The sequence below is a fragment of the Xenopus tropicalis genome, chromosome 6 (assembly GCF_000004195.4).
Source record: "Xenopus tropicalis strain Nigerian chromosome 6, UCB_Xtro_10.0, whole genome shotgun sequence".
NCBI lineage: Eukaryota > Metazoa > Chordata > Amphibia > Anura > Pipidae > Xenopus > Xenopus tropicalis.
The window spans coordinates 42,131,561-42,275,739 of NC_030682.2; the positions used below are offsets into that span (position 1 = coordinate 42,131,561).

Here is a 144,179-nt window from a genome sequence, read left to right on the forward strand (position 1 = left end):
GTGGAAATACTTTTTGGGGAGATTAGTTGCCCACGATAGCAGAGATTTATAGCAAGCATCTAATCTCCCCCATGAGACATGAGCCAAAAAAGTATGTTCAGCACAAGTACTATTCATTGATCTTGTGTTGACCAAGTGGCAGGGGCATTCTTGGCATTAGGCAGAAGGCCTGTCTGGCCCCTCTTGCTCCTGTAGAATAACAAAAAAGGTAAGCGCTGGGGGTGAAGAAATAAAATAAAACCTGTTATACAAGCCTAGTCAATTTATATTTTAGTAGTGCTAAATTAAGAATGCTTTTATGACATTTTTATTTCCTGGTGTTACTGGTCCTTTAACAACACTAATTGGTTCATGCAGACATTTAGATGCAGTGAGATAGTCCTACCCAGTAGCGCTGAGGGGATTTGCATTTGTATCAAATGAAAATTCTGACTAGATACCCTAAAAGCAAAAATATATCAAAGGATATGCTATTTTATTCACAGATTTGTTTCCTGATATAAAGGATATTTGATCATGTCTGTAAAGGTACCAGAGTAAACATTCTTTGTCTGATAAAAATTAAATTCAGTGAACTGTAAGATGATATTTAACCACTTGAATATTTAAGGTACCATGAGGTAAAGTTTGAGAAAATATTTTAAGTCTATGGAAAATGTTCACGGATGTGTCAAATTTGGGGTATGGTGCAATTTTCATTTTGGCAGAATGGTACACTAATTAATCATTAACAAAATTTGGCAGCCAAGTAAATGTACAAAATGGTATTCTTACTTGTTCAGGAACGAGATCTCTTTCTCCTATTTAGAAGTAAAAGCAGTATTGTTTGTGGCCACATCATTATTTATTGTTATATTTTCAACAGCAATAAAAGTGCATGGAAAGAAACAGGGTAATAATCAGGGTTCTGAAAACACTTTTCCCCAACATGATCATTTGTCCTCCACACAAACCTGCAACCCACACAACCCACCAAGATGGAGACTTGTGCAACCTCCTGCAGAATGATTAATCAATAGACTTCACATAAATACATTCTAATTGTCCATCAGGTAAAAATACACTGAAGAAAGCCCTCACCACCATCTCTGTCTCCTCTTTTTTTTACAGGAGGAGCTACCCTGCTCCAAATGCATTGCAGAAAAAGTACACATTACAGTGCATCTGATACAAACAGATGATTTATTATAGAAATTCAAGGACTGAATCTGGCATGATAGCTCCAAGCCACCACAGGAGTGCTATAAGAGCCTTTCCACCATAGAGCTTAGGGCTAAAGGCTGGTCTTCCTATTCATATCAGCCCAGAACTACATTAGATGTTAGTTCCTGTACAATATTGCTACAGGGAGTATTCTTACATATCACCTTGCCTCATGGGGGATTTTATATACAAATAACATATAATTATTTAAATGGTGTCTGTGACCTACAGCAGATATTTTGAGATATGTAATGTTTAGACTTGGGGCAATTGACCCTTTCAGGAAAAAATACTAATAAGGTGGTTGTGTTCCACAGTAAAAACGTTCTGATGGACTGTTCATTTATCTGAGAATTGGGATTGAAGATACTGAAAGATTAACAGGCTGATGAGGGAGCAGCCTTCAGAGTGGTCTTTAACTGGTAGTCACTGATGAAGAACATATGGAGAATGGAAGTGCCAGCAAAACTTGGTATTTACCAAGATCTATAGAGGTCAATATCTTTCACCAAGTAGGTAAAGACTAAAAGGTTCGTGAACCGGGTTGTTCTGGGGTGAAAGCTGGGTCTCTCTTGTGATGTTTCCAGCCAAGTGTCTGTCAGTATTGCGGCAAAGAATAATTAAGAAACAGCTAGAGGGGTTCTACCCTGTATATGGCCACCAGATTTACAGCCCGCTAGCCAAGGAGCTACAAGAGACGCAGGAAAGGAACCTTGATCAGTTTTTATTGAATCTGCAGACTATGCTATGGGATTCATTATAGTTTTTCCATTATGAGCCCATAATGGAAATGACACCATAATCCTGCACTTAAATCAGTGCTTTTCCCATTCACTTACCATTAGCAGACAATGTACCTTGGCAATCTGTAGTTCCAATGTTAAATATGTTGGGATATCTACAAGGTAATACACAGTACAGCTATTTAAGCAACGGTTTCAGGCAGTTTTAGGGCAGAATTACATGACAACTGGGATTCGATACATCTCCCTCTGATTCACACAAATTTAAATGTCAGCTCTATGGGCCAGGGATATACTGCCTTAGGCAAGACGGTGTGTTATGTGTTGGGAAATTATAAAACTTGCTCTGTCTTTGCACAAAGTTCCCACTGTCAATTTATGTTGTATGGAAATAATTGTATTTACGTTTCAACTTTAACTTGAGTCGCTCTTTGGTTTTAATGTATGCGGCTGGCTCTGTGTATATGGATATACATTTTTATATACAGGTAGCAATAGCTTCAGTTCTAGAAATCACAGGCTATAAGTTGCGCATTTATAGAATGATAATAAGCAGAGAGCAGAGAGAGCTGGCTAATCTGGACTACTCACTGTGTAATTGCTGCCTTTCCTGATCAGGCAGATAAACCATTAAGATTCCTACTAATGTGCCCGACTACTGAATTCATTTCTGCCTGAACTTTCCATGAACCTGCGATTAAACAGGGCAGGCAGCTAAACATTTTGTTGCTAGATGCCTTTTCAACAATCCTTTTAAAGTGTGTCAATATTGATCAGTTCAATCTGAATACCCCCAGAGGAAAACACTCAGTTATCTGTATTGTTTCAAAAAGTAAACTTTTGAGTAGATTCAAGACAAAATTTCGAAGGATTTGTTTCTTGCATTTAATCGTTCGTTTACTACTAATCTAAAAGTTTACCTAGGCACCAATGTATTTTATGGTTTGGGCTCTGTAAAAATTACAACCCGTTGTTATATCTTTTAGCTTGTTTCGTTCTCTTGCAGTTATATTTGTACTCGTATCTCTAAAAATATATATACATGTATATATATGTATTGAAGGATATGCTCTGGAAACTTCTTAATCGTGCAAATGTTTTATAATTAACAATGAAATTAATATACAGAAGTTTTTGTGTATATTTAATTCGTTTAATTTTATAAAATATTTTGATATAATTTGCGTTTGTAATAAAGCAGATGATATCAATATAAATAGAACCACAATCAAGAAAATGACCTGAAATGTATTGTTACCTTTATAATAATACCATGTTTGTACGCTGACTTATATGTAAGGTACATTTTTGTGATACAGTATGGAACTGATTAGATATTTCCATGTAAAATAAAGGTTCATTTGAAGCAGGTTTTTCTATCCAGGGCTTTCTCTTTATCTCCATAGGAAATCCGCTATGTACTACAATGTGCGTCCTTTCACTGACCTTTGCGTTGCTTTTCTTGCTAGTTTGTTTTCTTGTCCGCTTTCAGGAATTACAAGTTAAGCCGTGCCACCATTTACATATAGTGAATAGGTGCTTTAATGTTAAAATTTCATGTACTTTGATGTTGTCCTGGTGATCTCGACTCCGCCGTGTTTCTTTAGATATTATTTGAGATAGCAGCGAGATCCTGCTGATATGCAGATTGCATTTAACACATAAAAGTACAGTATGCGGAGCCATCTGGTTGTGCCTTGCCTCTAACTCCAACAAACAAAAAAAAACAGCAGAAGTGGAAGAATGAAAGAAAGTTCTGCATTTACTTTGAAGTTTAGCTGCATCCACTTTAAATAGCGCCATTAGTATCAGCGTCATTCTGCCCGCAAATTCTGCAATTTACTAATTCGTTCCAGCGTCACATCGCAATGCACTAACAAGTACAGTAATAATTTAATAAGTACTTTACGACAGGGGATTAGATAGATTTCAGAATAATGTTCTTATTATTGAGGGGGTGGGATGAGAAACTGAAAATATATCCCTCGAGCCTCCCAAAGATGTGAAGCTTTGTGTTTATAGGGGAGGAGGTGAGGAAAGACTGGTTGAAGAAGCGTCTGGCATTTTTGTCAGGCACCAGTGTTTACACATGTCAGTAGTGAGTTTGGGGTGAAAAGTTCAGCTGAGCTTGACCCAAGGTGTTTCTACAGTTGTTAGACAGGAGATAGTGGAGAACCCATAAAAATGGCGCAAAACGAATAAAAACGAAACGTTGGCGCAAAGAGTTAAATTCGCTCTGCCGGGAGACGCAATTTTTGCGTTTGTTGTGATTATGAATTACAACTTTTTTGCCCTGGGACCCTCATCTACAAGACCTCCTGGTTTTGATGGAAATTCTTTAACCTTTTACATGCTGCCCAATAAAATGCACACTAGTTTAGTCAGAGGTAGCATACAAATGTTTTATTGACAAATTCCAACTGATAAAACTCAGTTTACATTCGGTGTCATGCAAGGGTTCGCGATGGAATCACAAATTATACACACATTTGGTCTTACAAGACATTCACTTAAAGGCGATTTAGAAGCGTTTCTCTTGGATCAGAGAACGAGTGGTTTTGTTTGGATAAATACCCTGGATACTGGACGATCTAGCACGATTTCCTGACAAACAAAACACACAATATTCACCTAAAATCATGACTGTAAACACCTAGTAAATGTGAGAGATTACTGAGGTATGCGGTCAGCAAACACTGCTGTCTTTTCCTGTGCTAGAAAACTTTGAGATTCTTCCAACCACTCCACCATCTGATAATTATTAGAATTTCTACAAAAACACTTGAAAGATAAATCTCTGGAACAATATATGTACACTCTTTTCACATACAGACACCATAGAACTTTAAATTAAATAGAAGTCTTTTAACTTGTGTAAACTTTTTCTCTATTAGTAGTGCATCAGTCCTTGAGGATCTGCAACCAGTGATTTCCCAGTAAAAAGTCCCAGCAGGAATGTCCCTCATATGGATTGTCCATAGCAGCTCATAGCAAGAGACAGTTAGTGTGACACATGCCAAAACAGGTTTTAGTTAACTTGGGTATTTTAGCTCAAAACGAAAATGACTTTTCAAACTTGTGCAAAAATATAATCTTAATGGTACCAGCTGAAATTCTGGCATAAACAATAGACAACTAAAATCACTGCTAAGGCTTTGGTTGATCAATCGAGCACAGGCAATGCCTTCAGCCTTCTAACCGGAAGTACTGAGATGATCTGAAGTAGAGGAGGCAGGAGATGGAGCACAGGGTGAAGAATTGGACTTTTCTGACAGCTCCTCTGACTTTTCATCGCTTCCTGTACTGGCTGATGGGGAGATGGGGAGAAGTCCTTCTTTTTCCCTTTTTTTCTGTTTCATCCTCCTGTTCTGGAACCAGATTTTTACTTGGGTCTCATTGAGCTGTAGAGCAGCAGCAATTTCTACCCTGCGGGCCCTGGTCAAGTACTTGTTGAAATGAAATTCTTTCTCTAGTTCTGTCAGCTGTTTGGTGGTGAAGTTGGTCCTGGCTGTGTTGGGCTGGCCGGCAAAGCCATATTCCCCAGCTTTACCTGAAATAAAAAAAGTCAGGGTTATAATCCATATGGAATGTGAGAAATGTAGCAGCCAACAACCCCAGTGTTATGGGGGTGCCTTTTCTACCGTTACTGACTGTATTATACAGTCACAAACTGTTACATTCCATTTGTACCCCCACCCACTAACTTATAGGGCAACATCAACATAAAGAATAATAGATCATGATCATGATGATAGATAGATAGATAGATAGATAGATAGATAGATAGATAGATAGATAGATGATAGATAAAGATTTACTTGATAAAACAAGGGCGCCTTAATAGAGTAAGTGGGTGTAGAAAGGGTAGACATTACCTGTTTTGGGTGGGTTTCTCTTTACTTTCATCCAGTCAAAGGTCTGTGCAGGGCCCGGGGATGTTTCGCTGGAAGGAGACCGGCAAACTTCTCTCTGGCTGATATGTAGGCTGGATACATTGTTATTGTAATTGGCCACAGAAATGTTCTGGTCAGGTCCGTAGGAATGGTGGATATAGTGAGCGGATCCTTCGATGTAAGACTGGTGTTGGTGATGCTGGACCACAGACGAAGCGATGTTGCCGGAGTAGACAGATTGGGGGAACCCTGCGCTCACATCTGCCTCTTGATTGATGGGGAAATGAGAGTAGCCGGGGCTGAAGTTCTGCATGCCATAGTTGGAGCCACAGCTGGTATGAGTATAAGACATCCCCAGGTTGTTGTGGTGCTGAAAGGCACCGGCTTGGTGGTGGTGGTGATGGGGGTGAGAACTTATCTGCACCCCTCGTCCGACCACAAAACGATCATCGCTGTTGCAGTTATTAGCACTGACTGCGCACGACTGGAAAGTTGTAATTCCATGGTCGGGGTGGAAGGATCTGGAGGAGCAGGTCCCGAGGTCGCCGCTCATTAAGCCCGGGTACTCTAGGAAGGAGCTCATCCTCGCATAGTCCATCTATCACTAGGTGACTGTGACACAGAGCCTGGCGTGGCCGTGCCAACTTTCTCACTTCCTCCATAGGTCCAGCACAAAATCATATGAATGTACAGTGAGGGCAGGTCACGTGGAGAGGCCAGCCAATGGCAGCAGCGACAGATAAAGTTTGCCTACACTAACTGGTGATGGATCGGCCCTACACTTGCATTTAAATTCCAGGCGCTGCTCTATCCAGGTGACGCACACGGCTGGGAGTACAGTGCACTGAGAGAGCAGCGGCCAAGTCGCACAGTCCTCTCTACCCGGGAACCGCCACAGTGCAGATGTCAGAGCCGGGGGCACCCGAAGAACCCCCTAACCCGGTAAGGAGCAAATAGTGATTGGTCAGGGGGATTTGGGGATACAACTGTGTGTCAGTGGGTGTCTAAAAATACACAGGTATGGGTATTAGTGAGAGACACTGTAGTGTGTAGTGGGTGTGAGTCTAAGCATTTCTGTTTTAGATAGATGATAGATGATAGATAGATAGATAGATAGATAGATAGATAGATGATATATAGATAGATAGATAGATAGATAGATAGATAGATAGATAGATAGATAGATAGATGATAGATAGATAGATATAGATAGATAGATAGATAGATAGATAGATAGATAGATAGATAGACAGTGTATGTAAGACAATATAGGACAATTGCAGTGTACACGGAATAGGAACAAATATGCAGATACCTGTAGTTCAGCTTTGTGTGTGTCCATGCATTCCTGTTTTGGATAAGTGTATCTTGTAGATAGAGAGGCAGACAGGCAGACACTAGATAGAGATAGATAATTACAGATAGGTAGATAGATGATGATAGATAGATAGATAGTACACAATATCGGACAATTGCACTGTACACAAAAATGAACAAACATGCACATAGGTAGGGTTCAGCTTTGTGTGTGTCTATGCATAAGTGTAGTTCTACATTTATTGCTGGTCTTTGAAGACTGATTGATCCTCTCATTGATTTGCTCTACACTTGTCCGACTGATCACACCGTGCATTTTTACACTATATCTGGGAATCTTCCTTAACCCATTCAATGCCAGAGCAAAGCATAGGCAGGCTCTATATGTACAGCTGGTCACTAGCAGCCACGCCTCACTTCTTTAGTACAGAGGATAGAACAGTCAATATTACCATGGTAATAACGAGTTTGTCATGGAAAGCTCTGGCTTCTTCTCCTTTGGTTGTACAATAATCCCTTGGGCACTACAGCAAAATCATCTGGACAAAGATTATTGTATGTGCATAGTCCTGTCAAAAATGTGTGGTCACAATGTTGATTGTACTTCATATTTTAGTGCACAGGGCTGTAGTAACATTGTAGATTGTCAGGTAGCAAAGGGTTAATCCCGGTCACATTTACACAGACCTGCACACACTCCCACGTGTAAACATTCTATTCTGTGTCTTTGCTAGATTATTCATTATACTTGCAGTGGCTGTTGCATTCTTAATGGCAGTTAAAGGCGTGGCTCCGTGTTATCTCTAGAGATATGCCTGTAAATGTTATCTAAATAGGCTGTTTTCAGCCAATGCTTCGTAGCTCTTGCTTGAAAACTATAACTTTAAGAAGTCGACAACAACTGGGAGTTGTAGTTCAGCAAAACTAATGCGATCTACAGGTTATAGATACTGGTCGCATTACACGTTGCTACCACAAACACACACTCTGCTGAGAATAAGGTGGGGCAGACCTTGTGTTATCAAATATATTTCCATTTTATTTCTATGACTGGGATATTTGTCTGTGCAAATATGGGTTGTAGAGGCAGCTTTGCAAAGTCATACCTCAGCTGCATATTTTTATGACCACAAGGGGTGCAGTTGCAATTGTGTCTAGAGTGAGAATTGATTGTCCCTTTTTTAAAAAAAAAAAATGCACACACACTTTTAGGGCTGCTACAAGGGATCAAGAGAGGGGTTCTGAAGGCTGAGATTTGGGGTAGAATGATAATTTGGATGACAGTAACAACCATATTTTCATATACTTAATATGTTGTTAAAAGCTGATACCATGAGGTCTCTGACTATAGTACCACAGAGACAATGGCTTAATAACCCTAAAAAACTTTTAAAAAGGAAAAAGTAAAGGACTTGCAAACTTAGCAGTGTAATTCTAAGCAACTTGTCAATATATATTCATTACATATTTTCCATGATTTTAATAACAGTAATAGAAAACAGTATCTATCTGTCCTTAGATATTCTATGCACTGCTGGAGCTGACTGTTGAAACAATGTATCAGAAGATAGCTCTGAAGAAGCTTGCAAGTCACTGGGGAGACTAGATTCTCTGCTGAAGGAGAGCTATTATTTCAGTAGTCATAATTGTCAGTTGGTGCATAGGATTGGAGGGACAGACAAAACATTTGCCATTGACTTATATGAGTTGCTTTGACATATATTTTCTTTTATATTTAATTACATCCCCTTTAAGGGATAAGGGTATACACTCAGCAAGCGAAGGGTTATTTAACTGAACACCCCAGAAGATGGGATAAGTTGAAATTTTCCTTTGTGGCATTTGAAAATAGAGGTGAGGGATCTATTTTTTTCATCATTTGGATTACCATACCTTAAAGGAACAGTAACACCAAAATTAAAGTGTATCAAATTAATTAGTATATTATTGCCCTGCTCTGGTAAAAGGTGTGTGTTTGATTTAGAAACCCTTTTATATATTATATAAACAGAGGTGCTCTGTTGCCATGGGGGCAGCCATTCAGATGGAGAAAAGGAGGAAAGGCACAGGTTACAAAGTAGATAGCAGAGCAGATTCCTTTTGTATTCTACATGACTTATCTGCTATCTGTTATGTAACCTGTGCCCTTCCTCCATTTTTCCAGCTTAAAGGCTGTCCCCTTGGCTACACAGCACCATGTTTATATTAACTATAGTAGTGTTTCTGAAGCAAACACACAACCTTTACCATTGCATGGTAACAGTACATTATATTTTAATTACTTTAAAACATTTTCATTGTCCTGTATTGTAGATTTATACATTGAAAACTGATTTCTAGCAGGAGGAAGGATTTCTATTGCTCAATACGTTTTTTGGAAGGGAGGGACCATAAAACCATGCCAGCAGCCAGCAAAGCCATTTGGGTGGGCCCCTTGTTTCTTGTTGTTGTGAGAACTACCTGGTAGGTCAGTGGTTTTCTGACTAATGTGGCCCTAGCCTCATTTAGAGGTCCAGTAACTGGTTGGGGCCCCCTTAACTGCTACCAAAGTTGCAGGTATATGAAACATTGCTGTCATCCAGCCACAGTGTCAAGAATATCTCTCAAATCAGTGATTATCCTAATTCTCCCCTAACATACTTGACTTCCAGTAGTATCTAGGAAAGCATTAAGGCATTATCTTGCAATAGGCTATGCAAGGGCATAGAAAGGGAGACATACAGATAAAATAACATTTTTACAGGATTATAAGGCAATTAATGTTTTATATTAAGGATATGAGGTGGCAAAATGTAATAGATGAAAGTTAGGAAAGACAATCACAAACCATTTAGCTGTTGAGATCTACAAGTACCATGGCCACCTCTGCTTGGCTTCTTTGGTATATAAAAATGTTTCTCCTGGTATAGTATACAGGATTAATTTCCAGCAAAGTTTCCTCTAAGCCATGCGCCTGTGGGTCACAATTTTGATAAAGGGGTCACATTGCCCCGAAACGTTGCACCTCCGCAATAAACTTTAAAAGGGTTTTACCCTTGTGTGTAGTCCTGAGTGCCATCTGCTTTTTTGTTGTCACAATTTTGAGGCCAGTGCACATAAAAAATTGTGGTGCACATTATTATTAATTATAGGAGCACAAAACACAAAATAGTTTTTGTTGTACAGCATATAGCCTTGAGATAGTTAAGCATGGGGTAGAAATAACCAGAATAGTTCAGAAGAGAGATGTAAAGAGATAAATACTGTATGCACATAATCTTTATGGTGCCACCTGAAAGGCTTGTGCAAAAACAAAATGACTCCCATCTTGGCAAAAGGTGGGACCCACTTACTATTCAGGATGTCAGTTTGAAGCAAAGCAATAGAGTTTCAGGCATACACATCTCTGTGAATGGATCAGTTACATAATTTACACAAGTGACAATTTGATGGCTCAAGGTTTAATAATTGACTCAATATGTGAATTAAGATGCAGCTCTAATCATAAAAAGAGATGGAAACCTAAAAATACAGTTGTGCCCAATGAAATATAATGTAATTCTATGCATCTTTTCCATACTAATTATTATTGTTGTTGTTATATTTTCAGTGCTTAATATGTTTAAATATGATTTCTATGTTGTTGCTTCTTACACTGCTGGTTCTGACTCTTGAAACAATGTAGCTGAATTCAGCTCTCCTTTAGCGTTTCCTTTTCTCACGATCTTTTCCATACTTTTCCACGGGTTTGTTATCAGGTGGCTTCTGCTACATTTTTTCAATAGTCAGAACCAGCAGGGTAATAAATAGAAAGGGACAGACAAATAGTGCTTTATATGCAAACAATCATCGTAATGTAAGAATGTAATTGAAGATTATAGTTTCTGTTTAGATTCCTTTTACTATCCCTAAACCCAAACTTCTGCATTTGCTGTATCTCATGCTGCCTGCTCTCTGTTCCCAGTCTGCTACAAAACACTGCAGCTTCTTTCTCCTGCAGGCAGCTGGTGTGAAATCACGGGCAAAGGCGGGGCTTCTTAGTGAGAACTACTAGTACCATAATGCACCGCACTTTTCCCAAATAAAAGGCTTCCCGCTAGATAGCCAATGCGAGCAAACTGTTGAATAACATGACTGACAATAAGAGAAGAGCCCCTCAAAATAAAACTTGACTGATATTTATAACCGACGTTATTGGGACTTGGTGTAATGCATGTTTGTTCACTGTAGGCCGTGAAAACATTGCGGTTGGATCGTTTAAGCTTAAAAATGTAGTTTGCCATTATCAGAGCTCTCGGTATAGCTGCTAATTATACGCGGGAAAAGTGGTGAGGGGGGGGTCGTAGTTTAGTTCTGTGTTCTACGTCTTTGTGGCGTCAAAACGATTTTAGAGTTAAATGCGCCTCAGGGTGCTGTTATTTGCGTTGTGCCATGGTAGCCCAGACTTCAGCGTTGTAAGGGTTACTTTTATGGAAGTTAGTGGCACCAGGTTCTGATTCTATGGGTGTTACTGTCACGGAAATACACTGTATTTCATAATGCTGAGAGAAAAAATAATGCGTTTAAATGAACCGTACACACTTCTGAAACTGAATGATATAAGTACCAGGGTGCGGAGTGATCTAATCTGGTGCTTTCTGTACTATGTTCAGCTGCTGGGATCTACTGGTCACCAACATAGCATTTCCTGCTAGATTACGATCTTCCTTTAGGGCAGCCCTGCTTTACGGGAAAGGTTGAAAAGAGCCTCGCAACAACAGTTACAGATGAAAAGAGTCACGATGCAATTGATAAAACCCGGACTGGCTGAGGATGCAGTGGCTGGGGTCATGGGACTTGATTCCTCCATAGTTTCATTATCTTCTCTTAATGACATTTTCCAATAGAGATCCCAAAGGCAGATCCACAATTCCCCCATAGTTTAGTGCACGTCTCTAGACAGGATTTCTGGGCGCATTTTTTTTATAAAAAAAAAAGCAGGAATAAAAAGCAGCATTTTAATGTCAACAGAGCCAACCATGTCCATAATACACGCCTAGGATATGCCTAAAAATCCTGCTGTTGTAAATATTACCAGCTCCCAATACTCATACACATTTGCAGTTGGCGGAGGATGCTGGGATATGTAGTTTCCCTGTAGCTGAGGCGCTATTAGCTGACTATTGCCTCACTCTCTACCTGTTCTGTGTGATCCATGCTGTTTACACCAAACGCGTGCTACCTTGTGTCTGAGTGGAGTCTGCAGGAAAACTTTACATTGTATTACAATATTATACATTTTTTACACAAGAAAGGTCTTGGCGTAGTGTTTACTTTAAACTTTCATTTCTGAATCAGATGATACATTAAATTTTGTTCCATTACTTTGAGCATGAGCTAGATAATGCTATTAATTCAAATTATGGGAAAACATAAGTAACTTTTCGTCGTGTTCCTTAGATTTGATCGCCACGCCAAAACCCCCAATCTTTTCATGAGAAAAAACATATAATTATATGATTATATGATTTATAATCATATAAATTCTCTATATATATATAATATATATATATATATATATATATATATATATATATATATATATATATATATATATATATATATATATATATATATATATATATATATATATATATATATATATATATATATATATATATATAGTTGTTTATGTTTTTTTTAATATATAAATATATTTCTCTGGGGCACCGACCCCTCTTCAACCCTCATATAGTTATATATATGCGCTAGATACCTTTGCAAATCATTATTTTAGTTAGTCCTGTTTACTGGGGAAGATTTCCTCGGCTGGGAGTTTTAGCTTGAATAGTGCAATGCTGTGCTGTTACCCAGAAGGACAACCCCATTGTTTTACTGTCACCAACAAAGTCTTGCAGCCCAACACGACTTATAATGGATATTGCCCATAACTATGAAAGGAATGTGCCTTTTTATACCACGGAATTCCTTTGTAAAATCACTTTGTGTTCTTTACACATTTTTCTACTCCTAAACAAAACTGTGTTTTAAAAAGTAAATCGTATCATACATTTCTTATTAAAACGTAGTTGTAAATTTAGGCTTAAAGTCCTATACATTTAACGTGCTTGTGTATATAGTGAGAAGGTTTAACAGGGCCTCTTGCATTTGGTTTAGTTTTCTGGTAGATGCATAGTAAAGTTTTATAACGCAATATACATCTCTTGTCTGTGTAATTAAAATGGTTTTTAAAATGATTTAAAGTGCCTGTTGTGTGGGTGCCCGCCCTAAGTGCTTATAGTTAGTGAGTAGAACGCTGCCATACAGACACTAATGGCTAGAGAGCTGCAAGCTCACATACTCTTTCTCCAGCCGCTGGAAAGCCAAGCTGTTGTTTTAATAGAGCAATAAAAATGAATTATAGTTTAAACGCCTTCGAGCTTAGAGCTTCTGGATGGAATCCCCAGTCCAGACTAATACGTAAGAGGTTTTTTTTTTTATTTGTGTGTGAGCTCCTGCAATTGATCTTCCCCCTCGATGACATCCTCGTTCATAGAACGTATTTGATTTATGAGATTAGGAAGAATTGCATCCAGCACATCTAGATATTATTATTGCCTAAGCAACCTTCCAACGTGTTTTGCTCTGCAATACAGAAACTATCGCAGCTTCTGGAAAAGTATATGAGCATATTCAGTTTGCGATTTGGATTTATCTTACAGATCTAAGTGTAAACTTTATATACACTGTATAAGCAATCGGTGTAATACGGGTGGCATCGTTTTTTGGGATTAACATTTGCTATCCTACATGTCAAAGCGTTCTATGCATATTATTAAGGCTATGTAATTTATACTGTATTCTAACCAACTGAAATCTTTTTTTTTCTTCTAGATTATGTTGCCTTTGTTCCTCTCTAAGGAATGAAATCGGTTTACTGAATGTTAAGCAGAAATTTCATGTTCATTTTCTTTGTATTTGTAAATAAAATGTTAATTTGATAATTTCCCTCCAAATTAATTTTTGAAATAAAATACATATATTTCTACGGAGAGATACTTGCACGCGTGCTTTTAACATTTAACTGAAATTGTTTGAGAATTATTTTATAAAGATGTTATTGAATGAGTCTTTTTTAGTGAAACCGTGAAACTTTAAATATATGTTTTACCAATATTATGAGTAACTTTCCTTTGTTTTATGGACAGGGGTTTTGGTATAGAAAGTAGTTTACATTTAAATGAAATAAAAACGGCAAAATGGTAGGAAGGGATTAAATGAAAATAAATTCTGGCAAATACTCATTTATTCTACCAAAAATACTTATATGACAGCGCATATTAATGCAATAGAAAAATAAAAGAAAGTGCAGATACGTTCAGACAAAAGTCACTTTCTTAGAGGCCTCGGTTATTGCTTTCAATGGTGTTGGATTAACATTTCGAAACTGAATCGGGTGTTAAAACTGAAATTGAACCTAATGGGCATTTTTACGTAAAAAACAGTACTGGATTTAACATAAAAATAAATTCACTATTTAATGGGGTGGACGTTTCAGTAGTTCAAATGTTGCAAGTCTATAGTAGTAAATGTATCTGTGAAAAAATCGAAACTGTCGGCAGAAATGTCTACAGGACTGTCCAAAGAGCCAGGCAGGCTGGGGGAGACTGTGTCTGAGAGCTGAAGACAGGAATCCGAGGAGAAGACATTAAAGTCCGTGAGAGAAGCCACATCTAAGGCCTCAGGACTATCATTGTTGAGTCCAGCTGCACAGTCCTGGGCAATTGTTGATAAGCAGTTCTGGGCTGTGGGCGACTGCTGCTGGAAATGTCTGAGATTTTTCTCACTGTTAGATAAAGGCGATACAGGGAAACTCTGGGAATCTCCATTGTGTGAGTTGTGAGACTGCTGCTGGGCTAAGGCATTCTGCTGAAAACTATAGCTGTCCCTCTCCAGTAAAGCCCCAGAGACACTATTCAAGGCTTGTTCAAATAGGGATTTCTCCTTCTCCTCCTCTCCCTTCTCAGAATCGTCCAGATGCTTGAATTTGCCATCTCCATTCTGGTTCTCTTTGCACTGGGTTTGCCTCTTGTGCTTCATTCTCCTGTTCTGGAACCAGACTTTGACCTGCCTTTCGGTCAGATCCAGCAGGGCTGCAATCTCCACCCTCCTCGGTCTGCACAGATACTTGTTGAAATGAAATTCTTTTTCCAGTTCTAAGAGCTGGGTGTTGGTGTAAGCTGTTCTTAATCGCCTCGATCCCCCACTGCTGTTATCCTGGATCTCAATAATTTCTGTAAAAACCACAAAAAACAACACACACTGTCATCCCGGGAGAAGGCAGAACTAAGTAATTTTCAAGTACACATATATTGATAACACTGCAACAAAATGGCCGCCCAGTATGCAGTAAACTCCATTGTGCCGTACTTTTGTCAGTAGGAGACATTGGAAAAATAAAAAAATATATGATAAAAAATCTCCAATTAAAAAGTAATGTGGGATATTAAAAAAATAAACTAATCAGAGAAACCCTTACATCAGTTATTGGAAGCCCCCCCATGTGGGTTACTGGCAAGTCAGGCATGCAGAGAGGTCACTGGGATAAGCCAACTTGGGTAGAGAAGTTCTTTACAATATCCCCCCAAAATTGCGATTTAAATCTCCCCGATGTCCGCAGATGAGCCCCAGGGGCTGGACACTGACCTTTGTGGCTGAGGCAGGCTGTGGTGGCCGGGGCAGCGCTGGCTGCTGCTGCTGCTGTTGCTGCTGCTATAGGGGCTTTCTTGGAAGCCTTTTTCTCTTTCATCCAGGGGTACTCCGGAGGCAGGGATCCTGCTGGCACCGGGCTGTCTCCGTGCCCATTTGGGCTGTGTTTGGGCCGGCTGTGGCGAGGGTGGCTGCCTGGATTCAAGCTGGGGATGGTCTGCTCAAAAGGAGGAGGAATGAGTGTCGAGTGTGAAAGCGCCGAGCTCTTGATTGATGAACTTTGAAATGTATCACCGACAGGGGGAAAGGATGTCAGGCACTCAGCAAGCGACGGCTGACTATTGATAAAACCAATCTCTCGCTCAAATTCGTAATTCATGGCCCTCTCCTCCAAGCCCTTTAAACAACTCAGCCCTTACTTTTACGTTTAAAGGCCCCGTAACGACGAGGGGGTAAAAAAATCATAAAAATCCTTTTGCCAGTGTGTTTTTTTTCTAATTCACTGATTACAGCCGTATGGGGACTGTGCTACTATTAAACTATTGAATTCATGGAGACAAGGTTGAAATTGGACCGAATTGGTTGTCACATGATTGCTCCTGCCCAATGACAATTTGGGGTTTAATCAAAAGAAGCCACTGTCTGTGTGATTGATCCAAAAAAAGTCAAGAAGGAACGCCTCATTGTGTGCCAGCTAGGCTTTTATTGACACTTTTTTCCATTTATAAGAATACAGATCCTCTATGAATTTTATTTTATTTTTTTTTTTTGTTGCTCTTTAAGCTAAGCTGGCTGTGCCTGGTAGCGCCACTGCTCTGCACTCTCTCTGCATTGTTTCTGTCTGTCAGGAAGGCGTTTTACACCTCACAAATCATTTAAGGACCAAAATCTGACGCCTTAAGTCATTAACAAAGTAATCCATTAATCTTCAAAGTTTTGACACCAAAAGACCCAATCATTTCACATACATAAGAAGTTTCACCCAGGCACATTCTACTCTCATTTGCTCCCCATTACCTTGGGAAAGTAGGTTTAACTGTTTGTAGGGGGCTGATGCGAGATAGGGATTTTTTTTATATATATTTTTTCATCTACTGTACAGAGAACAATTGGATGGGAGCAGAGCCCATTGTTACCAGCCCTGGCACATATGGGAAGCGTGAGAAGGATCCTGTCTGTGTGTGTTACATGGGAGAAACTCACTGCAGCGCAAAATGGCTGAACTATTAATGGAAAGCTTCTTGCTGCATTAAAGTAATACAAAGGTAGTGGGCTTTGCTCAGTGAATAGACAGGATAAGGTGAGTGCTTTTAATACTGTACTATTGCTTGCACTATGACTAATACAGCACTAATAAACACCTTTTATGGCATCATATAAGTTAACATTTTGTGATTAAATGTTATTTACTGTACTCTAATAATAATAATCTTTTGTCTTGCAAATGTGTCTTTTAGTAAGAGTGTGGAGTGTGTATATATATATATATATAGCATTTACATTTTGCATTTTATGTTACTTGTAATGTATATGTTTTTTGATTTTTGGAAGTTAGGTGCACAAACATACGCACAGGTAACTATATTTCTTTTGTGTATACACATTTGAGCCCACATATACATATAAGTACTATGAGCGCCAACCACATATTTATGCATAGAGGTATGTACATAAAAGGCAAACTTCCATACATAAATACATAAATGCGTGTTTGTAATATTAATGCCCACTTTTGCATATATACTGATGAATATATTTATACATACACACACATATACGCATACACATGCATCATGGTTTCCATTATTTAGTACTGCCTAGACAACCTCATGCTATTACCTTGTGAATGCTGGTTTGTTAGTTCCTCTGCTGCCATAGACCTTCATGTTTGCAGAAATATTCAAAGCACACAAAGACAATAGGTATTTTACACACTACATTCGGTAACGATAGAATATTCGGTACATTTTGCAACAAAAGCAAAAGAAGAAAAATCCAATTTTTTTAAAAAAAATATTGGTTTCAGTCTCTGGGAACACAAACGCAGTTGTTAGATGGACGGTTTTTAATTTTCTTGCTTTTATTCCAAACAAAGCTGGGAGGAAGTCTGCGTGTGATCAATCTTGCTTGCCAAATGGCTTGACAGCTACTGGCCCTAAAGATCACATTTAAAGCTTCTTGTTTCTTCCAAGATCAAATGTTACTTGGGAAAGGAGTTGGGAGACTGAAATACTAAGTAAAATAATGGATTTTGTCTTCTCATGCTTTATTGAGCTTGGATATTTGGCACAGGTATGGCACCTTCCTTTCTGTTTTATTCTCATAAACAAGAGGTGAGAACGGGGAATTAAAATATGGTCCAGGGGAGTGGGTTTAGGAGATGGAAAAGACTTGCCAGATGCAATGTTGCTTTGTTACCAAATGTGCGTGGGTGTGGGTATTGAACACATTCCCTTTCCTTATTCTCTAACCTAATAGTGTGGGGAACAAAGCGCTTCCCTGTGCGCAGATATCAATCCCCTTGCATTACCCTACATATGGAAATAATGGGTAGATGTGCATCTGAAAACATTTTTCTTATCCTGTGTAGCAGCAGAATATAATAAACCCTTCTAATCGTTCAGTATTCCAGTCTAGGGTAAAAAGCATATGGATGCAAGCCAATAAAGTGTTACAAAGTGCCCTTCAATTCAAAAACATGCCCTTGAAGATCATTTTAATATCTAGTATTGGAAAAATGTATATTCTATGTTTCCTGCCCAGCCTCGCATAAGTGGCTCAGTAGTTAAAGGGTGCCACTGGCTTTTAATATATCTAATGTATTTCTTTATATCCCTGTGTTAACAGGGATAACAAATAAATGTGGATAGAACAAATCATATATTTCTATATCATATATTTCTGTATGAAATGCAAGCTACACCCTGAAACAGAGTTTAGAAACAAAATACAGCACTGGAGTGGTATATCTGGTTAATTTCCAGCTCAGGCGGGAGAGGATGAAAGAGACCCGGAGAATATTTCTAAGCACTATAATGTTACACACTGTATTGCATATTTCTGAATCGACCTAGTTTCAAAGTCAATATATTCTGATAAATGTTAGAACTGGAACATGTATTTGTATATTTTTCCTATGGAAGCGTTCAATATAGGTAGGTCATTTAAATACAGGGAAGGCTATTTCATATATTTTTTCAAGTTAAAACAGATTAAAATAATTTCCAGATTCACAGATTATTTCATTAATATCCTTCTAACGAATCTGCATCACATGAACCCGTTTAGTAAAAGTACACATTCATAGCAGATATTCTCGATATTCGTTATGGTTTAAGGTTCAGATACATGGGAATCTGTCTGAAAACCTTACATTTAAATAAATTAAAAACATAGAGGAGAAAAAAATAATAGTAGCCATTTCAAAATGAACATGGGTGTTTATATGTGTAAATATTTAATAAATCATTTATACAGTCTGTGCTTTCACCACGTCTGGGTGCGTTTACTTTTGTATCTAAGCTTGCCAAACCCAAACAGTGGGGCACATATGCAGATACATTCGGTATGTATTTAATTCAGATTAAAGACACTGGTGTGTGTGTGTGTGTGTGTGTGTGTGTGGCAAGTTAACCCAGCATGTAAAATACAATTCTTTTTTAACTATGAGAGCACAGCTGCATTTCTATTGTGCCACTGTGTAGGTAAATGTCCTTATATATCTATGTGTGATGGGGTAAATATATGTATTTATACATGTGGTTGAATGCATATATAGTATAGCACTCATTTACACACACATGCACATATATCAGTACATACACACTCTTTGTGTTCCCTAGATGTGCTGCTGAACAATGGATCTAGGGTTTCCAGAGACCATGTGTGTATATATATGTGCATGAATATGTGTTTATGTGCCTGTACATGTTCCCTGTTACACACAATCATAGACAGAGGCTAAAACCCTTATGACTGTGCTTTCTTTTAACACATCCAATGGCAGATTCGGTTTTATCATTGTTTGTTTTTTTTCCCCTTCCACAATAAAACCACCCACGGAATTGTCTATTTTCCCACTGGAAGGAAAAGTGTAGGAGGAAAATGCACAATTTCTTTCAAAGGAGCTTTCCTGAAGAGGCAGAAAGAAGCCATTCCATGAGGCGCCTGTGAGAGGGGGGTTGCAGATTGGAACACTGGCAAAACCTCAACATGGCGTAAGCAGCCATCAGCCTGAGCTATTACCTACCGGACCTTCATTATCGGCCATCTTATCAATCACTAGCAACTGCATTCACAGGGATCTTGTCAGACTCCCTCAGCTCTGCTATATAATACCCAGTGTCTTGCTCTCTTTCCCCCTCTGGCTAGTAAAGTTCTCTGTGTTTTCAATAAAAATATAAGGCTTCTTTCATATTTGCATTTTTGACCTACCTGATCTTCATCTTATAACCTTTAACTGCTATTAAAACTCATGTAAATCCATATGTGAATAAACTGCATTGAATTCAAACCGTGTAACTGTGCGTGTGTTCCCTTAACAGATTCAGAGAAAATATACAGACTGGTTCATCTTAATATTCTCTCAGATTTTATTGCATCTTTAATGAGAATTTTTTTTCAAAAGCACTGCCTGTGCCATTAACTGAAGGCCCAGAGCCTGACCTGAATAGCAAGGGTATATATTGTTTATAAATATGAAGGATGGGATAAATAAGATGTAAACAGTTCGATAGTTTTGTTGATTCTTTTTTTTCCATGAAAATATAATAAATTAACCGGAGTATATGCAGCAGAATACACACATTAAATGATTTACACGTATAATTATGGATCGGGATGTCCCTGTTCAAGCGTTTTTTTTTAATATTTGGCTAGCAATTGAATAGAAGTGCAATAATAATTTAAATGGGTTCCCTGTGGGTTAAGAAAATGTGCAAACAAATTCACATGTAAGAAGAATTTGTTCCCCATATAAAAATTGTTGCTATACCCTGTTTGATAAAAGAGACGAATAAAATACAAAGACTTGTTCCAAATCGGGTTCCTAAGGGCCACAATGTTATATCTGAAAGAGCCAGTATTTCTTGCACTGAATATTACTGGCACACACACTCACGCAAAATCTTGAATATAAAATAAAGGGGGTTACTGGAAAGTAAAATAGAAATAAGTAGGAAAAAAGGGGAATATTTGTCTCCACGATCATTACAAATGTGTTAATTTGGGGGCTTCCTGAATTCTTCCCTGAGGATTGTGGTGAGCAGATAAGTCCGTGTATGTAGGGTGAGAGTCACAGGGTCCATGGTGGTGACCACTGTTCATGGGTCCGGCTCCACTGTAGTCCATGTTCGATGAGGAATGAGAGAGATGAGACAAACCAAACATGGATGGTCCAGAATTAGTCATGGTCTCCACATAGTTCCCCCCTACATAAACGGGGCTTCCCTGTACATGCGGATTCCCATAAGCTCCGCTGCTTTGTTGGAGAGGATGTGGCTCATATTCAGGGGTGACCGCAGCAGTCCCGCTGTATCTCTTTTGGTGGGGAGGGCAGCTGTTGTGGGGGCTTGGGTAGGGTGCAGGCACGCCATACGCGCTAGGGTGGTGTTTGTTAAAGGCTGGGGGAGACTGAGGCTCATAGGGGACACTGTTTACCAAAGAATGCATAGAGTTTAGGTAACCTCCAACAGATGGAGTCGGCACTGGGCTCCTACATGGTGACTGCCCTCCTGAAGAGGTCATCATGGATTTCCCTTTTTGATCCTTTTTGTATTTCATTCGCCTGTTCTGAAACCAGATCTTAATTTGCCTCTCGGTGAGGTTGAGCAGATTGGCCATCTCCACCCTCCTGGGTCTGCACAGGTATCTGTTAAAGTGGAACTCTTTTTCCAGTTCTACCAGCTGAGCGCTTGTGTAAGCAGTGCGGGCCCTCTTGGAAGAGGATTGCCCCGGGGGGCTTTTGTCTCCAGCACAACTCTCACCTGCAGAAACCATACAAAATATTAAAGATCACAAACCTTTAAAATTATTCGAAAACATTACCAGGAGCTTCCTGCTCAGAACCTGACTTTGGTACTAAACAGCATTTGTTGGTCCCTTGGCAAGCATTTTACATTAATACTCTCCTGCAGATGATCTACATAATTACATTGATTACTAATTACTCTTCAGCATCCCTGTATATTGGATCAGATAAATACCGAAACCCTTTCAAGAGAGGACCCAATAGTTGCATTGCATATAAGTATATTTTCCTTTTTGGAACCTGGGCTTCTTGGCACCGCTTATTACTACCATAAGGAAAAACCTAAATGCCTTACATGCTGGATACTGATAGTGATTGTGGTTCTATAAAATCAGCATCTCCTACACATGTAGGCGCCATCGATTTGGGCCCCTGGTGCTCTATATAAGAGAAGAATGAGGTCTCCCCTGTGTGGTGATTAATATTGCAGCATAGGTCCCACAGACTGCATGCTCTACCCTCCTGGGATAGCTGTCCTGAGTAGACATCCACCAGAATCAAAATGTAGTATTCCAGGTTCTACTTCTAAGCCTGTGGGTCCCTAACAAGCCGAGAGGCCAGACTAGAGGGTTACAATTATAACACATACCCACAGGTTACAAATACCTGTCAAGAATCACTGGAAAACAAATGCCTGCAATAAAAAAATCTTCTAGCACATGTGATATATAAAACGTTATTACTTTGACCCTTAGCTCAAAAATGTAGCCTGGAAGTTAAATATATGATAGGAAGTTATTAACATTTCCCCTTAAACATTAGTATGATGGTACAGCATATTGTGTGCAGAAATCACATTTATTTAAAAGTGCCAAAGGTAACCTTTGCATAGAATCTGGGATTCTAGTGCAATGCATTTTGTTTTGTATAAATAACCCTAATGAAAGAAGAATATTAGCAATTATGAGGGTAGCTGCCATTTTAATTTAGGAGTAATTCTGAACTGGCAACAATATATATGTAGTACCTATTTATAGCCAATAGGAGTGCTGTTGCTATAGCAGTATGTGAAGAATAAAAAAGCAATTGCAAGCTATTTGGTAGCTCTCACTGTTGGGTATAAAAAAGGCATGCCACAAAAAAGAATGACATCAGTTGGCTAGATGTATCTCTGTCTGATGTAGTGTGTTCTGAAAAAAAAAACAACATAGATGTTGCTAAGACAGTCAGGGATAAAGCCATTATGCAAGGACTATGACATCACTGTTGAAATCATGAGTTGCCTTAGGGTAAATAAGGCAGAGCTAATACTTTCTGTGCAGTTTATGTAGGACAAGACTGACAAGGCACACAGGCTTTAAGAGAACAACCATGAAATGTTTATGCTCAGCCTACCTATAGATTTTATACAATAGTTTGTATGACATCATCATCATTTCAATATAATCCTCCTGCTGCTACTGAACACATAGTAGGCAGATAATAAGCCTGCTGCATGAAAAATGTGTAAAATCACTGGTCTAGCAAACTGGGCAGCAATTCCTAGAGGCATATACAGCTCAGTTGTTTTATAAAGTGTATTCTGACCCAACCCCTAACAATGTAATTGGCAGATCAAACTGTGGTGCAAATGCAACAGCCTTGGTCATGCAAACAGACAAGCAAACCAAATGGTGAATCCCAATAACTCATAACCTGCACCTCTGTGGCCAGTTTCAACTAAAACAAGATAGGTCAATACCAAGCAAAAGCTGGAACGTCTGTTTCCAGAAGGATATAATAAAGGTATACCCTAAATTCTAGGATGAATTTATTACCAATTACATAAAGCTTCTACTACCATGAATACCACGTACTGATAAAATGAATAAACAAGAGCTGAATGAGGGGTACTGGGTCATTAATTAATTTTTCATACTTCTAGAATTCCTAAAGTAATAAGACAAACACTTGTCACATAGATATAATGAGGAATCATCTTAATTTGCTATTAACTGGTACAGCACATTATTGACAAGAAGAGAGAGGTACAAAAAAATCTATCCCGGCCTACTGTATATTTGAAATATATCCTTCTTCTCAAACACATGAATAAAAATAGTAAAAACTAATAGTAATTCTATTGCTGCTAATAGTATGATAACAAGTATATAGCCCTTATATTCATACCACCAATGTTTTCAGGTTCCTGGACTAAAGCATTTGGTTTGTTTTACATGTTTCTGTTCTACCTGCTGAACTTTGTGTGTGATTTTGTCAAGCTTCCACTATGTCAGTTTTATTGATGTCTATGGAATCCACAGGGTTGTTATACCCAAAGAAATAAATGTTGCCTAATAAATAAAAATGTGATTCTAAGCAACTTTCCTATATTGCAGTTTGTCAGTGGTTTAACATGTAAATGCTATTGAAAGCAGTGTCTGTCTGCCCCCTGCTATTATTGGCACTGGTAGTTCTAACTTTTGAAACAATGTAGCAGAAGCAAGCTGATTATACATTTGTCTAGGCTGGGGGTGGGCTGAGGTCTGCTACATTGTTTCAAGAATCAGAGAGAGGAGTGCAGAAAAGGACAGTTTAACACTGCTATCAGTTGCAGTTACATATATAAATATCTTTAAATCACTGAAACTTTTGAACACATGTATAATATAAAGTTATTAGCATTACATATTGTTTGAGTCCCCTTTGCGCCACACTGCCAATTTCTGCAGAGTGCTTGCAGGTACAATTACACTCTTCTACATAACAAGGTTACAAACATGTAAGAACATTGCTGTCATTCAACCACAGATCCAAGAATATCAGATCAAATAAACATTCAATATCACCATATCAAAAAGGATTTGTTTTCTCCCTAACTGCTCTTTAGGTTTTGCCATCCTAACCAATGCCTTAGCCTTAGGCCCATGTCCCATAGGCTTGTGTCTTGCCTGTGCTCTAAAGCGCAATACATAAAAATTCAGACTTATTTTTTACAGCTCTTTAAATTCCAAAATTATATGCACATCATGTGGATAATAACATCATGTGTATTAAGCAAAGCTTTATATAATATTTACAGTTGTGTTTTGCTATCCTTGTGAGTGGGAATATGTCATATATGATTTTACAATGTTTAATCTTTAAATGAACTCAACTGTCAAACCATCAGAATAGATGAGGCTTCAGTACACTCCTACACTGATGCACTTCTCCATTAGCTGGAATCTAATTGCCTCAAATAATTGTATAAAAAATTAATTGTCATTGCCAAACACTGAAGATGCCTGGCAGTGTGTTGTCTCTATTTCAGTAGCACATATGCACAGTGATACAAATGCTGTTATTAGTTCCATCAAGGTGCTCTATTTTATGTGTTTACACTAAACAATAACATTCATTTTGCTGCTTTCCACAATGACCACAATATAAATTATGTATTTAACCAGCATTTTCCTCAATTTCACATCATGAGACCCAGGTTAACCTGTTATTAGCTGGAGAGGATGTAAGGGTACTACAATAGTATAAAATTGTGTGTTACCACAGTCATACACAAACTGCTCTTTAAATTTTCAGTATGAAAGAAACTTGATACATATTTCACTGGAGTTTCTCTCTGTTTAGTGCTGTTTATAGCATACAAACATAAAAATATACTTTATATTAAAAAGATCAACTCTGTGAGTACAATAGAAACCCACAGTCCAGGAAACTGCAAGTGTGATCCATGTTTGCTATACTTCTGCATTATATACCTTTTACTTACATTGGCATAAAATCTAACTCATTAGTTGTTCCCCTCTTATGGCAGGCATGTTTAACTGTGTACATTATAAATAACATGCCACTGCTAAAGATCATCTGTAAAGCTCATTCCTTGGTTCAAAAGCCTGCTTCTAAAATCTTACATACAAAATTAAAAAATGTATCTTTTCTTGATGGAAAGCTATAAATTGCTGTAGGCCTTAAAGTAAAAGTAAGTAACAATCCCCTTCTCTATTGCACTGAAATAGATCACTTTACATCTGTTGTAGCTCATTGTTTTATAGCAGCAATAATCAGAAGTGAAAGATATATACTTTTTTTTAGACATAATAACAGTGGCCTTTGATTAAATAATGCATATAACTAGTCTGATATAACAAACTTAATAAGAACCACGATCATCAACATTAAGATAATAATAGCAATGGGTATTTCTGTAATTAGTAGTGCCTATAAGTATATACATGTATATAGCACAGACCTGCAGGTAAGTAGTAATGGCACAGTGATACCAAGTTGCCTGCTACAGGTGAATTATTTAACACAAGAACTTTGAGCAGCCAGGGAGCATAATGCTGAAACATACAACCAGCTCCTTCCCTCTCTCACCAGAACAAGGGTTAAAACCTTGCAGTTTTAACCCCTTTCAGCCCAAGACATACACGCTGCTGCTCCGGTGGCACTCCCTGAGTTAACCCTATCCCTCTCAGAGTAACCTGTAAAGCCCTTAGCAGAGTTGCCAGAGCCCCAGTGCGGGGCAGGGAATTACCTGAACTCGAACTGCCCGCTTTCTGCTGCTTCGTGTTCTGTCGGGATTCTTTCATCCAAGGGAAAATCTGCTTTGACATGGTAGGTGAGGTGATGCTTGTGGCCTTGTTGGAGGAGGCTGTGGCTGCATTGCTGGTGGTTTGTGGTGGGGACACAGAGGGTGGCGGCCCTTGCGGTGTGGGCTGCTGCTCGGGAATGACCGGGGCTTGGTTTGATTGACTGTTAATGGTTCTCATACAACTTTCGTTGATGTCATTGGCCTTGTGATGGGGCACTGCGCTGCCAGGTGACTGCAGGGAGCAGGCAGGTCGATGATATTCAGTTTCCAGCAGAGATGAGGAAGGAGGATATTGCTGCTGACTTGCATTATAAGTGAAACCATTTGCTCCTTGGTAGGGATATCCACCATAGATCGCAGAGCTGTCGTAGTAGGTCGCTTTTTGCATTTCGTTGTTTCCCAATATTTATTTCACAAACTGACAGGGTCTTGACACCCGTAAAGAATAACATTGGCACCCCTCTGTCACGTGGCGTTCCTCCTCCAATGGCCTCGCTGGTCAGACCTGTGGTGGATGAGAAGCACAGTACAGTGAAGAAGTAGGACAAATCCATCTTACTTACAATGGCTAAGTGACATGAAAGCCAGAAAGGAAAAAGTCTTCAGCAATATTGAGGGCTGTGTATTAAGATGATAGGGCTCCCTACTAACCTCCAGCTAATTCACATTTGCCCAGAAATTGGAGTTAACACATTCTAAATAAGTGCAACGTACCTTCCTCTCTCTCTCTCTCTCTCTCTCTCTCTCTCTCTATCACACACACCCATACACACAGCTATATCGCCTTGTAGGTTAAATACCATGTAGGTTGAAAGGTATAAGCCATTAGTGTTCACATATCCAGAATACCAAATGAAACATTCACGAAGTAAATAAGTACATTCTCTTTGTGTTTTTGTAGATAGACACAAAGATTAGGGGCGACGGATCATAGAAAGAGAGAGGTGCATACATACATATATATTTAGGTGCAGGTAAAACAACGTTTATTTTTGTCTAGTGTAGTTTTGCTTATCTATAATATTATGTTGTGTACACGTATACACACACATGTGTATGTACAGAGCCTGTGTACTAACAGAATAGGTAAGAACAAACACATGCCATGTGATACATTGAAACTGAAATGTAAACACTACTAAACGATGGAAATTATCAAGGCTAAGTATTCGATAATGTGGTTGTTAAAATGATAACCTTTACTTAGACTTCTCTTTGTAAATGCCATATTCTGGCAAGGCCACGGCAGCCTGCTGAGTGGGTAAACACTGGGTTACTCTCCTGCACACACACAGCTTCCCCTGCGCATTTATATGCTCATATTTTCACATTTGTCTCCTCCAAAGAATACACATATTTAGTGTGGAAGCACCCACACAATAAAATAGATGGAAGTGTTTGCCTTATACGCTCTCATAGGTCTGTATACAATATAATTATTATTTTACAACAGTTAGCAGTGTAAGCTAGGAAAGCAATGCAAAGAACAAGTAAATATGTGGTTGAGCCAAACCACTGCAGGCATTGAATGGTGCCACTTCCTTCATATAACGCTTACACTTACAGATATTTAGAACTCATTTGTAATATATTTAAATGATATATTTGCCTGTTTGAGCAGTAGACGTTTGCGCATCTTATTGCGTATCGCAGTGTGCCTTGCTTCTGGCGCGCAAAAGGTTAAGTTTGCGCACACCAGATCTGCACAATTCTACCTGTTAAAACATGATGGATCTGAAATAACACCAGGAACCAGAAAACCCGCGTTCATCTCCATGACCACGGCATGAACTTTCTGTGCAGTCCCAACGATAATAGGTTCTGTCTTTGCAACTGCTCTGTCGTTTGATGTATGGGGGTCATTTGGCTAGCGAGAGAGTAGATGATGGAAACACAAACCATAAAATACTCCTAGGATCCTGTCTATCTTTTGTTAAATCTTAATGTTTACCTATCTCCGAATAACTCTTCAGACTTTTAAGGCGCAGCACAAAAGAGAAGAATTTAACATGCTCCTAAAGCAAATAGCCAGATTATATAGGAATAAAAAAAGCTACATTTTTGGGCGATTTCTTTTAACACACTGTTGTAAAGTAATATAAATCCTAGAAATGTTCACGCCTTGAAAATTGCTGCTGAAAATATATTCCTCTAAATTTAAGAATATTTGAATGAACCTATCGGAACCTATCCGGCAGGACTACAGCAAAACAAATCCTTGTTTATTATATGTTTTCTGGACAAAGGCACTTAAACCGGTTGGATGTGTCTTAACTCAATACCCATGTTTGTGCTACTCCCAGAAGGCCCGGTGCGAATCCGGGAGATTTCTGCAAATATCTGTAAAATTGCATTGTGATTATGAAATATATTTCATTTAAAAGAAATAGACTAAAATGTTGAGTGTTTCTGTAAATAAAGTTACTGAATCTGGATTCATAAAATATTAATACAATACATTTTGTATAAAAATAATATACAAAGAAATCACGTGACAATATCTTAACCCCTACATATACTCAAAAGAATTCAAATCCAATACCAAGAGTCACTCTAACTAAACAGCAAGTAATCAGTAATAAATATATTATTGATGATAAATGCTATTGTTAGCCTGCACCCGGTGTTAATCTTCTGGACATCTATGGATATAAATCTTTCAAATCCCATAGAACCAAACACTCCACAGCAAAAACTAAATCTCTTTGTAGTATCCCGATGTGTTTTAAAACATTTTAAATGTCGAAGAATAAATATAATCTTAATGTATCGGCAGCATACAGCCACTTTGCGAATCCGGAATAGTATACATAGGAAACATAAATTCGCTGCTGCTAGCAAGAGACGTGATTGGGGGGGGGTTAAAATGTGATAAATATGCAATTCCTGACGATATATTGGTAGATGTAGATAGAGGCTGGAGAGGAGAAAACAGTCAGAATTAGCAAACTATCCGTATCAGTCACTTCTTGAAAGGAAGCTTGAGCTTGTGAACTCTGCTTGAACCGAGATTTAAGACTATGGCCATAAATCATTGGGACATAAACTCCACCATTGAGAAGTGATAGAAGATTTCTGGCCTGCTTACCTTAGTTTCTGACGACTGACGCGGAACACAACACACTACACCCCAGTTGGGCTCCAGAACCAACAAATCTGGCTTGCTCTCCAACTAATTCCTGGGCACTGTGCTGTGGCTAAACCAGCACTTCTCCTGCGCTATCACCTCCAAGCACCAGGCACAACACGACCCCAGGATGGGAGCAGTTCTCAGGAAATCTGAAGAAGAAATGTCTGCCAAACCCTGGACAACCCCTAAGGTTACATATGGGCGACCCCGGTCACAAAGATAAGAGCTATCAACTCACAGGGCTTTCCAAGTGTAGTCCAACACACAACATGGGTATGTTTCTTACAAATATTGCCTGCTGAATGATTCTATTTTCCAAGTAGCATATCCATCTGGGAACAGGGAAGTGTGGGGGAGAAAGAGAGAGGGAAAAAAGGGAGAAAGAAATATAAAGTCTAGGGAGATGGGGTAGACATGGAAAGAAAAATAAAATAACATGAAAAAATTGTGGGAGGAGGGTGTAGGATCCTGTGAAAGTAGGCGTCACGAACATTCAGGAAAATTATGCTAATGAAGGCAGCCCGTGAGTAAAGGTCTGTTTTAAATCTGCTTTAGGAGCTTGGATACAGCTCTCCCCTCCGTTTGTGCATTCTACAGACTATGATTCGTTCTGTGAGAGTATACATGTGCTTAAAAACAGACACATAGTTAAATCAGTTGGAACTATACACTGAATTATTCATGCTTTACTATCTGACCTGAATTACATAGCTGCAGCTAACACCGGTCAGCCATCTATACTGTGGGGTCGGCTACATAGATTCAAAATAAAAAAAAAAAGAGCATTATTTTATTCTACCTAAATTCTAGATCTTTTTGGGGTCGGGGGTCTGACGTGAATACATTAGAGGGATATACAGGACATTATTTTTTTTTTTTTTTTTACAAAAAAAAAATGAAACCGCTTTAGATTCGTTAAAAATGGAACAATTACTATGATCTGTTAGTAAAAAAAAAAAAAAAAGATGCATTATATAATCTGTTTCCATAAAAGTGTTGCAATATGTAAAATGTTTGAAGGAAACACTAAAATATAATTAAATATCTATTTAATGTGTGTATCTATATATATCTCGACACACACGTTATGTATATATATATATATTTTTTTTATATATAAAGCGAAACACGTTTAATATAGCACCTTGTAGTGACCATAACAGATATTTTGGATAGAATCAGGCCGGGTGGCCTGTTATGCATACCAATGGGTTTTGTCATTTATGGCTAGGAAAGATTTATAGCCCTATGTACGAATGCTGTAAACGTTGCATTAAAACAGGACACATTTGCTACTTACTGCTTATTGCCAAGACACCACTTGAAAGGGCCAGGCAGGCAGCGTAGGAGTAAAAAAGCGATAGAAAAATCCACCCGTATGCATTTTCATTTATCCCAGTACTCAGGGTTCCATTAGGGGGAAAAAAGGCTCAATTTGGTCAATCATTTACCAAACAACATGTTAAATTGCTGATCAGCGCTTCTTTTATTCCAGTAGTACTAAGGATATACCAGGGGCAGACCAAGCATGAACTGGAAACACCAGAACAGATTTTTCTCTAAATCAACTAGCCTTGGTTTCAATTGGGAAACTGGAAATTGCGAAGCTTCCATATTATAGAAATTATACGGGATCGATGCATTTTTATTTGGATTCACGGCATTTTTACCATGTTTAGAGGTAGCTGTCATATTTTCATTGTATTTCCTAGATTGTTTCTTTATTAATGCGCTCTATAAGGCATCCTGCTTCTGCTTTATATTTGTCTGAGATGAAAAGACCTGAATATGTAACTGCAGAATATATGTATATATGTATTAGATAAATATGTTTCTTTTATTTCCTTATGTATTATACATAGATCGCACCAGGCTCTTGAGTTTGAGTGCGCCCTTCAGGGTTAATAATGACTAAGGTACGCAGATGGCTGAAAAATATTGTACCCTTAATAGGGTCTCTATTGAAGGATCGGTATGGCCCTCTTTTCACTGAATAAACCTGCAGAATACATAGAATAACCGTGTTTATGTGTTACATGTGACTGGAGCTATAATTCCAGTTATACGACCTAATCCCATCTGAATTACCTTTAAAACAACTCCAATATTAATAATTCATAAAATATATTTGTTTAAATGTTTATTCATTTATATATGGCAAGGGAAAGATTGCCAAGTTGCCAACCAGGGTAGATAAAATACACATATCTCAAGCAATCTTTTGCCTTACAGATACAGATTCACTGCTAAAGTTCGCTATCCCCAGAAAGTTAGCCTATTTTTGTTGTGCTGCTTTTAATTAACTATCCTGTATATTGTTATTTTATCCTACATGTATTTTCTGAAATACTTTAAACGATGCATCTGTTTATGATTTTGTATAATAAAGTTTTGTGTTGTGAACAGACTATATATTTGCTTTCTCTCTATATTAGATATATACATCTACATGATACATGTATGAATATATATATATATATATACTCTATATATGTATGTATGTATGTATGTATATATATATTCTCACACACACATATTTATAGAGAGATACACCCTTACGAAAGAAATCAGCTACCTACATTTGCAAGACTCAGTTTTGCGTTAGCTGCCACCTTCTGTGAATCATAATAGTAAACCATTTTGGTACATCATCTTATCAAGCTCCTCTGCCCCAATACACTGGCAACATAAATCAAATCTCAACATTGTGACCTTTCCTCAAGCGCCGCTCATTACCGTGTGTGTATAATATGCCCGCTCCCAATGCTAGGAACATATGTATTAATGTACAGCTCTGAAAATGCCAATAGAATATTTATTGGACAAATAATGGCAATTGTAATCTCATCCCGGAAATACTAGAAGGCTTTTTCTGCTCAGCAGGATTTCACACTATTAACACATAAAGGCACATACATATAAACAAAATACACCATCACCATGTGTTTTCTGATCTGATATAAACTGGCGATAAAAAGTCACATATATGTAATTCTGGGTCTTACCCCAGGGTGTGATTACAATAAAACTGAGCTTGTGTGCAAAGGCGGTGGAGGAAAGAACATCAACCTAGCCTAACCCACCACAACCAAGCAGGGTTTCTGTATCAGGAATAAAGGTCCAGGCAAATCTGGGAGAGGTAGAGAGCTACCCTAGAGTGTGTGACAGAAATGTCCCCGCACCCTGAAGCCTTTCCACTGACCTCTGACGTGCACAGCAATAACTCACCCCTTTTAGGAACAATCAACGGATATACCTTAAAATATAATCCATCCTTTCTAAGGCAGCATTCAGTCCTAGCAGCTTTCCAGTAAAGGTTTCCTTGGTGGTAGGAAAAGAATAAGACAGGGTTGGTAGAGAGAAGGCAAGTCACTTGCAAGGTAGAAAGAAAAGCACTTGCTCTTCTCAGGTTCAGGGAAGGCGTAATCATTGGAGAGAAGCTTGGCTGGCTGCTTCCCTGCTCCAAATACAACAATAATGCGTTGTGTTATGGGCTCACGTGGTCCTACGTCAACTTAAATCCTTTTATTTCATATAAATAGGGAATGGTGGAGGAACTAGAACTCTCAACTGCTTACACCACACTATACTCTATACACACGGACACTATATATATGTGTGTGTGTGTGTATTTGTATTATATATATGTGCCACAATTACCATAGACACATATCCAGCTATCTGGCTCTCTGTTGTGTAAACGTGTATATATACAATCCTCCTATTACATTTACAATTTTTGGAGGGGGCTCGTAATAATTTTATGTATCTCAGAAAGCCTATTTCACTCAGTGTAACTTTACTACAGAGGCTGGAATGTGTGTGTATGAGAAATATGATAATATATACTTACTACAAGGATACTAGCAAGCTGCTGGAGAGATGATTTCTATGGGGAGGCTGTATCCTATGCATGAGAAGACCCCATCATTAGTAGATCGGCCCATGAAATGGTGAGGTGGAGAGGGGAGACTCGGTGACTGATTAACTAAGCTCAGCACATTGGATCCATTAGAGCCCCATTGTGGGGGCAATGCTAACTCCCACACACAACACATGTCCCACTGTAGATACTAAAAGGCCTTTAATTATCTGACAAACGCAAAACGATTTCATCTAAAGAGATATTGTTCACAATATCAAGTTGGTGTTTGAGCCCAGGGTGACAGACCTGACTATTTCTGTATTTCTGACTATTTCTGTACTTGCGACCTTCCTATATAACTGGGTGAGTAGTGCTCACAATTCTAGACTTCAGGCAACACAAAACCTTGGATCTTCCCAGACACATTACACAAGTTCTAATGCAAAGACCCGGAGAGAACGTAATGCGACTTATACCCACCCACGTGTTACATACACAATTATTACTATGGGATAAAACGAGCAACTGATGAGTCTAGACCCAACCTTTTCCCCAACTGTCTTTTGTTCTCTAGCAAAGTCGGCAACATCAATTAATAAAACACCTCTTTGCCATCCCTTTAGCGCATAATATGTGCTGAATGCTGAAACCTTGCAACATTAGACCTATGGCAGAATGAATCCCTTATCTACAATGCTCACAAGGGCCGTTTTAAGGCGCAATTATTACAAAGGAATCCGACTACTACTGGTTTTCTGGCTCAACACATAATTTTGCTGCTAGTTAATGAATATCCCGGATAGAATGAGCCACACAAAACAAAAAGGCAAATCCCCCACAGCAGAACAGTGACAGAAATGAATGGCTAGTTGAGCAAAGGTTGAGGCGCTCACTGAATGCACAGAGTAGAACTTTTCTTCTGACTTCATTCTGTGAAAGACACTTTGGAACTTTTAGTCTACAACCAGCACTAATCAGGGCTCTCTGTATCTGTGCAGGCTGGCAAGGGGCTACTCTCACTGGCAGTAACACTTTTCTTTCCTGCGCAAACCCAGCGCTGCTCTACATGTGGCGCAGCATTCGGACTTGGAAGGATGCCTTTCTGGGCACGCTGGGAACTCTCTGGACTTATTCTTCACCAGATTTACACTGTGTCTTTAGGATACAGCAATGGACTCGGTATCGCCCAGTGCCCAGGCTAGTTATGCGTTTTAATCAGACATTTAAATTCTGTACCTGAACACAAGACCGGAACGCAAAGGCATCAGCAATTAACTACATGGGTAATATTTTTTGTGACCCTCTGCTCTTTTTCAGATGTTCCAACTCCAACCAGTTTTGCTGACCCACGAGGTAGACAGTGCCATGTTAGACAAAGGGCGCCTTTCAGTCCCACATTTGGTGTGTAGGATTGTGGGCGACACACGAATGCGTCAGACTAAAAGCAGCTATTTCCTTTATAAATATGCTTCATGTATGTCCCTGTAAATGTATTAAAGAGCCAGTCTGTGGATTATGCTTTAATGTAGAGCTACAAATGCCAGAGAGTGCAATGAATGGAGCACCATGGTGCATAATACCACCTTACTCCACCAGGTTTGTACTGAAACACTATTAAAACATGAGTGGTGTGTATGAAATTGTTTTAATCTGCAACACTACCCAAAAAGTGCAGCGGCTCAACTATTTGGGGCCGAAATTGAAAGCTTATTATGTCATAGAGGCTTATATACTTTCCATGTTTCCTTGAATTTATTGCTCACAATTACTTTTGATTAGAGGGCAGGTGTGAACAAAGTAAATCAATAAAAATGTCAACGGGTGCATTTAAAGAATGTAATCCTGCTGGGTGCTAGCGTGTTTATTGTGCTGCTTTAAATATTGTCATTTTGCAAAAGGGACACTGCATTTGCTTAGGAAATGACTTAGCAAAATTAGAAAATGCAAAACTGCAGCCAACCCAAAAGGGTTCTGACATCAAGGCTGCTGAATCAATGTTTAAAACAATCAATTTGGCTGTAAGTGGGTTTGCTTGAGTGTGTAAATGCACACTCCTGGCAAACAAATTAGCGCCATTAAGGCAATTCAATAAGGAAAAGGGTCAGAACTCAACTGGACCATCCAAGGCAAGTTTCTCTACATACAAGGCCGCCATTTCATCCTCCCTTGAAAAAAAACTGATATTGCTCACATCCAATTGTGCCTTTTAGTCTGCTGCTAAAGTTATAACCATTATTCCATGGCTGTGGCTGCTAGAATGACCTTGTCTGTTTCTTAGACAGAGCTACACTGTTTATTTAGATATAACTGCTTGACTACAACTCTCAGAGCATCGCCCAGCAACCGAAGGCTATCAGATCTAAGTTTCTACGCCTCCACCAGGCTCACAGAGAGAACAATGAAGAAGTTGACGATTTTAAGCACAAAATTAAGTGTTCATTTAGAATTTTCAAATGTGATCTAGGCAAAATGCCACACACCACTGATACGCTTTGTATCTTTTTATGTATAAAAAGATTTTGCTAAAAACAATGATGAATTAATTTCTATGGGACGTTTTGTAATGATACATATGGAGCCATGACTTTGCCCCAGAACTGCTCTAATTTCCTCTTGAGAAATACTGCCTTATTTGTATTAAATATTTTGGGCTGATACATCTCAACTATACATCTTAGGTAAGATCAATATCTGATGCTGGGTGGAGGTGTGATACTGCACAAATTATAAAAGCACAATATACTTAGGGCAAAAACTGCATGAGTCTAGTAACACTCACATCTTGTGTAGCATCCTGGAACTGTGCTTACCTCCTCATTAGGGGGTTTTAATATGACAATATGTCCTGTTGTTTAGTATTAGTAACAGGCCTTAAGCAATTACATTTACAATTGTAATATATCTTGTACAGAAAACTAGCAAGACCTAACTTCTTTGTTGTGATGGGATACTGAAATGGAACAGAAGATAAAAAATATACACTTTTTTTTAGAGAATTAAAGAATACTGTAGAAGTAAAGGAAAGAGAAAAGACTTCTGATGACCTGATCACTAGCCTCATAGAAACAATGACAATAAGGACTTATGTCACCCTTACAAGGTAACATAAGCCTTAGTATTCAGACCAAATAGAAAGAAGGAGCAAGGTCCAGGCACCATAGGAGCAGAGTAAAATGATAGATGTTAGGAGTGGAAGGGAAAGGCAGAAATATGCTAGACTAAAAAGGAGGGAAAGCGAGAATTCAATGGAGGAAAAAGGAGGGAAAAAGAGAATTAGACTAAGGAAAAAAGTAAATGGCAGAGAAAGAGCGAGATTTCAAATAAAAAGGAAAGGAGAGGTGTAGTGGTTATATAGTGGAGAGGTAATGAATATAGTCGAGAAGTACAGAAAAGAAAGAAAAAGAAAGAAAGGGTGACAGAGTGAGAGAAAGAAAACAAAAGAGATTTAAAAAGAGAGACAGAAGGGCTGGTAAAAAATGAAGGGAAATAATAGTGAAAAAGAGAAAGGTAAGTATTTAGAAATGATAGCCACTGCCTCCCAAAATTCCACCATCAACTACTAGGCCACATAGAAATACATTATCCAACAAGTGGGCACTGCCAGGCCCAGCTGGGGTATAAACCCTGAGTACAGGGCTGGGATTGGATCACAGGCTTGCATGTGTGAAACACACTCATAGAATGTGCAACAAGTTATAGGAAAGCTTTGAACGGGTGAGTTTTCAATTGCCTGAAAAAGTAGGCGGACTGGAACTGCTACAATTATTATGCTAAAGAGTCTAACGCCAAATTAGTCTATTTGCATAATATGAAAGCAATACAGATCGCTGCTAAAACACACACAACCATTGCAACAGCGCAGTGTTGCAGTGTGAAATGACTAACTTTTCTTCACTGGCTCCAAGTTGCAAACATTTAGGGAATCATTTCAAACTTACAAACTTTATAGTCCTTCATATCAGCTCTCCAACTCCCTTGTGGGGGAGCAAAAGCTTTGCTGTATATACTAATGATGACTTACAATATTATTAGTAAATATATTCATTACAATAATGGTAGTTTTTATAGTAATAATTATAAGAACTAGCAGCTTTATTTGTCGTTTACAACGTCATACACAACATTTGCCGTGCTGCTTTATAGAAATTCACTGAAGCACATTGGTTTCACACATAAATCGTTCAGACTAATGAGTCATGGAGACAGCTATGTGCCCATACTCTGCATTCAGCCCCCTCTGCAGCTTCTGAGACTGTGTCTGGTGGTTGATTTATGAACCCCACGAAATGGGGACAATGATTTGGTTCAGGTATGTGAAGTGATAACGAATGTGGAATATATATGTGTTTGTGTGTCTGTGTGTATTAGTGTGCGTATTTAGCCTGCCTTCAATCACAGATAAAAATGCTAAACGTTAGAGGCATTGTACCTAGGCCATGCTGTCGGTAAGGAGTTACATATATGTCTATTTTTGTATCTATATTAATTTTGAATACACAGACTCCCAACAACTTCCTTATATGTGCTTTGGTCTTCATAATATTTTAAAGACATATACATCTTAGTATTTCTCTGTTTCAATAAACTTTAAAATCCTCTGGCTTGGCTGGCCAAGCACAGGCAGATAAAAGCTGCATAGTCACTACTGTGACAGATACCAGTCTGTAGGAGGACCTAAAAGTATACATTTCTGACAATCTGAATTAATTATTGAAGCTGTCACGTGACACTGCCGTATTCAGATATATGACACATACAAACAAGACGGGCTACACCTATACTTTTTATACTTCTAGTATGGTACCTGCCCTTCATCTTCTTTCCAAATCACACCACCCCTTAAGTTTTCTGCAAATTCGCAAAAACATGGCAACCTGTAGCCAGGTGGCAGTTTTGAATTCTTAAAAAAAACACCCACTTTACAGGATGATTACACAGGGAGTTTGTACTACTCTATTTGTTATCATAAAATTCTTATACCATTAAGAGGGAATAATAACATAACCCACGTGTTTATATTTCAAAAAATAAAAACAATCGTTGTTTAGCGATTATTTCTATCAATCCACAACTTGCCTCTGTCTTTCCCTATGGGCAAATGAGGGAAACTGTTCTGTGTGAGATTGAAATCTTAGAAGAATGCTGATTATGTGCTACAATCTCACTATGTGCAGGACACATGGCGGAAAACATATTGGCAGCTCTTATTCCGTGACCCAGATATGGGAGAGCTTAGGAAACTGAAATTGGAGGCAGGGACCCTCCTCTTTTCAAGCAAACTGCTTACATGCGATACCCATTTAAGCTGTTATGTTATATTTCTTGTAACTACAAAGGAAATGCTTTAATCCATCGCACTGGCTGCAGAAAACGTGATATCGGAGGGCTTGGTTGGAAGCAGAGAAAGAGAGAGAGAGAAAGAAAGAAAGAGAGAGAGACTAATGGGGGGGCAGGCTGTGAGAAAATAAATAGGGGCAGAGACTGGTGTAGATATAGACTAAGGGGAGACAAAGCAGACAGAGGGATACTGAAATGGAAAAATACAAAATGAAAATATATAATAAAAGTAAGCCACAGCTTGAACTTGTCCAGATAAATATCACATCAAGCAGATGCACGACCTGAAGCAGTTCTATAAATCTATGAAACTTTTTCAAAATATTCATAATATCCATAAATAACCTATGGTCGCTTTGCCTCCTGCAAACTAAAAATATAAACATCTGGCCCAGTTTCGGTATTAAAAAAAGGCAGATTTCTTCGAAACCCATTTATTCCATTCACTATATATTCTTGTTTTAATATGTAACCAGTTTCTGATGTATCCTTCAGTTGAAACAAACAGCCACAACGTTACTAATAAATCAAAGCAAAACCACAATACTATTCTGTTAAAATGTTTCCAGTTCTACTGTTTTCAGATTTAAACCCTTAGGTAAAAAGCAACATGCAAGAAAGAAAAAAAAACATTAAAAAGATAAGGAAAATCCAACTATGACTGATTTCGTTAGAAGAACATTTTAAAGGCAACACGAACAAATCTTTATCACTCGAGTTTAGCCTGCTGCTGACCTTAGGAATCTAACAGTTCAAGAGACACACTGCAGTAGCTTAAAGGAAAGTGTGCAAATTCCTGCTTAAAGCTGATAAACAAGGCGTTGGAATTTGGCTTGCTGCTAGGATCATCCATAACTAATGATATATATATATATTTTTTTTTCAAGGTACGATTATTACAATAAATGTTACGGTAAATGCAAGCTTTATAGATCTGCAGAAACTGGGATTTCTCATCTGACTTGGAATTCTATCCTAAAGGTCAAGGGTTTGAGGGTCAGCTTGCATCTTTCCAGAAAAAACAATCAATGGGACAGAAAACGTGTCCTCTCTGTGAACCCTGGTTGCCTTAGCAAAGGGCACACAATAGGAGAGGGCAGCAAATTGTAAGGAACAAAATACAAGGCATACGAACATTATATATATATATATATATATATATATATATATATATATATATATATATATATATATATATATATATATATATATATATATATATATATATATATATATATACCGTTACACATTCTTCTACAAATAAATGGAGAAACAAAACCATCGTTTTACCTCTTGTGAGTTCTTGGAGTCACATCTCTTGGCCATTCAGCCTTAGTTCTTAACTCAAAATGAGGACCCAATGGAAATTGCTGCATTTTTTCCCTGAAACTGCGTCCCTCCTTCACAGACAGTGTGTTTCCCAAGGCAAATGTTCCAGAATATCTAATTTAGTGGGAGGAAAAAAGTAAATATTTTCAGACTGGTTGAGTTTTATGGGTGAAATATACGCTTACACAAAAAAATGCAAAAGCAGAAAAAATGCAAAAACACAGACAACATATTGTGTCACAGGCCAGGGAAACAACAGGCTGCAAATGTCATGCAAATAGCAGGCAAAATGGTGCGGGGATACCTATTTTAATAGACATGCACACAAAACGAAGCCATTAGGCATGGAAGGTCTAATTAAAGACATGGACTAGGAATACAGAAGAAAAAAGATGCAAACCAGGAAGGGAGACACAAGGGAAATATAGATTTTCATTTATTTAGCTTGGAGTATGGTAAATTCAGGAACCCCCAAGAGCAGTGTATATATAGATATATATTCTTGTCATTCTTCATTCTATGTGGCTTGTATTTATTTTACCTTGTGCTCCTGCAAATAATGCAAGTACACCTAGACATGGATAAAGAAGATTTGTAGGTACATTCTTATGACCATACATAGAAAGGTGAAATGGTCAGATTACTGTATGAGAACCTATGCTTTTGAAAGAGCACACTCCTATAATTTATAGAAATAAACATCCTGTGACCTCTTTATCTTTTCATATTTATAATACATTTATTACAGTTTAGGAAGGGCATGTGGAGGAATGGGAAAACTTTAATTTTCACAGAATGTTTTTTGATATTGTCATCAGATTTCAGATAGCACCACAATATACAGCACAAGTCCACAACATGTACTACCGTATTGTATAACTACGCCATGCCTTTGTCTCCAAGACATTTGAAGGCCTTCTATCATTATTATTATGCTACAGCATCCAAAAAGGTATCATCACACACATTGGCCTCAAACAACAAAATAAGCAGGAGAACACTATTCCACGAATCTAACCAAAAATGTTATTCTAGCGGTTATTTACAAAGTTCCTTTTGACTGCTGGACGGGACCACATATCTAGGCCATTAAATAAATCATCTTGGGTAGGGGAGGATACACTGGTTTCTTAAATACCCACAGATATTTCTAACGTTATATCACAATGCATGGTCCATAATAACCTTTATCACATATCTCCTAAACGTCTTTGTGGTTTAGGTATCTTGTATACAAAATAGTTCGTTTCCTATGTAGACACTCAGCTATATGTAAATATTCCTATACACATGTCCCTTACTTATTTTATATGGATACAGTCTAAGACATAAATAGAACAAAAAAAACGGTCTCGTTTAAAAATCCTTGAATGTGTTTGCACTTGTCCATGTTTGGTTTTTGAGTTTTTCATCCAACACTGAGCAATAAGTTTTGCTTTTTCCCCTCCCCAAAATAAGTCATTTGGTCCCAAGGATAACCAGCAATTTAAATAATACATTTAAAAATTATAATAATGGAGCTGCTGGCCCATCTGTGTGCTGATGGCCCTGTATTTTGGATTGTTGGTTTGAAGCTGGTGTGTTGGCAGATCGCATCTTTGTATTGGGGAGTTTGTGGTCTTTCTTCCACTTCATCCTCCTGTTCTGAAACCAGATCTTGACCTGACGTTCAGACAGACACAAAGTGTGAGCTATTTCAATTCGTCGGCGCCTGGTTAGGTAACGGTTAAAATGGAACTCCTTCTCAAGCTCTAAGACTTGTTGCCTGGTGTATGCTGTTCGAGACCTTTTGGGTTCCCCTCCACTGTAATTTGGATTAACTGAACATAAAAAGAGGAATGCAACATAATTATTAGGTAATGGACTGGCAACTGTGTTCAGATAAGGTGGAAATAAAAGAGTTAAAAGGAAAGTGCTCCACCAGATAGCTGACAATAGGGCACAAGTGAATGCCATAAAATATGGTGATGGGGATGCGGATAAAAAGGCTTCAGAGGAGCATGGCCCAGGTTCAATAGCTGGGTAATTTCATTTATGGGACATGTAATTACTTTCTAAACAGAGGGACTCCAATAAATCCTCTGGCTCAGAGACATGAAGTTACAAGGTTTCTGCCCTGTTGGCCAACAGACAACTCAGCTGATGGTATGGATGGCATGGCTGGAATGGAAGTGGCATGGCTCTGCTGCCACTTACCTGTGTTGACATGGATCTTCTTCATCCATGGATACACCACGGGTTCCTTGCACTTGAGGGCTGCTGCAGGGTTCTTTTCGGGGTGGATACTGTCACTGGGCACTGGCAGGGAGTCGCAGTGCTGGGGAGGCTGCCTGAGGACGTGGCTTTGCAGAAGTTGCTGCTGAGATTGACTGTGCCCCTTTGGAGGGATTCCATCCTGGGCTGTTGCTGCAGCTTCGTGGCTCGGCGGAGCAATGTGGCTGTATCCATAGCCGGCTTCTGGGTAACTACCCGCTCCTGAGTACAGAGTGTCGGGAGGAGCCTCGAACCCGGGCTCCCTCGGCCGCTCGTAGTATTCTGGGGACTGGCTGTGCAAGTAGTTATTTTGGGAATACTCCTCGCAGGGTGGGAATTTGGGCTCGATGTAGTTGGAGTTTATCAAAAACGAACTCATGGCCATTAATTTGTGCAAGTGCAACAAAAAATACTAATTTTTCTCGCGTTGTCGTTTTTCTGTTCTGCACAGAACCCTCCTACTCCCCTGTCAAGTGTGCAAAGTTAGCAGGCCACGTGATTCGGCGGGCCAATGGCAGCGCTTCCCCGGACCCCGGATAAGGAAACACAAGGAAGATAAATGCTCTGGCAGTCAGACCTCATACACTTACCCCAGAGCCCGGGGTCATCGGTGGGGAATCTCTGCCAGAGGCACATTGGGCACTGGGTGCTACTATTCCCAACACATAAGAACAAACTGTACCGACACGGGGGCTGAGAGTCTGACAGCAGAGGTGCAAGCCGTTACTGAGTGTCTGTGTAGGACACAGAGGGAATCCATTGTGCCTGTAATATATAATAGTCAGGTTATACACTCACTCCTACTGATTCACTTGCACCACTGATCATATAAAGGGTCGGCTGGAGAGTAGATTGGCTGTAATGTTAGATTCCTGTTGCCTGCAATCTAGTGATCTAGCCGCTGTACCGAAGGCAGCCTGACAGCCCCCAAAGGCAGCTTTCATTTCTATGCACATCTGCTGCAGGCTGCTGCCAATAAGCGACTAAGCGCAATCCGCCATCTCTGAGCGATAAAAATCAGACATCAGTTAGTGGAACACAGAACACACATATAGGCGACACAGATATCCAGGTACAACGCTGGGTACGGGCTGCGCAGCATAATCAGCTCCATTTAGCCGGGTGTCGCCTGTGGCATGTTTATCTATTAGGCACTAACAGCAATGTCATAGGTCTCACCGCACAGAGGTGGGCAGGGAACTGCAGCCTGTGTATCCCATCTACTCACAGTCATGTTTCATATATTCCTATGTTATGTATGTACAAAGTCATATGTCCTGTTTCATATTTATATGTTTCTTTCAGGAAAGGTCTGAAAAAAATCTTTAGACATCTGGTGATCACATTTCTGGAGGTCTATTTGTTAAAAGCCTTTAGAACACACCAACTCAGTAACTAAAATAATTAAAAAAAAAAACAAAATAATGTGTTCATCTTCACAAAGAAAATATTTGTATTAGCACTGCCCTGAGCTTGGTAAATAATTATTGGTGCAGCATAGAGGCAGTTTGTTCTGCATAAAAAGGCCTGTGTAGGTACCTCGGAGTCTGAGCAGAAGTGCACATTGGCTTCTCTCACATGGAGTGGGATGTGAGGTTTTTATTCGGTGAGGTTAAATGTTCAAAAGACGTAGACTTTGTCTGAGACAATCCATATGGTGCACAGAGAGGAAAAAAAGACTAAGTGCACCAATACATTTTGTAAGGTATGCTGTATTGAAATGGGGACGTATCTGAGCCATAACAGCTTGCACATATTTATTTCTTTGTTCTGGGTAAGATAATATACTTCGTAACGAGACAGAGATAGATAGAAAGATACACAGATCGATGGGTTGATAGCTAAGTAGATAAAAAGAGACACAGATAGAGATAAATAGATAGATAGATAGATAGATAGATAGATATAGCAATATATTCAGTTTTAACTGCCTTTTTAAAATGTATTTAAGGTCTATAAATTATGTCCTAAAAACTGATCTGTTATGTTTGCAGCATACTCTTCCTCGTTAAAACAACTTCCCCAACATTTAAACCTATAGTCAAATAAGTTACTACTTCGGTTTTATATCTATAGCATTCCAGTTTCCCATACGTGTCTAAACTATGTATGTAGTTGGTGAGGGTGATATGCAAACGCTAAGTCTGATTCATTCATACGATGTGATTTTTATCCCACAGACACATTCTGTGATTAGAAAAAGAGTGGTAAAGCATGACATTAATGCTCACTAAATATCAATACTAGTCAAAACATTTTTTTACATGTTTCTAAAAAAAAAATGCTAAACACTATGCATTTCCCTGCTATATGAAACACAAAACAGAGTAGATTGTGTACGTGTAATTTGCATTTTGCAATAGATTAATGCTAAATAAAAGAAATTCCAAGTTTTTCTACAATTGTGTACATTGCAAAATCACATTTTTAAAAAATGTTAAAACGAAATTAGTGTGGCTCTATAAAATGGCAGAATATAAGCTAACACCAATATTAAGATTGTGATTCAATGTTTACAGCGTTGGTCCAATAATATTGACGTATAGCCTGCCTTAAATCAACCTCATTAAACTTTTTTTTATTTTTTTTTATTTTTTTTAATTTTTTTTTTTAAACTATGAAACATGGCCTGGTGGAAGTTTAGATAATAACACAAATATACAGTGATTTAATACAGTTTTACTGGAATTCTAATTAGCAATTTGCATTAAACCCTAATGGTACTACCACGAAAAATTTGCTTAGAATATTGATCTCAACCGCCCTACCCCCACTTTTTAATGTTTTTTTTTTCATTTGTTTAGATGCTTTTGTGTGTACCTTTTAGCTGAAAGAAAAGAACTGATCAATATTGTTTATCACAGCTTATATATAAATATATACACATATCCTAGTCATTTTACATTTACTAACGTTTATATATGTGTGTGTGTTTGTGTGTGTGTTTGTGTGTGTGTGTGTGCACAGACATAAATACCTTATAGACACACACACACATAAATTAGTCATTTTCTATTTAATAAGATTTCTATACGTAATACTTACTATATACACCCCAGCACAAACAGATTTTAGCTTTTCAGACTGCCCAATTTGCCGTTGCTTTGGTAGATAATTACCAAATACATAGCGACAATCAGCCCTGAAATGAGTTTGCTTTCATGTGGGTTTTGTTGCTTTGCTGCATTTCTATAGGCCTGTTACATGTCTTGGTGGTTTTGTAATCATAAAAAGAATTCAGCCAAGACCACCACGCCTTATCTTGCAGACCGACATTTAAACATTTTCTTGCAAGATTTATGGCAATAATCCAGCTTGCAATAAACAACAAAAAAATTAACATTTCTGGGCCTATTCGCTCACTTAATTAGAAAATATTGGAAATGTTTGCCAAACGTGTTGTTTCAGGTGGCATTGTATTGTTTATATATTTAAAAAATTGACATCTGACGTTTAGAATCAAGTTCATTTCTGAATTCGGCAGTATTCAGTATCTAGCAATGAGTGGCCTGATTGGAAGTACATGTAACATTTTCCCTTTTTATTAGCTTTTATCTTGCAACTGTAGCAATTATATGTTTAACCAATAAAGGAAGAAACTGTTTCCTCCACCGTGTTATATTTTATTATTTGGGCCAATAAACTGCATGTTAGGGGAATTAGATGTTCAGATTCCTCTTTCAGTGTATTCTAAACTGCTTCTTTGCAACGTGCAGGCTTGGTGCTTGTTTTAAGTGACCGAGGATTGACACTGCGCACATTTTGTTTCATATTAATCTTCCCCATTGACAGTCTTTGTTAAATAAGTAGCCTCGCAGTTCACCAGGCGACATTTTCATATTTGTTAGACTCGGTGACCTGAAGTTCACCTCGCCCTTGGACTTAAGCTTTTCTAAAAGGTCCACCAAGTGTCCTTAAGACAGCAGGGATTTTCTGCCAGGTCACTTCTTCTGACAGAAAATGAAGAATAAATAACGGAAAAAAGTACACATTACAGGGGTTATGAAATGTATCTCTCTTGTTGATTGTAAATCCCAGTGACCTCATAGAGGAAGCCAGTTAATAGCAAAGTACAACTGAGTGTGTTAATATTTGATTTGCTACAAAGTTCCAATATTGAGCCTTGTGTTTAAGGTATTATTACCAGCAAAAAACAACATTTTAAAATGTATCTAGTCGGTTTTATCCGTTTGTTTTTACAATTGATCTGGAAGCATTTAATTAACGATTAACTGTTATTCACAGTTAAAACAACTATAAAGCAATTATTTAAGAAAACTACCTCTTTTCCCGTTTATATATTTTTGTTTTTACAACAGATCTGGAAGCATTTAATTTGTGATTAATGGATTTCCAGCAAGTTGATAGGAGACAACGAAAAAAGTAATTTATCTTCAGAAGGGAACAAACAAGCGCCCTCGGTACAACATAGTAATACATATATAAGTGCCAAAAATATGCATATTAGTGTAAGCAAAACAACAAAATGTGTGCGCTTATATGCACTAATTCCCCGCAGAGAGGAGTACATATAAATATGTATACATAATAGCAACGAAACAAATGTAATGTTACATTTCAATATACATTGTAGCAACAGGGTCAACAAATGCTTAAACAAATGGAAACAAATTCTAGAGCAGATTGAAACTTTACTTAATTTACACACACAGTGCAGGATGCAAAGAAACGAAATATTTGGCTTTCTTTTAAAATGCCACTTTTATTTTAGCCACATAGCGCATTATCAGAATCATTTTTTTCTGCGTTTGGTTTAGTCTACCTGCTGCATATGGAAGACATCCATTGAACAGAATACGGATGGCTGTTAATGAAATTCAGCTCGGAGTGTTCTAAAGAATTATTTTGTCGCCCTGCATTTGTAATTAAGGTCACTTTACCGCTAAAGTTCACCAGGAGTCCAGTCTATGGTGCTTGCCTAACTCAAACACGTTTTATCTTTTGTGCTGATAGGCAAAATTTCTACTATAACATTGACATCAAACTTTGCCTGGATAGATGACTTGGAGAAGTAAACTTTTGACCTCTAACTTTTTGACCTGCAGATGTACAGCGCCGGATCCTTACACACCCAGCAGGCTTGTGTCTTACACTACCTGCTTAATGCAGTCACACACTGCGACTCCTGCGTTTAAACGCAAAATAATAGTTTACCAAACAAATCGAGCTTATTCTGTACAAGGATAATTACGAATTACTTCCTAAGAAAATGCTGCAAAATGTAGATGGCAATCTAACCGAAATCAGTTGAATCAAAATAAAGAATTAAAGAAATGATCAGATAGGAAGGCAAAGTGTGACTGTTTACCCTTAAATTTGCTTTAATTTGTTGGCAAAAAAAAGTTAGTAACTTTTAACTTTTTGTTTTCTAGAGGGAAAAGAAAATCCCAGCTTGCACAGGCAACTGAGTTGTCGGTGAACTTGGTATAAAGCGAGCTCTGCTGGTGATTCCTGGGGTTTGCAGATTTATCTTCACTGCATTTACTTAACCTGGCAGTGAACTGCGCCAGCAGTGATTTGTTAGTCAATGACAGTCTTCACCTTAAGCGAGGGCTGCCTCACAGAATTCCAATTGTTTGAATAGAAACCTTGTGTAAATATTATTTTCAAAGGGAATATTTAAAAGAATACAGAACAATATATATATATATATATATATATATATATATATATATATATATATATATATATATATATTCGCAAAGTGGATAGTTTTGAAAATGTTATATGAGTATACTGGCCCTTTCAGCACTTCAATATATATTATAAGTTGCCACTATTCAGGGCTTTGTGTTAGTGTATGGTATGGAACTGTCACACACAGTAAATAAGCTTTGGTCAGTTTGAATGTGGAACACATGCGTGTGTCTGTTTGTGGATGCATGTGTGTATGTGTGTCGATAAACGGTTATATGAAATCTGCTTAGGTTGGTGGTGAACTGAAGATCTCAAGTTAACTGTTTGTACAATCATAGGTGAAATGAAAATGACATTATGAAAATGAAATTATGTGTTTTTGTAGGTATAAACTTATAAGTACAGGCAACAATAAAAGACAATGTAACAGGCACTAAACACTGAAAACTGCTAGATACAAGGCAAGTCTGTGGCATTTTCAGATACATTATATTACAAAACCATAAAACATATTTATGAGCTGCAACAAATATCAAAGTAACGGGTCGTAAAATGTAACACAAATGTTACGTCAACATAACACAGCAAAGGCAATAAATGCACTCTGTAACCCAAACCTCACACACCAAATAGCTTTACTTCTTTTTAACTGGTAAATCTATATGTAAAAGACCAAGGAATGGTTAGGTTTAGATGGCTAAATAGACAATAGTTCAACAGATGATAGAGACGGATAGATAGATGATAGATAGATAGATAGATAGATAATATAATAGAATGGACACATGGATAGATTGTAGATGACAAAAATAGATAGACTCCATCTGTAGATAGCAAGAACATGTGAACACATCAAAGTATCTTGTAAAAGTTAAATTGTAGTTATCTAGTTACTACACAATACGCGTTTAGACTGAAATGTGTTTCGACATTTTAAAAGATCTCTACAAATAAATACACATATGTGTGTTTGTGTGTGTGTTTGTGTGTGTGTGTGTGTGTGTGTGTGTGTGTGTGTGAAATTAGAAAACCTAGTAAGATAAGTTAAGTGCAGACTTATCATAAAGATAGATGAATGATAGATAGATAGATAGATAATTATTGATAGAAAATAGATAAGAGAAAACGGATATGTGTATATATATATATATAGATGTTACATAGAAAGAAACAGAATTCTTATGATTCACTGCGATTTTTGAATGTTATACTTTAGGAAAGAACTTTATATAAATTACAACTATACATATACATACGTTTGTGTCAGGGATTTTAAAAGTGCAGAGCACAAACAAGAATGATAAATGGATCTTCTCTCACGTCTTATCTCACAGACCACAAAAGCATAAAATGTGGCAATACAAAAACAACCAAAACAACAACTGCAGGGTCTATTGATAAGTTTTATTGGGGCCATATTTTATGCTAATGTGAATGTTTAGTGCGAAAGGTTTTCAGGAAGGCGGAAATCCCTCAGTTACCAAATGTTCCCATTGCCTACCAGCCATAAAGCTAAGACATGGTTGAATTCATGCTTACAATAAGGCTAACAATCCCTCTTATTTCATGCCACTCAGACTCAAAACACCCAAATACATACATAAATATATACCTTTGGTAAAGTTCAAGATGTGAGATGATACAGCCGTGTGGAAAAATCAGGCTTGTGAATAAAAAGGTTGCCAAACACTTTCTCTTCAAATCTGCCCAAATGAAGATGCTTTTCTTATCACCCCCAAATATAGCAACTTAACTCAAAAGGCTACAGTTAATTCTGGCCATAAAGTTCATTGCTGACTAATCACACTGCAGTGTGAACTCACTATTGACTTAAAAGAATGTTGCAGTAAACAGACAGCTGGGGCCTATCCAAATTCCTTCCCAGCCCAGAAATGTACAAACCCTAGCATATATCTTAAGGGGACTCTGGAGTTTTTTCCCAAACAACTAAGCTGCGTGGAAATAGTCTACTTTCACTTTGAAACCTTGTGACTGTTCGTGTGTTTGCAATGAACCAAGGAAGGTAAGTAGTGATACTCTGAGATACATTTGAACCCGGCCAAGGTATTTTCTTTCCAGCATCTGCTTACTAAGCATTTCTTATCTACCATGTAACTAATATCTACCATATAAACCATAGCTAACTAGATATCAAAAGTCATAAAATAAATACAATTAGAGCCCCGCCAAAGTAACAAGGTAATTAACATTTGGCTACAACTGTAGCTGGGAATTTCTGTAACTCTATACCCAACAGACAGCAATGCAGTTACCCTATTTAAGAGGTATGAAAAAAAGAAAAAAAAATATTTAGCTCGTAGGATCCATGGGCCAATCTTTTAACGTTACTATTTAGCTAGTATTCCCTCTCAGCAATATAAAAATAATTATGGATACTACACTTACCTTAACTTTGTAAGCAGCAAGAATCTTGATTCTGGGCAAGGCGGCTGCTAATTAAATAGGTAACTGCCTGCAAGCCTTACGTGTCCTGCTAAAAGCCAAATGATGTCCAGCATCAGTGAGATTATATGATATGTACTATATAATGTTGGTCGTCTACTCCCTAAAACCATAAAACTTACTTTAATAGCCCCACGTGACTTTTTATAGCCAGTGAGCCTATCTGTCTGTGCTATGGAGGATTTTACGATGTAATTCATAGACAAAACCCTATTCATTTGGCAAGCAAATGTCACATAGCCGGAACTAGAGCTTATAAAGTTTACTGTTATATAACTTAAGAAGGCAAGAGGGTAAGCAGTTAGAAGGGGGATCCCTTTCATTGCCATTACAGCCTGAGAAGAGTTAGCTCTCCAAGCTAATGAGAGGTAAGTCCATTTTGAAAGGCTTGAGGTGCTTAGGGATCTGTTATGTAATCAGGGCAGTACTGGGAGCGTAAAAATATCATTTTCTATTTAAGAAAAGAACTTTATTTTCCAGGAGCCATTTTACATGAAGTGTTGGAGTGAGAGTAAATAAAGTGCTTAACACTGTGTACAGTTTAAAGGACCTGTTAATGTGCCTAGGGCCTATGCTATGCTAATATTTTTACTCATTGATCATTGTACATAGATTATAGATTGTCCTGATGAAGTGTTATTCTCAACAACCAGTGATTCACATAGCAGAGCGTTTTTCCATCAATCAAAACACTCACATCCCTAAAAACCATGCACTTCTCAATACAAGCACAACAAAGATCTTCAGTAGAAAGTTTATTTTTTTTGTTGTTGTTTCCAGTCATAATTTTTCTTGAAAAAAAAATTTTTTTTTTACAAAAAAATTGGAACAATTGCGTAATCTGCCAAGCTCCACTATATTATTGAATTTATAAAACAAAACACATTAACCAGACGCTGCGATTCCAGCCATTTTCAGTAAAGTTTCGTGCAAACGTTTTTTTTTTCCTTTTTTTCTTGTTGTGTTTTTTTTTTCTCATTACAAAAGGCACAGCTAGGACAGACACAATTTGTGTCACAGCTACTTAGACAATATCACAAGATAAATTGGACCGCAAAGTCACTTCTACAACATAGTTATTTTTCACAGGAACTCTAGGTAGTTTCATGAAATTGTGGGAGACAGTTGGAAGGCATTCAGACATGGTCACACTACACGAACATATACAGGGGTCTGCAGACACAAAACATCTGTAATAAACGTTTGCTGTCGTAATCTCATTTTTGTACAGTTATTTCAAGTAACACATAAGCGCTTTACATACTCAAATAAGTTAAAACATTAAATTGTCAATACATAGGCATCCAAGGACAAAACATTTACAGGAAGCAGTTGAAGCTATTTCACCCAGTTTAAAGGCTCATTGCTAGGATAAAGGGTAGACAAGATATTAGGGAGGAGGGTATCTTCACAGAAGTCACAGAGAAGAGTTATACAAAGTGGTGGTGACAATATACAGGTTTAGCTAATACTGAATCAGTACATTCTTTAGGGAGGGGAAATTTAAGGACGAAATGCACCCCCAGCCGCTGCCATGCTCATACTCTTTAGTTTATTGTCTTTTTTCCACTTCATTCTCCTGTTTTGGAACCAGATTTTAATTTGCCTCTCAGAGAGACAGAGTGCATGGGCTATTTCAATCCTCCTCCTGCGGGTCAGGTATCTGTTGAAATGAAATTCCTTTTCCAGCTCCAGAGTTTGGTAGCGGGTGTAGGCTGTCCGGGCTCGCTTTCCTTCTGGCCCTCCTATGTTGTCTGCAAGAGGGACACAACATGAGTTAGAGCAAAGGAACATCTTTCTAACGGTGCTCAGACCTACACTGGGCTCTCACTGGGCTCTCAGTGCCTGAGTATGGTACCCACTCACAAGGGGAGAAAATCCAACACTTTATGATAACCTCTACTTTCTGCATCTCTCCCAACAATCCTCATCTGACCGACCCAATTTTTACAAAATATTAAGCTTTTACTTCCCACTTTCATATAGATTTAGAGAGAAAAACATATTTATTCTCCCTCTGTATTTTTGGGCGGCCCTTACAGGTGTTCATTGCCCAAGGCATTGAAACCAAATATCCTGTTGTTTTTTTTAATTATATTTAAAAGTTGAAATACATCATGAAGTTGTGATGGTGCTAAAATGAAAGTGTTCTTTTCAGATCAGATGTGACACCAATAAAATGCAGCTGCCAATTTCCTAATATGCCTGAAATGTTTTGTAGCAGTAATTCTAGTCTAGACAGGCTAAGGCATCAAAAGTTGGACCCTATTCCTTCTGCTGTTTAATTTTTTTTTTCATTTAAAAAATATATATATAGATAAGAGATAGGAGGCGTATTTACCATGGCTTATGTGCAGTTTTCGCATCCAGGGGTAGATTTGGGGTTGCACTGACGGAGCTGGGCTTTGGCTGTTCTGAGAACTTGCCTGGTCGCTGCTTGCTGGGGCATCATCCTCAGCACCAGAAGATGCACCCAGCCCATCTCTGTTAATGTGAGTGCTGGTGCCAGTGCTGCTGTTGCTTGAATTGGACGTGGTGTTGTTGGAGTTAGTTATGGAGTTTTTGCCCCCTTGGTGACTGTCGCTGACAGGCGATGTGGCTACAGCGGTGCAGGGCAGAGGGTCAGGTGGAGGAGAGTGAGCAGACGCTGCAGGTTGGTTATACCTTGGCTCTGTAGAGGAGCTCGGATTGGATGGATAATTCCTTGCTCTGTCATTGGCACTAAAGTGGTTGGAAGCTGAGCGCCCAACGCTGAGATCCATGCCATTGTAGCCGTATCCGTACCTGCTGGAATGCATGCTCGTTGTATCCCTGTATTGCTCGTTCACCGAGCTGTGATCTCCATAATTATGTAACTGGTAGTCCGGGCCATTTGGATAGCGACCGCAAAATGAGTTTACAAAATAAGAGCTCATTTGTTTTTTGATATGTGTGCTTGATTTGTGGCTCTTGGTCGTTTTGCGCGTCTATAGCACCCTTGCACAATTTATGATGAATTATGGAAATGACTGGGACATGTACTTGGTTCCCTCCTACGTAGGCACCCAAATATGGGGTACGACTTGGAATCACGTGCTTTTGTTGTCCAGTCGTAAATCCTGCCTGATGACCTCTAGAGGTAAACTGGTGTACTAGTGGGGGAGCAGGGAGGCTGCTAAGGGAGCGAGCGTTTGTGCGCGGCCCCGTGTAGAGCTGGAAGCTTTTGAGCAGCCTCTTGCGCCACCTTCTGGCTGCCGAACTGTCATTACAGTCTCCCCGGCCAGCAAAGAAGGGACTGCAGGGCCGGGGTCGAATTAAGGTTACATCCCATTACAGGAAAATTATTACATTCCCCTCACAGCTCCATTAGTGAATACCAAATGTACCGGCTCACAGGCACAATCCGGCGCATTAATAGCGGGGGAAATGCACAAAGAGGTTTTGTTTCAAACCCATTCAAAATTCACTTTTTTGGTCATTTTTATTTGTGATATTACTACATTATTTTGTGCCTCTTTGTCAGTCATTGCGTCTGTGAATAGCGCCCAGGTCAATATTATCTGCCACTGATCAGAGCCATTTATGACGGGGAACAAGCAGTGGCAGTTCGGCTCTATTGTCTTTTGAAACATTGTTTTAATTCACGGAAAAACAATGTTTTAAACGATCGCTGTAATATACATTTATGTATGTATATATATGTAATAATCATACTTAGTAGTAATTCTTTTTTCTCTGCCTTGTCCCTGAAAAGCGCCAGCACCTTTCACCGTCCCGTTACCCCCCCCCCCCCCCCAATTAATCCCATACAGTTGTACAATAAAATGAATGGAGTAAATATTGCTAGGAGCCAGGTTGTTGCAGTCTCACCCAAAACTGCCTTTCTGCGCTTCCCCAGGAGAACTGTACATCGCCGCAATATTCCATATAAAGGAGAGAAACGAATTTGCAGGGAGGGATAAGATTTCTAGTTTCTTGTACAGTGAAAATGAAGATCCTGGTATTTAAGAAATCACCAAGCGCAGCACTGGAAACCTTTGTCTGCGACTGTTCGGTTGCATTTTACAAAGAAAGAGCTGATATTCACATTGTTTCGGGCAATGGAAAGGAAATTAGGATTTCCGTTGTTTTTTTTTTTCTTTTGTCTTCCCCATGTTAAGTGCCACTATACGACTATGGGCATTGCAGCAGCAAGTCAAATATAATAGATATGGCGCAGACCCCTGCATAGGGGAGTGTAGCTGGCAAAATTAGAGTCAGGCTGCTCACCGAAAATGAAAAATACAGCCTTTGCTCTAACACAAAACTATTTAGCTGTAGCGTGAGTGTGTGTATGTATATATATAAATATATATATATATATATACACGCACATATTTTTATTAACTAGTGAGCGTCAGTATATGGAATTTCCCAGCTTCTGTGTATAAATAGCGCAATGATGAATTCTTATTTATATCTGTCATATATATAAAAGGGCATCCGAGATCCAGACTGAATAGAAGGAGGCCCGACACGTGTCTTTAGGTGGTGCTTTTCTCCTCCTGTTTGCCTTCTGAGGGGTCGTCGCTGGGGTGGGATGGGAGCAGGAGTTTGCTTTCTTTCTTCCATTTCATCCTTCTGTTTTGAAACCATATTTTGATCTGTCTTTCCGTGAGGCAAAGGGCATTAGCAATTTCAATCCTTCTCCTCCTAGTCAGGTATCTGTTAAAATGAAATTCTTTCTCTAGTTCTAAAGTCTGGAACCTGGTGTAGGTCTGCCTCCCTCTCCTGCCATGGGCACCATACACTGGACCTGGAATAAAGGAATATAGGCATGTCAGCTACCGACACAGAAAATATCCTGCCTCCTTCACTTTAAATCACACATACACAGCAATTAGCAATACATTTCTCTATGTAACTATAGATATTAACACATCCCTTTTTAAGAAATCCACCTACATCCCACCTTATAAATAGAAATGAACTACTTGCCTCTGGGTATGTGTCAAATTCGCAAAATCAATATATATTATACCGATATAGAAATATATATATTTATACTTGCCAGCGTATTTTTCGTGTATGTACCATGAATTAATTTCCTATACAATGCTAATATACAGCAAGCATATTTTGCATGTATTACATGTACCATTGCAACCAGTAACTAATAAATGACACATCTTTGCCAGTTTTTTTTTTTTTTTTGGTGGCAAAAAATACCCACGTGGTTTTGTGCCACTCTTGCAGCGCCACTGTATTGGGATTCTTATTAAATGTAATATAACTATTTCCCTTTTCTTTAAAAGCGGATACACTATAGAATCAATGCAAGTGCAGAGCATTTTAGTGCTGAACTTCCATTGGCTGTCAGTGTGTTTGAAGCAGATTGATAAAGGATCAGGTGTTGGGGTCCCTGTTCCACTTTGTCTCGGTATTTCCCTATATTATTGTTACCAATGTGTATGGAGTGTAGCACAGGCAGGGACTCACCAGTACAAGAGTTGACCCTCTGCATCCAGGGATAGACAGGGCTGCTGTACTTCCGGTCGGTGGGTTCCTCATGTAGCATCTTGCCTTGGGCACTGGCAGATTTATATTGCTGCTGATCGGCGGAGAAATGTAGATATTCCCCACTGTCCCCTCTGTGTTTAGTCCCATATGAGGACGGGCTGCCGCTGCTCTCCTTGCCCGAGTAGAAGCAGGATGCCCCATACTCATAAGAGTTTCCATTGCAGGCAATAAGGGTGTTGGACTGCTGGTAGAAACAGGGTGAGGGGTAGGGCTTGTCCTGCACAGGAGGTGACCCATAAGCGCCCGGAAAATGCCTTAAAGCTTCATAGCCAGATGAGTAGAGGGGGATCTGCCCCACAAACGCCTCTTGTCCATTGGGCAGAGTCCCAGGGAAAGTGCTATTCACAAAGTACGAACTCATTTGCTCTCACTCTCCAGTTCCGTGATTTGTTGTGTATTAGTACATCTGCCTATAACTATTAGCACTCATCCAACTGGTTTGTTTCTGGATGGCCGAGAGCCAAAAGCGACAGAGGCAAATCTGAGCAGCTGATCCCTCACTAGCCAATAGGAAGATGCGATTGTGGCGCTCCCCTGGGACTGGGGTCTGAGCCAGCAAACTTCCAAATTGCACGCAGCTTCCCAGCACATCCATGTACCAATCATGTACTGTTCCCATTGCAGGGAGGGCACTTGGGAAGGATCTTGTTTACAAACTAGAGGAGCGATTTTGCAAAAAAAAATAAAATACATTTCTATTAGCCACAAATTCAAGTTATTGTCCGTTTAAAATGTGCAAAAGTGTTCACCCCTAGGGTGATCCTCAACTGGAGACGCAGGCAATTTATTAGCAGTGCATGATTAAACTAATTACAGTCAGCTAGTGTATGGAATGCATTGCCACACCGGCCACAGGGACCTAGAAAGGGAATAAATAAGCCAGACCTCATATATACATGTTTGTTTTTATTTATATAGCGCTGCTTCTCTATTCAGCATAGTATATTTCGCAAGGCATTCATAGAAAGGACAAGAAAAAACAAACAGTACAAAAAGTAAAAATACACACGATTACAAAGATTAAGTGCCATAAACTGGAGGAAGGAGGTCCCTGCCCACAGATCTAGCAATCTAAATGGGTCTGAAACAATGCATAATGCAACCAGATGCAAAAGAAAAGGGCAAAAATATCTAAACGGTATAATATTGCAATAGCAACCTGGGCGTATTATATTTGCATGCAAGTCTATCTATCTATCTATCTATCTATCTATCTATCTATCTATCTATCTATCATCTATCTATCTATCATCTATCTATCTATATCTATCTATATCTATCTATCTATCTATCTATCTATCATCTATCTATCTATCTATATCTATCTATCTATCTATCTATCTATCTATCTGTCTGTCTGTCTGTCTGTCTGTCTATCTATCTATCTATCTATCTATCTATCTATCTATCTGTCTGTCTATCTGTGTGTGTTGCCTTAAACTAATTTAAATAAAACTAATTAGTATAATCTATTAATTCTATTAATTCAGCATTCCTGTAAAACCATTATATATATATATATATATATATATATATATATATATATATATATATATATACACACACACACATTATTGAAGGCATTAAAATCAAGTTTGTATTGGTTTCCCCATTCTGCTGAAGCTACATTTTTTTTTTATATTCCTATTATATACTTGTGTGTGGGGACAGAGATTACTAGATAGATAGATAGATAGATGACGATAGATAGATAGACACAGAAAGACAGGCAGATAATTTGCTCAGTATAAGAGTTCCAGTGTTATTTGTTGGACCCCCAAAGGTATTGGTTTAGACTAACTCAAAGGAAATATATGCTAATCTATAGGGTTAAATGTAAATGTCCTTAACTATGGTAACATCCCTTGCTCTCTAGGAAACAGGGTTCAACGTCATCAGTAATTTTAGTCCTAATAAATCATAATTTTACTGCAGGTGCCCTTATTGCAGGTAAAAGCAGTGCATTGTGGGTATCACAATCAAAACTTAAAAACTACATTTTATTAAAAAGGGGGCATTGCTATTCATTGTTTTTACAAAACATTTCTCAATGTATATGTCGTTTTTAGTTAAATGCCTGGCATAAGACTTTGGGTGTAATATCACTTAATAACGAAATATTTAAGCTTCGTGACTTGAACAATATTTTTTAAGATGTTAAGACTTTCTTTTTCGCATTATTTCCTCCCAAGAGGTATTTTTTTTTTTCTTCACTTTTGAATAACTATTTGCTACAGACTAGCGGTAATTACCACCGCTTAGTGTATCTGCCCAAGTGCTAGAAGTGAAAACAAGTTAAATTAAAGTGATTCCCCTGTTGAAGTGTTAAATGAACAGAACATTTTAGAAGCCCCATGAGCAGGACATAGACAAGAGGAATTAGCGAGCGTTGCGTTCTACAGCCATTGCCTTGCCAAACTGTAATAATTTATTTCTCAATGTAAATTCACATGGCTGTTTCCATTTGGAGGGGCAAAATGTAATCTTTGTTCTAACAAGACTTCAGATTCCAAGGGTGTCAAGAAGAATTCACAGTTATCTTGTTTACATCTTGGACATTAAAGAGCATGCACTACAAACAGTTAAGGCTTGGCCAGAGGATCTGAATTTAGGCCCTGACATAAAAAGACTCCTTTTCTTATCTGCGTTTAGTGTTTTATGGCCCCTTCGCTGAAATCCAGGCCACCTCTGCCCCAGCTCTATAAAAATTCCCCTCTAGAAGAATTTCAACCTTGGGTGCTGTAAAGCCCTTAATGGCTTTCTAAAAATACAGCACTAACAAGCCATTTGGAAAATAAAAGCGAGCAAGGATATTCGTATAATACAAGTATTAAACTGTTGTGTGTGTATTTGGAGTGTTCAGCAGATTACCAAGAAGCCCCAAATCTAAACATATTTTAGCACATATTTTTTTTCTTGTAACTTGCAGACAACAAGATTGCATCATTAGAGCTAGCAATCCAAAACTCGATGTCGCACGTTAAGCACAAAGGGTTAAATCTGACTGCTTGGGCTTGCACAGAAGTAGGCAAGTGTGAGAAATTGCTCGTTGTGATTTCATGTATTTATTTAAAGCAAACTGCACAAAAGCAGGCTAAAAAAAAATCTCCCAGGAATTTATTGCCGGTGCAAAATCGTCTGGGGGCCTGTGAAATTTAACAGGGATTTTCAGGCATCAGTGGTTAAGTGGCCCTGCCCCTCCTATTTGGCTTTTCATCCCTCTTCCCACAATGAAATCTGCTTAAACCATTAGATGCAGCAGCCATTTTGGACACAAGAAAGGCATATTTTTAACAATGACCATTTCAACTGCTACACCCTGTATTTATATATGCAATCTTAATACACCGCAATGAATCCCCATTTCCAGAAACCCTGCACTGACAGCAGTCAGGATGATATTTTAGACTCATCAAAAACAAGTTGCATAGCAGAGGACTTAAATATAGAGGCAGAGCAGGCAGGTGCTAATCAGTCTGAGCTGTAAATACTCCACGAATCTTACAAGGAATGCAAGCTGAGAACCCGTACAGAACTCTATATGCTTGCCAGCTCCAGAAGAAAAGACATTATTATATCAGTATTTCATATACAGCTTAATAACGTAGTCTATATTCCCTGGCGCGATAGCAATATGTTTTTTACTTTCTTCAGAACCATTGGATGTAATATTTCTTTCATAATGTTATTTGCAGTCATATTCTAGTATATTAAATTATTCTTAACCAACTGAAGCAGCCTGCTTGTACAATAGCAGTTAAATGCCTGACTGTTGTACCACTTATCACCACACAGTGGCAGCACTAAAGCCACAGAAATAACAATTGCAATCCTTAGGCAGTCAAACAAGGCACTGCAATACAATGCTAATGCACAGTTCATCAACTACCAGACAACAATTAATATTCTAGTGTAACATTTATTCATTCCAGATATATGTTTAACTGCACTTTGATTAAGATAACTGTATCATGCTTTATAAGAGTAGCCAAAGTCATTCAATGTCAATGCGCATTTATTGTTACCATGTAGGTGAATCAACCCAAAAAGGCAGAACTCATAGGTTAGCAAGTAGGTATGCCTGTGGTTTAAATGTAAGTATTTTTATTTTTAAAAAACAATATTTAAAACGGATTATGGAATGAATTATGTTATTAATACAGCAGTTATAGAAAGTGGGTGCTGTACAGGAAACTCTATATTAATTTAAGCATACACCTCGTCGTTTGTTCACTGATATATAACTATATATAGCTATATAATATACTAAATAATATACACATATACACATATACATATATTTATGTGTGTGTGTGTGTGTGTGTGTGTTTATACGCTCTACATATCCTGCGAAAGTAACTGTTCCATAGGTGAATTCATTCAGTTACAGTAAATACATTTATTAATACATCAGAATACACACTGTAATTGCTTACCACTGGTACCGTTATAGGGCACGCATTGCATATGTGTGTACAAAAGCCATTTCACTTTGTAGATATTAGACATCCATCGGCACAGATAAATAATGGTACAATTAATAATATTTCCCTCTCCATCCATTAAAAGCAAAATCTAAATATACAATTACAAATAAAAATTTCACTGTATGCGTGCGTATATATATATATATATAGGTATACACACACATACACATTATGTATTGTTATTTACCGATTGCCATTGGGACACACTGATGGAAGGTACCAAGTTGTACCAAGCATCAGTAAAATCTAAGCGCAACCTGGAGCAGGTAAATGGGCATCTCTTGCCCAGGGGATTCCGTTGGTAGGGAATAAGGCAAAGGGCAGTGGGTAAAGGGACAGGGAAGCAGGGGATGTGGGGTAGGAATTTCTCACCTTGGCTCCCAGGGATTGTGCCACTGACAGCTGTGTGGCTGGTTGCATAGAGAAGTATAGAGCCCGGTTTGGTGCCAGGAAGAGCAGGAAATGAGCCAGGCTCTGAGCTGAAATGGTGCCATTGCGAGGCTTTCAATCCACATTGCCACACCTTCCGGCCGGGGAAAGGATCCCTGGCTCCCAGCTGTACCTGGGCTGCCGAACCCGGGCTTGGGCTGCCGAACCGCCATATCCACCGCTGCTGATGCTGGAGCTCCATGGGCTGGGAAGGATCCGGCGCGCAGTGAGTGCAGCACAAGAATGCAGCTCTATCCTCGCAGGGGGAATGATAAAAAACTTCATGTTCTCGGTTCCCATTCACATGACCAGCAGCGGCCAATGGAATATCCCAGCAACTCATAAACTTGTATTGCAAAGTTGTAAATTTTCATAAACAACAACGGATTTATAGCCATTGCCTCATCACTTACAGGAGGCAGGTCCTTCCTAGCCGCCATCTTAGCTCTCACAGCAGCCCCTGCCTCCTCTGAGCACTAGTGGGGTGCAGTCTGCATATTCCCTGCCAATAGCATCACACAGTAATCAGGGACCATTGCCCCTATATTGCAAAGCAACGGGCAAATAATACACTTCCAGCCCTCTAAATGCCTATGTGCTCAGGGTATTCGTACCTACTGATTCGTAATGTAAATCCCTACTCTTTAATCTGATCAGGCTAATTTGGGAGGGGAGGGTACAACTGATGTGTAAATTGGTAAATGAGAATTTGTTTTACAAAACTGCATTTCACCCTAAAATGCTGGAGTTAATTTACCTTTGGGTTTTTTCAGATATTTATTTTTCATTTTTCATATTTATATCTCCTTTTTATATTGATAAATGAATTGTGTTATGGAGTTCATATACACATTTTTCGACAACCATTTTTATTGTTACTTATGCATGTGATAATAATAATAATAAGGACATCCGAAACAAGTGAACGAACATTTATGTCTTTATTATGTTTAACAAAAAAATATATTATGCACGGAAACAACTCTGAATGTAATTGATTGTACATTTATCTTAACAAATGCAAAAAAGATTTCAAATAATCACATTTACCATTCTTCGAAATATAACAGCAAATGTTACACCTATACATGTACACAACATACACACATATTTCTTTTTCCATATTCCCCATGCTTAAATGTTCCCAAAAGTGACAATATCATATTAGTTAAGTGTTCCAGCACAATGACTTTAAAAAATAATACTTTAAGATTTGACTTAGTAACAGTTTATCAAAATGTAAACCATGGAATACAAAGGATGTGGTCACACAACTGCTGAAATAGCCATGCCTTAGGCAACGCAAAGAGAAACATCATGGAAGGAAAATACTGTTTATTGACACACAATGTAACACTAATTTTTCTGCACTTCAGTATATCAGCATCAGTCCGAACTGATATGCTAGCTGCGGCTTTTCTTAATCTCTAGAATAAAAAATACACACGCACAATTCAGAATTCACATTTGTCTGTTTTTTTTTTTACCAATATAATACATTTTCGTCATTTAAATACTATCTAAAATTCATAGCATCACAAAAAAGCACAAACAGGTAGTTGTTAGACTTTACTAGGTAGTATACAGTAAGGTAAGATACATGTAGTGGTCGTTTCGGTGCGTTTTGCCCTTTATTTGAGTCTTGAATACGCACATACAGTAAAACTAAACGATTCTGTCGCATAGGTAGCTTCGTTTTATTTCTCATGTACCTGGGATTTAGCCGGTGGGGTTAGGTAGTTAAGAAAAGAGGTGTATTTGCATTATACAAACCATCGTTTTTCTGTTTTTTTACTACTGAAACTCAGTATCAAATGTACAATATATATTTATATATAATACGAATGTAAAGTAAAATAACTTCATTTTTGTTTTTTTTTTTCTTTATAGGCTACAATTACACCTGGTTGAACTGAATGAACCCTTCGCTGATTCCTCGGGGCCTTCATCCAGTCTCCAACTTTATATTTATGAAAATAATGACATTTAGCTGAATGTCCCCTTGCCCAGCCCCGTGCAAACCCCTTAGTACAAATTGTCCTTGTTAATTGCGCTTTATTCTTTATCTTTGTCTTCTGCAGTAGTAGTAGGTGCAGTGGAGTCTTCCCCTGCGTCGGGGGTCTGGCCACTTTCCTCCTTGTGTTCTTTCTTCCATTTCATTCTCCTGTTCTGGAACCAGATTTTGATCTGCCTTTCAGTCAGACACAGGGCGTGTGCAATTTCTATTCTCCGCCTGCGGGTTAGGTAGCGATTAAAGTGAAATTCTTTCTCCAGCTCCAGAGTCTGGTAACGGGTGTAGGTCTGGCGACCCCTCTTTCTGTCCGGACCTTAAAGTTATAGAGACAGTATTAGACTTTGAGGGATATTGGCCTTTATACAAACCCAATGTTGCAGTCATTCTGCCCCACTTCACATAAACCCTATTATAACTGCCTTACTAATACACTGGGCCTGATCATCGTCTGGATCTTCCTACTTTTTGCTCTATAGTCATTCTTATATTAAATACTTTCAACCAGTTAACTACTTTATTAAACCTACCTGTAACTAAATACACATATATACAATATTATTCATTTTCTAGGTCATAAGCATTCCCTTCCCTTGTGTTTAATTTTATCGAGAGCATTTAATAGAAGATGAGTATGAAAAAGAAATGCCCATTAAGCTCACCCCTTTGTTGATGTAAATGCTGCCTAATTTTCAAGTATCTTCTTAAGATACAAAATATATTTATCTATATCCACATATTTGTATGTATGTATATATGTGTCATCAAGGTTTTTTTGTGCACATTTAATACCTATATTTTTACGCTATTGTTTACATTTAACAAGCCCCCATTTATTACCCAATGCGCCCACTTGTATGTATGTCTGTCAATCTATAAATTCTATAGGGCTACTTGTATAGGCAACAATTGTACAAACAGGAGGAGTCTATAATAATAATACAAAAATAATGTAAATGTTTACACTCACACACGTATATATCAAGCTATCCGTTCTCTGTATATATATATATATATATCTGCATACTGTTTAGCAAGTAGTAAATTGTATATATTCACAGAGAATGTTCCAGGGTCAGATAATAATTTCTGATGATTGCCTGGAAACAAGCTTTTGCTTTTTGCACACAATTACTCCATTGTTATTGTAGGTGAATAATAATTCAATGACGCTCAGCCTGCGGCCCTCCAGCTGTTAAAGAGTAAGGAGTGGGCTGTCTGTTGAGCTGGAATTTTCCCTGGCTGGAGGGCTGCCCATGATGCTGTGAGCATGTGTTACAGAATACAGACATGAATGCCCCCCCATTCCCCCCATACCCCCCATTCCCCCCATACCCCCCATTCCCCCCATTCCCCCCATACCTGAGGATCTCATCCAGGGGTAGATGCGGAAATGGGAGTCCGCCTGTTGGTGCAGAGCCGCTTCCTCGGCCTTGGGGAGCTCATTGCAGAGCAGCGGAATGTTCTGATCAAAGCTGGAGCAGTGCAGGTTGTAGGAGTCTGAGGCCAGGCTGTAGGCGGGGAAGGGGTTCTGGTACAGGGGGCTATTGTACAAGCTGGGCACGGAGGAAGGGAATGGGCCGGTACCGGTGCCATAGCCGCCTCTCTGGGAGTTGCTAGCCAGGGAACAAGGAGTGGACTCGGGGTTGGGGAAGAGAGAAGCCCCCGCAGTGTATTTGCTGAATAAGGCGCTCACATAATAGGAAGAAGTCATATTTATGAAGCTGTGATTTGTAGTCCGGTAGGCTCCGGTGTCGGTTTTACGAGGCGGCAGTGATATATGGCAGCACTAAACCCCCACATTTACACAAAACCCCATCTTTTCCTTTGCACTGAGCTGCCTGCCTGGGCCACGTGATCTGCCACCATCTGACCGCCCCGTCCAATCTGATTGCACCGTACAGGTGGGAGAGAGCTGTGTGTGTGCGCTGCAGCGCCTGGATCTGCACCCTGCACCCTGCACCCCTGCACCCTGCACCCTGCACCCCTGCACCCTGCTCTGGGCATCATGGGGCAACGACTTGTACCTAGGGAAAGTGGCAACGGCCTATAACAGCAGCAGCCATTACATTTTACATTTTTCCTATATAATTGGCTGCCTTATTTAGCATTGATTATTACAACATCGAAATAATAAATACATATAATATTATTCATACACTATCTTATCCATTTTATGAATCAAGCTTGGGCTAACAGTCTGCAATATAATCTATCTATCTATCTATCTATCTATCTATCTATCTATCCATCTATCTATCTATCTATCCATCTATCTATTTATCATCTATCTATCTATCTATCATCTATCCATCTATCTATCTATCTATCTATCTATCTATCTATCTATCTATCTAAATCTATTATCTATCATTTATCTACACTCACAAATATATTTCCAGTCTCTTCGTCTTTTTAATTGCAATAACTAGACAATAATACATTCCTTTATTTTATTACCTTTAATCTGAATACTCCTGTACAACAGCCACTTGTATCGGTATATCATGTACTCCCAAAATGCTTGAAGCACAATGGAATGAAAACATTTAACGATATCATATTCCGTTAAGTTCTATTAAGTTAAATCAAGTCATTGTCGAAACAAATTCATATCACTTGTGTTTATCATTGGCTTTATTTTTGTGTTGGGGTTGTGTAGTACTCCCTTTCATAATTTAAGACACACATATATATTTTATTTATCTATATGTAGTGCAATATAATATAAAATAATATATGATAACATTTATATATTGAATATTAAATATTTAATAATAAGCTCTACACACTTACCTTTTTTTTAATAAGCAAAACGGAGTCGTGGGAGCGGCCCAACAAAACATTTCGGCATCAAAATCACAGATTATTTTTATTTTCTCTGTTACCCACATCCCTGTCCAAACTCCTGGTAAAATGAACTGTCTCCTTCTAGAGCAAAGACTGTGCTAAACTGAGTTTTACAACCCCAGTATATTGCACACCATAAACTTCAATGGAAATAGCTCCGGAAATTCTACCTTTAATTATACAGATAGTTCATCTGTTGTACAAAGGGCTTCCCATGAGACAAACTCGGCACTTTCAGCATGTTTGCACGGTTGTATAGTCATAAAATTCTGCCCAAAACATCCCCCATTTTCTTTCTACATGCTGTCTTTTAAAGAAAATATTTGTGTAAATGAGAAGACACAACAATACACCTTTAGCAATGTCTGGTGTATTTCACTGGAAAAGGAGTAAATATTCCCAGATAAAAAATTCTGGCACTGAGCAGACTAACTGCAAAAATGAGGTGTTTGTATACAGAAATAAATATTTATACAATTAAGCTAAAACACAATAGCAAATCCCCCACTAACCTACACTACACTGAACACACAGATACACGCACAGACCACACACAATTGTATGTTAGTATATATATAAGAAAATGTGTTGTGTGTTTGGATACATCAGCCGTTATATGTACTATATCTAGCGTGTCTATAAACATTATTTATTGCCAAGTGTAAAAATAAAAATTTATTACAAGGACAAAAGTAGAATTATAAAAAGAAAAAGTATATTTGCGTTTATTTGCACATTTACCTGTCTTCCAGTGCTTGTACAACCGATTGGTAAGCATTTTTTTCCCCATGAAATAATACTATACATTATTGAAAAAAATGAAAAAATAGCTTTTATAACATTTATTAATATCACTTATTAATATATTCTTTATCGTTTTTTATCTAATCTGGGGCACACATAAAATTTCAAGTGTCAATATATTATATAACGTGTTAAAAAATATAAGAATAAAAAAAAAAAATACCTAAACATGGGAGTGGTTGTGAAGCCAAGCGGAGGTGAGTGGGTGTGGCCAAATATATTTACTTCTAGGAAAATCTCATTAAGAAAGCAGATTATTGCGCACAGTTATTAAATAGTATACATTAAATGCGTCATCTCTCTACACATTTGTACATAAATATGTTAATCACCAAGTGACTGTTGACTGGTGTTGTTTCATTTAGGCTTTTGCTGAGCAGAATGAGTTATAAAAGAAATAGAAAGAAATACAAATAGGTCTCTGCATTATATCCACTTATATACAAGGGTAACTCTAGCTGGAACTAAGAACTAAAGAAAGTCTAAACTAATCGGCTCATTAAACGCACCAGATTCATGTAGGTGAAGTTGTATTTCCATGTTCATTCATTTTATGTATTTAAAAATTAAAAAAAAATACACATTTTAGTGAGTGTGTCTGTGTGTTTATATATATATATATATATATATGTGTGTGTGTAGATGTAAATATATATATATATATATATGTGTATATAATCATGTGTACATGAAGATATACATTAGTTGATTGGGTTTTCTGTGAGCTACTTTTATTAAAAGCCGAAAATGTATCAACATATTTAGCAGGCCTTTCTTTTATTTACTAAACAGTTAGCTGTTATATCCCTCGGATATATCTGCCTTTAATGAGGTAATACTGCCATCTGGTGTTCAAAAATAAATGTTACAAGACATAAAAAAAATATGCTTCCAGTGACTACGCCTCTGACAGTCAGTAAAAATTAAGTATATTAAGTAACTTTGGACATATATGGAAACATCCACAAGGCATATTAAAATTGAATTCACAAATATACACGAGAAAGATTGGGATTGCAGAGTCCCGGAGCAATAAAAGTTGGCGATATCCGCTCAGTATATTATCTAAATCCGCCAGACCAAACAACCAAGAAGGCTTCTGTAAAGAAAATCTTAATTGCTGCAGGACAGCCATAAAATCATTAAGGAGCGAATTCCAGACAGTTTGCAGACCAGCCATTTATTACACACTTTTAGTGCCCATTCTTTGAAGTCTCTTTCTGTCTGGAACAACAGAGGGCGTTGCAAACCCCCAGACCCCGGAACAAGCTACAATCCTGTCCTCTTCCCCCTCTTCCATTTGTTTTTCTTTCTTTTTTTCCAAACAGCAACTACTATTTTGAAAGCTGTTACAATCATTCTCTACTCACTGGAAACTCATTTTATTAATCAAAAAATATCCGTTTTTTGTTCGTATTTAGCACACAAAAAATACATTTCCTTTGTAATTAGACAAGCAAGTAGGAAGGCTGCAAGTCCTGTACGGTTTGCTGAAAAGCCTGCAGCGGTTTGCACTCCATAAATGGTTAGAGCAGTAATTTTCTTTTATTGCCCAATGTGGCACAGAATTTTCAAACAACATCCTCTGTCTCGACTTGAGCATAAAGTGACCTGACTTGTTTTTTCCCCCTTTTTTTCTTTCTTTCTCTCTCTCTTTCTTTTTAACCACTTTGTCTGGCTTTGCAAAATTGAATTCCATGACTTGCAAGGATGTGATGGAGGAAATTGGAGTCTGAATGTTTCCAAAGAGATATACGATGGCCTGTAAGGATTGCAATAACCAGAGGGTAATTCTCTACATTTCCTTTTAAACTCACTGAAGGCAGAAATACTACGAAATAATGATTTCTAGAAATCGCATTAATGGGACAATTTCACAAACACCAAACATTTTTTTCTCTTTGTATTGAAATGTGTAGTAACATTTTTAAATTGCTGTTCCATTCTCTCACGAAAAATGTCTGAAATGAATTTCTAACCAAGAATAATAAATAAAATATTCCACTTCTGCGGATTTGCCCTATCTGGCTTCCTTACTTTGCCTTACATACCATAAGCCTTGATCTTGATACTATATCATATTCCCTCTCCCTAATATCTCCCCCCTCCCTCTCCTCCTCCCTCTCTCACCCCAGTAGATTGTATTCATTATAGCAAAAGCAACATCTTCGACTATTATACACTGTTTATTCGTTGTTCAATACAGTGCACAAATTAAAAGACTAAAATAGTTTCCAGAAAATGTCAATTTGTCTGTGGTTTCATTAAAGGAATAGAAAAAAAATACACAGATAACATAAAAAAGTTAACATTTATTTAACAAAAACACAAAATAAGATAAATATATCTTAAAACAACAATTTGGTCATTAGGCCATGAGGTAACTATTGCAAACTATAAAGAATATGTTTTGCATAAATTAAATTTTATATATATTTTATCCTAAACAGGTAGACATATGCTATTATCCAATTAAATTTTATGTTTAATTTACCCTTAATTTAATTTTAGTATATTGAGCGTCATACTATGTCAGTAGAAGAATAGGTAGTAGGACCCTTGTTTAATCCAGGATATATATATATATTTGTAGGTCCAAATTTGCTGACTGGTGCAAAAATAAAAATAAAAGCAATAACCTTCCTCCCCCATCCGTTTTTGACCTATAGGTCGTATATACAGCCCATACTACAGTTTAGTATTTTGTGATACAAATGTATAAATTATAGGCGCCTTTGATTGCCACACACCCCTGTAGATTTAAACTGGACACTAAGGATAACGAGAATTGGTTAGATTTCTATATACGAAAACAACAACGAACATTACAGGTCTCTAAAGTCACAACTACCCCATTTTAATATTAAACAACCTGAGATTAAATCAGTCCTAGCTTAAACCATGAAAACTTGAACTGCAATCAAGCTCACAAGTTGAGTCACAAATAGATTTACTACAAATACATTATTCAAGTATATCAGCAGCCGTTTGTCCCGCACACAGCAAATAATATTTAGTACATGTCAGCTAGTCTATACAGTCAGTACCCAGTTGTGCGCTATGGAAAGGTAGTTTGGTAGAGGAGAACAGGTAGATTCCAATGCCAGACCATCCCTAATGCCCCCTGTTAAGGAAATAATTGTAGCATTACAGTACCTCTGCGATAGCACTGGCAAAACCAAGATTGTGACGCAACTGCTATTGTGACAATATGAGCGACTGCGAGAGGGACGCACCAGGCCTGGATACAGTAGCACAGAGCTTGTCAGGTAGTCACCCTCTCATTCATTCGTCTTTTGAGCGATCCTTGTTGATTTTTTTCATTTTCATCCGCCTGTTTTGGAACCAGATTTTCACTTGTCGTTCTGTGAGGTTCAACAGTCTGGCCACCTCGTACCTCCTGTCCCTGGTCAGATACATATTGAATAAAAACTCCTTCTCCAGCTCCAGGGTTTGGTGCTTGGTGTAGGGGCAGCGTTTTTTCCTGGTGGATCTCGCATGCAGCCAGTTAGCAGCCGGGTTGTCTGCAAAGAACAAAGCAGAGGGTGTCAGTTCCCTTTGCGACTGAAGCCCCTCACTTGGCACAAACAGATTTGTAGCTGCGATCTGCACTGTCCCGAGTAGAACAAAAGCTGCAGCATTTCTCTCCCTGCCATTGAGCCCAGCCCCCCCTTACTCCCTCTCCCTTCCATTCTTAGAGAAATTCCTATATCTCGGGTTCCTTAAATAACCCTGAGGTGCAGATTTTTATAAAACCCATTTGTGCGGTGCAAACAATTAGCCTAATTGGGCAAGTGAATTAATAAAGAGGCGTAAGTCCATTGATTCCCATATATGAGATATTCGAATGGAAAAAGTAACTTTATTTGTTGGGGCAGATTGTGTGTGGCTTTAATATATCCCCCCCCCCCCTTACTGATTTGGTGCAAAACCCAGTCTCACTGACTTCATATCCCTCAACCAATAAATACATAACATTTTATCGTTGTGTTCAGATCAAACATTCTCCAATATCTACCTGTGAGATATGAAACTATCACTTTAAATAAAGGAACAAACGTCTTACTTGGATCAATTGGCGGCTTCTCTCCGTTGCTGGGATTCTCTCCATTGGTGACAGCAAACGGGGGGTCGCCGATCTGCTTGTCCCTGTCAGTGGGGGAGCCGCACGGATAGTCCGACACTGGCAGGGGGCGAGAATCGAATGTGGAGCAGTCGCCCCTTCTAGGAGCCACCGGTTCAGGTTTGATGCCATAACTCCTGCTGGAGGGGAAGCCGGGGAAGGGCAGGGATCCGGCAGCCATGGGGTCCAGCCAAGAGCGCATGTACCTGCCGTCAGAGGCTGAAATGGGGGGCTGGTGGTGCATATAGGGGTGATACACACTGGACACATTGTTAGCAGTTTGGGGGTGCAATGGGTTCCAGGGGCTGCTGAACACTGACGTTTTGGATTGGAAGCTGCAAGGGGTGAAGTCGGGGTGCTCGGCCGATGCTGCCTGCCTTGGTGGCTGAGTCAGGGATCCGGGGGCAAATCTAGGCTGCACCACATCGTCCCCTTCGTGAATTAGAAAAGAGTCCACATAATAATTGCTGAGGGTCCCAGAAGTCGACATTGTGCCGAGCGGGACCTCCTGAAATTATGAAACTGCAGATTTCATGTAACAACTTGGTCCTACAAAGAAGTACAGTCACCTAATAAGTTGAAGGCAGCCTTCATTCCTATTGGCTGCCGGGGCCATGTGACTGTGCAGCAGAACAATAAGGTATAAATCAGTCCGCAGGCTATTAATGGGTCACTGTTTTGCAGTCATCATTTTTTATAGCAGAGCCATATGTTTTTATGCAAAGGGATATTTAGGTTCTACTGTATAGTCTCCTTTAATTGTGGCCAGCTGAGATTATAAGATCAGATCTAGCAGTGCTACCATTCCTGGGACTATTTTACATCATTATTAATCACACAGTAGGATGGAGGCATTTTCTACGCACCTCCTTGCTAGAAATTCATTCTGAAATCCATCCTGTATTTGATGGGAAAGTTGCACATGGCACACAGGGCTGAGCCTGACATATAAGTCATTAAATGTTACATTTCCATGAGAGTTAGGGACAGATCTAGTAACACATTCGCTTTGCATAGATTGGATGCACTGGGTTATATTGTTCTTCTAAAGTTACTGCCCTCACCAGATGCCAGCCTGTCATGGCAGGGAGTATACAGGGCAATGCAGAGCTGCACAGTGTGTCTGGCTGTGTGTGTGTGTGTGTGTGTGTGTGTGTGAGTGTATATATATACACACCATGTACCTTTGCTCAATCATGTGTTACAAGCGGTTTTGCTTGGCACATACCCACATTCACTAAATGAATGTGTATATATAAATATACATAAAGATAGATGGCATTTACTAAATAGTGCATGTGCTTATCTGCCTATTTATATCCCATTCTCTATAGGAAGACATGGGAACACAGAAAGAGCTCTTGTATAATTCTTCTGCAACCAATTCGTACAAAGCAGAAGAAAGCAAACGATCACCTTAAATCGAATGCAATTCCAAGTGTTTTCCCAATAAGATCGCAGCTGTGCAACTGCAGGTTTTTGTATGAAGTTATTCAACTCATACTTGCAGCTCTATGGGACAGTTGTGGGGGTGTGGGATATCATGGTCTGTATTGTATTGGAATAATATTGTAGAGGGAGCAGTTCCGTTAGAGGAGTAAGCCGATACCGTAAAATTAACCGTTGCCATAAAACTGGGGCCATAAAAGTTTGGTTTCCAGAGGGAAAATGCAAACCTATTGCAGTCCGGCTTGGGGAAGCCATTGCGCATGGTAAGGAGCTGAGACCCCATTGCTAATGAGCCTCCTAATAAATGTATTTTTTATCTATGCTTTGGAAACATTATTTATTATTTGGTAAAACGCGCGCAGGCAGACGCAGGGTTTATTTGGCCTTTGTAGCTGTTTATAAAAGCCTCACTGATTCCTAGGGAAGTGAAACACAAGGGCGGATGGTTACATTGCTCAGCGCGGCTCAGATCAAGTCCATTGTTAGTTGGAATTCAGCTATACTCTGCTTCCTATGGGGATCAGTTGTACATTCTACACAAATATACACTGATACACACAAATACGCACACACATACACCAACTGCACGTACAACAATAATATGAGAGATAAACACACAGTAATATCCTTCTTTATTTGTAAATACTCTGCTCTCCTATGGGGATCAGTTCTACATTCTACACATATATATACACTGACACACACAAATACGCACACACATACACCAACTGCACGTACAACAATAATATGAGAGGTAAGCACACAGTAATATCCTTCTATATTTGTAAATTCACGAATGCACACACACACGCCGATTCACACACCCCTATAAAATGTATACAATTCTCACTTTGTAGAACGAATTTATTTTGCTCAACGAAACCCAGGTTTCAGAAGAATTTCATAAAACATTTTCCTGGACTCAGACCTCCCCTCTTGCTGTCTGAACCAATAATTATTCTGTCCAAGACATACAAAGCCCTAAAGGTAAAATAATTCACTGTGAAACAGCAAATGTTCATAGGATTTTGAGCATTTAGTAAGAAAAGAAGGGATATGTCTCATTGTAAAATAGAGGAGGGCGCACAAATGTACGTGGACATACAGATGGAGAGATATCTAGTAAGATACATAGATGATTTATAATCACATAGATAGACAGGGATAGGATTTGTCTGTATTTTTGTCTATGTCACTGGGAAATGTACTGTGTACTTAAAGTGCTTTGTGTACTAATTGCCATATATATAGCATCGTTTCATCAAATATTCATTAGCTTTACATGAAACCAGATACATTTTGGACACAGAAAGGTTCATTTAATACGGTAAATAATCTTTTATTGGAGTGCGTGTGAAGATTTTTTTCTTTCTTCCAGACAAAAACAACACGATAAAATCGTACAATCGGTGACCTGGAATTTGATAGCTGAATGTGACATGATAGTGAACCCACAAATATAATATCAGTTGGGCCATTCCAGTGCCGCAGGCTTTGTCAAGTAAAGCTTTGTGGGTCGCTTTGCTAAGCTGGAGAGGCTGAACTGCTGCTGCTGCAGTTTATATGTGGCTTATTTGTTCAGCAGCCTGCCTGTCCCTGCAGCCCCCGTCGCTGTTGGTGGTGTATTTGTGGAATGTCAGACTATGGGCACATTGTAATAATGATCGTAACCGAGGCCTTGCAAGCAGGAAGCCATTACATCCAGTCTCGTCCACGTCTTGGGGGAAACACCTTTATCTTTATGAATTCCCACTATTAGTGCATACACACAACAATAATAACAATAATGGTATACAATTAAATCTAATCATTATTTGTAGTTTTTGTTGCTGTGAGCAATCCCTGAGCAAGAGCACTTTAAAGATCCAAAACAACATTAAAGGGCCATTGCCCATCTGACCTTGAATACTTACTGGAAGCAGCAACATTTCTTATTCATACAAAAATTAGTATTGATTTTGTTATCTCTGTTTAGTATAAATACAATTTGGTTACAGAAATAAATGCACCCCTTTACAAAAGCTGCCATCTAAACATCAGCCTTGAGCAACACACACACTAAAACATCACATTAAGCCAAACCGACTCACACCCTGTGTCACATGCTCATAACAAATTTATATACACTCCATTAAAAAAAATACATAAAGCAAGAGACATGGGTAGAAATGAGTTCCGGCACAGAGATGAAGGCACACACACACATACATATCCACACACACGCACACACACATACACACACAAACATCCATCTACAAATACACAAACACAAAACTACATGCCTACAAACAAACAGCTAGTGTTAAATTCACAGGCACAGAAGCAGGCACACATGCAGAATATTTATAACAAACACTGCCAAATAAACACATAACATACATATGTAAAACAATGTACATCCAAACACAGAGCTAGAAATCCGTTCACGGACACAAAAGCAATAACTCGCATATCAACACAAAATAAAAGCAAAGTAGTATATTCTTAACACACACCAACAAAAATCCAAATTGCAGAAATACTTGCAGCAATATACATACACATACCCAGTTATCATGCTCTTTACAAGCAGAGAAACACCCATCCAACACACGCAAATACACACAATAAATGACACAAATATACCATTCTAAAGTGCTTATATAATATACACAGATTCACATCTATACACACACGGGCACATATATTTTTAAAACACAAAAAATACACATACTGCAATTTACACAATGCTGCAGCTAGAATTTTTTCTACAAAAACAAAAGGCAATACATTAACGCCCACATGGAACACATTCTTACAATCGTAAACACACAACAGCAAAAAAAAAAAAAAATCACAAATGCACTGTTATAACTCTGTGGGCAGGCATTGGTACACATGGGGCACATTTACGCGTATAAACACAGAAAGCCAAGAGGTATACACACGGGAAATTAAAAAAGAAATCTATACAAGGGCCATGAAGTGTGCACAAATCCACACACATATACTATAATTCAGGCAAAACTACTTATGCAAAGAATTGTAACTATAATTAGAAACACAGAAATAGCAATGTATACATATAAACATATATATATACACGCACGGACATCTGCTTTACAGGAGGAGGCGCACACAATCGGGCACAACAATTGCACACACAGAGGAACTTAATAAGGACGATCATTGACACAAAAGGCGCAGGCCAGAGGATAGTCAGATATTGTAGAATTTCCTCTTCTACCTGGGTGATGATTCCCACTGATGTAATTAAGGCAGTTTCTTGTTGTAGAGAGAAAGGTGAATGCCCAACAACATAAAACTACCTAAACCACACAGCGGCTCTGTTCTAACACTTGGGGATTGGCGAGCTCCAAATTCCTAGAGGAGGATCCGCTATAAGGAAAAAAAAACGCAAATACATATTCCACAGATTGAAAAGTGTAACATCTGTGCTGTGTGCTAGCAAGCTAGAGCTTGTACCCTGGGCTCCCATACAGCTAACGGGTTCCAATCTCAGCTTCCTGGCCTGGAAATCCTATTCCCCAAGCCTATGTGCATGTACTAACAAACGCACCGACTTCACTTCAATCGCACTCAGAAATAAGAAGCTGAAAGCAACAATGGCCGCCTCTATCCACAATCTCACCTTTAAAAATGTCTTCAGTGTCACTTGGGAGCACAGTAATGTTTTCCCGGATGGAAGGGAGACAGTCTCTTCCATCTGAGATTGGGGAAAAAAAATCAATCCCTTCTTCTCTTGCACTCGCTTCCTCTGTCTAAACAGTTCCTTGTACAACTGAAACCACTCGTCTAGGGTTGCAGCAAAGCAGATATGCGAGCAAGTCATAAAACTACACAAAAGCCGATCACCCTTCCAGCTCCATTGCTATAAGGCCCAGACAAATTACGACTGTCTAGGTAATATTTAAATAGATTCCTAAAGTGATTGCACTGGAGGAAGGGGGGGGGGGGGGTGCCAACTTCTCCTGTTGTAAAAGTTCCTGAAAGATAAAATTAGACCTAAAGGATAAACAGCCACAAAACGGAGTAAAATAGGAAAGACTCTTTGTATTTTCTTTTTTATTCTTCATTGGGAACATAAACATGGTCTGTTCACGAACAGCAGCATTACAATATTAATTAATCAGGAGGAAGGTAAGAAGCCGATGACGTCAGAACTAACATTAATAATTAAGGTTAAAAATCCGTTGGCCCAACGAGTAATGGCTTTTTTTTTTTTTTTGCAACTTTCTTTTAATATTAATAAACATTTACACATATTTCAATCTCTTATTTTCTGTAAGTAAAGTTTTGAAAATCAAAAGCAAGTAAATTCACAGTATTTTAGGAATGCGAATATCTTTTTAATTAAATCCACTATGACCAGCCTCTGCCATTTGAAATAAAGAAATAAAAAATTTAAAAAAAATAATTAAAAATAAAAGAATAGAAAAACATTAGGCAAAAGATTACATTTAAAGAGACAAGGAAAGAGTGGAGCTTGCGGTGTGCTTGTCTGGTGCTACCCGCAGGTCACCTGGAAACCAGCTCAGTAAACACATCACCATGACCTGGTTAAAGAATTCATCTAATAATGTACACGATAAATTATATAGTCCTTTGCGGTGTGTATTCTCCTCTAAAGAATAATAATAATTAAAAGAAAAAGTTTTTCTTTCTGGGCAAATATTTCGTATTTCGGCGTATTTAATTCAACCCAATGCAATGTTGTGGTGAAACTGCGCGTTTTAACATTCGGCTTAAATACCTTTTAGATAAAGTAAAAAAAGAGAATCAAATAAAAATTAAAAAAAAAAAGAAAATATAAAACATATTCGAAAATGCTTGATCGAACCTAAAAAAACCAAAACTTTAAAAATAAAAATAATATAGCTTTTCTCTAACCTTTGCGACTGTATGTCATAAAATAATCTTAGTATGAGAAAATGTAGGACAAAAAAAACCAAAAACGTATGTGTGCAACCGTGGTTCGAATAGAAAAGGTACCGGGTGGGTTTATGGACACAGTACTGACAATATACAAAATCTGTCACTCCGCACAGGTGAGGGGACGGTGGAACCCAAACAGTACTGGGGGGCCCTGAGGGAGGTGCGGGGGGGCATCAGGAGAAGTTAAAGTTGGCTGTGAGCTCCCGGATTCTGTTCTCTCGGTTCATCTTCTTGAGTTTCATCCTGCGGTTCTGGAACCAGATTTTCACTTGTCTGTCTGAGAGGTGAACGCTCCGGCTGATCTCTAGGCGCCGCTCTCGAGTCAGGTACATGTTAAAGAGAAATTCCTTCTCCAGCTCCAGCGTCTGGTGTTTGGTATAAGGGCAGCGCTTCTTCCGCCCACTCTTAGCCGTCAGCCAGGTCGCTGCATTGTCACCTTTAGCATTTCCTAGGGGGAAGGAGGAAATCTGTTATTCTTACTGTAACCACACACTATATGTGAGAGCCCATCAATGTGGGTACAGTCCCTTTGCCCCTCTGCCCCATCTATCTACCTACCCATTTATCTAGCTAAGGCCCAACTACCGACCCTGTATCTATTCATCTATATACAAATACACAGTGTCATTATATATATATTGAAGCATCACCACTACACACACACACATATATATATACTTTCCATTTAAATAATGCAATCTATAATCAGTTATCTGTCCAACTTCCAGCACATGGGCCATAGGTTACTTGGGGTGCGATAGGGTCATATTGTATATGTTTAGTATATAGCACAGCAAGGGATACTCAGGGTATTGTAAGGACACAAGGATGCTTATTGCTCGGGTATATTTCCTTCTCACTATAGATAATAGCAGAACAGGCCATAAAGGCAGAGTTTGCCAGAGTATCCCACTATAAGGCATTGGTGCCAGAGGCAAGTGAGGGTGCTGCTGGGCATTAGCAGGGAGACTGCAGAATAGTGTCTGTATGTGCTTGGGGCTCCTGTGGGAAATGCGCTGTGCAGATATTTGCCCCCCACCCCTCCCTGAGCTGCATTTACACATTAGGGGCTATGAGTGCACCCTTTGGCTGGACAGGCTGTTTTACAGCAGAGGGATCATGCTTCCCTTGTGACCAAGCACAGCCACCCTCTCAGGCATGTGGTGTGAAGTTTAGGACAGACATGATTTTTATGACACACTCACGCCCAATTATTAAATAGTTCAAAGGATGATAGTAAAAAGGAGGTTTCCTGTATGATGGGTTGTGAAATCCCCTTTGGTTGGGCAGGCATTTCATTTTCAGCATTGATTTGCTCACCTACAAGCTCCTTGCCAGGAGAGTGTTTGCTGCTGTCAGAGGGAGCCGGGGATGATTCTTCTGCAGCAGAAGACGAACTGAGAGTCTCCTCTTCCCTCCTCTGCTGGGAGCCAACGGGCAACTTACTAACGGGCGACTCTGCGCTCTCTTTCCTTGCGTTTTCTGTAGGCACCGAGGACAAAGACGCAGGCGCATCGAAACGTACTTGGGACTGGGCTGGAAACTGGGGAGCTACAATGTGGCCATTGCCATAGCCCTTGGAAGAGCCATAAGCCTGGGACAGGCGGAAGTAGCCCGGTATTGGGACAGAACCCACATTTTGCTCAGGGCTGGGCTCAGAGTTAACCCTTGGGAAGCCGGGCAGTTCTGTTGCAGCTGAGCCTTTCGGGCATTTGTCCGAATCGTATAAGCAATAGGAGCTCTCCTCTTTAATGTTCTGTGTAAAGGAGCAAGAGGTGGCCGCCTGGCTCTCCGACTGCCCCACACGACAGGACCTGGGGGCATCTAGCCACACTTCCATGCCTGGGCCATAGCTCTGAGATGTAGGGGGTGTTGGGTTATTGGGGGGGATACCTTCATTCCGTTTGCCCAGGATTGGGAAAAGTCCACAGCTTTGCAGCCCATATGTCACCTCGGAAGCCTGGGGTAGGTAACCCCCACTGCCCGGGTAATAGCCCCCCGGTTCGCCTCTTCCTCCGCTGATCAAGGAATCCACCAGGAAAGAATTTGCCGCCGGACTCTCGGAGCATGACATTATGGTGGGATAATTTGGCGAAGAGAGCAGATATTCCTTTCTGGCTGACATTTCTTGTGCAAAACATGCTGAATATGATTAGAGATACCCCTGCACCACGGCAAATGCACGCAGCCAATGGAAGCTCGCTAGCTCCCAGCAACCCCTCCCAGTCCGGTTTCGTATGCAAAGGTTCATCTCAGCTCGACCTCAATATCATATATGTGTCTCTATGCGTGTACATATGTATATACATGTGTGTGTGTGCCTACATAAATATAGCGCTATATAGCGGGCTATATACACACCTACTGCAAGCATTGCACACCGTATTGTCTAAACATCACACCTTAATATTTGCTCCCTTTTGACATTTCTGTCAACATTTAAAAAAAATAACCCAAAAATAACGGCACTTCCCATAGACACAAAATAAAAATGGGAACCAATTTGTTATCAAAACGAATACACCAGTGTTTAGTTTCCACCCCAATTGCTTTCATTTCAGGTGTAGTTTATCCTTAAATATTGTGCTTCCATGAAAATAGGAGCAGCGTTAAAGGAAAAGGAATGACTTGCAGATATGCTTGAGATTTATCCAGGTGGGGACATTATATAAAGCATGTGGCCTAGATTCGTTGCTTTAGGATATGTTATTAGAAGTGGCCTTAAAATAGTGTCCCTAAACTGAGGAACAATAGGCAGCTATCATAGCCCAAAGGCCAATTTATTCACTAGCACATACAGTTAAAGTTGGTCGTTCTTTTGGTCTATACATGCCTGGTGTAATTCAACAACAGGAAGGCTTTAAAGCTGTTTGTTAATAGGCACCACTAACGCAGTCATTTGTCGTTTCATGTTTATGGCTCTCTAGTATCCTGCTATATAACCGACTTTGTTCCTATGGCTTTAAAGTAATTATAACGTTACATTCTTCTGTTAGGCGAAATATGAGCAATTGAGGGCAGTTTACAGCCGCTAGTTCCAAACTCCTTGCATTTAGAGAATCCCAAACTGATTTCCTTTGTTGCCCAGGCAGAGCATGCGGATCGTAGAATAAATGATTGTACCTCTATATAAGCCGCAGTCTGACTAGCAATGTAACCCCCCCCCAAAAAATAAATGAATTATATAAAGAAATGAAAAGTGTTGACTAGTAGATCCAGTCAGCAGACAGCACACGGATTTAGTAGCCACACATCCCCAAAGCACTTACCCTTGGCTTTCAGACGATCTGTAGACAAGAGAATGCAAGTCTGCCTTTGTAAAGCCAGGGAAATATCTGCTTTTTAAACTGAGCTACAATTTTATTAGCATCCACTTCTGACTTTCCTTCTGGGAAGGGCACATGAAACCTATAGAATGAACCGAGTTCAGATGTTTCTGTAAGAATGAGCAGCTTGAGGCCTCTCTAAGGTTGTGGCTTAACTGGACGTTGCAGCTAGAAGAGTTATTCCCCACTTCAGCACCCCAGTAAAGCATTGTGAGCCCTACCCCCTCCTGCCTTATTAAACTTGTAAAATCATCCCTTTCTGTTCTACAGCAAAAGGCAACACAGATTTTTTGCAGCAAGCTGTTTTTTAAAGGCACATTTTTTTTAAAATTCTAAATAGATATTTTATTCTTTTTTCCTAAGTAATTTCATTCCCAGAATTACATCTTACTTTTTTCTTTCTTTTATTTTTTTTAAGCAGAATTTTTAACCTGTACTGTAAAAGCCAACCCATTTTGGAGTTTTATAGAACACCGCCCTAGTATAACCAATACCATATTGGGAACACTGAAAATGGTGAAGTGAAAATTATATTAATACATGCATACATATATGTGTTATATATATATATATCTATGTGTGTGGGGTGGGGGGGTGGGGGGGGGTTGTATGCTATTGTTTGACCTCAGATGCTGCACCTCTTTTAAGTTTTATTCTTTAATTCTGGGCTAAAGTATTCTGCATCTGAAGCAGTCACAAGGCCCCATTGTCTTCACAAAGGAACAGATTTAAAAGTTCAGACAGACACCCAGTGAATGTAGTTTTACCCCATTACCAAGGAGTAATATTTCAGAGCATATTATGTGAGATCAGATTATGGATCTTGTGAAAATTCCAGAAAGGCCACATACAGTTGAACCACTAATTATGTTTTATATAAGATCTAAAATAGCTTTCGATTTTTATTTTTGTGTTTTTTTTTTACTGTGTTCTGTATTTGTAAATTTGTGTATGTATAGCTTCATAATAAAGACAATCATACTTCAGCTATGGGATATGGAGCAGAGAAGTCCTAGAGATGTGTTTATACAAAGAAATACTGATGCCTTTTATAGGCAGGCACACGTGTAGTTCATGAGGTTTAATAGCTCAGTGGTGTGCATGATCTATTCTTTCTTTAATCAGCAACAAGGCCAAGGCAAACAGTAAACTAGTATCATCAAACTCACTCAAGTAAAACTAATACAGGACATTTAAATCTTAACTATAAACGATAAATGGTCAGTTTGGAGTTTAGAGGAACAATCCGCCAAAGGAAAACGGTGCATTGTGCCAAACTACATTTTAAATACCGAATGAAATCTCTTTTCATTAAATAATGGGGTTACAGTGAATGAACGCCTTTCCCCCAGCAAGTCAAGCAGGGAAGCCAACTGCTGCATTCAGTCCCCAATACAAATTGTGTGTGTAGATATATATATATATATATATATATATATATATGTATATATAATTGTGTGTGTGCGCGAATACATAGTCGTACCACATGGATAAAACGATGGAGACAGAGATAAATAGATAGCTACATAGACAGATAAATTATATAGAAAATGTATCTGTGTGTGTCCCTAGGATGTGACGCTGCATGTAGTGTGTTCCAGTATTCTAATCTGACAACTGTACACTGAAAGGAATGCAGGGAGTTGCCAAAATACTTTCATTTTCCGTTGGAACGGATCCAGGGTGGTGCTTTCAATCAGATGTGAGACCTTTGTGCCAAGATTAGTGACAAATGCCAAGCTGAATGATTTTGCCCCACAATACTTACAGCCGCAGTTATCAGTCTCTAAATTGTTTTATTGTTGCTAAAATAAACTGCAAGTGGTTAAAAGGAGTAATATTGTCGCATCCGGTTTTACAGTAGCTACAGATATGTTTATTAGTGTTAATTAGATTGCTACTTGTCCCATAGGCAATGTACTATTTGCTTGCAATATACTATTTTTCTTTCCACCCATCAAGTAAAGCAATGTACAGAGTACATAACATCCTTTGAATTCATGGTATTTTAGGGGGTAATAAAAAAATATAAAATGCCAGTAATTATGAAATCGTTTAAAATTGAATGGTTGTCGTGTTGGGGTTTTTTTTTTTTAACATTTTTGCTGTTGATGAATTATTTATTAGAACACATGTATAACCCAAGTACGTAAATATTATTCCTGTTAACAGCAATTTAAAACTCAACACAAATGTACAACTAATTAAAATCAGTATAGATGCAATACCATCTTGTGCCTTAGTACTGTACAGGGCTGGACACAGGGCGTGTGGATTTCAGAAATCTGCATTTTATCATACTAAAATTCTACTCTCAGAGTGGCCTCATAAATCTGATTTGTCATACAGGATATAAGTATTTCTAGATTATATAACTGCGGTTTTGAGGTATCTGAGATTCTTGTGGCAGACAGTAGGTATCTGAGATTCATTGTGGCAGACAGTAAGATTAATCTGAGCTGGATTTAAAGGGGGGAATGGACATTGCACACAGGAACTTAATTTAAAAGGTTTATCTGCACACTTTAGTGTATGCAATGTAGCCAAGGGCTGTGTATTCAAACACATACTTTGTTTTGCAAACCTTGTATTTATCAATTTAAAGCGGCAACTTATAAACTTTATAGTTAGATGTCATGTGCATAGCAACTCTCTGCAATGGAGCCTGGGAGAGCTGTTAAAATGTTAACAGCATTCTTTTTGTCCTGTTAGTTTAATATTAGCCATTAATTATACTCTTACATTGTTTTCAGTATTTCTAGAGGGGGTGGCAGATATTATTTTTGGCCCAGTATCTGCTAACAGTTCTGAATTATTAACGCGTTCTCTTGGATGATCTTTAAAGCAGAACAACTCATACTGGTCTCTTTATTTTTTAATGGTTTACGTGGAAGCTACAATTAAACAATCAAGCAACCCACTACTAATATAATTTTTCACATTTGGATAAGATTAGAGTAAAGGGTAAATATCCTTTGCAACTGGCAGATGTAGTCTTCCTCCCTCGGCCATGCCACCTCTGTCTGATTATTTGTATTTACCTGCATATGTATGCTCCTCTGTGATTACGGGTAAAGGTTTATCCACTCAATTACAGCCTCAAATATAAAGAATATAACCATTCACGTATAAAATGATTAAAACAAGGACACTAAAATACACATATACGGATAAATACAACAGAAACATTGCATAGCATATCTATCGCCTGTCTCTATCTCTGTGTCACACAACCTTTCTTAATTCTGCCCCAAAAAAATCATACCCATTTGTCCTAATTTGAAGCAAGATAAAAAATCAGTATTTAATAATCATAAAATAAAATAAATACAGCTAGATCTTAAAATAAAGTGAGCGACAATATTAATAATTAACAATATGACACTGAACTGGATAATACACCTATAATTTGAATACTGGGCGCAACTTTTCACTTACCAAAATTAATTCTTGCATCCCCACCGATCTGTTCTAGTTTAGCTTCAAAACAAACCAAAGCAAATATGAGACTTCCAGGCACAGATTTTTGCAACAATTTGATGATAGACTGTTATCTTCAGACAAAATAAGTTGGCATATCTGGAGGGCTCCCTTTATCATAGCACAACAAAGGCCAAGATTCAGGGAGAGGGAAGTTCCTGGCAGCCCGGCTTTGACATTGATCGGGACAGTGCCATCTTGTGGCCACTGGATTCCTAGGTAAATGAGACAATTTCAAATTTTTGTTCTTCAGCCTAAAGAGATGCTTGAATGTCCGTCAGGCAACTGTTGGATAGCACAGATATCTCTGAATGGCTTCATACCCTGCTCAGTTTATAGCCCTACATTCCAAATATGCAAATTGCAAATCACAGACACGTTTTATTACCAAATTGCCTTAGCAACACAGAGCATGTACTTTTATTAGGTCAGGAGACCAAAGCCTCTGGCGGATAAGCTACAGGCCTCTGGGGTCTAGCATTTGCTAAGGGAACCAGTTAATGTTTAACCCAAAAAGGCAATCTTTTGTTTAAAAGCAAGAGAAAAAATGTTAGTAATTCTTTTGCCCCCCTCCCTTAAATTGTAGTTCTCATAGCCATTCTGTACTCTTTTGCTAGGATATCAAAAATTAACAAAAAATAAAAAACCCTTTTTAATAGCGTTGGACTGTACAATGTCTGCCGTTGCTTGCATAACCATTATATATACAACGAGCACAACTGTAAACAATAGATTGGCCACATACTACTCCTCATTCCTTTCAAGGTTATGTGGGATGTCTGACCATAGCTGAGAAGTTCAAAGTCAGATTATTGCCAGAATATCAAGCCAACAGGGCATCATATTAGGAAATCTAAGAACATTTTTAAAGCCAATGGCTCTGGCTTATTGAATGAAAAAAGGTAAATAAAATGTTGAAATCACTAAACATTTTTTTCCAACATAAAGATAAAGGTTTTGCAACAGATAAAACTATAGATGGGTATATGGAAAGAGCTAAAGGCGGTTATAGATAAATTGTAAACATATCCATATTTTTTCCAGTAATATACATATATATTCAAATGACTGGCTTGATGTATTCATAAAAATGGATGATAGAGATATTGAGGTGATAGATAATAGATAGATGAGAGATAGACCGCAAACATGTCCATATTTTGTTTTCTAATAATAATAATAATATGTATATATATTTAAATGGGTGGGTTCGTTTATTCATAGAGATGGATAAATAGCTAGATAGAAGGATTGATAGATAGATAGATAGATAGATAGATAGATAGATAGATAGAAAGATAGATGATAGATAGAAAGATAGATAGAAAGATAGATAGATAGATAGAAAGATGATAGATAGATAGATAGATAGATAGATAGATAGATAGATAGATAGACTGTAAAAAGAACACGTTTCGTTAAAAATGTTTGTTTATACAGGGGAAAGAATGAACGGATAGAGAGAGCAAAGTAGACAGAGCGATAGACATGATATAATTGGACAGCGAGCGATAGATAGATAGATAGATAGATAGATGATTGATAGATAGATAGATAGATAGATAGATAGATAGATAGATAGATAGACATTCATAATGTAGAAATGAGAAAGAGACAATGGACAGGTACAAAGATCGCAGTTCGGCCGAAATATTAACAGTGTAAGTAGCTTTACCATTTGTACCAGTTGTGTAATGAATATAATTTAAGACATTTCAGTTTGTATGTTTGCTTGGTGTGTTTATGTTTGCACTTTATGTATAATCTGTGTATATATATATATATATATATATATATATATATATATATATATATATATATATATATATATATATATATATATATATATATATATGTGTGTGTGTGTGTGTGTGTGTGTGTGTGTACAATGTAGATGTTTATAAAATAAAGTGACATTAATGTTACACCATCCACCTAAAAAATCTCATATCCAAGGACAAATCTTTGTATGCGGGAAGAAAATACATTAGGACAGAGTTCCCAATCAATAATCAATATTCCCGAGTCAGTGTAATCTTTTTCATTAGAAAGTGCAGGATCAGCAGAGCCAAATTAACCAGTTGTGCTAAGCAGGAGTAGCACTGAATAGGATGGGGAATATTGGAACCAACATACAAAGCAGCAATGAATGATAACAATGTCATGTGTACCCACTTGTTTATTAGTTTGTGCGCTGCTGAATACATGCAACCCAGCTTATCTGCATAAAACGTGCTTTATATACACAGAGAACAGACATTCTGTATGGAAATAGTGACATTCTGTGTTTACTCCTCCATGAAATATACCAAAAGTTTCACCCTCCCAAAAGTCTAGCGGGGTTCAAAAATGTCGGTACAAAGTGAAATCTAGGTGAAAATAAGTCAATGCTGCACTAGTAAAAAAAAATGTTGTCTCACCAGATGTGTAAAAGGTTATTTAACCCAAATAGCAAATGTTATTTATTTACATCTTTAGTAAAACTTCATATGAAACATACATACATTCAAACGCAGATATTACAAATAGGATTTTGTATCCCTTAAACTAATATAATAATTTCAAATATTTTTTTTTTATATTTGTATTTAATAACTTTGGTTCTCATAAGGACAACTATATTGCAAAGAGATTTCATTTAAACATAGATTATAACCTGTGCACGCAACTGCAGACTGCAGCCCCCATTTGTTGCCATTTGGTATGAAAAAGATAACATATATATTTGTTACTTTTTATGCAATTATTACTTTCTCTGTATGCTGATTGATTGCCTTGTAGAGTCAAACAGATTGCAATGCTTGCTTGTCTCTATCTAAACTCTCCATTTCCACATGTGACTCCCAGGCGGATTGATATTAGCAAAGAAAGTGCTGACTTCATATTTCATGTTGATATGTTGCTTCTTTGCAATAAAAACATGAATTCGAGTAACAGATTGGGGAGATTCGGCATAAAATTAACCAGGAAATTCTTCCCCTGTGGTAAGTTGTCCCCTTAAATCCCATCGGGGAAAGGATTTGGCTCTACCAAATATTGTATTTGATGGATGGTAGCCTGAAATAGTGAATGTGAGCTTATTGTATAGGAATTGTTTGTATTGATCCCGAATGACAAACCAACCAATGTCCGCTGTGTGTACCAAATAGTGTACCATAGACCATGTATTTGTTCAGCCATAACCAGGAGAATAGTAGACTAAAATTGAGGGCCTTCCTTGTTCCATCATCACTGTGCTCAGTTTACTGGGATAAAACAAAAACCACGGCAAGGGATGTCCCAGGCTTGGGTCAGTCCATAGAAACATGTATTCCAAAGCCCTGTCTGGTCCATATCTCTATCTATGAAACTGTGGGCTTGACCTTGTCAAGGTGACTGGGAATGAATCCTGAACCCCCAGCTAGTCTCATAGCAGTGGGTTAGCGGAATAGTACTGCAGGCGGTCTCTGTTAATTTTCTTCTCTTTCATCCTTCTGTTCTGGAACCAGATCTTGACTTGTCGGTCAGTCAGGTTGAGCATCCGTGAGAGCTGCAGGCGCTTTTCTTTGTTAATATAGACGCTAAAGAAGAATTCCCTTTCCAATTCTCTGATCTGGTATTTGGTATAAGGGCACCTTTTTTTGCGCGTACGCTGCCCACCTGTGGGACAAACCAAAGTATAATTGCTTTTAGAATTGCGGAGTCTAGAACATGCAATGTAAACATCGACACATTAAAAAAAAGGGCTTACACTGGGGAAGAAAGGGTTAAAGCAACTGGGATTTGCAAACATTCTGACTATATTGGGTATCATGAAGTTTGCACTGTAGCAGGCAATTAAACCTTGGCAGAAACTGTTGCATGAAGAAGCAAATGTGGCACCTTTCTGCGCTTGGGAACTAATAGTAGGACATCCTATATTGATTCACATAGACGTGAATGAAATCTCTGCTGGCCAGATACTACAAGCAGTAATTGCCCTGCTCCCCTCTAGCTCAGTAACACCAGCCCCAGTGTATGGGAACCAGTTTCATGTACTCACAACAGCGTGTTTACAAACTCATTAAGCTCTTTAGAGAACTTGTCACTTTAACTAAATTGCACTCCCATGGCGCCATATGCTGTTGGGGTGTAAACAAGAGAAGATATTCGCCAACCAACTTACTCCAATATTTTCTTCCCTTACCCTGCTGTAAAACGTGTCCCCCATTAAGCCAACAGTAAGGATTCTAAAGCTAAAAAATGTCCCCAGAAAGTCCTGATGGGAGGGCATGCCAGATCCCTGTTATATCAAAGCATGCAGGGCTTCTTTGTCTGTCATTTTATTGGCACAAATTCTTCGTTACTAGATTCTCTACAAACCGACCCCTGAGTTTTAAAAGGGAAAGGGGGAAGGATTGTTTTAAAGCCTCCATTGGTCGCTGGTATTTCACGGCCAATTTCAGTGCTAAACACGTGATCTGGGCTTTTAGAAGAAAGTTTTGTTGGGGGAAATCTAAAGGGCCTCCATAAACCTTATATGCTTATAAAACAGCATATAAAAATTTAACAGCGGCGCGCTAGATCGCAGAGCCTTTCATAGGCAGGGGCTGCGCTCATACGTACTGCTGCTGTTGGCTTTGTCCTCATTGTTGCCGGAAGATGACTGGGAACTGCTGCTGCTGCTCCTGCCGCTGCTCTCTGCTCTCCTCTCTTTCTCCTCCGGCTCTCTGCACGCCTCCGAACTTGAAGTTGTCGCTGCTGCGGCCGCCACTTTGTCGCAGCTCTTATCCACAGAATAATCCGAGGGCTGGCTTTCCGTGGTGCCATAGGCTGTCTCAAAGAACTGATCAAAGGCTTGTGGCAGCACCCCATTCCTGCCCACTGTGCTATAGAAATTGGACGAAACGTTGGCATTGGGGTGGTAGACATTAGTGGGGTTTTTGGCGAACATTTCCCCCACGCTAGCAGTGTTGGACGCAGGCAGGCAGTCCCTGTGCATGATCTCCTCTGCTGAGTAGCAGTGGGGCAGATTGTTCCTGTGGTGCCACTTACTGGACGTGTCAATGGCATATTCCCTGAAGGTAACTTCTCGCACTGGTTGGACCTGGGGGAGGTTGGAAGAATAGGAATATGTCATGGGACGAGAAGATGGGGTTTGGGGCAGGAATGAAGGAAGGCTGGAGAAATCAGGACCCGAGACGTAGTAAGTGCAACTTGGCAAATACATGTTAGAGGAGCAAGGAACACGCTCATCAAAATCCATCATTAGGCTACCTCGGGCTGTCCGCATTAGCTGAGCTTAACATCATTCCCTAATGCAGCTGCCTCTTTGAAGCAGATCCGTGAAGTAGAAATTGGAAGACGTAAGCTGACGTGGAAATCTATCCCCATCCTTAGCAGGGAGGTGCTGGTCATGTGATCACACGGGGAAATTGACAAGCTACAAGTATGGGCCCTTTTCTTTGTAGCCATCTCAAGGGAAGAAACAGATCGTCACTTGCTAGTTTCATAGGAGCATGTAATCTGCAGTGTAACTCCTGCCTTCCCCTGGGCTCTCTCGGCGTGGAACGGAAAGCAGCCTATAGCCGGCTCCTTTGCCCCTACAGCAGGGACCCCCTGTGCCCACTGTGCCCACAGATGTTATATTCTGTGCCCGGGGAAATCCGTCTCCAGCGCTCACTGCAGGGATCCCTTATGCCCAGGGCACCACGGTTCGCACAGCGGAGCATCACCAGTGCCACAGCTGGATTTTCTATTGGCATGGCATCCTTATTTATATATATATTTGCCCCTTGTCACTGTAATACCTGGTCCTGTAACAAAACCAAGGCCATTGACTGTGCCACTGTGTCTGAAGCAGCATTTACCCCGCGCTTACATATTCCCATATGGCCAGGGGAGGGTCTCTTGTGTCACACAGTGCATCTCCTTTGCCAATAAAATCATGCACATCCCCCAGAGCCAGAAAGCCAGTGCCCAGAGCAGAAATACCAGCTGTCTGGACTCAATGTGCGTCAGGGGCGCAGTGCACACTCGTTGCGTAAAAGCGCAAATGACAGTTATACACGATTTCTTGGGACTTGCACAACTATTGTCTTATTAAACAACCTTCTTGGAGTAAAAGTAACAGTGACAATGACTGTGTCAAACTGAAAACGGTGAGTTAGTCTAGGAAGGATTAATCTGGACGATTTGCCTTTACAACAAATGATCAGCCAGTAAGGGCTGGTTGTTTTATGGCATTCTGCTCTCACTGTGGTGCTGAGGGATCTGATACTATGGGGGTTGTGCGCCATTAAGGGAAGCACCCCCTCCCTTCCCTGAGTGCAGCTCTCACACACATTTCCTATCTACACTGCCCAATAGCAGCGTCCTCTCACTGCCACTGCTTCTAATCATCCGAACTGGCCAACAGATCATCTTGTTTAAATATGCAAAATAATTTCATGTTAAAGTCCAGTCCCTAAAAACCAGTTACTATATAACCTAATGTCTGGGAAACAAACCGTCTGATATGCACTCAAATGTATTCAATGGAAGCATTTGGTTTTACTGCTGTATTTTTCAAATTTCGTCACAAAATAAGTCCAGTACCAACATTAAAAGATTGCATCTGATCTAAGGTACTAATAAAATGGGTGATATTTATCCAAAGGAAAATCAACAATTTTCAACGCATACCAATCCACTGATGGATGCTCTAAGTATTTTTATGTAATTGTGTGCATAATACTCTGCTGTAAAAGAAAAGGGTGTGTGCACTTAACATTGCCTTGTGTAACAAACCACTCTGTGTGGTGCGTCCCTACATATTGCAGCCGAAACCTTGCTTTTTTATTTTTTAGTACAATCTCTCCAAAATACAAGTATTGGCAGAAAGTGTCTATTATGTGTGTGTGTGTGTGTGTGTGTGTGTGAGAGAGAGAGAGAGAGAGAGAGAGAGAGAGAGAGAAAACTCATCTAGTAAAAACTTGCAGAGAAATGGGTCACTCTTACATGAGTAGGTGGATAAAGATGGACAAATAGATAGATGATGATAGATAGATGATATAGATAGATAGATAGATAGATGCTAGATAGATGCTAGATAGATAGATAGATAGATAGATAGTTTCGGTGGTAAATATGGACAGGCATGAGGGTAGAAATTAGAGGAGAGGGCCATATTAAGATAGATAACTAGATAGACAGACATAAGTAGATGGATGGACCGAAGGCACCAGACATATAGTAATGCAAAGTTGCAGAAAAATGGGTCAAACGTATAGGAGTAGGAGAATAAAAAGCGATGGATGATAACGATAGATAGAAAGCTAGATAGATAGATAGATAGATAGATAGATAGATAGATAGATAGATAGATACATAGATAGATAGATAGATAGATAGATAGATAGATAGATAGATAGATAGATAGATAGATAGATAGATGATATAGATAGATAGATAGATAGATAGATAGATAGATAGATGATAGATAGATGATAGATAGATAGATAGATAGATGATATATAGATATAGATAGATAGATGATAGATAGATAGATAGATAGATGATAGATAGATAGATAGATGATAGATAGATAGATAGATAGATAGATAGATAGATAGATAGATAGATAGATAGATAGATGATACTGATAATGGACAAATGATGCTAGTTCCTTGCCTGGGACACAAAGGCGCCAGTATTGGCCGGACTCGCCCCGCCTCTGGTAAGGAAAACAAATTCTTGCACTTGTATTGGGGCTATTGAGGGATTGGGGCCGGAGCACCAGAGGAGCAAGGGGGCTACTGACCTGCGGGTTCTGGCTACTCTGCAGCCACCTTCAGTTTCTGTCTGACCGATTATGGCACCTAAATTCTAACTGGGGGTTAATCTGGGCCCTTTGCATTGGGGCCCCTGCTCCATTCCCCGAGGGAGAGGATGCTGCTGCCAGGCACATGGACTGACCTTTGACATTGTGGATAACAAAATAGGAAGAGGATTTTGTGGGGAATTGATGTAATTTCCTAAAACAACCAAACCTTGGATCTTATCTGAGCAGAAATCGCAGCAGGATTGAATGGCTGGTTCTGTGCCACTGGGGCCCGCGATCCGCCGGGTAAAGCCGCTCTCACACCCAGAGATGGGGCTGCGGAGGGTTTTGTATTTGAACTTAGCAAAGAGACCTTCCAATAATAGCCATACAAAGGATTTTATAGCCCAGCGGCCTGGCTCCCAGCTCCCTCCCCCATGCGAGTTAGCGCTGCCTCTAGCACTGCACCCACTGCACCCAGCAGCCCTGGATTTCTTCTTTCTTCTCTTTTTATTTCCAGGCCATGTCGGTAACCACATCCTACATAGCAACCCGGAGCCTCACGGAATTGGATGAGTTACATGTGCCGTTCTCTGATTTCTCTGCAATCCGCCTTATTCTTCCTTTGTTTAACTATTTCATTTGTAAATGTTTGTACTTGCTCGGTAAATCCTCAAGATTCCATATTAGTGAGAGCAAACTATTTATCTATATTCTTCAGCTTTTTTTTCGGATCATTTGATGTAAATACATTGACCATAGTTGACACATGAACACGACACGAAATAATTTGTTAGATTATTAACACTGCATCAATAGTTAATGAAACCGATTCCAAGCTCCATCCTGGAGGCTGAGTTTACAGTAAATTAAAAGATTTCGGCTTTGAGAACATAAAGAGCCACAGCCCCCACTCCCGTCCCCTCCTAACAGAACTGTAGGTTCATTTCGGTGTTTACATTGTTATTTAATTAAGACTGGAATTTTAAATAATTTCTATTATAGCTGTGAAAATAATTGTTCTAAATGAAGAGAAGGAAAACGCCGAGCTGGGTAATCGAAAACGCAGATGGCAAAACCAGAAGCCAAGGCCCTTCCAGCAGAACTGTGTGTTTTACTGTTGTAGCACAGCACACAAACACACACTTTCCCTTAGAGTATATCTTGTTTTTATATATGTATGCGCCTGTCTGCGTGTGTTGCAGGAGTATAGTCACATTGGATTATTAGTACTATACCACAATGTTTACACGGTTATTACAGAAACTCACACACTCTCGGTTACTAACACCTTTATTGGTTTGAATAAATTTAATTGGATAGTTTTTTTTTTATTAGGCTCTTATTAGCGAATATTAATATTATTACCTAAAAAATCCTTTTATCAAAAAAAAATCCATGCCAATTCAAATACGTAAGCAAACACGAATGTACTCACACACAAATATACACTAAAGCGCTCTTGCAAGCAGATTTCTATACAGTCATACACACAAATACATATGGGCACATACACACCTACACGCAAGTTCTCTCTTATAATAACAAATACATGACAAATGTATACATATTCACCTATGAACAAATGAAACCATGCCACTCACATAGTCACACACAAATTCATACAAAATACAGTAATTAGCACAATATATATTTTTAAATAGCATAGCACATATAGCCACAAAAAGTCATAGTAAATAAATTTACTTAAGCTTACAGTAATGTAGTCAGTATAAACACAGTTATGCGTTAAACACAGATACATACACATATACAGTCATATAAGCAAAGACACATATAGGTACAAACACGCAAATATACACACGAATGGCTTCTGCAAAGAAGAACACAAATATTGCAACATGAATAAAAAAATACACCCATGTACTAACTTGCACACGCACAAAACTCATACAATCAGGAACACACAGAAATGATAGACATAGGTACATGCGAAGACAATAAAATCCCAAACATATAAAAGTACACATATACCAATGTGAGAATCATGCTTACTCATATAAGTACAGAGAAGCGCACATATAGTGCATATACATACAAGAGACTGCACACTATCATGAGCCTAAACAAAACACACACACACATATACAAGTAAAGTTGTACAGACATATGCACATATAACAACACCATGCATACACAGAATAGTAAACATATTTCAATCCATATTAAAACATTTTTATATATTTTGTCTCTCAAAGCCATATATACATAGCAAGCATTTGCACACAGGTAAGTACCAACACTTCTACCAATGCACTTTTCTACCCCCAAATAAACACATATATACCAGACCCACACAAGACAGTACTAGGTGCATAGGCATTTGCTACAAATTAGCACTCCTTCCCATACATAGATATACACAAGTGAGAACATGCCCACACACATACTTTTACACACAGGTAAAGATACAACACACAGGGAAATAAATAACCCCACCATACACTAAAACATACACATAATACATAACACCTACATATCTGGACAAACCAACTCACATACAGCAATGATACATGTGATGCGTTACATACATAGCATTTTATGTCTTTAGCAAAAAAACAAAACAAAAAACAAACAGGAAATCCTCCTCAGACACATAGCAATGTACCCTACATGTTTACTTGCTTCTGGCCTGTCCTTCCTAATGGCTACTTACAGGTGCAAGTCATTGGGATTATTGCAGGCAATTGCAGGGCTGTGGAAACGCGCAGTCTAGACCGTCTGGCATGCACAGCAGTCTGCATTCAGAGCCACTGAAATACAATACCGTTCCCTTTTACAGCACCTATAGAATCAGTAATTGGTGTGTTTGCTTGCCACTCTCACACTAAAATATATGATTGGGAGCAACAACTTCCACATATTCTTATAAACCTTCCAGCTATTTACAGCCCTCATATGATATTATATTGATGGGATTACAGCACATAATGGATGTGTGTGTGTGTGTTTGTGTGCTTGTTTCTCTCTCACACACATACACACTTACACTGTCTGACAATTTATAATATATATATGCTCCCCCCACACACAAATGCTTACTAATGGTGTATCCCATATACATTGTGAGAGTTATGGTGAATTCAATGTAATGTTCATGAACTTGACCACAGAGTATTTAAATGATTATATACAATCTGCCTACCTATTTATGTATCTCTATCACCTCTCTGTCATCTATAAAGCATATTTCAATACACAGAGATCAGACTTTAATCTGCAGCATTCCAAAACCAATCCAAAAGGGGGCACTGGAAGCACAAACGTGTTGTTATGGTTTGCAGACTCCATCCATTTTTTTTACATTTTTATTATTCCCCATATTTCTACCCCAAGTGGGTGTGTTTCTGCCTACACAAGGTTACTACAACAACAGAGAGCAGGCTCAATACAGAATTATATTTCACACCATAAAGTAAGGATTCTTTCCCGCAAAATAAAACACACATATATTTATACATCTGTATGTATTACTGCAGTGGCTACATTGTTATACAACTAAACATGTGAATAAGTGCCAGGTTAGTAAGAGTCTCTGACCACAAACAAAAAGCAGTTTCCAAAGCTGCTACATAATGAAACCAAGTGGTGAATATTCCCTCAGACACTCCTATTCTATTTAGGGGTTTCTTTGTATGAAATTCGCCTTCAGGCGCACATATTGCGGTTCTCTTATATTTGGTATAAATTCTGCTAATGCCTTATGTATTTTTGCTATGAATATTGTATTTAAAAGAATTAAATATCAAATTGCAATAAAATATTTATTCAAGTATTTACACTGCATTTTTTTTACTATAAAGATCTTATCTTCAATTTCTTATTTTTAGAACACAAAACTTTAGAATGAATCACTTAATACCAATATTCGATGTATGTTTCTGAACCCCATAGATCAAACAACTTTTTTGTTCTGTTGTATGCATCTGTTTACTTTTACCTGCTTGCACGATATTTAGTTTCACGAATGAGAATTCACAATTGCATTAAATCACCTAGATAAATTTGAATAGTAACTTTTAACACAAAAAAATGCCAGAGCATAGCAAACGGATAAGTAGGATGCATTTCGGCCGAACTGGGCCTGCGATCTAACCCCACATGTGGCATAAGTGACTGCAGGCTTGTGGCAAACATCGCTGAGTGCAGGAGTTGTACTAAAAACATCATATAAGAGGAGTAGCGACAGATTTATGCACTTGTACACGGATCCAAATTGGCGCTATTCTCTGCGCTTAGTAGGAGGCAGACACATGATCACTTGGGAAAAGCCCCGCTATACTCAAGCGGTTTTAAGAAAAACTAATACAATTCGCTTAAGTGCTATTATTGCGAAATAACATAAATAAAATACAGACGAAGCCTCAGTATTTTGCCTATATAATTGTTGACGCTTTTAACATGTCATAAATCAATCGTTTTTTTTTTTTTTTTTTGCCCACATATTAGTACTAATATGAATGCTAATTTCGAATAGAGAGCAGACAGTAAACTAGTAATCTATTCCCCCCCTATATATATAATGTATAATCATTTAATTAAGAATAATTACGTTACAATAGATGCTCTGTATGAGTGTATACCTGTGTGAGAGAGGGACAGAGTGCGATTTCTCTGAGACTGAGGAGAAAGTGTGTGTAGCAGAGAGGGAACATGGGGAATTAGAGAGGGAAGGGAAAGAGACTGTTGGAGGGAAATGCTGAAGGGAAAGAGAGATAGGGCCTGTATGACACAACAGACTGGCTTAATCAGAAGGGGCAGACTTTTCAGTTGTCAGCATTAATTAGAATGGTTTATGATGTGCATTAATATTGTAGGTGCGATTTAATTACCTTGCCTCTAATGCATACAACCTGGAGACAGAAGTATCAGGATGTATTAATATGAGCACAAGCTTGGCACCATCACTAGCAAAGCTCTCCCGGACTCCGGCTCTGCCAACGGTTCGATCAGTGGCCCTGCAGAACCACATCAAACGTGGATTAAACTTGCTCACCTAAAAGAGACATCGGTTGTAGCCGAGCCCACGCAAGGGATTTTATTAACTCCTTGGCATATGCTGAATGACTCCAGTTGTTTAGTCTGTAATTATATTAATACCGTGGCTTCTTATAACTAATAAAGTGGAACCGAGAGTAATCTGTTAATGCTATCCTAGGGCTGATCTGCTGAAATATTAATGTGCTGCCACAACTCCCTCCATCCTAAATATATTCAAAAGGAAAGTTACAGAGAGGATTGTCACATTTGCAGATGAGCTGTGCCACAGGCAAGGCACACGTTATACGTTATGTGTCATATACATTTCCCTTCACATCATTCTAACCCAGAATCTCAGGGCCAGGCTACTCATACTCATACTCATACTCATACTCATACTCATATGCGCCTCTTGGCTTTATCCTCCAGCCCCAGTACAGTGGGACTTTAATGGCACCACCATGGGGTTACACACAAGCAGATCCAGACAGTTGTTAAAATACCAGTGCGCCAATATCATTATTATGTGTGAGGCAAATACACACACACACACACACACATATATATGTGTGTGTGTGTGTGTGTGTATGTCTCTGTGTACGTATAATGGCTATGTATCAGTTTACAAGCACTGCACAAAACAAACGCATCAGAACATTTCTTTCGGTCGGCTCATAAGTGCTTTTTCAAGACTTTAAAATGAGCAATTTAAAACAAATTCCTAAATTACAATAACATTTTCTGTAAGTCCATATAAGTTACGCACTCACGGCACAATTTACTATATGTACAGGGAACGTATATATAGATATATGTAGATATAAGTACCCAGCACATATAGATGCTTACAAGCCCTCAGCATTACTATTAGAATTAATTACTTACTTGTTGTTATTTTTTGTTGTTGTTATTTTACATATATATGTATATGCGTGTGTGTAAAATATTCTGCCCAATTTGTTTATATATATATATGTGTGTGTGTGTGTGTGTGTGTGTGTGTAAACGCACCTTGAGTATGCATTTCGGATTTCTATGTTCTTTCAGTGCTTATTTCCTAAATGTCTAAGTTTTATTATATGTTTAAAGATCTTAATGTACAGAAATAGAAAATGTACAATTAAATGTATACAAATAGGTAGGCAAACCCACACACACACACACACACATATGTGTGTATGTATATATAGATAGATAGATAGATAGATAGATAGATATAGATATATACATACATACAAAAACCCAGCTACACCGGGAATATGATAACGTGAAGTTGTGGGGACCTAAACGTCAAATACAGTTTTAAATAGCACGCTTTCTAAATTAAATTCCGTGCAGTCTTGTACCTGGGTCAATACATTACGTTCCACTGGAAGTGTGCGTGTGTGTAGTATATACATATATATGGTATCTATATATGTATATATATATATAATTACACACGCACATACATACACACGTCGAATAAATTCAAATAAATGCTATGCTATTTTTCAATAAGACTAGTTACATATAAAACATAGGAAGAGAAAAAAAAACAACTCGACAACACTGTCTTTAATAGACATTACTAAAACAGATTGGGATAGGGAAAGCTAATATTTGACTGTAAATTTAAATAAGCCACACGTGATATCAGAACTGAGTGGTTTAAACATATAATTTTACCAGTCCTGCAATAATGATATTTACAAACAAATGACAAAATCCATAATTTTGCAATAACTGTGGCGATGAAAAGGAATATGTTACAGGTTTACACAAAAGCAACAGCCAAAGAGCACTGTGTACTTGCAGGGCTGCAGAAACCATTTTGAGCACCAGGTGGCGATATTGCTCCATTAATAGAAATGATGCCCTATACTTGAGTTGACAGTGTCAAGGTCAAAAATTGTGTCTTTGCGTCAAGGTCAAGGTTTAAGGCCTTCCAATCCAGTCCTTTCAACAATCGCCACAGCTTTCCTGGAAAGGCAGGCTTGATCTAACAATAAAGAATTAATGATAGGGTTTTCCAATTTCCACCTCTAATCGCACATGTGGGCGTTTTTTTCTGCGGAGTTCATGCAGGGATTAGTAGTACTGACACATTTTGCTTACATTGCTGCAAATGCTTATTAGCTGCTAACTAAACACACGTAAACGTAGTTATTATGTATAATGTACCTTATGAAACTTTTGGCGGTTTAGCATACATCGCACCTCACATATACAGCTATTACCTTTCACATTTTGTAACACGGCTTTAAGCAATACATCAGTCTACATTTAGTAAAAATAGGAATTAATTGTGCACAAAAACACGTTCACGGTGCTCTAATTTATTATTTACAAGATACCATTTTTGAGTGAATAAGCCAGGAAAATAATGATTTGTTCAAATATCTATTTTGATTAAAAATGCTAGACACCACTGGCTGTTTTTCGAATTCAACCGAATAAAAATGAACAAGATTACTGCAAATTTTAATAATATCAGCATATCCCCAACCTTAAATACATATTGCTTCGTGTAGAATTAATTTGGGCTTAACTCGGACATAACGGTTTTTCATCAAAGTATTTGCTCAGATGCAGGTGTTTTTTCCCTTTAATAACTGGTGATTCTTTTTAAATATTTACAGATTATTCATATTCCATTATATTTAGTCCTTTTCAATCAATTTCCCAGTCTGCCTTCGGATGACAATGAAATAGCAAGTAATAATATTTTCTACGTTTCGTATCGCTTCATAATATCTAAAAGGTCCATCAGTCCAAACATATATAAAAAAAAAATTAAAACGCGAAAAAAGCTGTACAAAGCTTCGGAAAAAATACAACGACAACATGAACAATCAATACACTCACATTATATCAAAATGTATGTAGAATGTAGATAGTTATATGTATAATTTACCTGAGCAGTTACTCAGCATGCACTCTGGATCAACGCGCAATTATTAGACTGACACTCTCGATTTAATCGCTGCTTGATTACATGCAAAAGTCTTTAAAGTTAAAAATCACTATTCATTTTGTATTGCGTCGAAATTCTATTTGCGACTGTCTGTTTTTGGGGGGATTTACATAAATTCCGATTATTAAGCGCTTCAATATTTTTTTGTTAGCTTCCATCACACTGCGAGTCTTGGCCTTCCCCAAATATTACATAGCAAATATATTTTACCTGTACCCTCAAATCATCGTTTTTGTACCATGTGAAGGGGCTTGGGGTTCGGCCTGTATGGGCTCGGGAAGGAAGGTTCAGTTCCAAGGGTCGGAATACTCTGCACCCTGAGTATTAACTCGTACTTTTCAGTTTATTGATGACCTTCTTCTCCTTCACCCTCCTGTTCTGGAACCAGATAGTGACCTGCCTTTCTGAGAGGTTGGTGGTGGCAGATATCCGTCTCCTCTTATCCTTAGTGATGAATTTATTGGTAGCATATTCCCTCTCCAGCTCCTTTAGCTGCACCTTGGTGTAAGGGACCCGCTTCTTCCTGCCCCTTCTGTACGAGCTGCTGTCTGACTGATGCACGACATCTGCAAAGGACAAGGACAATCAGTGGCCATTCTACTGCCCCCAGGGCTCAAACTCGGTATATTTAGTAGGGTCTAAATACAAACTCCAACTTCAGCCGCAATCCGAGATTCCCAGACACCAACACTAGGGATATTATCAATTCACAATACTAACACTACTACTAATAATACAAATGCTACTAAAAGAAAAGAGAATTTCCTAAACCCCAACTGGACAGGCAAGCTGACTCGCCCAGTCCGTTACATGAAGCTCTGAGGATAGGAGTTTGTGCCTGGAAAGAGTTCGAGCAGAAATGAAAATGCAATAGCAGCCCATCTAGTGCCGTGCCACCTTACTATATATAGTCGGGGCCATATTTCCCATGGAGGCTGATATATACAGCACATAGACATTTAGATTTGTGTGTCAGTCTATGCACACACATATATACATCCATATATTTATATATACGCACACACTATATCTATCTATCTCAGTGCCTATTTGTGTCTGTGTGTCTGTGTGTGTGTGTCTGTGTGTGTCTGTATGCAGCTGATAAATCGATATGTGTGTAGCAGTGAGGAGTCGGGGCTAGCATGGGGTTCATGGCACAGACAGTAGGGTGTATAGGGACAGAAGCAGGTGCTTTACCCGGCAGGGACGATTTCCAGAGGTGGGTTGGCTGGGCCTGATCCTTGGCACAATAGACCTGCCCATTCCAGCCATTAGTGATGGGCCATGCTTGGTAGCCATCCATAGGCAGCAAAGGCTCATGCCTGGGTTCCCCTGCAGTCCCAATGGTGGAAACGACGGGCATATCCAGGTAGCTTGGCACAGGCTGGTAAGGTCCAGGGGGGTAACTTTGGTAAAAGGCGAATTCCTTGGGCCTGGAGGGGAAATCCTCCCCCGCGGAGCCGGAGGTGTCCATGTACTTCTCTGCAAAGGAAGAGGGCTGCGAGCACGACTTGATGGTGTTATGGTGGCTCATCCTGCAGGGATAGTATCCGCTCCCGAAGTAGCCATAGGGCAGGCTGGCATTGGGGGTGCTCTGCACGGCGGAGCAGGGGTTGCACTGCTTGGCAGGCTCGGCTATGGCAGACACGGGCACCTCGCTGGGGGGGTAGGCGCTGCTGGGGGCCAGGGGTGCGTGGTGCCCTATGAGGTTCCTGCACTGGTTGGCTGCGAAGCTGCTCACTGGGAACCCATCCATATTCTTGTTCATCTCCTCCAGGCTGTTGTCGTAAAGAAACATCACCGGCTCGGCCCAGCGCGGATGGAGGAGCACTGAAGCTGTCATAGCCCGTCCGGCATTGAGACCAGCGGCTCTTTTTTAAAAGCCCCAGACTGGGAGAGGGGAATGTAATCCTCCCAGCCTCACCGGGGCTGCCAGCCACTCACACTAGCGCCTCCCATTGGCTGCGCGCCCCCACGTGATATGCAAAGCAGGACGCACAGCACATTGCGGATCATTCATTTCCCCCTTCCTTCTTCTTCCCCAATGTCTATGGGGGGGTCCCTGTACCCAGAACTGCCAATGTCTATGGGGGGGTCCTGCACCCAGAACTGCCAATGGGTATGGGGGGGTCCCTGTACCCAGAACTGCCAATGTCTATGGGGGGGGGGTCCCTGTACCCAGAACTGCCAATGTCTATGGGGAGGGTCCCTGTACCCAGAACTGCCAATGGGTATGGGGGGGTCCTGCACCCAGAACTGCAAATGTCTATGGGGGGGTCCTGCACCCAGAACTGGCAATGGGTATGGGGGGGTCCTGCACCCAGAACTGCCAATGGGTATGGGGGGTCCCTGTACCCAGAGCAGGCAGCTGGGCATGGGGGTACCAAACACTATCAGTGGCTTCCCACTACAGATATCATGGCTTTTATTCCTACAGTTATTGTGCTCCCTGCAATCCCTGCCAATAAGGCGATCATCGCTGTGGGGCATCGCTGGCTTTCTAAAAATTCTATTTCTCATTTGTGAGATCCGGCAGAATGTCACCATCCCAAATAGCTTCAGTCACTCACACAAAGGCAATTAGGTTTTTAATAGAAAAGGCTGCCCAGATAGAAGGCTGCTTGGCTGAAAGAGAAATGAACAATATATGGAGAGAAGAAGGAGTGGGGGAGGGGATCTGGGATACTTACACAGTGAAATGATATAGTCATTTATATTATATTAGCTACAAACAAACATGATCAACCTTTTGGACGCTACAGTGATTCCATGCATCATCCTTCTCCCCATAAATACAGCTGGGAAGTCCCCACAAAGTACAGATATAGGCAAATGCAAAGATATGCACGTACTGAGACAAAGCCATGGATACAGATACAAAGACACACAAAGGCAGTGGCATATACACGCAAATACACACTGGGACTGAAGCACACACACAACATGTAGAAAAACACACTGCTGAAAGGTTGCTGTGCAATAGAAGACTATTGTTAGTTTCCATTTCTCTCCTTTTAGACTGTCAGTGATTAGATATAATTATATTTTGTGAGAATTGTAATACCCTTGTAAATAAAAACGTTTCCAAGAATCATGTTGTTTAAAAGCAAAACCAAACATTACGTTTGTGGTAAATCGTAAAAAACAATAGGTATGTTCTAGTAATAATTATTGCTGGAAGTTTTAGCCCGACTGCAACCAGCAAGCAGCAAAGCCTATTGTGTCTGAACTCATCGCAATAACGTGTCAAGGCAGATTCACAAAATAAACTAAATATCAATCAGTCTATTCGCTATGGGGATTCTAGTGTAGCTCTACAAGGTGCTCCGGTTTCAATTATTTTTAGGATCAGCCATGAAGTTTCATATAATAAGTATAACTTTTGGGTCAGCCGTTTATACTCCCTCATTTTAGTATTTATCTTCTTGAAACACACGATTTGCCCTGCTCGCCTGTAGATTTTTTAAGAGAAGGGGGTGAAAGAAAGAGAAAGAAAGTATAGAAAGAGTGTTTTGGTGCAAGGATAGAAAGCTTTGCAGGCGCACTCTATCAGTACAGCCCCAGCACTGAGCAGTGGGCAGAGTGAAGGCCAAGTTCAAGTTGAAAGCTGCAGTCTAGCCAAGCTGGGGGCTGCCAATTAAGCACTTCAGCCCTGCCTGCGAGAACTGTGTATAATCGGCCATCGGGTGCATGTTTTTATGCTTCATCCCAGCTTCTTTATCACCCAGCTGCCCGTGTAATGTAAAATATAACGTAATTTAGATATGTGTGTGTGTATATATATATATATATATTTATAAATATTTATATATGCACCACACTCGTATATATATATATATATTTATATTATACAAACATATATACACACACACAGACTTACTTACTGACTAAACAATGTACGAGCTTATATGTCTCAGTTTAAAGATATTCACCAAATAACCCTCAGAACTATGGGTGACTGAGGTTTTTACATTTCTAAAACTGATAACCTACTAAAAGTTATAACGTTATAGTCTCTGTCGCATATGTACATTCAATAGCCCACATGGCAGGAATAATTCATATTGCATTATTGTGTTTTAAAGTATTTATTTTTTATTCATATTTATGTATTTAATCTTTTAATTGCTGTTTCATTTATGGCCATAACTGTACTCATATTGAAATTTTTACCGATATTGTTGCTTTGTGATAAATTGGTGGTAAAGTGCACAGCACACCAATCTAATTGCTCTATTTGGATAATTCTCTTTGCTATCTTTGATGTCATAATGTTTCTTGCTGAACTGGAAATACTTTTTCTAAATACTTTTTCTAAATACTTTTTCTAAATACTTTTCTAAATACGGATTATGATATAGTTTGATAAATACATTTATTTAATGTGCGAGTGCATGGCAGATTGCCTTTAGCAAGGGCAAACAGTCTGCACAATAGGCAAGACAAGTGAATGGGTGAGAGGCGATTGGCAGGAATTACACATCATTTATCTGCAAGCATCTAAGTGCAGTCCCTTGCCTGACAATTCCCATCTATTTTCGCTCCTCATGGGCTCCTCAAACTCTACTCTGAAGCTATTAAAACGAATGTAAATATTCACATCAATTTTTTTTTATAAACCACTATTTACGTTATAGTGGTTGGTTCTTCAATTCCCCTCCCAGTATATGTTTTCCTTAGAATACATTTTTAAAATGCTCCTACATAATACAGTGTGTAAGTAGACTGCATTGGTACTAAGTATGTTGTTTACAATGAAGGTTCTGCTCAATAAAACACACAAAACACAACCCATAAGCAAACAGACAAACATGCACACACAAACACATATATACACACACTTATTGAATGTGTGTGTGTGTGGGGGGGGGTGCATCGTTAAAGAATATACATATGAAAAAATAGGCTTTATTTTTTTCACTTGAAGTTAGAGGTACACAAAATAAAAGCGTTTCTCTCCTGCAAAAAATGATTTTATACCTGTTTTAAAAATAACGCAAAGTATAACATATACATTTAATAAGGCAGTTAAATGTATTTTAAAATAATACCACTGCACCATAAAAAAATCCAAAGAAATGTTATTCCTGGGTTTTTTTCCAGGCCCCTTGCAGAATTTATTGTTATTAAGCGTACATGCCATACTTTTGTAGCTATCTTAAATGTTACAGAACCAGCTCTAGCAAATCCTATTTTTCTAAGGGGCTAATTAATGAAAACCCATAGGTACGTCATAGCATGTTATATGGGCAAGTTTACTATATCCTTCTATCAACAAACATTTCCATAATCCGCATGCTTCATGTTACTGCTTACATAAAAGAATATCATTAATGAAGGGAAAATGCTGTTTCTTTGTACAAATGGTGTCTGCACACAGGGTAATTAAACAGTGTGACACTTCCCCACAGTTCCAGACTAAAGATCCCAGCTAGCAGATATGTCTTTCCCTGAGGACTAGCAGCACACAAACACACACATTGCTTCTGCTCCAGGTCCGGTTCTGGAGCCTCTTTTGGACCTGTCAGAACTGAAAACAAGGGAGGAGGGAACTGTAAGTAAGGGATTTACTGTTTTGTTGCTTTACTCTTTTCTTCTTTTAGTTTTCCTTCAATGTAACACTATAATGCATGTGGATCCAAATTGTGCATGATAAAGAATACACACAATACACTGTAACTCAGTTAGAAGACCAAGTGCCAGCAAACCCAACCAGTACGGATTAAGCACCCATTTATATAACTTTTCTATTGGTATCAATTTGACACACACACAAACTAAAACACAGACTCAGACACAGACAAATATATTCATACACAAGCAAGGACACCTCTACTTTATATTTCTCTGTTCTGTACCTCACCGCCCCCTCTGGCATCCATTCCTCTCATTTGTTCCCTTGCCTACACTTCAATTCTTCTCCATCGTCTCTGCACCTCATAAGTTCAGTTCATTCATCCACTCACACGTTTCATCTCTCTCTCTCTCTCTCTCTCTCTCTCTCTCTCTCTCTCTCTCTCTCTCTCTCTCTCTCTCTCTCTCTCTCTCTTTCTCTCTCTCCCTCTCTCTCACACACTCTTTCTCTCCTAATGTAATTCACACACCATTTATATTTCTCTCTCCTCTTTGGCCTCATCGATTAATGTATTTTCTTCATTCCATCACGTCCCCTCTGCCCTCTGAGGCCCTACCATTCAGTACATTCACAAGTGCACACTCTACCTGTATTTTATTATCTGAGTTCATTCACTGGCTATCACTGGCCCACGACATCTCTCCTGTAGCTCACTACAGAGTCCTTTAGTTCACCGACCAAATGAAAATCTGGTCGGTTCGTTCATTCATTCAGCCAACAACTGTACATTTTTTTCTGCTTCCCTCAAATGTGTTTACTTATTCATTTACCCACTCCATAATTTTGTTTCTGTTCCCTACTGAGATCACTTATTTAACTCACTGTATTTTTCCCTTCCTGTCCCATGATATTTCATCTTATTCACTCACCTTCAGCCTCTCTCTCTCCCCACTACTCATTCATTCATGTAGTTTAGTCCTCCATTCAGTTACTCTAGTCCTTTGCAATGTCGTGCCATTTATCTGTCTCAGGCCCCTTTCAAGGCTTTATAACTTAGCTGTTAAAGGGACTGTGTAACAACCTGGCTCTCTGGAAGTTCAAGTTTAACAGACATCATTTCCCCCTGCCCTGGTGTTAGAAAACAGCTTTCTTCAAAGGCTTTCCCAACACTGCAATTTGGGGCTGATTGTAAGGAAGTTTTTCCTGCCTATGTCTGGCCTCTGACCACACTGGCTGGACTTGTTACAAACAAAAGTTTGTGGAGGACTGAAAACCCAACCTTACTGTCTTCAGGGTCACTGTCATCATCATAATAGATACATCTACCAATACAGCTAGTTACAACTGCCAACTAGTCCCATACAACTAGTTCTATACAAAAGGCACATATTTTAGCCCAGGCAAAAATGCTTTTGAATTTACTGCAATTATTTACATTTTTTGACGCAAATCAGTACGATTAGGTGCAAATCCTGCTCCAAATTATCCGTAGTTTTGTTTATCGTGTATATCATTCGCAGATTTCTGAAGCTGCACTGAAAATTCTAAACTCTAACACATGATCTACAGTACATTTTCCATATAATAGACCTAAGATGGTCTAAATGTAGGATATGCATAAAATAACTACAAAACCCCTCCCAATTTTTTTTTTTATAAATATATTATCTAACTGAAATCCTTAAAATACTTGAAAATTTGCGCTAAAGATACTGATTTCAATAAGTGAATATGCACAAACAGAAAGGAAGACAGAGAGAGCTATTATGGAGACATTAAAGATGCGATAATTGAACATAAATCGCGGTTTCTGGACTTTTCTTATAGTGACAATACATATCTGTTATTTTAATGAGTAATTGTACAAGAAGAAAAAAATATTATATATATATATATATATATATATATATATATACACTTGTGTGTGAGTTTGTGTATAAGGTAAGTGTGTGTGAGTGTGTGTATAAGGTAAGTGTGTGTGTATATGTGTATAAGGTAAGTGTGTGTGAGTGTGTGTGTGTGTGTGTGTAAGTGTGTGTGAGTGTATGTGTGATGGCACCAGTTTAAAGTCTCAATTTTGCATTTTGCATAGCACTGGGCTTTTACTTTCAGGCTAGATCACGGTTTATCAGATCATTATAAATTGGAATCAATGCAAGACTCTTAATAGGGAGCACACAAGCTGCTCATAATAATAAAAAGCTCCAGTGTTCATGCATGTGTGCATTTATCTTGTATTGTAAATAAACATATATTTTTTTTTAAAACAAGAATCATATAGAACATGCAGAATTAAAAGGATGTGCAGAATTATGCGTTAGTGATTGAGCAGTTAAATACCCTTCCTCTACTGATGGGGGGGGGGGGGGGTGAATAATTATAAAGGCTGGGTGACACCAAATATACAACTTGGCTCCACATTCTGCTCTGTTTCCGATCGATATTCCAGGGAACATATAATCCTGCAATGTAATGGAGTTTAACCTCAGGCTGAGTGCATGCACAGCAGATCTGTTACAATGGCAGGAACCAATCCTGCTGGTAGCTAAACCCAGCTCCAGGCTCCCAGGCAAGCCTGCTACCTGATCTTCTAATGACTGGATCCCAGATGTCAGTCCTTGGCACGGATGCCTCAGCCTTTCTATAATAATATGAATTATTGTCAATCAGATGTACAGGCTACCTGGCTGTAATACTTTCTAGAGAGCTAAACTAGGCAATGCCTTCCCCTGAGAGCCATGCAAACTAGGTGGGTTAGTGGCAGGGCAGCATTTGCTTCAAGATATCAGAAGCTTGGAAGGGTCAGGGTCCGTGTAATAGATGAAACCCAATACAGACTACAAGAGAGTTAACGCTGAACAATTAGTTTAGGGAAGGGTGAAATATACATATATATATATATATAGCACAGCTCCAGTACTTACCCTGGAATATAGGTGTGCTATAAATACCAGCACCACACACAGCCCAGTATAATAAACACTGGCAACTAAATAGAGGTTTGTATTCACAACATGTAGATAAACACAGTCTTTGCAGAATGGAATGTCAATATGGAGAGTGCTGAGAAGGTTGTACTAATAATATTGTTGGAAATACACTGCAAAAACAGGATTACCTCCCAACAGCTTGTGTCTATGTTTCTACAGACTAATCAGCCCCACTCTGTTCTGTTCTATCTCTCTATGCTGCACAGTGCTATCCTAAGGCTACAATTATTCCTTGAGAATCCTGGTTTGCACTGTCGCTGCGTCTTCCTGTGTTGGGAATTGCACTGTTATGAAATCTCCAGTCCCTAAATATATAACTTTTGTATAGACGAAACATGAGCTGGTGTAGTATTCTTATTGATTATAAATGTAATATGCCATACACTGACACGTTTTAAATAAACATACAAAACATACTTTTTTTCTCTGAGCCCCCAGTCCACTGAGAATCTATTTATCATTAAAAATCTTTATGTTAAAGTGACCAATTCCTAACACTTAAGTATATATGTTTGTAAATATTTATCTGCATACCCAACGCTGTGTAGCTTATGGCTAAACGAATGGCAATTGGAATCGCCCACACTACGGATAAAGCTGATTTTTTTTCAATATCTGCAACTAATAGATATGAAAATGAAGACATACGTTTATTATACACAAATCTCCGGAGGCTGCTGCTGTATAAAAATTAATTATAATTATAAACCAAGGGCAGCCTCCCACAGATATAAGTGCTAAGGTTTTTAGCTTAAGGAAGAGTCTACATTACATCACGAATATCTCAGTCTTCATATGACTTCATAAATCATGTGATTCGCATGTAGCGCGATACACAGGTTGTAGAAACTGAAATGGTCAGTGTCTTTTTTCAGATTATAAAAGAATGTACAGTGTTCCTGTAAGGGAGGAGATTATTCAAGTGCCAGGCACTGTCCCAAGGGTTTCTCGGTCAATACTCCGAGACCTGGACTAATCCCACCACTGCAGCCTCAGCCAAGTGTTCAAATATAACTACATGTATTCAATTTCGTGCAAGGTTTTAGGACATCTACAATTATTTCCACCAATGGGAAGCTATATTCTATATAAATGCTATTTTGTAGTGTATGTTGTATATATGTATAATGTGGATTTCACACACTGCCAGGAATTAATTGCTTATATTGTATCCCATGTGTAATATACACATTATTGGGTGATATGCATTAGTGGGCGAAACTTGGGTAAAGAGCGTGTGTCTTAGAGGCCCATACATGGTCCCATTACTTAGTATGGCAGGCCATGTTTTGCGTTAATACAGGCCATTAAGCCCCTTCTGGCATCTGGGTTCAACAATTTTGTGTTGCCCCAAAATAATTATAACGAATCTGTGCAGAGAACTGCATCACCCCATATTAAATATTCAGTGTCTCAAGGTATATAACGAAATATTAAAAAGCAGTGCTTATAGCCTGTATGTGCCTACATACATAGACTTCACCAACAAAAATGTCCTAGAAATAAGGTAAAATGTTGGTGACTGTACCCATAAGTATATAAGGACTGCGTATTCTCTTAGTAGGGATATTATTTTCTACCTGTCATTAAAAATGATCAGTTATGGGCTTAATCTTTTTAATAAAGACACAAATGCCAGTGCAATGGATAAATAGGTACCCACAGTAGTACAGATTAACTAGGGGAGGTACCTTTCCCGCAGATGCTAATGCAGAGCATATAATAGCTATTGTGCATTCCATAATAAGTCATACTTCTCTGAAGACCTTTTCTTAACAGGAAATTATCAAAATATATAGTTATTTAGGTCAGTGTGGAAAGAGATACGGCAACTTTTTAAAGTGCAATTCTCCATCCAATAACTCCACATTTATTTCATTTTACCTGTCTCCAAGAATTTGCTTTGTCACCAAAGTCATAATTTCACTTACTTCATTAAAGTCTGTGTATGTGTGCGTTTGTGGGGATAGGTAGGTGGACTGACTATTTATACATCCTTTCACACAATTTCAGACAATGGGTTATTTATACCCAAACATGTTAGAATCATTTAACAATACTGGGCAATTTGGCACCTAGACAGTAACCTAGGGCAATCTAACATTTTTTTTTTATTTCATTGGTTCACTACCTAGCTGGCTAACAAAAGCTAATCACTTATTGGTTGCTATGGGTAAAATTTGCCCAGTGTTGACAAATAAGCCTCACAGTGTGGGCAATGATACTTTTAACAATAAAGCAAACAATTTACCATTAACCCATGGGACTCTGCTATTCTTCCTGAATCAAGAGATGTTTTCTCTATAATTGTTTGTTCAAATGTAACTCTCTTGCCTTTAGTCAATGGGGCTCTGGTTTGGGAGAGAATATAAAACAATTCCCCACCTTGATTATTCATAGGAAGCCTGCGTTCTACCCAAGAACTAGCAAACATCTTTGTGTGTAATTGGAGGCTTGAGTACCTGGTCTATGTGGAATTCACCCTTTCAATTATTAGTCTGCTTGATACTGGTATCTGGGAGTCTGATGCTTTGGGTGAGCCCTAATTTATTCCTTCTGTATACCCAAAGGGAGAGGTAAAGCAAGTTTCTGCCACAGCTAAATCCTGTTTTCCTTTAGGGCTCTGTGACTGGCAGGAAGTGGGTTCATGCCAATAAAGGATTGTTAAATAAGAGCTTCTCTGGTCATTATGTGAGACTGAATCCTATAACTTGGAGCTGGGACGAGCACCTATTATTCTACCCACTTTGTAGCTGCGAGTAGTGTTTGAACATATCCTTGTAAATCCATTATAAGAGGAAGGGTGGAGGTTAGCAGGTGGCCTACCTAGAAATCAGGGGCCTGCCCCGTCCCAGTCAGGGAGATAAGACTCTGTACTTGACCTTCAAATTGGGGAACAGGGTCTTGCTATCAGCCCACTTGGCTAGTGCAGCAGGAATCTACCAGCCTGTGACTGTGCATTCGGTTCCCTTATGCACCTGGATAGGGATATACCAACCTAGGACACTGGACAACACGTTTCCTAAGCCTGAGAAAGGTAAGGATTGTGGGAATGATCTGATCCGCTCATGGGAGATGCATATGGGAAATATTATGTATAGACAGACTAAGCACACTAGTTTATAAAATTTAAAGGCTGAGTTTTATTTACAGACTGGTGTTTTCCAGATTCCTAACGTTTCGCCTCCAATTGCCAGGACCTTCTTCAGTGCAAGCATTACAATATACTTAGAAATGCTAGTCTATAAATGGGGAGTTTATATATTACCTGTGCAACTGTACAGATCCACCTCTATACTACACATTAAAGTATATACAGCACAAGTGCTGGGATGGAGAGGGGGTGGAGGGGGGGATCATTCCGGGTGCAGTTGCCTGAATATTCCGCTAGATGTCTTCAAGGATAAAACAAAGGTATTAAAGAGATTGTTCTTTAAGCAGCATTCAGTGTTTTCTCTGTAATAGAAATTCCATTCTTCCCTCAATATTTGTCTCTATTCTTCTGATTCGTCGCTTTCTTTAATAAAAAGCGTCAGAGTAACCAGAGAATAAAATATAATATTCTTTTAAACAATGGAGTCCCCCTTGATCCCGTGTAATGTGTTTGAATAACACTGCAAAACAGCACCAGAACAGTGAGGATTAAACTTTAAGCCAATGGAGCCAAGGACATCCTGGTGGTAAATACATTAACTTTGACATTCATTCTGGTTTACTACGGAGTAAAGTCCAAGGTTTCCTTCACTGCTCACTCAGGCAAGTACAAGGCAGGCGAAATCGGGTTTTATCCATATGGGGTTTATGGGTCATAGAACCAAGCTTCCATCTCTGCTCACTATGAATTTATATACCTGTGTGTGTCTTGTCAGCCTATACATACATACATACATACAAACAAATACACATCTATAAATAAAGAAATAACTTAGAAAGCAGGTAAAAAAAAATATATTTATATATTTATATATATATGTATGTATGTATGTATAACTTCATTTATAAAGCGCCACAAGGGTACGCAGCGCTGTACAATCTTACAATATACAACATTACACACAGGGAAGACAAGTGTTATAATAAATACAATAAACAAGAATAAATACACAGGGGGTAAATGCCATGTGGTAAGAGACACAGTAGAGCTTACAGTTTAAGTGTATGAAGGATATTAGCTCTGCATTGATATATAAATGCTACAAATGAAATCATACACAACAGATTTTAGGAAAAAGACATGCCCACTAACCAAAAATATACATACCTATATGAAAAAGAATTACCTAACTAACTACAATGCTTGGGGGGGGTGAAAAAAAAATATATATATATATATATTTGTTTCCCCAATCTATTGTTATCCATTACCTGTTGAAAACTTTGACTATAATAAAGCATAAAAGCATAATAAACAAACTTGTGTTGTTTAGTACCATTTTCCATTTTTTTTTTACATTTTTACTTGTGATTGCTCCACCTTGAGCTTTCATGGTATAAGAAAAAGGGTGAGCTACTTATATTTTGTAAGTTAGTCGCAGTTTACTTTTCTAAAAAGATGACGTATAGGGATAGATAGATAGATAGATAGATAGATGATAGTGGATAGGCGAATTTTATCTTGAATTTAAGAGATTCGAATATTCTACAGCCTCATTTGATTTGATTTAGTTATATATAGTTAATTTGTTTTTTTATTGTTTATTTTTGCATTAGTATTATCTCATCTATCTATCTATCTATCTATCTATCTATCTATCTATCTATCATCTATCTATCTATCTATCTATCTATCTATCTATCTATCTATCTATCTATCATCTATCTATCATCTATCTACTTATCGATAATGTATTATCTGTATCCCTCTATTAAAACATCTTTATATCACCCCTATAGCAAGAATGTAATGTCTGTAAGAATCTCGCCGGAAAAAGCTACTAAAACATTTTTGTTCTTAAGTTTATGACACATTGGTTCATCCACTCATGTTTATTACAGGTATTCTGGTATTCTATAGCTGTGTGCATTTTTCATCAGATTGAATTTCAAAATTGGTAGGACTAGCAAATCTGATAATAGAACTACGAAATCGATCAAACTTTCCTCGGATGTTGGTGGGGGGTTTGAAGTCAACAAATAAATTCAGCTATACAGTAGAAATGAATGAACGAATGGTACATGGAACTTCTGAAGCACACAAGGATGACACTAAGTAAAGTTCTATATCATTTGTACTGTAGGTTCAGGTGTTTCACAGTTGGATCCTACTGGTCCCGGAACCGATTCCCATAGTTACTAAACAAAAATACAGATGATATAATATCGAAAACATAAGATCAGCGACTCCAGTGTAAGAACAATATATAAACACAAAACCCGTTTCAGCCATCTATTTATGAACGTGCATTACACACATTCAGTTAGGTGGGAATGTCATGTATTACAGTATTTACACAACACACACACCTCCTCTGGCAACATATATATCAATAACACGAATTTTACACTAATAAGCGAGGTATGATTATATAAATTGTAACAAATGCGTCTGTAACACTCCTGCACACACACACACACACAACATATAGAAGTGAAACAAATGTTCTTCTAGCGTATAGACTCGAATGCGTACACGCACACCAGTTACACTATAATATATACACTGGTATATAGCTTAGGTTGTTGCCCCATTTACTGTATGTTTCTTTTATTATCACGTAGTAACAGTAGTTCGTTTATATGTTTGCTTACTGTATAGAGCACACTGATCAGACGCAGTATAGACCTCTTGTGTTATAAAGAATGTACAGAGTAAGGGCGCAAGGTAGTAACTCTCACTCTGCCAAAAACCCTCTCACACAAATGTAACACTGACCTTGGCACAATAAGCAATAAAATGTAGTATATCTATTACTGTATATGAGCCAGGCCATATACATCCATTCATTTGGTTTCCAGAAATTTGGAGTACACTGGCCCTAAATGTAGCGCTATGCAGTATAAAATCGTGGGTTATATAGTCTTTATTTATAAAGATTGTCTCCTGTTATTAGTATTTGTAATGTGCGCAGAAAAGGCTTTCGATCGTTATACTGATCCACATTCACAAAGCAGGTTCCTTTGGGTTCGGGGGATGCAATTTTGTAAAGGATGGCGCTACCTTATGGCAGAAGAGGATTTAGAAAAGGGGACTAGATTTGTAGAGTATATGATAGTCTGATATGATATAAATAATGTACAGTTAGAATAATGTATAATAATGTATATATGTATAATTAATAGTCTAATAGAGCCGTCTAATTATCTTAAAAGATGCAAAAAAATCCTGCTGGGTAATAAACCCATAGTTGCTCAATTTGCACCTCGTTCTATTTCATTTGGTAGAAATAGTTACCCAGGTCCCATTATTCGGTATGAGAAATATTTTATAAACTGTGTACAGCAGATTGTTTGCAGTGTTCACTTACACCTTTTTTAAACAGTAATTTTATGCTGTCTCAAAAATTAGCAAATGTTATAGGCCCATATTTTACTTTTGTACCTATTGTTACTAAAGTATATTGTATTTCTTAGCGCTGCCATTTAAGATGAAAGTTACGGCAACGCGTTGTGGGTTCCCCCTAAAATTAAAATTATGTAAAATTGTAATAATTTCTCAGCATTACATAGGTGTATTTATAGCTTTATATTTGTGGGTATGTGCTGGAAAACTCCACCTCTGGCCTGGCATTAGGTTTTCTTGCTAATGTCACATAAAAATCATTTTCTAACAGTAAATACAGATATGATTTTATTTTTTCGAGGTAATTTACCCCTTAAGTGATATAAGCAACAAATAGTACAATTGGAATAATTTCAGAGATACTCTCTTACAGCTTATTAGTGAATGTGGGCCGAAGAAGACAAGCAATCACATCACACATTCGCACATATAAATTGCTAAAAGCGCATCTGTGCTATAGAAAGACAATGTTATCAGTCTATTTTAATACATTTCATTTTACATTTCCTTTTTTTAAAGGCAACTGCATAATAAAATACTGACAGAAATGGAGCCCTTCTACTTCTATCTCTAATAATGCAGGTAAACCAAAGTCTTTTCAGAAACAGTTTAAAGCCATAGTTCACCTTCCAAACACATTCTTTCTCTTCTTTTTTAAAATAGTACATAAAAATATATATTTTTATGAATTACATTTTTTATTCTTAACTATTTTTCTAAGATTTATGTAAACTTTAATTTTCCTCTTTCTGGTTACCAGCTAAATAAAATAGGTGCAGATTACCAGCGCAATAAACTAGACAGACTTTCTAAACTAATACAGTTTGCTACATTACATATTAGGGATTAAGACAGAGAACTCAGGTATCACCCAAAGAGGCCCTCTATGCAACTGGCCCAGAGTGGCCCAGGTGGACCAGTGGACTTATAACCTAACTAGTAAACAGCATTCCTTATAATCTAAATGTTATTATGTATTAATAAAATATTAACCACCTCAATAAATACATCACTTTAAGGGTATTGTCTCCCGATATACACTGTATGTCCAATTATTTTGCATTTGCTACATTAGTCACTACACTTCAAGGCAGCATTAGAAGAATGTCAGCAACTATTGAATCAATCATAACATTAGAAAGTGAAAATGAAATTTTTAAACATCAGTGGCAAAAACTAAAAATTTTGATGGCTACTATTTAAAAAAACTGCCACACATCACCACCAGATGCCAGTCCCCCAGTCCCACAACACAATGGCCTCTGTCACCCCATGAGGACTGTGCCCCCCAAACAACAGGGCTCACCAGAACAGGAGTGGGTTTCTCCTGTTGTCCAACCCTAAAACTACCCCATTATAAAACTTTTTTAATCACCAATAGTTCATAAAAGCATTTTTGGGATCTTTCATAAAGTAATTCAGATAGGCTAGACTTTAGTCCAAGATTAACATAACTCAGGGATTCACTTTAGTCATAACTTTTGAGCCCCAGGCACAAAAAAAGGCATGTGCTCTGCCCATATAACTGTCCTGTCCTTAGTACATGCCCTATTTGTAATGTTGCTACAAACCCTTCAATTTGACATAAGCTGTAATGTCAAACTTTGCTGGAGCTTCTTGTGTAGTAATCCTCCTCACTGGGGAAAGGTATATGGGACATATCTAATAGGGCCATGTTGCAAGACCATGTTTTCCTGGTCTAGAAGTTGATAAGTTTTGTGTGGAGTCATTAAAAGCTCAGAAGTGTTTACAGTAATTTCGGCACTGTAAGTGGGTGAAGCAAACATTTACTTGTGAATTATCCTTTATTAATTTAGCGCTGACACATTTAGATAGTATTCAGTATTCATATAAGTTATTTATAACATTTATAACAAAACACTAGGGTCACTTTCAACAGGGGCCAATCAACCACCCTTTATTTTTTGGAATGTGGAGGAAACACAGACACGGTGTTGCTTTGGCTGTGTGTTTTAGGATCAATGTCCTGTTGGAACCTCTAACCAAGTCTCAGGCATGGCAGTAATAATGGGGCCCTATACTATTAGGATAGCAGGGCCTTTCCCCAGGGGTCCCAAATTATTAGCACATTTATTAGCACACCTGAGCTAATAAGTAGAGGGCCCCAACTAAAAATTGCCCTGTGCATGCATAGGCACCCACCTAATATGATCTGCCCATGCCCCATAATACAAAAAATGCACCCATGCTCAATCCAAACCCCGCCATCCTCTGCAATCCCTGCCGCCTCCATGACTTGCAAATAACACTTTCACATTCATCGGTGCCCCTTCTACCACTGGGCCCCTGACAGGAGTGTCTCTCAGGTCTCTCATAGACTGAAACAGGTTTCCCTCTAGAGCTGCCCTGTAAATGGCTCCATCTATCTTTTGCACAATCTTGACCAATTTCCCAGTCCCTGCCAATGAAAAGCATCCATAGAAATTGATGGTAGCCCCTATACGTCACCATGAGGATTAGAAGCGTTGACTTTCCACCACACATTTTGCACTAAAACCAGAAAGTTCAATTTAGGTCTCATCAGACTTGAGAACACTGTTCAACATGTGTTTTGGCAAACTCTAATATGGATCTTTTTAAGCAAAAGCTTTCTTCTCACCTAGTTTTGAAGAGGCTTCAAGTTATATTTGTTTAATGAACAGTTTCTTCCTTCTCAGCTATGGATCTTTCCACCTCCTTCAAGGCTACCATTCATCCTTCGGTTGCTTATCTGACTAACTCATTAACTTTAGATGGACAGTTGACTCAAGGCAGAGTTGCAGTTGTGCCATATTCTTTACATTTTTAGATAATGAACTTACAGTGCTCTGAGGAGTGATCAAAGTCTGGTATATATATACACACGTATATATATTTTTTTAAAACACAGTCCTGATTGGTGTTTGTTCAGTATGTCCCATACTCGTTTTAATATCTCCCTTGGTCTTCTTGATGCTCTTTGTCTGGTATGCTCGCTAAAAACAGTGGCCTTTCAGAGATCCAGAGCGTTTATTCTGAGATCATGTGACACTTTAATTGCATACAGGGGTACTCCATTTAGTGAGTTATTGATGGGCAACAGGTTTGGACTGGGCTGGTGGGACACTGGGAAAAATCAGTTGGGCCCCAGCCCTCATGGGGCCTGCAGCCCCTGCCTACCCAGGCTGAGAGTCCATTTCTGGATAACGGGTTTCTAGATAATGGAGTCCATACATGTACCTGCTGTATATTGTCGGTGGCCAATGATAAATAGGAAATACATGTTTTATCAACAATGGACTGATTTTTGAAGAGAAATTCCTCCAATAATTACACCAAACAGTTTTGTAAATTAGAAGCAAATTATCTAAGACATAATAAATGAATAATTCTAAATACTAAATAAGCAGGCATTCTCACCACTTTTTATTAAATCTGGCCCACTGAGTCTTTATTAATGTGCTACATTAGCTGTGATTAATATGGATGCCTATAGTATTTGTTTCAGTACCATGGACAGGGAACAATTAAATGATTGTAGTATTACTTACATCAAATTTTCCTTGGACTGAAAAACCTGTATACCCTGTATAGAGCTGCCTGCCAAACAAAATGAAAGGAATAGGGATTTTTTTTGCTTTGCAAAGAATGTACAGTATTTCTAATGAGAGACTTATTGGAACTGCAAGGGGAATTATGGGGTTTTACTAGGAAAGCACAACATTTATTCAATTAGAGAGCATAATATGGCATCTGCCAGACATAGGTGTTTTCCAGCTGATAATGTGCAGAAAAGGAATGCACTCTACATGGTAAGCTGAGCACTTATAATGTAGTGTCTGTTGTGGGTACAGTAAATGGAAAAATATAGCGACTCTTGAGCCAAAATATATCAGAGATACATACGTCAACCATAGTATAGTGGCGACACTGAAAGAGCAGCTTTCTATTATCCAGCCAGGAGAGTAAAAAATACTAGTACTATTTTGGGCCTTGAACAAACCAATCAGGAAATTTCAAATAAACCAGAAAGAAAGGTGGAAATTCATTCTTGAGATATTACAGCTTCAGAAAAAGTTGAAACTTTAAGCAACATTGACCAAAGCCTTTCATGTAATCTAAGGAATAAGGAAATAAAGGCAAACACTACCCTGAATCAAAACAAGTTATTTGTCTGGTGTTATATTTTAGGTGAGAGCTCCTAGGTAGAATACACATGGAACTGGTTTCTAATACAATGCAAAGATTTTTTTTTCTATCATAGGTTTCAGACATCTGTTCAGAAGAGTCCTGTGTGTGCAATTATACAACCCAGATGCATCACAACACCACCTGGAGCAGATCCCACAGTTTGAGCTGTCAGTGTGAGTGACAGGTATGTGAGTGCAGATGGTGGATCTTGCAAGGGGCTTGAAGTACCTGTTGGCTTCTCTTAGTGACTCTAAGGTAACATAGTGGCCTGAGGGGGCCTATTAAAACTATTACACTGGGCCCCAAAATATTTTCTTAACTCTGTCCACAAAAAAATAAATAGGGGTGGGATAACACAGAGACAGGAGAGTATGTTCTATGCTCCACCTATTTAGCAAAAGTACCCACAAATTTTTTCCAAAGGATATTTTCCATACATTAGCAGTAGTGCTTTTCAAAAGCTATGGCTTTTCACTGTGAGGCTTCAAAGAAGACTTTAAATTATACCATCTGTAAATGGTTGACTCTTCCTGCTTATATAGCTCAGTGACTCACTGGGAAAACATGAACAATGAGTAACTCTATTTACCTGCATAATACTATTATGTGCGCAGGAGAATGAAAAGTACACATTGCCGGGAAATTTTTACTTGCACCCATATTTAGACGACAGGCTTTCTAAATAGTTTAGTATATTAAGTCACATATTTACATATATAATGGCTATAAAAGAATAGGTTAAGGGTATTCTTATCAGCAACAGCTTCTTCTCTTCATACATGTTTGTGTGGAAAAGGTCTCACTGAAGGGGTGGATTACAGTTGAAGACATACTTCTAGCAAAAAAACTACATTTGTATTTGTGCCGGAAGCCAAAGTGTAGATTTAACAGAAGGGGAACAGTTCAGGGAATAATTATTTCATTAAAAATAGTTCCAAACCAGTTTTGTCATGTCCAGCCTAAAAAGTCCCCTTTCACCTCAGATTGACTTGAAAAGCAAATGCCTAAAAGGGGCAAAATCTAGTACTTTGCAGCCAGTACATGTCTTGGCACTTTCAGACATTTTTCATTTAAGTCTGATCCAAAGTCTCACTTACTGACTGACCCACCTTTACCTGTAGGATAATGCACTGATCTCTGAATGGCTCAGGAATAATGAAAAACATGACCTATAAAAACCATATCAAACTGGGTATTTAGTGGCCCATTGTCTCCTTCTTTGTGGCCCCCACAGAAATTGTTTCATTTAAATGTGGACCCCAAATTTTAAACTTTTCTGTGTCAATTATTTTCAGGGATTTTTGTTTGCAATGCCTTTTGGTATTTCATATGAATTTGTTTAAAACTGCATTAAAATGACACTGATATATTTAGGGAGTTAAGTAGTAAAATACACTAATTTTGCCTAGGAGAAGTAATCTATAGCAACCAATCAGTATGAAGCATTTACTGGTCAACTGTTTAAAAGCAAACATCTAATTGGTTATGCTCCTGGGCAAACTTTAATTACACGTGGGGGTTGGTTAATAATGAACGCAGATCCCCAATGTCATCTGAGTTTAAAGTGCCTGACCTACAGTTATAAAATGAGGCCATGTACTTCCCACCTAGGTGCTACCTGTTTTACCTGTGTTTATATTACAAGTATTTTCACTGATATTTTGAACTTTGGACCCAGTCATAGCAGCACCTGTTTCCTGTTACAGGATATGTTTTTTAATATATCTCTTGGTTGATAACAAAAAGCAGTACCAGAGAACAGGTGCCGAGGAACAGCTATTAGATTTGGGCATTTTCTTTATGCTAGGTACAAAGGAGGCAAAAAAAACTGAAACTGCTATATATGTCACTGGGCCCTATTAATTTACATATGAATACATATTATATACCTGTGCATGCCATCACTTACCTTTTCTATTATTTAGAGATAGGCTTTCGGCACAGACAATGCCCCTGTGCTTAGATGGCTTGTGGATGTTAAAAACATCATGAAGTAGCTGGATATAGAAAAAACAATCATGTGTACTCCTATCCAGTGTTAATATAATAAAGCCAGAGAAGGTGGAAAATGCAGATGTTGAATTCACATTTAAAATTTAGTACCAAAAACAATACTCATTGAAATTCTTTATTTTTCCAGGTCTGGATTGGTCATGGTTACACAATCAGCAGAGGTGCAACTACAGAGGAAGCAGACCCTGCAGCTGCAGGGTGGCCCAGAAGTGTAGGGGGCTCAGCAAGACCCTAATTCATGAGTAATTTCAATATCTTGGTAGAAGGGTTGGCACCTTTTATAATTATTTTACTGGCTGGGGCTGGGGCAGGTCTACAAAAGGATGTATCATGACACCAATGGGAAGAGCTATGACTTCACAGGCAGAGTCATGACATTCAGAGGGCACAGTCCTGAAAGATGGATTGGCTGCAGGTTTGGTAAGTATAGGAGACAGGGAGGGGATAAAGGGGCAGATTAGGGGCGGATAATAGGCGAGTAGTTATTACAAATTTGCTGGCAAGTATATTTTGCCAGTAAATTAGTAATACTGTCCTTGACCATGGCTGGTATTTTACTGACTAGGCATGTGAAATACTGCCAAGTGGCAACCCTACCTTGTGGCCCTAAATTGAATTTGCTGTGGGGCCCAGTAACATTTCAATACACCACTGTCAATCAGTGAAATGTAAAAGAGCACATATCTTCAGACTTTTTGGGTTGCAGTCTCTCTTGGCAGTGCAAATGTGCTCAAGTCCTCTTTAGCTTACAATTCTTAGATACAATTATCTAAGAACATAGTTGCAATACTTGTTTATAGATGCCCTTTGAGCATTGTGATATTAAAAAGGTGTATCTGTTAATGAAGCAGAATCCATAACTGTTAGGGGGGCAGGAGGTAAAGGGGACATAGAGGGACATTTATTGATGAGCAATGACATTATATGTATATGGAAAAAAGTCTTGTTCCCAAATTGATCCCAAAAATGATTTTGCCATGGGGCCCTCTAACCTTTAGCTATTAAAATAATTAAAAATATATGTGTTGTATACCTTACTGTTATTTCACAGCTAATATTTTGCACTGTCAATGCATTCCGTGTAAACAGAAGGCAATAAAAAATTAAATAATGAATTATCACTTTGTAAAAGTCTAGGTATGGATTGATGCAACAATGGTGCAAGGGATAGTATTCACTTCTTTTATGAAAAACACCCCTACTTGAGCTTACTCATTGGTACAGCTCTCTAGGAGTGCCTAGTCAGCTCTAATTGAAATTGAATACTCTATAATCATAATGAAGAAATGCTGTGAGCAAGGAAGTTGGGGACACAGATAAGCAGCCATGCATGGCCAACTAACTTTAGTCTATAACACAAAAAGAAACAGGAAAACCTCTGCTACCCTAACCAGACACACTATAATGCTGTGCAAGTCCAAGTGGCCCCACATGAATTTAATAAGGAGAACACTTGAAACTGGGCAACTGGACAAACAAAACAGATTGGGACACTCCACAAACATCTGTACCTGTTTCCTAATCCAATGTGGCTGCAATGTACCAGAGGCGAGGTGTATCTTGTATATATAATGCTATGAACATATTTCTATAAACAAATGTTGAGGACAACAACGCATTGTCCTTGATAGGTATAATTTATATTAGTTTTTCAGCCTCAGCTACTGTGTTCCTATGCTATGCTAGAGGTTCTAGATCTGGGCTATCTGACATGTTCTGTATAGTGAGGGATTATAAAATACTTCACATTCAGGGACTGAATTAGAATAACAGAAAGATGTACAGGGACCCTCAAAATAGACAGTCTTGTTCCTAATCATTGTATTTATTATACCCAGTGCAATAGTTAATTTACTACATCCCTACCCATATCTGCTACAGATAACATTGAAGTGACAGGGTTCCAGATTGGAAGCCATGGAAGAAATATGCAATTTTCTTTCTTTTATCCAAAATGTCAGCTATACACGATTTTGGGGTTTCATTCTGATTTCACTTTCAGATAGACTTATTTTCTAATCAGTTCTTCTACACTTTCAAAAATATTGCAACTATTCTGCCCCTTTGGTAATTACTTTTTGGACTGAACCTGTCACAATCAGTTGTGGTATCTAAACGGGTTTCCATGTATTCTGTGTTCAAAAAATTTGTACTGTGTGTATTTCTAACTGTGACAGTGAGGAGGAACCCGTTCTGTTTATAAAAAGAGCAATACCAAATAAAACCACAGGTACTACTCACATACCACAGGTACTTGTTCCAGGTTTTCCAGGATGCCTTATTGGTGCTACAGCAGATTGCACACAGAATTTACAGAGTCCTATTCACTTGGGTCCCTATACTTGGTGAGGACCTCCTGGGGAACTACCCCAACAATAGATACTCTTGATGGAGTACAAACTGCTCTTTCTAACTAAGCTTTGTGGTCAAGACTCCCCAGTACACCCACCCTAAACACTATGTGAAGTCCAAAAATGAGTGTTCAAACGCTCAGCCTTACTGCTCACAAACACAAAGCATCTCAAGTGTGAGAAAGGGCATGATATAGACCGAAACATGTTGCAGAGTGCAATGTGTGCAGAGGTTTAAATAAATGCTAAAGCAGTTAACCTGCGTGAAGGTGCTCTCCTCTTATTCTGTACTATGTGAAGTCCAAAGTGGAAATACCTAGTGTTCTGAATCCGTACAGATACGGTCATGATTTTTATGGTGTACTTTTTATTTCTAAATTATACTGTTTATATAGAAAATAATTCACTCTACCACTTAAAATTATATTCTTAATGTATTAAGTTGTAATATTGGTGTGTAGGCAGCCATCTCAGTGAGTCTGAGCTTTCAGAAGGAGCCAGCGCTACACATTAGAACTACTTTCAGGTAACCTATTATTTCCCCTACTCCCATGTAACTGGAGGAGTCCCAAGCCGGACTTGGATTTCTTATTATTGAGTGCTATTCTGATATTTACTGAGAGGTGCTATCTTGCTACCTTCCCATTGTTCTGCTGATCGACTGCTGGGGGGGTTGATAGAGCACCAACTTGCAGCACAGCATTAATATGTGACTGAAGCTTATCAGAGCAGAGGTAACATGACTGTGGCACCCTGGGAAATGAAAAATATCGCTAGCCCCATGTGAAATTTCAAAATTAAATATAAATAAATGGATCTATTGCAGGATTCTGTTGGAGAAGTTCTCTTAACTGATATGTTTTGAAAAAAACATGTTTTCCCATGACAGGATGCTATGGGCAGAAACAACTCCTGTTTCAATAGTAACACATACCACCCCCAAAGAATATGGTAAAGCTATCAGGACTTGCTGAGCCTCCTTAGCCAGAAGAGGAAACTCTGGAGAACATGGTACCTAGGTACAGTTGAATGCTGTAAAAAAACATAACCTGCTCCAAAAAATAAGACATCCTAGATCTGAATGGATGAAATATTCTTATAAAATACTTTGTTCTTTACATAGTTGAATGTGCTGACAACAAAATCACACAAAAATTATCAATGGAAATCAAATTTATCAACACATGGAGGTCTGGATTTGGAGTTACACTCAAAATTAAAGTGGAAAAAACACTACAGGCTGATCCAACTTTGATGTAATATCCTTAAAACAAGTCAAAATGAGGCTCAGTGCCTGTATGATCTCCCTACAACGCCTGGGCATGCACCCACACAAATGGCTCAGGTAGTGCAGCTCATCCAGGATGGCACATCAATGCGAGCTGTGGCAAGAAGGTTTGCTGTGTCTGTCAGCGTAGTGTCCAGAGCATGGAGGCGCTACCAGGAGACAGGCCAGTACATCAGAACAGTGGTTTTGTTTAAAGGGGTAATTGACCTTCAAATTAACTTTTAGTATGATATAGAGAGTGCTAGTCTAAAACAATATGCAATGAATAGAAAAATAAGTAATAAAAAGTAGGAATAACAATAAAATTGTAGCCTCACAGAGCAATTGTTTTTTGACTGCCAGGGTCAGTGACCCCCATTTGAATGCTGGAAAGAGTCAGAACAGAAAGGCAAATAATTCAAAAACTATAAAGAATAAAAAATGAAGACAAATTGAAAACTTGCTATGGTGAACCACCTCTTTAATGCACTTGGATGTGATAGAGACTATGGGATGAAGACCCAGCCAAGCAGGATCTATCTATCCAAACTAAAAGATTGTACCTAAGTCCAGCACAATGCAATGTGGTCACAGATAGGTGTATTCACAAGTGGTAACTAAATATCAACTTGATATCCTTATATGAAATATAAGGACAGCAAACCCCCCACTTGGGGTGTGGTTTGTCCACTCTTCTACCACGTGTCAGGTCAACAATGAAGTAAAGCTGCAACCCCTCTAAGTACTTTCATCCACTGCAGCCTTCACTTTGGCAGTGTAAAGGGTAACAGGTTCAGCAGCCACAGGCATTCTTGGCCCTACAGTGAAATGCTCCAAGACAGACATCCAATGCATTGTTTCTGCCTTTGTTTTGTCTTTTTTACTTTTATATGCCTCATATATGCCTTACTTTCCAAAACTGAGTTGTTGCAACATAGACCTTCAGTAATGTATTGGTGTAGTTTTCAGGATGGGCTTTCTAGTTCAGACTAGCAGTAGGTATCTTGGTGAGTGCCATGTGACCACCAAAATCTGGGCAATGAGTAGTCATTAATTTGCCTGGCTGCAAATTATGTGAATATTAGTCCCATCATTTTTGTTTGCCATATTTTTTCATTTCAATATAATAACTTGGGGATGAAAAGTCCCCTCCACTGGGCACATTTTCTTTGACATGGTGGATACCTATTGTACAGAGCTGCGGAATATGTTGGCGCTTTATAAATAAATGTTAATAATAATAATAATTGCTTGTAAAACTTCTTGGGTGTATCCTTGGTTCACCATGAAAAGTAATATGCCTCATGAATTATTTTCTGAACTGGCCATCAAAATATAATTTTAAGTAGAATAATATCCAAGAAGGTTAATTTGTTTCTGATGAAACTGACCATAATTCATGGGTGTTTGTGTGACTTTGATAGGGAGTTTGATAGCTGTAAGTTCCCTGAGGTAGAGATTAATGTGACTGTGCCAGCCACTGTAGTATTTAGAGCATAAAAGTACAGGTATAGGACCTGTTATCCAGAATGCTCGGAACCAAGGGTATTCCGGATAAGAGGTCTTTCCATAATTTGGATCACCATACCTTAAGTCTACTAAAAATCAATAAAACATTAATTAAACCCAGTAGGATTGTTTTCCCTCCAATAAGGATTAATTATATCTTAGTTGGGATCAATTACAAGGTACTGTTTTATTATTACAGAGAAAAAGGAAATCAGTTTTAAAACTCTGAATTATTTGATTAAAATGGAGTCTAAGCGAGACGAGCTTTCTGTAATTCGGAGCTTTCTGGATAATGGGTTTCCAGATAAGGGATCCCATACCTGTACAACAGGGCAGTAGATTCTACAGTTCCAGTTTCATTTTTGATCTATGCCACACTATGGGGCACATTTATTATTGTCCGATCTGTCCGAATCTGACTTTTTCATACTGAGCGTAATTTCTGCGACAATTTTGTACATTTGTGATATTTGCGATCATCAGAAATTATCGTATCCAACCCAAATTTTACCCATGGGAGTCGAACTCGTGATTTGATGAATGTGCCCCAATGTGTACTCGCAACATGTGGCATGGCACCAACATTAAAGAAGAAGTTAAGCTTAACGAAAGAATATTTGCCTTCCTCTTCTGCCTATTTCCAACTTACAAATGGGGGTCACTAACTCCAGCAGCCAAAAAGCCTATAGCTCTTGTTATTGCTGCTTTTTTATTACTTATTTGTCTCTTTAGTCCCCTCATATTCCAGTCTCTCATTCAAGCTCCTGTTTGCTAGAGTAAATTAGACCCTAGCAACCAAAGAGTTGCTGAAATTCTTAACTGAAGAGCTGCTGAAGTAAAGGCTAAATATTTAACCCCCCTCAAAATATCAAGCTAAAAGGAGAAGGAAAGGCTTGTAAAGAGTTAATCTCAAGCTGCAGGCATACCTTCAGTTGTCTCAATAGTGCCCTTAAGTTTCCTCATATTTCACCAGTTCAGAAAATCTGAAGCCAAAAAGAAAAAAACACTGAGTCATGTAAAGAAAGTTCCCATAATGCCTCACTCCTGCACAGACACCGAGACCAAACTGAACATGCTCAGTTAGTAAGACTATGAGTCAGCTGATTGGCTCAGATCCACATTCCTAAAGGGGGGGAGTGAGTTTTTAGCATTCTTGAGGGAGGGGGGAGCAGGAAAAGCTGCGTGTATCTGGCACAGGAATTACAGACACAACTAATCTTTTTTCAGAGAACTCAGTGCAGTGTTTCTGTCAGTGCTTATGGCTGTATTTACATAGACCTTTCTGATAAAGCTTACTTAGTTTTTACCTTTCTTTCTCCTTTAAGTAAAAGGTGAACTACCCCTACATTTCTTTGAACTTTGTTTTTTTCCCTTTGGCTAACTCATGAAGTGGCAAACTGAGAAGGCAACCATTACTCAAGGAAGAACTTTTACTATTTGGGACCCAGATTTTGACTGATAGTGAGCCTTGTGATCCAACATTTGCTACTTTATTAATGGGGATCACAGAAGCCCACTCTAAACAACAATCTAATCTCTAAAGCAAGGAAAATACAGTTCATTAAAAATAAAAGGAAAGCAAAATATAACATAGCAGAAATGAGTATGGTGAAAGTATATACACTACACTTGCTGGGACACAGCTGTGATCCTGAGCTGGAATGGGCAGTCAACGCTTAGACACTCAAGGTATTTTGGAAACATGACCTCACTGCGGTGCACTGTGCTTAAACAGCAAAATATATATATATATTTACAACTTGGAGCAAGTGAGCAATAAACTTAGCCATGCTAATTACCTGCCTACAAACAAATGTGATATATGTATTACAACCCAAGCAATTGAAGCCTGCTTATTCATGACATTTCCATTTTGCTCAATGTCACCAAAGTCTTGTCACCACCTCTGCTAGGAACTCCAACCTAATGTATAAATCAGTACATGAAATTTTGCGCTGTAAATTAAGCAGAAATTAAGCAAGTGTAACTATTTCTAAGGGATTGTGGACAATTTCGTCACAGCCTTTTGTGTGTGGACCCCAATTATAGGCACAGTTGTACAGGGATTTTGACAGGTTGGTAGTAAAGAAGGAATACACAGAGCACAAGCCATGAAAGAGAGAACTGCAAAACATGAAATATGTAAAACTGTGTTGTGTTGTTCTATAAGATCTGCATTCACTCATTTATATTTTTCTTACTTATTTACCTGTTTGTAGGTATGCAGTATATTTGTCACCAGCCTTTCTGTAGGATTTAGATTCAGCCAAAACCCAAGTGCCTGGCCTAACACAGTCGGAAACATTAAAGGGACACTAAACGCTTCTGCATAGCTCTGCTCAACCAAACTTTACTCAGCTGTTGCTGGACTATAAATCCCAGAATAATGTCACATATGATGAAAGATGAGGCATGCTGGGAGCTGTAGTCCTGCAACATCAGGGTTGTATTCTTAAAGCAATATTGCACAATAAAACTTTTCAAGCTCTCCAGGGCTGTGGCAGCATTGAAATGCAAAAAATCCTCCAAAGAGAATCCCAGCTGATCTGTATAAGCCTGGCTCCCTGTTCTCTGTTCCTGCAATTGGAATTGGAAGCATTAAGCAGAGTTTTTTCAGAATTGAACAAGTCTGTCCTTTATCCCCATGTCTGATTCCTGTGTCATATAATGAAGAAAAAAATGACATAATTATCTCTATATGTAAGATAACAGCAAGATGCCTGGCATAGTGCTGGGAATCAGCATTCTCATTGGTCAAGTATCTTACATCTTTAATTAAGTTTTCAGTCAGTAGAATTCTTGTTGGTGAATTGGGTTCCATGCGTAATTATGTTCTTCATCAACATCTATAGAGAACTAGGGGGGGCAGTGGGAGAGCTTTATGGTTGGGTTTAGGGTCCCTTTAATATAAAGTGCATTTAGACCAGGGGGCAACTAAAAGTTACAAACTGTTTCATATACTACAATTTTTTTTGAGGGGAGGTTGCAGTTGTACACACAAATTAGAGTTCAGACTGTGAACCTTTTGTAGAGCATTCAGTATTAGTCCAAAACCTAAAAAGTTTCCAGAGCTATGGTTTTATTAATATCATAAAGGACATAAAAATATGTATATTCAGATACTTATTCGTATATCTATTCCTGTTTTTTTGGTCATAATGGTCATAAACCGAGTAAAACAGAGATATCCGATTGCATATTGTTTGTGCTAAAGCCAGTGGAGACAGTAGGTAGGGTGAAAAGTTAAATTGCACAATGCTGTAGCATAAGGCTAATGCCAGACAAAGTATTCATGTTTTCTCCAGTGAGGGAAACACTGATACTACAGGATGGAGAAAATCCTTGGCTTGACATTAGCCTAATCCACCTTCTTTAAAGTTATTTCCAGGGTCCATTTATAGTGTATGGATTCTTAATAAAACCACATTTTTATATGGGAGCTTCAAAAGGGGAATTTAGGGCACAAATGAAACAAAAGCATTACCACGTTTATGTTTTATTTTTGTAATCAAACTGTGATTGAGTTTTTCACAGAATTTTGCCCAATTCTATATTTTTGCCTTTCAGCCCGTTAGCTCCTCGGCAGGACAAGGAAGCAGATTGTGGGACTATTAATTCTTTTCACACCTTAAGCTACTTTTCTTAATGCAATATGCTACTTTGTCTGCTAGAAATTTAAAGCTGTATTGTGCTCCCAGAGAAAAATTATAGTTGGGTATTCTTAACACTTACGCCATTTTTCAACATAACACTTATTGAAGGCTATGGGCTGGCTTAGTTGAGGTGATATCTTTTTATAGAAATATGCTTTTACTGATACCCTTGAGATATTTTCCATATTTAAATGCTATTTTATTGCAGGTGAAGCACAATTAACTAGGTGCTAGAAACAGCCGTTAGCGCAGTGTTGCTATTCACAAGATACTACTTACTGCATATGAAAATGTGTAACTATGCCTTTGCAGTAAATGAGCCTGCTGCTATAGACTGCACTAGAACAAATGTACATAACTTGGGTCATCCCGGTGATAAGATGTTCTGCTCCCATGCTACTGCTAAATCACAGCAAGAATTCTGAAATTTTATTTTAACCAAATGCAGCCCTGATTAAGTGGAGTTTATTTTACCTTGACAAAATAGAGTGTTGTCGATTCTGCACATCTATAGTGAACAATGTTTGCCCTATCATAAAATATAAGGATATTAATTCACTGAGGAGTTCCATTGCCATATAAAAGTACAAGGCTGAAGGCCAAGGTGACATCTAATATCCTCATATTTTACAAATCAGAGCATTCCCCAACCTCACTGCCCTCACCATGAAAAACCATGCTCACCTCCTCATAAAAGGCAATTAAATAAGTCTGGCAAGATCTGTTACGCATAAAACCATGCTGGCACAAACTTATTGTGAACTGCAATGTATTCAAGTACCCTATCCCTTATTACCCCTTCCAAAAGTTTTCCTACTACTGATGTCAGACTAACAGGCCTATAGTTTTCAAGCTGAGAATGGGATCCCTTTTTAAATAACTGCATCACATTAGCCATCAGAAATCACGGGGCCCTCACAACAAAATTTTCTGGGCCCCCCTCCCACCAGTACAAAGGACTCACAGGCATGAGACATTGGTAGCCAGCAGGGCCCCCCTAATACATGGTAGCCAGCAGGGCCCCCCTAATGCATTGGTAGCCAGCAGTGCCCCCCTAGTACATTGGTAGCCAGCAGGGCCCCCCCTAGTACATTGGTAGCCAGCAGGGCCCCCCTAATGCATTGGTAGCCAGCAGTGCCCCCCCCAGTACATTGGTAGCCAGCTGTGCCCCCCCCAGTACATTGGTAGCCAGCACTGCCACAGCCCTCCGCGTCTAGTTCGGCTCCTCCGGCGTCTTCAGCGGCGGCAGCATCTTCAGTGGTGGCGGCATCTTTGGCGGCGGCATCTTCAGCGGCGGCTTCGGACTCCCCCGGCGAGGTCCTTCCTGGACAACACCTCTGCACTTCTGAGTGCCGAAAGAAGACAGGCCCTTTTATAAGGTTGCGCCCCATGCGTACTAACGTGCATGTACGCACGGGGCGCGACCAATAGGATCACCCGCTGACCACCAATGACAGGGCCCGGAACTGATTAAAGGGGGCCCGAGCTACTAAGAAAACTTTAGCATGGCCGGGCCCCTTTTAAAGTTAAAATCGTCCGGGCCCGGGACGACTGTACCTCCTGTGCCCCCCTGATGGGGGCTCTGTTTGCCAGTCTCTCGGCACCATGCCAGACCTCAATGGATTCTAAAAAATTAAGTGAAGAGGTTTGGCAATCACAGCGCTCAGCTCATTTAATACCCTGGGATGAATCCCATCTGGTCCTGGACCTTTGTTTACCTTTACATGTTCAAGTCTCTTTTGAGACGTCAGTAGCTAAATTACTAGAACTGGGCATATTAAAAGGGAAGCCTTCCTTAGCTGGCTCCTCAGACGTAAAGACTGATCAAAATTTCTGCTTTTTCCCTGTTGCCATCAAACAACTGACCCCCCATGATAATAAGGTTCCCACCCCTTCTTGCTTCATTTTTTTTTTACTATTCACATAATTAAAAAATAATTTTGGATAATTTTCCCACACCATGGGGAAGGGCAGATAAAAATTCCCCCAGGATATCCAACTGCCCAACCCACTCCAAACTCCAATAGGCACAACGCGCCCCATACCCGATAGGCCCAGTCCACCACACTGCCTACAAATATCAGGTTGCGAACCTGAAAACATTTGCTAAACTGCAAAAAATTCACAAAACGTGGCTATCCTGCAACTTTTTTGGTGCACACTGCTTTTTTGACACACAAAACTTTCTTTGATTCGTGCTTCTTTTTTTACGCGTGCATCTTTTTTTTTTACATGACTGCGACTTTTTCCTTAGTCTACAAATTTTTTTTATAGCAAATTTTTGCTGTCATTTCGCAAAAAAATCCACCAATGGCTAAAAGCTAAATTCGCCACAAATCCATGATACAGAAAACTAGTAGCCAGGTTTGTGGGGTGTGCCAGCCAGCAAGACTATGGGGCACTTTTATCAAAGTACGATTGGGTCAGAATGGGAAAAATTTGTATTTTTTCTAATTTATAGAACTTTGCATATTTTCCACTATATTTTCGTTAATTTCCTCAACTTTTCCATGCTTTGCGTCAATTTGTGCAACAAAATCGCATTTGTCGCAGTGACTACAAAGGTTTCGAAATTCATTCAAAGTTCAGGTTCAGAGTCAGAAAGGTTTTGCGCCGTTTATGATCGTTCGGATACAAAAATTTCATAACTTTCGGATCGCTCCACAATGTTTTCGTACAACCACGATACGAATTGTCACGCAATTAACGCACATCAGAAATTATTGTAGTTACTCCGAATTTTTGCCAACTGTACTTTTAAACATCTGAAATGTGGACTTTGATAAATCTGCCCTTATATCTAGGGGCCCCGCCAAAATTGTACCAATTGGGCCCCGCACTTGATAAGTCTGACCCTGCCCCAAGCACTGTTTATAAGGATAGAATATTAAGGATAGATTTATTACAGGATAATTAGGGCTCTTGTGTATTATATGTGGACAGGACAAACACCGTGTGCTAAGAATTACCCAGTCTTCCAACCTGTCTGCTTGTCAAAGAAAATATTAAAAACCCTTGCAGATTATTAGTAGTTTGGACTTTATTTAACATTCTATACATAGGTAAGCCTGCACATAAATGTTTCCTTTAAATTGCTGAGTAGTCTAGCCAAAAGATGGTGCAATGAAACTTGAGTATCTTTCATTTGCAGGATTGTATTGGAGGTTTGTAACCACCATTATAATGAACCTCAGTACCTGGGGTGGCAGTGAGAAAACAAGAAACATCTGATAAGATTTCCCAACAATGACAAAAACCCTATAAATAAATAGCATAACAACAGAGCAACACTGGGAAGTCCCAGTGTTGGCTGCGTTTCAATGCCAAACTCAGGCTGCATTTCAATGCCAAACTCAGGAGTGGAAATTCTGAACTACAAAAACTGTAGTACGTATTACTGAGGGCAGCGTGACCCAGTCTCTACCCACGTGATCACTTGGCTGAAAGAGCACTGTCTGCGCACAAGCAGGGAGGGGGCAGTGCTTTTACTACTTCTTCACTTAAAGAAAAAAATTAACCCAAAATGAGCTTTTAAAGCTATGTATTTAAAAAGTGTTGTAAAAGTTGCTGTAAAAAATGTTCATAGTTATAAAGGCCCATTACAGTTCTTATGAATTAAGGATGTCTTTTGCGATAATGTACATTTTTAAAGAAATTAAAGAGCTAATTTTTGTATTTATAAAGGTGTGTAACTTACTTTATACCAAGAAATTATGCCATCACCAAAAGACATATTGTGAACCTTTCAATAAGAGGAATATGTGTGTGTGGTTTCATTTTTACCCTATTTAAACCTATTGCAGATTGTCTTAAAATACCACTGTATACGCTATACTGAAAGTTCATTTTAAGGTACCCACACCCAACCTGCCTCATCTCTAATGTAACTTGTGGGGTCATATAAAAGAGTGGTGGCAGCTGGGCAAAAGAAAATTATTGGTTGCACAGACATTGCAGGCGAGAAGAGCCTTTGGCAAACTTTAACCCCCTAGAAAAGTCATTGGCCCACAGGTTTTGGGCCGACCCACACATTGCTAGTCTGTAGGTAAGCTTGAATCTGCGTGGCAACTGCATGAGGTTCTTCCACAAGAATTTAATTAATCAGCATCTGAAATCTTTAATTAATTTCTCTTGTGGCCAGGTCCTTCTTAATAACATTGATTATAAGGGTACAGAAACATTAGGGTCTCTAAAGATGGATTCTTGTAGCCTTTAGATTGTCCAATTTTCTGCCTCACCTCTGCTTTTTTTTTCTTTTCCCAGTGTATAATGTGCTACACATGGAAAATATGAATGAATGCTTCTGAGGCTAATTCCACACCTAGCGTGTTCTCAGCAAGCTGAAAAACAGTTGCCGAGAATACGCTTCTATGCTTGAAAAAATTCTACTTCTGCCTGCACCGCAAAGCATTGTATATGCTTGGGTGCAAGCACATGTAGCCGATATTCACTGAAAATACAAAGTCTTATGTTTTTTGGCGGATATTGGACTTTACAGTAGCGGGGCGTATTCTCTGCAAGCGTTTTTTGGTTTGCCGAGAATACACTACAGCTACCTGCAGCTCATCCCAGGTTTACTTACTTACAAAATAAAAAGAGAATTGCCTGCTTGATATCCAAATATATTAAACATCTAAAAGTTGCCACTTATTTTGCCCATCTTGTTTTAGAATTTCGCATTTACTAGTTTTGTGCTGCTCCACTGCAACCAAGAGAAATACATAAGTGCATACAATAGCATTGTTGTTTTTAGAAGGCAGAACTGGTGCATTCTGAGAAAAAAAAGGAAAGTGGCAATATTTTTGCCCTTGTGTGTATTCATGTATATGTATAGCTGCAATAGAAGTACAAAAATAATAAATAAAATATATTTATAAAAACTGTTGTTTATATAAGATCACATGAAATAAGGTATAGGAAATAAGCCTGCATATGCCGAGCTGAATGAGACAGGGTAAATGGGAGAAGCTAACAGCAGCAGCAGTAGTGTCATGTTGCACGTAACATGCCGAGAGTATTTGCAATCATTTCCTATGAGAGAATTATTCTGGGAAGAGTTCAGAAACCATAAAGCAGCAGTCTGTGTATAGATGGAAAATGTTCTAACTTCACTTTTTAAATCGTCGCTAATGCTTAGGGGAAATTTCTTGAAACAGTAATGTACAGGTCTGACTATATATAAAAACTATATACAGTTTTTTAGAAAAAATGCAGCACAACCCTCACAATCTGGTGCAAACTGGGAAACAGCCATTGTGACAACAATGCAAGAAAACAAAGTGACACAGCACTTAAAGGAACAGTAACACCAAAAAATGAAAGTGTATAAAAGTAACTAAAATATAATGTGCTGCTGCCCTGCACTGGTAAAAGTTGTGTGTTTACAGAAAGCCTACTATAATTTATATAAATAAGCTGCTATGTAGCCATGGAGGCAGCCATTCAAAGGAGAAAAGGCACAGGCACATAGCAGATAACAGATGAAACACTATTGTATTCTACAGAGCTTATCTGTTATCTGCAATGTAACCTGTGCCTTTTCTCCTTTTTTTCCAGCTTGAATGGCTGCCCCCGTGGCTACACAGCAGTTTATTATATAAATTATAGTAGTGTTACTGTAGCAAACACACCAGTTTTACCAGTGCAGGGCAACAGTGCATTATATTTATATTACTTTAAAGCTCTTTCATTTTTTGGTGTTACTGTTCCTTTAATAGCTTTTCAGTGCAAAAAACAGTGTATATTGAAACCATACCACAGCCCACAAGGTGATGTCAGAATACTCAGATCCCTTTCTCAAACACTGTGCACAATAGCATCAATTAAAGGAACAGTAACCCCAAAGAATTAAAGTGTATAAAGGTGATAAAAATATAATGTACTGTTGCCCTGCGCTAATAAAAGTTTTGTGTTTGCATCAGAAGCACTAAGGGCTGTGACACACGGGGAGATTAGTTGCCGCGCGACAAATCTCCCTTGTCGCGGGCGACTAATCTCCCTGAAATGCCATCCCACCGGCGAGAATGCGACTTCGGCAAATCGTGGTGCTGTGTATGCCATCAGGAGAGAGATTTGTTGCAGTGTGACTAATCTCCCTGTGTAGCTAAGGGGGCAGCCATTAAAATCCAAATTGGGCTAAATGGCACAGATTACATAGCAGATAACAGATAAGCACAGTAAAATGCGATTGACTTCTAGTGAGTTTATCTGCTATTGGCTATGTAGCCTGTGCCTTTTGTCCCTTTATCCAGCTTGAATGTCTGCCTTCATGGTTACACAGCAGTTTGTTTATATGAACTATAGTAGGGTTTCTAAAAACAAACAGACCAGTTTTACCACTGTAGTGCAACAGCACATTATACTTTAATGAAGGGACAAATGTCATAATTATCTCTATATGTAAGATAACAAATGACAACCTTATTCAACCCATTAGGTGCCAGTGTATTCCACTAGTGAATCTGCCACATTTCCATTTTTCTCAGCTGCAGGTCCTGGTCATTCTCTCGCCTGAGAGGGGGGCGCACTCCAAATCCATCTCAGTCGTGTTTCCCACATCCACAAAATGTCTGGACACAGCTTATTTGATGTTGCCCTTCCCAATCAAATTTTTACTTGTCATGTGGTTATTTTGGGCACTATTGTGTCCTCATTGTATACATCCCTCATAAGGATGGCATTGAGGCCTGTGTGGTTCTTTTGAGAGCTAGTAGGCTGAACGGGAAAAAATAAATAGTCTTTTTTTTTTATATTGTTGCAGATCTGTGTAACATTTTGGGGGATGCATATAGACAGTCTTCTTGATTTTAAGCTCAATGAGCCAATTGACTATAATTAGCAGTTACTTTGATCTTAAAGGAAAGTTCAGCTTAAAAATACACCTTTTAAACCATTTTTTCTGGCCTTTATATTTTGTGGTGATATTTAAAGGAGAAGGAAAGTCATTTTGGCATTTTACTGCCAATAGATTTGCCACATTAGTGCCACATAGAACGCTATATTTATTCTGCAGAAACCATTACCATACCTGAGTAAAGAGCCCTAGAAGCTCCCTCTGTTTGTTTAAGACAGCAGCTGCCATTTTAGCTTGGTCTTCATAGCTTCCTGCTGTAGCTCTAGCTTTATAGCTCAGATCAAACATCTCCAAGGGAGGGGGGAGGGGGTTCTTAGCATTCTTAGGGGAAGGGGGAGCAGGAGAGGGGAGAGAGCTGAGCAGACTCTGGCCCCAGGAATAAAGGGCTTTTCTGAGAGAGGAAATCAAATACAAAAGAACATGTTTACAAAAAAGTAGACAAAAAATCCTGTGTTTCTTTTGATAGAGGACTCAGTGCACCTTTTCTGTGAGTGCTTATGGCTGTATTTACATAGACCTTTCTGATAAAGTTTACTTAGTTTTTACATTTTCCTCTTCTTTAAAGGAACAGTAACACCAAAAAATGAAAGTGTTTTAAAGTAATTAAAATATAATGTACAGTTGCCCTGTGCTGGTAAAACTGGTAAGTTTGCAACAGAAACGCTACTATAATTTATATAAATGAGCTGCTATGTCAACATGAGGGCAGCCATTGAAGCTGGGAAAAAGGAGAAAAGGCACAGGCACATAGCAGATAACAGATAAGCTTTGTAGAATATAATGGGGTTTTATCTGTTATCTGCTAAGTAACCTGTGCCTTTTCTCCTGTAAATGGCTGCCCCCGTGGCTACACAGAAGCTTTATTTATATAAACTATAGTAGTCTTTCTAAGTAAAACACACCAGTTGTACCAGTACAGCGCAGCATTACATTATATAGTAATTACTTTTATACACTTTAATTTTTTGGTGTTACTGTCCCTTTAAGAACAGATATAGCTGCAGGGAATTCAAAAACGATTAAAAGTTGCCTCAGAATACTAATGTCTAAGTCATACATAAAGTCTTTGTGAGGCAACTTTGGGTAACTTGGGAAAGCTGAAGCGACTCGTATATTTTCCCATTGGCAATAATGTCAATTGCTGGTTGGAAAATATATGAGTCGCTTCAGCTTTCCCAAGTTACCCAAAGTTGCTTCACCAAGCATTTTCGGGAGATTGGTCACCCGCAGTAATGCAGATTGAACAAATCTCCCTATGTGGCATAACCCTTATTGCTTCAGAACAATGGTATAAGTGCACCAACCTGGCCCAAGGTTGAGAAGGGATTTAACTTCCCATGCTTGAACCCTTATCAACAATCAGCGACCTACATGGCTGTGTAGGTTTCAGCCTCAACCATCCGTGCCAGCCCATGCATCACTAAGTGCACTATTTACAATAACCCAGAGTGATCAGTTAGCAACGCATGTTGATTTATCAGTGTTAAAGGTGTTGTTCAACACCTGGCAAACTCTTAGTAACTTTTCTATTGGTCTTCATTATGTAGAGTTTCTGAATTATTTGACTTCTTCTTTTGCCTCTTTTTAGTTCTCGAAAGGTAGTCACTGACCCTGGGAGCCAAAAACTATTGCTCTGCGAGTCTACAATTTTATTGTTAGTGCTACTTTCTATTAAGTCCCCCTAGAATATATATTTCAGTCTCTCATTCAAGCCACTACCTGGTTGCAAGAGTAAATTTGACCCTAAGCAACCACATAGCTGCTGAAATTCTAAACTGGGGAGCTGGTGAACAAAAAGTGAAATAATTAAAAATCCATGAAAAATAACAACAGTCACATGCAAATTGTCTCAGAATATCACTCTCTACATCATACTGTTAAATTAAAGGTGAACTACCCCTTTAAGTTGGTCATACTTGCTCATGGTCTGGCAGTTTGGTCCATCTCAACCATTCTGTCCAGCTAGCTAAGCATTTTTTCAGCTTGGTTGCCAGTTTTGAAAAAACTGGGATGGAAGTTGTTTTGTCAAAAGTGAAAATTTCTTCTGCTGAAGTACCCTGTTGGTGGCTGCCTTGTGCATGGCGTATAAGAGAAGTAACGATGAGCTGCTTCACTATGGTTTAGGCTTTTTTTCTGCTATCTTGCATATATCAGTTGTTATTACCTATACAGGACAGTCCTCAATATCAGACTTGAAAAGGGCAGGACTTGCAGGTGGACCAGGTGCATGCCTGGGCATAGATAACTATGCCTTTGCATACCAAGGCCTGACTATACACAGGCTGATTTTCTAACATGAAATCTTCAGAGGTATGTAGCTTGGAACCGAGGTAGCAGTGGGAACTTGTAGAAGAGCATGTGTAATTATTACTCATTTTGTACCTGGGGTGGTTAAACATATTTCCTGGAAGAACTGTTTTGTGGGCAGGACCAGGGCTGGAACTGGGAGGGATGTGGGGGGATGCTATCCTTTTTTCTGTGAAATAGCAATGCAGGAGTTATGAATCCAGGACCTTTTAATTTTTTTGTAATACTGGAGCTTTCTTTTCCTCCTCTCCACTTCTATATGCAAATAAAAGAGAGAGGTTAAAAATGGCGATGAAAAAGACCATATAGAAGATAAAATGGGGAGAAAAGATGGCTGGGAGAACAGTAGAGAAGATATGGAGGAGTGTTATACAGATGAAAGAAGGTGGGGGCATCATAGAGGGTATAGGCAACAGGAGAGAAGAAAAAAATGGGGGAAACAAAAAGGCAGAGAACATTAGCAGACTGGGGGAATGGTGAGAGGATAATATATGTATTAAACAATGTGGGTAATATATATAATATGCTAGGTTTGTGCTGTGTTATTAATACACAATACACAGGCAGGGCACTGTGTTTTCCGAAGCTGAATTGCCAGCCAAGAAAATTCATATGCACCATATTCATTATGGACTACATACTGTACTTACTAGCGCGTATATTTGGGTTTCAAACTGTTCAGTTGATAGAAATGACAAAAAGACTTAGCTTTAAAGGGGAAGGAAATGCTAAATCACTTGGGGGTGCCAAATGTGAGGCACCCCCCCAGTGATTGTAATCACTTACCTGTAACCCCCAGCCGGTTACCCTTAACTATGAGAAAGTTAAGGGTAAATGCAGAAAAGCAATCCTACCTTCTCCTTTCACAGCAATCCCAGGTGAATCTGGTGAAGTTCGGCTTTTCACTCTACTGAATAAAGACCGAAGGAGGAAGAGAATCGCTCTCTCGCATACATTTCGGCTGGTGCAGTTTTCTCCTAACAGGAGCACCGACGGGGGGTGTCAGGTAAGTGATTACAATCACTGGGGGGTGTCTAGCATTTTGGCACTGCCCCCAGTGATTGTAATTTTAGACTGCCTTGAGAGGAAACTTCGGGTGACTTTTTGTAGCGACGCGTATGCCATCCCGCTGGTGATTTACATTCTTGCTTATGGGATGGCATTGCGGGGAGATTAGTTGCACGTGGCAAAGAAGATTTGTCGCTGGGTGACTAATATCCCTGTCTGTCACTGCCCTAAAGTGGGTAAAAAAGTGTTGGTCGGTGAGGCTTATTGTAATAGTGGGTGTGGCTTATCATTGTGGGAGGGGTTTATTTTTAGACGCTATGCATAGCACAAAGTGTCCCAATTTTTTCACTTCAATTCAAGCACTGGGTAGGACCTACACCTATTACTTTGTAATTGAATTATGAGATAAGTATTTCTCATCCAACCAATTTTTAGACAAACTGTCATTCAGCCAGACCCACAACTAGATCTGTTAACCCTCTCTCGCCCAATACAAAAATGATGGGTACCACTTCCTGTTTGAAACGCTGGGCTTGAGGCAATTCAATTGTACTTCTGTAACTTCTGACGTGACCTTATAAAGATTCTCTTTTGTTCTGCTGTATATGTGTTGCCCCTTTGAATGGTAAGATAAACAAATAACCTTTTTTTTAAAAAAAATATGTATATAGCATGGTGCATGTAGGTGTATGATGGGGTTGTACCTCTCTTCTTTTCTTTCACCTGGGTAATTAGCTAATACGATTTATTGCAATAACACATATAATACATATACAGCAAAAAATCATCAGAATCTTAGGAACCACAAGCAACTTGTATTAAAGATATAGCCATGAGACGTGTTGGTGGTTCCTCTCTCTCCCCTCCATTAGGAGGAGCCAGACATACATGTGAGCGTCATCCTGAATGGGAAACGCAAACGTATCATCCCCCTGTTCCTCTCCATAGCAACGCGCTGAGACTGGATCCGGAGATGTAACTTCTCATTTCCCAGCATCGCCTGCGGTCAGGGGGGGGGCTACTGCCTGTGCAAAGACTCAAGCTTTGTGAAGATGTCACTAGGGGGGGGGGGCAGGAGGTATAAGGGGCCCAATGGGTCACTCACTGATAAGCAGTTTCAATAAAAGGTTGTAAAAGAAATGTCTTGGTCCTATAGATTCTGCGGGAATGAGGTTGGTCTGGGGCCCTTTAACGCCACTAGGTGTCACTGAATGGGTGAGGGCTTTCGGTTCTATACTTACAACAACGCCTTTTCACATGGGATTTCGTTTGCAGAACAGATCGGAACTACAATTCCCACTATCCACTGCCAGTCAAAGATATTTTCGGGCTAGTGAAAGTTGCAGTCGTGGAAATCACTGTTGAACATATCTATATGGCTGTAGTCAGTGGGCGATATCTATCAGCACAATTTCTCAGGCAACAACTAACCTTGCTGGTTCCTCAGCAGAACCCTTTAGCGTTTAGTAATGTAGGTCCGGCTGCAGCTAGAGATCGCCTGTGGCTACATCTGCCCCTTCCGATTAACCCCTGCAGGGCACATTTCTGGCCCTAAATAGCTGCAACTGCCTCTCACTTTCTGCTTTCGTTTCCCACTGTTCAAATTATCAAAACCTCTTACAGATATTGAAGTGTGTGTAGTTCTTTGAAATGCTAAATTCTAAATTTTGTTGCGCGAATTTTAACCTACGTAAAAGGCGGTTTCCCATCTCTCATTTGCGATTTATTTATGTGTAATTAAGAGCCTTGACAGCTGCTCCCGTGGGTCAATTTTCGACAAATAATGCAGGAATTCGATGTAAATATCTCATTCGAGGGTATGAGAGCTTTGGGATCATTTAGACACAAGCAATTTATATCCTCAGAACAATTCTTGATGCGTTTAACATTTGCCCAATGTGCACTGATATATTAATAGGTCTGATCCTTATATAACCACATGTGCTAATCTGATACCTACACACGCTCGCACGCTATAACAGTAATGTGGAACTATAAACCCCTTAATAATGTGTGTAAGTATTTAAAATTGAAGGTTACACAAGCCCCATATATGAATAGAGTTGCATGTGTATATTGCACGCAATACTTATGAACAGAACTGTTATTGCGTGTGCGTTTTAGTAAATGTTTTATGCAGCCGCTTTTTCTGTGCAAGAGCCGCCATATAACTGCATGGGGAGGAGGCGATGTGCTTTGTGCTCTGCTAGTGGCTCTGACACAACTTTCCACAGAAACAGACATTGCACATAATGATGTAGTAAAATCATAAACTTAGACAAAATACAAGTGTCTACAGTTTCCTCGGAACCGGCCGATCCATGGAACGCTGATATGTAAACAACTTGCCGCTGCGATTTTCGTTTGATTGTTAGCTGAGTGATCGCTGTTATATGGGTATGAGAAGGCTGGGCAATCGGAGGGATTATAGGCAAGTGACCCAGCGTTTCACGCCCAAAGGCCACCTATACATCTGGCCGCTACTATCTGGAACACGTATTGGCCATAATCCTTGCTTATGTGCCCCCACTTACTTGTTTGGCAACAATACAGGACATATATTGGTATGACTGCGACAGTAACTAACTGCCCACCAAGAGGTAGTTCATAGGGGCATTGATTGCCCTGGGCTCCCCAGCAGAGTCACCTGATGCCCGGCCTGCTAACGCACAAGCAGAGGGGGGCGCAAGAAGACAGCAGATAGTACATTAGGGTTGGGCTGCAGGATAACAATGGGCAGAGCAAGAATCAATCCTCCCATGGCTTGCGGTGCATCCCAGGCATCACATATTCTATCTACAGGAATATCTTCTGCTTAGAAGGCTAATCATGGGGTTATATAGTTCGTTAGAGCGAAATGCACAGGAATTAGCTGGATTACCTTCTTCTTACTCGATTACTTTTCTGCTGCCTCTCTCCTGGATATAAGTACTATATTACTAAGAAGCACATTGTGCAGCGTTAGTGGGAAGAATGTGTGTATTATTATACAGAACCTTTGCACATCAATTATCACTATATTTATACAATCTCCAGACACACAGAAACTGTATACACAATCTCTGTACATCAGTAATAACTATACACGTATAACCTGTACACACACAGAATCTCTATACACAAACCATCACTGCGCCTTTGTTAGGGGACTTTCTGGCACGTTTGTTTCATCAGAGACCCACAGTCTTACGCTCCTAATATTGCTGAACTGCAACTCCCAAAACCCCTGCAGTCAAGAGCTGTGGTTGAGAAGTTGGGAGTTGTTGCGGCAATATAATACAAAAAAAAGAAGAAAAAAAAAGAGACTGCACTGGCTGTTTTTTTCTCAGATCTGTGGATGTGTATTGGAATCCTATACTCTGTGAATATCATAAAGCCCTAAACACTAGGCAAGTTTGAAGCTGGGGGTTCATATACCTGGCTAGGCGTCCTATGTCCCAAATTAATAGCTTTGTGGGGAGCAGCCATAATTGAAGGGACCGATGTCTGGAGCTATTAGCTTTGGGTTCAGCTGCCATGAAAGTCTGTCATATTACCCAGAGCCAGGGGAGAAAAGTCCAAAATTTGGTTGTGGTGTCGGGTGGGTGATAAATACAGAGGAAAGGTGCATGTTCACCATTCAGGTAGGACTGATATGTGAGTTGATCCGCAATAAATCAGCTCTAGGTGTTACTTTACCTTCCCACAGGCTGGGGGAGCTCAGTGCTTATAACTAGATTTTTTCTATGGCCAATAAAAGGTATCAGAACCTGATTCCCACGGTTAACGGAAACTGGAAGCAGTAGTTTCTGCCCCATCCTCCTTCCTTGCCGGTTTTATGAGGCAGACTTTGTGCGTTCCCTGTTATGTGCACAATACTCTAGTCTCAGAAATCTTGTTCTACCAGCAATTATCTAATTGCAGATCGCATTTCAGCTCTAATAATGCTCTTTTCCATTTCAATCCACATTATACATTATTGACACATGATACAAATATTTATGTGCATTTCTTTTGTTGCTACAGATTCCTGTGGCAAAGCTTTACATAATGGATAGACACAGTTTTACTAATTATCTAAACTATAATTTTGCATGTAACTATTTCTTTATAGTCAAGGTATACAGTGGGATCTTTAACTTTCAATTTATTATTTTGTAAGAACGAATCTTTTTTTCAGTCCCCTATTCCAGCAATGTAAAAATTGTGCGGCTTGTCACTCTTTTTAAACCAGTGAAATATACATATCATTTGCCGATAATGTCGGCTCTTTATAAAGGATAATAATAATGTGAAGCTATATGTAAATACTGTTGCGTGTGGCATTGGTTTTATTTCTTTTGTAATAATATAAATGTACTTATAAAGGTGCACACACTTACCGCCTGTATTGTAGCAATAATTCCCCCACTATTTTTTTTTTCTTGAAACCGATATTGAAAAAGCTTGTCATTAAAG

General features: G+C 38.8%; 11 protein-coding genes, 3 long non-coding RNA genes and 1 other non-coding gene across 23 annotated transcripts; 3 read left to right on the top strand and 12 right to left on the bottom strand.

The window, feature by feature from the left end:
* Positions 1 to 4,334: 4,334 nt before the first annotated feature.
* Positions 4,335 to 6,479, bottom strand: hoxa1 (homeobox A1). Its single transcript, NM_001008016.1, has 2 exons — positions 5,822 to 6,479; positions 4,335 to 5,496 (listed from the first exon to the last, which is right to left on the bottom strand). Exons 1-2 carry the CDS (start codon positions 6,435 to 6,437, stop codon positions 5,141 to 5,143), a joined length of 972 nt encoding a protein of 323 aa, NP_001008017.1. The 5' UTR covers positions 6,438 to 6,479; the 3' UTR covers positions 4,335 to 5,140.
* A 162-nt stretch (positions 6,480 to 6,641) lies between these two features.
* On the top strand, positions 6,642 to 14,168 carry LOC101734399. Its single transcript, XR_001924738.2, has 2 exons — positions 6,642 to 6,781; positions 14,009 to 14,168. It is a non-coding gene; the product is annotated as an uncharacterized LOC101734399 (long non-coding RNA).
* A 219-nt stretch (positions 14,169 to 14,387) lies between these two features.
* hoxa2 (homeobox A2) lies at positions 14,388 to 20,293 on the bottom strand. The gene is made up of 2 exons (XM_004915399.4): positions 15,821 to 20,293; positions 14,388 to 15,408 (listed from the first exon to the last, which is right to left on the bottom strand). Exons 1-2 carry the CDS (start codon positions 16,200 to 16,202, stop codon positions 14,669 to 14,671), a joined length of 1,122 nt encoding a protein of 373 aa, XP_004915456.1. The 5' UTR covers positions 16,203 to 20,293; the 3' UTR covers positions 14,388 to 14,668.
* Positions 20,294 to 20,391: 98 nt separating this feature from the next.
* On the bottom strand, positions 20,392 to 65,744 carry hoxa3 (homeobox A3). 8 transcript variants are annotated; one of them, XM_031903233.1, is made up of 4 exons: positions 65,661 to 65,744; positions 39,987 to 40,139; positions 26,308 to 26,869; positions 20,398 to 21,807 (listed from the first exon to the last, which is right to left on the bottom strand). In XM_031903233.1, the coding sequence occupies exons 3-4, from the start codon at positions 26,750 to 26,752 to the stop codon at positions 21,032 to 21,034; spliced, it is 1,221 nt and encodes a 406-aa protein (XP_031759093.1). In that variant the 5' UTR covers positions 26,753 to 26,869; positions 39,987 to 40,139; positions 65,661 to 65,744; the 3' UTR covers positions 20,398 to 21,031.
* LOC105947685 lies at positions 29,510 to 31,906 on the top strand. The gene is made up of 2 exons (XR_001171126.2): positions 29,510 to 29,767; positions 30,990 to 31,906. It is a non-coding gene; the product is annotated as an uncharacterized LOC105947685 (long non-coding RNA).
* On the bottom strand, positions 40,745 to 45,191 carry hoxa4 (homeobox A4). The gene is made up of 2 exons (XM_004915397.3): positions 42,222 to 45,191; positions 40,745 to 41,845 (listed from the first exon to the last, which is right to left on the bottom strand). The coding sequence occupies exons 1-2, from the start codon at positions 42,661 to 42,663 to the stop codon at positions 41,532 to 41,534; spliced, it is 756 nt and encodes a 251-aa protein (XP_004915454.1). The 5' UTR covers positions 42,664 to 45,191; the 3' UTR covers positions 40,745 to 41,531.
* LOC116411597 lies at positions 49,884 to 63,599 on the top strand. The gene is made up of 2 exons (XR_004223235.1): positions 49,884 to 49,959; positions 62,744 to 63,599. It is a non-coding gene; the product is annotated as an uncharacterized LOC116411597 (long non-coding RNA).
* hoxa5 (homeobox A5) lies at positions 51,142 to 53,374 on the bottom strand. The gene is given in 2 exon segments (NM_001011405.1): positions 51,142 to 52,153; positions 52,741 to 53,374. Coding segments are annotated over 2 exon segments (825 nt in total). The 5' UTR covers positions 53,315 to 53,374; the 3' UTR covers positions 51,142 to 51,902.
* hoxa6 (homeobox A6) lies at positions 54,166 to 56,577 on the bottom strand. Its single transcript, XM_002933395.5, has 2 exons — positions 55,857 to 56,577; positions 54,166 to 55,173 (listed from the first exon to the last, which is right to left on the bottom strand). Exons 1-2 carry the CDS (start codon positions 56,296 to 56,298, stop codon positions 54,902 to 54,904), a joined length of 714 nt encoding a protein of 237 aa, XP_002933441.2. The 5' UTR covers positions 56,299 to 56,577; the 3' UTR covers positions 54,166 to 54,901.
* Positions 61,776 to 64,818, bottom strand: hoxa7 (homeobox A7). Its single transcript, NM_001376927.1, is given in 2 exon segments — positions 61,776 to 63,180; positions 64,227 to 64,818. Coding segments are annotated over 2 exon segments (624 nt in total). The 5' UTR covers positions 64,579 to 64,818; the 3' UTR covers positions 61,776 to 62,908.
* On the bottom strand, positions 65,662 to 75,878 carry hoxa9 (homeobox A9). Of its 2 annotated transcripts, XR_004223234.1 has the most exons (3): positions 70,585 to 75,878; positions 69,675 to 70,042; positions 65,662 to 68,280 (listed from the first exon to the last, which is right to left on the bottom strand). XR_004223234.1 is itself a non-coding variant. In XM_031904147.1 (2 exons), the coding sequence occupies exons 1-2, from the start codon at positions 71,129 to 71,131 to the stop codon at positions 69,804 to 69,806; spliced, it is 786 nt and encodes a 261-aa protein (XP_031760007.1). In that variant the 5' UTR covers positions 71,132 to 75,878; the 3' UTR covers positions 68,811 to 69,803. The 2 variants fall into 2 exon arrangements, 1 of the variants encoding a protein (XP_031760007.1); XM_031904147.1 differs by lacking the exon at positions 65,662 to 68,280 and having other exon boundaries at positions 68,811 to 70,042.
* Positions 75,330 to 75,416, bottom strand: mir196b (microRNA mir-196b). The gene has a single exon (NR_049687.1). It is a non-coding gene; the product is annotated as a microRNA mir-196b (primary transcript).
* A 245-nt stretch (positions 75,879 to 76,123) lies between the features above and the next one.
* On the bottom strand, positions 76,124 to 80,280 carry hoxa11 (homeobox A11). Its single transcript, XM_002933394.5, has 2 exons — positions 78,346 to 80,280; positions 76,124 to 77,473 (listed from the first exon to the last, which is right to left on the bottom strand). Exons 1-2 carry the CDS (start codon positions 79,148 to 79,150, stop codon positions 77,199 to 77,201), a joined length of 1,080 nt encoding a protein of 359 aa, XP_002933440.2. The 5' UTR covers positions 79,151 to 80,280; the 3' UTR covers positions 76,124 to 77,198.
* A 5,712-nt stretch (positions 80,281 to 85,992) lies between these two features.
* On the bottom strand, positions 85,993 to 90,826 carry LOC101733863 (homeobox A11). The gene is made up of 2 exons (XM_004915395.4): positions 88,416 to 90,826; positions 85,993 to 87,470 (listed from the first exon to the last, which is right to left on the bottom strand). Exons 1-2 carry the CDS (start codon positions 89,080 to 89,082, stop codon positions 87,238 to 87,240), a joined length of 900 nt encoding a protein of 299 aa, XP_004915452.1. The 5' UTR covers positions 89,083 to 90,826; the 3' UTR covers positions 85,993 to 87,237.
* A 7,407-nt stretch (positions 90,827 to 98,233) lies between these two features.
* Positions 98,234 to 101,460, bottom strand: hoxa13 (homeobox A13). Its single transcript, XM_002933385.5, has 2 exons — positions 100,745 to 101,460; positions 98,234 to 100,113 (listed from the first exon to the last, which is right to left on the bottom strand). The coding sequence occupies exons 1-2, from the start codon at positions 101,388 to 101,390 to the stop codon at positions 99,872 to 99,874; spliced, it is 888 nt and encodes a 295-aa protein (XP_002933431.1). The 5' UTR covers positions 101,391 to 101,460; the 3' UTR covers positions 98,234 to 99,871.
* Between the last annotated feature and the right edge of the window lie 42,719 nt (positions 101,461 to 144,179).

Coding starts and splice junctions, on each gene's coding strand:
- hoxa3 (XM_031903233.1), bottom strand. CDS start 26,752: ATGCAAAAAGCGACCTACTACGACAGCTCTGCGATCTATGGTGGATAT. Junction 21,808..26,307: donor AGCGGGCAGTTCGAGTTCAG/GTAATTCCCTGC, acceptor TGGTTTCTGCAG/GTGAGAGTTGTGCTGGAGAC.
- hoxa11 (XM_002933394.5), bottom strand. CDS start 79,150: ATGTCAGCCAGAAAGGAATATCTGCTCTCTTCGCCAAATTATCCCACC. Junction 77,474..78,345: donor TCCTGGCAAGGAGCTTGTAG/GTGAGCAAATCA, acceptor CCTTCCCCCTAG/GAAATGCTAAAGGTGACAAT.
- hoxa4 (XM_004915397.3), bottom strand. CDS start 42,663: ATGGCCATGAGTTCGTTTTTGATAAACTCCAACTACATCGAGCCCAAA. Junction 41,846..42,221: donor GAAGATCCATGTCAACACAG/GTAAGTGGCAGC, acceptor TTTTATGTTCAG/TTAATCCAAATTACAGTGGA.
- hoxa1 (NM_001008016.1), bottom strand. CDS start 6,437: ATGGACTATGCGAGGATGAGCTCCTTCCTAGAGTACCCGGGCTTAATG. Junction 5,497..5,821: donor GAGAAACCCACCCAAAACAG/GTAATGTCTACC, acceptor TTTTTATTTCAG/GTAAAGCTGGGGAATATGGC.
- hoxa13 (XM_002933385.5), bottom strand. CDS start 101,390: ATGACAGCTTCAGTGCTCCTCCATCCGCGCTGGGCCGAGCCGGTGATG. Junction 100,114..100,744: donor CTGGAAATCGTCCCTGCCGG/GTAAAGCACCTG, acceptor TGTCCTTTGCAG/ATGTCGTGCATCAGTCAGAC.
- hoxa6 (XM_002933395.5), bottom strand. CDS start 56,298: ATGAGTTCGTACTTTGTGAATAGCACTTTCCCTGGGACTCTGCCCAAT. Junction 55,174..55,856: donor GAGGGTCAACTCTTGTACTG/GTGAGTCCCTGC, acceptor CCTTTATTCCAG/GTCCAGTGTATGGTGCCCAT.
- LOC101733863 (XM_004915395.4), bottom strand. CDS start 89,082: ATGCGGACAGCCCGAGGTAGCCTAATGATGGATTTTGATGAGCGTGTT. Junction 87,471..88,415: donor GGACAAAGCCAACAGCAGCA/GTACGTATGAGC, acceptor TTTGTCCCACAG/GTGGGCAGCGTACGCGCAAA.
- hoxa9 (XM_031904147.1), bottom strand. CDS start 71,131: ATGTCGACTTCTGGGACCCTCAGCAATTATTATGTGGACTCTTTTCTA. Junction 70,043..70,584: donor GAAGCCGCCAATTGATCCAA/GTAAGACGTTTG, acceptor TGTTCTTTGCAG/ACAACCCGGCTGCTAACTGG.
- hoxa2 (XM_004915399.4), bottom strand. CDS start 16,202: ATGAATTACGAATTTGAGCGAGAGATTGGTTTTATCAATAGTCAGCCG. Junction 15,409..15,820: donor AGCCTGCCTCAGCCACAAAG/GTCAGTGTCCAG, acceptor TGGTTTTTACAG/AAATTATTGAGATCCAGGAT.